At 38.5% G+C, this 104,256-nt stretch overlaps 1 protein-coding gene and 1 pseudogene across 3 annotated transcripts; both read left to right on the top strand.

Annotated features, from left to right (window-relative positions):
- Positions 1–28,178: 28,178 nt before the first annotated feature.
- Positions 28,179–88,035, top strand: Tab3 (TGF-beta activated kinase 1 (MAP3K7) binding protein 3). 3 transcript variants are annotated; one of them, XM_048449770.3, is made up of 10 exons: positions 28,179–28,320; positions 48,424–48,521; positions 52,029–52,107; positions 60,288–60,479; positions 66,799–68,254; positions 69,260–69,420; positions 74,335–74,428; positions 77,139–77,222; positions 80,999–81,121; positions 84,128–88,035. In XM_048449770.3, exons 4-10 carry the CDS (start codon positions 60,378–60,380, stop codon positions 84,274–84,276), a joined length of 2,169 nt encoding a protein of 722 aa, XP_048305727.1. In that variant the 5' UTR covers positions 28,179–28,320; positions 48,424–48,521; positions 52,029–52,107; positions 60,288–60,377; the 3' UTR covers positions 84,277–88,035. The 3 variants fall into 3 exon arrangements, with proteins under 3 accessions (XP_048305727.1, XP_048305725.1, XP_048305730.1); XM_048449768.3 differs by having other exon boundaries at positions 60,285–60,479; XM_048449773.3 differs by having other exon boundaries at positions 28,180–28,320; positions 60,285–60,479; positions 80,999–81,100.
- Positions 88,036–99,020: 10,985 nt separating this feature from the next.
- On the top strand, positions 99,021–101,429 carry LOC125410268 (vesicle transport through interaction with t-SNAREs homolog 1B pseudogene; annotated as a pseudogene).
- Positions 101,430–104,256: the final 2,827 nt, after the last annotated feature.

The following is a 104,256-nucleotide window of genomic DNA, read 5'->3' as shown; positions in this document are numbered from 1 at the left end:
ATAAGCTTATTTAAAGTACCATTCTGTGAGTATCATAAATACACTTCTGCTTAAAGTTTAAACCTCCTTTTCTAGATCATTGAATTTTTATTTTGTGGGAATTTCATACATGAGTATGAAGCACTTTGATCATATTCACCACTTCCACCTCTGACTCCAACTCCTCCCATGTCCCCCATATCAAACCCATGTCCTCTTCTTCATATATATATGCTATACATATATATCCTACTGAATGTAGTTGGTGTTGTGTTGTAAGGAGGCTGCTTCTTAGTTTCCCGACTGCTCAGCCCCGAAATAATCACACAGAAACCATATTACTTGAATCTGCTTGTCCCATTAGCTCTAGCTTCTTATTGACTAACTCTTACATTTTAATTTAACCCATCTCCATTAATCTGTGTATCATCACGAGGCTGTGGCTTACCAGGTAAAGTTCTAGTGTCTGTCTCTGGTGGGGCTACATGGCTTTTCCTGACTCTGCCTTCTCCCTCCCAGCATTCAGTTTAGTTTTCCCGCCTACCTAAGTTCTACCCTATCAACAGGCCAAAGCAGTTTCTTTATTCACCAATGGTATTCACAGTATACAGAGGAGAATCCCACATCAGTGTTTCCCGTATGCACAAAATTATAAAGCCGACCACGGGGGTATCACAGAGTTTGTCACAGTAGAAAAAAGAGTCTCTCACCTTCAGCAGCTGCCAAGTACCTCCTTAACTTGGGTTTGAGGCCCGATGAGCTTTTCACCCTTCCATGCTGGAATGTTGACTGGTGGATGTACTCTTGCACAGACCTTGATCAGGCAACCATATTGTTTGGAGTTCATGGGTACAACATCACTTTCATATCCATAGACACTCTCAGAGCAGTCTTCTTCCCCTGTCCTCCTGCTCTCACAGGCTTTGTTTCCTCTTCTTACATGTTTCCTCAAACTGGAGTGTAGAAATTGTGTTACAGATATCCCATTTGAGGACTGGAACTCCATGGTCATTTGCTCCCTGCACTTTGAGCAGTTGGGGTTCTCTGCTGCTGGGGGGATGGAGTGTTTCTTTGATGCCAAGTGAGAGATGCACTAATTCGTTATGGGTTGTTTTACTATTTTTACACTTTTTGCTCTTTTAGAGGGTCTGACATTCAGTTCCCAGACAAATCACACACGGAGGCTTATCCTTTCTTATAAATGCCCAGCCTTAGCTTTTGAACAGTTTCATGTGTTGATTTGTCAAACCCACTGAGTCTACTAAGTGCTACTTATGAGTTCATGAAAGTAGGGCCATCTGCATGAGTAGCCTTTCAGGGACCATGTCCTTGAAGGAAACTGACTCGCCCACAGCCAGCAGTCACTAGTTGTCAACATCTCTGCAGCTATGGAATGTTATGAGCCCCTCATCTATCCATGCTGGTATTTTGTCCAGAGTGACCCAGGGCAGGTCTTCTACGTGCAGTCTCAGCCACTGTGAGCTCATTTGTGCAACTGTCTTATCATATCAAGATGGTAGTTTCACTGCACTTGTAGCTGTTCACGACTTCTGGCTCTTACAGTCATTTCACCACCTCTTTGGCTGTAATTCTTCACCTTTGAGGAGACACAGTATAAATATCCCATTTAAGATTGAGCATTTCGTAGTCTCTTATTCCCTACAAATAACTATCTGCTACAAAAAGAAGTTTCTTTGATGAGAGTTGAGTGATGTGCCTACCTGTGTGAATAAAGAAAACTTTAGCTGAGCATGGTGGCACATGCCATTAGTTCCAGCACTCGGAAGGCAGAGGAAGGCAGATCTCTGTGAGTCCAAGATTAGCCTGGTCTACAAAGTGAGTTCCAGGATAGCCACGACTGTTAAACAGAGAAAACATGTCTCAAAAAACCACACACACATACACACACAAAAAGAGAATTTAGAGGGTAGTTAATTATTATGTCCATCTTGAAGAATAATAGTATTAGGACCTCTCCTGTGGTCTAACTATTCACAAGTTTTTGTACTAGTTAACAGTACCACTCATGAGCTCTGTCTTGTGGAGCAGGCTTTAAATCCAATCAGTAAGAAGTTGGTTACTCCCATAACACTCATGCCATTATTGCATCTGTGGGTGTATCTTGCCAGGCCAGTTGTTGTTGTAGTTTGCAGAGTTCTCAGTTTGTTAAGATTGTTGATTACTTTTCTTCCCCAGTATCATTCATAGAACCTTCCAGTACTATGAAAACCAGCCAATAGTGATGAAGCTTCCAGATCAATACCAGATTGATTTTTTTCAGGTTCTATGACTCAAATATGTACCTTTACTAAAAGAGTCTTGCCATAGAGTTCTGAAGGGTAATCAAGAATAAAGAAAATTACCTGTAGTATTGGGGAGGTCTATGGGACCCCACTGACCAACTATTCAAAACGGGTAGCCTTTGTTTGGCACTAGACTTTTAATTGGTAACCTATAGTGTCTGTGGGAGATATGGCCCCCATATAGAGTAACTTCTTTTAAAGGCTTTTTATTTAAATGATTTTATATAAATTCTTATATAAATGCCTCAGGAAATAGCTACAGTAGTAAGTGTCCGTATGGCGTGCTCAGAGGTCTGTAGTGTTATTGATCCCTGCCCTGTTCTTCCACTCTCACTCAATTTAAACTCTCCCTTTTGCACTGCATGTTTTCTACCCCTTCACACACACTTTAACCTTTTTCCCATGGCCACCTACTAGTTTCCTTCCTTCTATAGATAAACAAGCTTAAATGAACATATCTAAAGATTCTAAGATAGCATATGCATATGAGAGAGAATATGGAGCATTTGTCTTTCTGGGTCTGGGTCACCTTATGATAATTCTTTACAGCTTCATTCATTTACCAGCACATGTGATCATTTCATTTTTTCTTTACAATGAAATAATATTCAATTGTGTATTTGTACCAGGTTTTCATTATCCATTCATCAACCGAGGAACATTTAGGCTATTTCCAATTCCTGGCTATTGTGAATAGGTCAGCATCGAACATGGATAAGCATGTATCTCTGTAGCAGGATAGAGTACTTTGGGAATATCCAAAGAATGGTATTATTAGATTATGTGCTATATCTACTTCTAGCTTTTTAAAGATTGTCCACGCTATTTTCCATTGTATCTGTATCAGTTTCCATTTCCACCAGTAGTGGATGAAAGTTCCTCTTGCCCCAAATTCACACTAGCACTTACTGCCATTTGTTTTTGTGATTGCAGCCATTCTGACTGGGGTAAGAGAAATATTGGGAAGAGTAGTACCTTTTGCCTAGAGAGGATTCAGCAGTTAAGAACACCTGTGGCTCCTTCAGAGGACTCAAGTTCAGTTCCCAGCACCCACATTAGTTAGCCCGCAAGCACATGTAATACTAGCTCCATATAATCTGATGCCCACTTCTGGCCTCCAGATGTACCCACACACAAGTGGCATGAACACACACACACACACACACACACACACACACACACACACACGCACAAATTAAACCCTTTAAAAACAGTTATCCCTCACTTTAGGCATCCTAAAAGCAGACCTTGACATTATGATGTAAGTACCAGGGTGACAGAGAAATCCACAAACCACTTGTATGACGGATTTGTTTGCGGAGTGTGATGCAAGTTTAATTGTCATTAACTGAAGCTCTACAAACTCTCTGTTTACCATCCTGCCCACTCTTCAGTAAATCAGAAAAGGTACCTTATTCAGCCATCTATTACATGAATACTTGGAGCTTATCACCATGGGGCAGTTCTGTAGGAAAGGCATAAAATACGTATTTCAGAATTCTTCCACAAAAGGTGTAAGGTTACAGGGTTTTAGTAAAGCAGTGTAATTTCTAATGGGGAGTACAATTATAATAAACTCTCCTATAAGGCTGCTCTCAGATTTGATTCCTGGTACTTATGAGCTCTGTAGCATGCAGAAGTATTGCTGGTGGTGGGGAGGTGTCAGGACCTTAAGATTCACAGACGGAGGTACAGGTCAGTAGAGGGAATACACTAAAATGATGAAGCGTAAAGGTCAGAAGATATGATTCCGAGAGCCTCTACTATATAAATACTCCTAGCTATGCCTCTGCCCTTTTGTTGTCTTTGTCTCTGCAGGGGTAGTGAGTGTGTCTGGGGAATAGAAATTGCCTCAGCAACACATTTCTGTATTTCATTTTCCCTTTTGACTCTTTTCTTTGCTAGTCCTAGTGACACTTTGCATAGCTTCTGTCAGCCCTGGTTGGTCTTCTTCTAGACCTCTCTCTGTCTAGGATGAAACCTTTAGGGCCTTGATTTTGATATCCAAATTCCCACAATAAAGAGAAAACATTTTCTCTCATAAACAACTCCTCTGCAAAAGGCTTCAGAGGCACAAAATAATTCTCCGGTGTATTTCTTTTCATTTCAGTAATAAGAAGGTGTGAAGTAAAAAGGAGTTAGTGCTAATATAAACACTAATTAATATTGCAAAATATTATCCGGCTGCTTCATATATTCAAGCATTGTGTTTCACAAATCAATTTTGATTTTGTTTTGAGTATCCATTACCACTAAAGAGATAATCTCAAGCATTACTGCAATAACTCCCTTATTACTGTCATATGAGAATTCAGGCACCTTATCAAAAATGTGGGGAAGGGCCCTATGTAGTTAAGAATATGACTTTCCCTAAACAATAGTCAACTTTTGTCCTGATCCTAGAGGTAAAATAAATGCTTGGGATTTCTGGAGGGATGTGAGTGTTTTTGTTATCCATGATGGTCCATATCAGGCTGTACCTGATAATCTATGCTAAGGAGGTAATTTCAGGATGTGGCATGTCACATTAGGTTGTCTTTTTGGGGGGGACCTGAACAAGCAGAAATGACCAACAGTGTGATGCAGTGTGGGGGCTAGAGATTTCATTCAACTTTATCAAGTCATACTTACATAATAAAAATCCCAATAGAAATTTTGGTCACCAAAGTTCAGAAAATAGTCTCAAGTTGGCAATTGGCACATAATACTATTGGCAATACTCTGTGATAATTATTTGACATCAACGTGTGCTGACAACTATGAACTTTACATCTGAAAGTATTTTAAACATTCTCACTGCCTTATTTGGTTGATTATACTATGTCCATTTCTTATAACAAAGGAGGCTGAGTATGGTCTCTTTCACTGAATTCTGTGACTTTTTAATTAGTGAATTATGAAACCCAAGGATGGGCTGGTGAAAAACGTTGAACTTGTAGTGGCTACTAAAGTAGAGCCTGGGAAGATTTGGCAATCTGGACGTCTGTGTCCTTAACCTCACTGTTTGAGTAACTGTGTGTAACCCTTCTCCTTCAGTTATTCATGGCTGATTGGTCTGCTGTTAAAATATGAATTATCTTTGACATGCAACAATTCTTTGCTTTCATCTTCTGCTTGGATCACAGAATTCAGAGGTGAATGAATTCATAACTGGGGTTTATTCTTTCTGTATATACTTTGTGCTGACTCCTTTGAATATTTCTGTGTCCTTTAGACTCTGCCAAATACCCACCCCCTCTCTCCTTATCATCAAAAATTATTCATAGAATATGCATATTCAGTAACACAGTTCACAATAGCCTCAAAATGGAAACAATCCAAGCGTCCATCAAAAATAGTCTAGATAAATAAATTGTGGAATAGTTATACAATGGGATATAATACAGCAACACGAATGGACAAACTAAATGCCACCAACAACACAGATGAATCTTATAACCGTGGTGTTAAATGAAAGAGACTAGAAATAAGAGTATTAATTGTCTGGTTTCCTACAAGCCAAACTATTTTGAAGTATTCTAAGTCAGGATAAGAATCATTCAAGAGGACGACACATGCAAGTAAGCTTTTGAGATTCAGAAAACATTCTCTTTCTTACTACGGATATGTCTTATATGTATGTGATCACTTGCAGAAAGTTAATAGAGTTGTAAATGTAGGATTTATTCATTTTTGTACATGTGTTATACTCAAACAAATATATATAACCATAGCACCCTTCTTTCTGTTTGCCTTTAAGGATACTTGTTTTCAGTGAACTCAGAGTTCAGGGGAAAAATTCAGGATGAGAGGTATCACGTATGAGTTCTGCCTAAGGTGATCAACATGTCTAGACTTGCCAGGGAATTTCCTGATTTTATCACTGAGAGTTCTCTGTGTTGGGAACTATTCCCACACTTAAAAGACTAAGCAAAATAGAACAGTCGGTGCTGTGGTTTGAGTATGTTCCTCAGAGTTCTTGTGCTAGAAATTGAATCACCAGTTTTAAATGTTGACATTATATGAAGTTGGCCTTTGGGAGGTGACTAGGGTTAGAAGTCATGAAACATGAAAGTTGGGTCCCCATCACAAGTTGAGGGGTCTTATAAGAAGAGGAACAGAGACTTGAGCCTACCCAGTATCTTTCACCACATGATACAATCTCCAATGCTATAACATAGCAAAAAGACCCTCACCAAATGCCCAACCTTGATATCTGATTGTTCAAACTCCAGAACTGCGAAAACCAAGCTTTCTCATTGTGCATTGTTCAGTCTGTGGTATTTTATAAGAACAAAAAGGTGGAGTAAAGCAGTTACCTACCTAGTCAGTCACCTTCGTTGTTTACACACACACACACACACACACACACACACACACACACACACACACACAAACTATAAATCTCCTCTGGGAAGGTATGCAAAACAACTGATTAACCCGAAATGGGAAGGAAAAAATGGAAGACTTTACACTGTGATTTAATATTAACAACTATTTGTAGTTTACTCATCACAAGCAGCAAAAGCTTGCTCTGGGAAATTAGAGGCTTAGTGTATCACTTTGAAGAGTCAGAATCCACTTTAACATAAAAGCTTGAGTCATATGCACGTACACACACACACACACACACACTCTTACACACATAACAGCCATCGTCTGAAGCTAGATCCAGAGGGAGATGCTGAGTTGGAAAGTTTACTTTTAAAAAGGTCAAGTTATTCTCCCTGAAGTTCTTATAGACAAGTGATTTTAGAGATTGAGTTCCCTTGAGCGCTAAAGAAAATGCTGTTATAATACAAATAAACCTTCATGCAACTGAGCTGTGACATTTGATACCAGGGAGAATATGACTGAAAATACGTAGCACAATTCTGGCTTTTCTCAAATGAAAAGAGAATTGTCAGAGACAAGTATAACTTGCAAGGACAAAACCAAAATCATGTGAATTTCCACTTATAGTACAACATAAAGATGATTCTTGGGGCAGGGTAGTAGCAGTGGGCTGCAAAATAATTTCCAAAACCAGAAATATTATGTTTAATGCCCAAATATTTCCAAACTGGAAAGCCAAAGATAAGAAGGAGAAAGAGGACTCGGTTTAAATTAACTCTAGCTAATGTCTCTTAAAGTGTTATTTCTTTAAAGTCTACTATTCCTCAATGATTAAATGTGCTCCCACACAGCTCTGATTAAAAGCACTTTGTGGGCCTCAGCTTTCCAATTCCAGTTCTATAGCACTTAATGTTCCCTCCAAAATTGCTTTGGGGAAAGCAATCTCATGTCAAGGAAATGAATTCAAAAGTGTTTCCCTACAAGGGCTGAGGGAAATTCTCACCTTCAGTCCACACCTTGGCAAATAGCAGGCTTCAAATTGCTTTGGAATATTTGCAAAATAAATTCAGGAATTTGATACTGAATAAGGTAATCTTTAGATAGCTCATATAGACACATAATCTTTACAACTATTATTACTAACATCCCTTAGCAAAATACACCTATCACCAAGGAAAACTCTCCGGATAGGGTACGTTGTGCTTACTTTTTACAAAATAGTATTCCATTAATTCATCGAGAATTTCATACAATGTATTTTGATCATATTCACTACCCTCCAGATCCTCCCTCACCTCCCTTCCTACTCAACTTTGGATTGCTTCCCATTTCTTAAGCCCATGGAGTTCAATTTGTGTTGCCCATATATTCCTGGGTGTGGGGCCTGCCCTAGAGAGTGGGGGACCTACCAGGGATCACACTCTTGATCCCCCAATCTTGAAGAAAACTGACTGTCCTGCTCCCAACAGCTCTTAAGGGCCAATAGCTGCTCATCTAAGAGTAGGACCTCACAACTTCCACCATACTACCATTTTGTTTGTCTTGAGTTTGCACAGGTTCTGTGCATGCCGTTATAATCACTGTGCATTCATATGTGAATCTGTGTCTGGAAAAGATTTCCTTGAAGTTATCCACCACCTGACTCTTAAAAATCTTTCCACCCCTTCCATGATGATCTTTGAGCATTGTTCGGTGAGATACAGATGTCCCATTTAGGACTTAGCACTCCGCAGTTTCTTTTTGTGCATGTTGACCATTATCTGCATTTTGTTTTATAAAAATACCCCTTTCAGAGGTCATACTCAAAACTTTGGCCTTCAGACCTGTTAGATGCATTACGCAGCCAAATACTGAGCATACATAACTTAGTATTCAGCCACAGATGGAAAAAGATTTTTTTTATTGTTTCCCGAATCTTTTCCATCTTATCCACTCTCTTCCAGCACTTTGCTCATTATACACAGCACCCTCCACTACCCAATCTTTCTGGACTTGTGCGCAATGGTGTGTATTGGTGAAGTTTGCTTGATTATGTATCTATTGGGGAATAGAACCCATATAACTTCTTTTACATGTGACTGAATTTTTCTCTTCTCTAAATGGATATTTTTAAAAAACCATAGTTCAGCATAATTTCACGGAACATGACACATATATATGACACAAGAGATGGTACTCACTTGAATTTGTTTGGTGTGTGGGTCCTATCTCACCCTCTATTCTGTTTGTTGAAAGAAAGAGAAGCCACCTACTCATATTTTCCTAAAACCACGGCATCTATAATTTATTAAGTTTGCCCATCAATAAGAAGCTTTTTTGGTTCATGCCTTGAACGTATCTTTATTTATAAACTGCATACATATCCATATACATACACAGAAGCCACGTACATAGACTCAATAACCTTCAAAACTTTGAGCTAATGAAATATGAGTAGATTGCCACATTGGGGAAAAGACTGAAGTTTTCACCAAAAAGAAACTATCTTGAATTTAAATTTACTTTCAATGTTATATATGAGAATGGAAATGTGTTATGCTATATCTTTTACATGAAAAAAAATAAAGAAGCACAAACTACATGGCTACTAGCCAAAATGAGACTGGAGCAATTACTTGTGCTAATTTCATTCTGTTGTTAATGTCAAATATCATCATCAAAGCAACTTAGGGAAGGAAAGGATATATATACATACATTGAGGAAATTTAGGACAGGCACTCAAGCAGGAACTTAAAGCAGAAACTATGAAGGAATACTGCTTGATGGCTGGGCTTGTGGCAGGCTCATGCTTAGTAAATTTTCTTATATACCGAGGACCATATGTCCAGGAAATGGTGCTGCCTGGGATGGGCCCTCCTTCACCAACTAATTATAAAAAAAAATCTACCACAGACATACCCATAAGACAACCTGATCTAAACAATCTCTGAATTGTGATCTCCTTCTCAGGTGATGCTAGGCTGTGACACGTTGACAGATAATGCCAAGTAGGACACTACTAATAAAAAGTACATTTCAGAACAAAGATGAGTATCAGGGACAAAGAAGGTCATGTCACAGTGATAAAAGTCAATTCATGAAGTGTGAAATTATCATAAAAGTTTATTAACTTAAAAGAATTTCAAATTATGCGAAAGAAAAATAAAACCTAATAGAATTGAAAGATAAGATGGATAATTCTACTGTATGATTAGCTATTTAAATACCACTTTATAGGAAATTTGAACACTACTAATATGATCTAATTAAACTTCATCAAACATTGTTATTAGCTAAGAACAGAATACATATAAAACATACAGTAACACATAGAAAATTTATCAGGGTTGAGCATATTCTGGGCCATAAGCAAGTCTCAATATATTCCAAAAAGCATAAGGTATGCACTATGTTCTATGGCCAAAATGGAAACGAGTTAGAAAACAATGAGCAAAAAATAACTCTGAAAAATCACCAAATTGCATAACTTGCAAGTAATACATACATAGATCAAAGATGTCAAAGGATAAATTGGAAAGTATTTTTGAACTCTAAAGTGAAAATACGGCAAATTAAAATTTATGGGATGCACCTAAAACCATGCCTTGGAGAAAATAAGTTACAATACAATATCAGAAAAGACATCTCAAATCGATAGCACTGGTTATCTTCCCTGACAGGCTAGAAAGTTATTGACTCTGTGTATGACATAGGGATTCTTCTATGTCTGTATCCACTTCTTGCTCAGATTCTGACTATTGACCTCTTTCTCTAACTGGCAATGAAAAATAGACCATATCCCTTTATTTCTTCATGCCCTCTCAACTAGAATGTAAGGTTCTATACCCAAGTAACTTCCTGCTAGAGACTTGAGCAGAAACCAGGTTCAGGCTTAGAAGAACGGACACACAGAGAAAGCCATTGAAACCTTCAGTCGTCATTGCTTACCACCCACTAGTAACATAATCCACATTTGTTGGGTTGAGATGTCCACTTTGAGGAGGGCAAAACAGTTTAGAGTACATCTTGATCAGTTTATACTATCAAAAATTCCATATATTGGCCTGGCAGTAGTGGCACACGTCTTTAATCCCAGCATTCAGGAGGCAGAGGCAGGCAGATCTCTGTGAGTTTGAGGGCAGCCTGGTCTACAAGAGTGAGTTCCAGGACAGGCTCCAAAACCACAGAGAAACCCTGTCTGGAAAAAACAACAACAAAAAAAATCCATATTGAGAGACTTCATAACAGAAGTCTGTTTTTTTCACAGTTGTGGGGTTAGAAAGTGAAGATCAACGTGCCAGACATTTTGGTTCCTTGTCAGGACTTTCTCCACGGATTTTAGATAGGCACCCTTTCATCATGTTATCACATGGGCTTCACTCGGTGTATGGATGGAAAGAAATGATCTCCTCTTCACCTCCTCCCCTTCTCTTCATTCTGCTCTCCCTGTTCCCCTCTACTTTCTCTTCTAGCTTCTCTTCCTCTTTCCTCTGACCTTCCTCCTCCTCCTAACATTGTCACCATTATGCCCTCGATTTCATGGTCCCGTCACCAAGTTCCATCAAACTGGAGTTTGTGTCTTCAACATACAAACAAATATTCGGTGCAAAAGCACTTCCTCTTACCAAATAGCTTTCTCAGAAATCTGTAACATTACATCCTGCTGAGGGAGAATTCTGAACTATGGTACCGATAACACTAAGGGCAATGCAACAAAACCTAATTACAAGTTTTCTTTCTTTCCTTTTCTTTTTAGTAGCAATTGTGATCAAAACCAAATCCTTTCTCACAGTAAGCACTATCCACAGAATGTGAGTTTCTAAAAACTAAACATGTCCTTATTGCTAAATTCTCTCAAGTCTAGCCTTTACAAACCAACAGCTAAGGACTTTGGACAAGTTATGGCTCTAAATCTCAATTTCTACATTTGTAAAATGAAAATAACAACAACATCCTGGTCATTCCTGGTTGTCAACTTGAGAGGAAGTCACAATTGAGGAATTGCTTAGATCAGTTTCATCTGTAGCCATGTCTGCAAAGAATTGGTTTTTTTTTATTATTGATTCTTATAGGAGGCTGCAACCCATGGTGGCCAGAAATATTCCTCTAACAGGTGGTCTCAAGCTGTCTAAAAACAGATAGCTAAGTACTCATGAGTCAGAAAGTGAACCAGCAAGCAACATTCCTCCATGGCATCTGATTCAAGCTTCTGTTTAAGTCCCTGCCCTGATGTCCCTCAATGATGGATTGTGACCTGAAAGTATAAGCCAAGTAAACACTTTCCTCCCCGGTTACTTTTGGTCAGAGTATTTTACCACAGGAACAGAATGAAACTAGAACAAATAGAACCACTTATCAACCTTTTGTGGAACTAAAAGCCACTGTATATAAAGAACACTTGAAAATGCTAATTTTGGTGCTGTTTCCAGTCAGTTTGGATCAGTGTCCACTTGACTATTTTCTATCAGAGACATCATATTCCATAACTGTGTTCTCACAATTTATGCTCTGACTCTTTTCCTTAGTGTGACTACTTAGAGACCTTAAATGAGGTGAAATGTCTTTTAATCTATTTTAGGGGCTTTCATGAGTTTAAAGTCCAAATTATATAATCCTATTATGTCTTCTTGCTAACCTTGAAAAGAACTAACATTCTTTTAATTTCTTTTCCTGAATGTTTCTTAGTGCATTTAAGGATTATTAAAAAGAAAACCCAGGCATAATGGCTCATGACTATAATCCCAGGGAGCAAGGTTGTGCTTTTGAGGTCAGCCAGGGATAGATACACAGTGAGAATTTGTTTCAAAAAAAGGAAATCCACCAACCAATTAAACAACAATGACAAAACAAAGCAAAAAATAAACAAAAAAACAGTCAAAGAATTCCAAAGACTATAAATTTCAGTAATTCAATTACTATCTATTGAGTCTCCACCATACGTGTTCTAGGTGCCAGGCATGTAACAAGAGCAAAACGAACAGCCTCTTCCTATATTTCATAACAGTATTAAATAACTATAATAACATATATGCCTTAATGTCTGTTGTTTCTGCTCCAGGACTTTATCTTCGAAGGGTCACTGTTTCCCTTCTTAAATGCAAATTGCTACTTAGTTTGGATTTTGACAGTGCAGACTAGTGAAGGTATCTTTAGCACTTGAGTTAAATTAATCTGGAGTATATTTATTAGAAGAAATGAACATCAAAGAAATTTTTAGAAGAAATGAACATCAAGCAAATTACATAAAATAAGGCAGAGGAGCATGCTGAGAAGAGAGAAGATAATATCTGTAACAATCATGAATTTTTTATGTCATTTAAAGGATTTTCTTCTAATGTAATAATAGAAGAAACATCATGCAGAATTTGAAAAATTATAACCCCCAAATATCCATTAAATATATCTAAGACAAGACAAAATGATTTCAGAAGTAACTTCAGGAACCTGACAAGCATCCTGACAAGTTATAATGGTGCAATTGGTTTGATCATTGTTGTGTGTTTTAAAGTAAGCATATGTTTTGCTTGACTTTCAAAATCCAGTTCTTCGTTTGTTTTTGGGCAGGACCCGTAAATTCAGTTCCATTGCTAGTTACAATATAATCTTTAGGCATCCATATGAGTCAGGCAAAACTAGCAAACTTTTAGCTACAATTTTTTCATGTGGAGGAGGCTGTCTAGATTTCCTTTTTACAGTGAGTTCTTTCATACCGTACAATATGGCAATCTGAGGGCGCCCGTTTTCCATTTCATTGGCCCCGTGCCTTCTCCAAGTTGCTGACTCACTGGTTGGAGTAGAATAAAGAATCAGATGATTTGTGGCAGCGACTGCTAGCTCTCCTCCAATATCCATTTTATTCTTTTCCCAAGGAATTAGGCATTTTCACTCGGCGTAACATCAAAATGTCAGCAATATCTTGAACGAAAGCTCAGAAATATTGGAAGCCACAGCACTGGGTCCGGTAAAATTGATTAAAAATATTGGGGAAATATATGCTGCATCTTGGTTGTTCTGGCAACATCCTATAGAGGGATGGAATCTGGTCACAGCTAGCCAGACAAACCTAAATGAAAGAGAGTATAGCTCAGTCAGGAGTACATCCTTTGCCTGTGACCCGCAATGTCAGAGCCCATGTCATTGCAAAAGCCAACTGCTTGCTACTACTTGCTCTGCCTCCACAGTGAATCAATTTATAAAGGATTTTTTAAAAAAGGGAGGCCTTAGCAAGTGGTAATGGTGCTCCTGCAGCCACACTCCTTCTTGACCAGTAAATGAGAGGAAAGGTTAGAAAAGGTCATGTTAGAGATTTGAACTTCTCAGCCAGACCCATTAAGGAGGACCTTCAGGAAGTAGCAATTAAGTTGAAGAAAAGAAAATAAGTAACGCAGAGATGGTGACATAGCAAAAGAATTTGCCTGGAAGAGATCTTGGGCTGGGATTACTTCTATGTGTAACTGACAAGTAGCAAATAGACCAGAATTCTATTATGTTAGAATGGATCCAAAAGGCAAAGAAACCAAAAGCTTGGCCTGCAAATTTTTGTGATGATTAGAGCCCCCCAAAATAGCATTAGGCCCCTATAAATGCTCAGCAGGAAATAACTTGTCAAAGCTGAGTAATCACCAATGAAAGCCCAGTGCAGATGTGACCTTAGTAATCAATGGCAATGAACTCTCTGGAGGGCAGAAAACAAAGCAAAGGGCTGTCAGGAGAGATGTATAACTAGAATTTAATACAATACTAAACAAGCGGCTTTTGTGCTTCCAAGCCAATTAGGCCTTAATAGTTATTAGAAGTCAATGACTTCTGAATCAGTCTACGACTTTCTTTTAACCATCATTGTTTTATTCTTTTTACCTTATTCCTACACCAACACTATGGTATGGCTGGGACACCAGGTTTTATCACTGACTGCAGCAGTGTTACCTGGATGTTAAGGTAATAGCATGATGCAAAAGAATTTACTTCAGGTAAAACATTAGTGTTTTTTTTCAAAGTTTATTAAATTATAAAAGTTTCCATTTCCGCCCCTCCTCCCAACACCCTCCCACTCCCCCCACTCCCTCTCCTAAACTTAAACTTCATTTCCAATATCTGCTTAGTAGGATAAATTCTACTCAATGGGATATCACAAAGTTACACACAAACATGTGTGACTCCACTGCTATATGCCTAGCTTTTGGCGTAAGGCCCCACAGTCAAGGAGTCCCCTTATTTACTTTTTGATTGAAGAAATTAGGAAAGCAGATATGTTACAATGGTATACTTATAGACAATTTGATTGAACATCTTAAATAATTATCAACATAATTTTACTATAAACCAATGTTTCGTTCACAATGTTCTAACTAATCGTGCCGTTTTTATTTGTTTTGAAACAGGTACTCATTATGTCTCCCTGACTGACCTGGAAATTGCATGTAGATTAGGCTGGCATCAAATTTGCAGGAATCCTCTTGCCATTGCCTCTGCTTCTGCCTCCCAAGATTACAGGTATATACCAGAACTCAATATGCTGAGTGTTATAAACTGTGTTTGTTCAAGCCCTGTAGAATTGAAGATTACTTTAATTTTTAAATTTTCTTTAGCTGTAACCGTACAGTGTAAAACAGGAAAAAGAGAGATACTCTCTGCTTCTGTTTGTCTGATTATTTGAAACAAGGTTTTTTGTTGTGTAGCCCAGGTCGACATAAACCTTAAAGTCTTCCTGCCTTAGTTTTCCAAATTATGGAATTATAGGCATATGCTATAGTAACTGCTTTGATACAATTTCTAATAAATTGTATTTACTGACTCTTTTCTTTTAGTGTTCTATAATTTTTAATGAAGGTATGGAAAAGAGGTCACAGAATGAAAACATTCATAAACCTACTAGAATCTCAATCTATGTATTTTTATTATTGTTTCCCATTAAAATCCTGGCTTATTTAAGAAAGATAGTGTATTTGAAATATTTTAAAATAATCAAGATTAAATTCGGATTATTAGGCACAACACCCCCAAACAAAATAAACTCCAAATGATCACATGGCTATGTACCATAGAATAAGTATGTTGGCCCATAAGATGCCCAGAAGTTATCTAAGGGAATTAGATCAAGACATACGTCCAATTAATAGGAATAGCTGAGAGATATGGTCGAGGTCACTGAGATAGTCAAAGATTTGGGACTAAGTTTAAATTTCTGATTCCTGATCCAGTGTGAAGCTAATACTTAGCCCATCCTAGTTCAAAAGAGCCATACTGTTTATCAGTTGCCCCAAGATTATACCCTGCCTAATGAATGTAGCTATCCTTCCAGTACAGGATGGAGTCACATGCCAACAAACCCAATTTCAAGTGGAAAATATTAGGTCAAAGTATATTTAACTATACCTAATCTCTTACAACACAGGACCCTATAGAGTATCAGCCGTTTCCACCCTTCATGATATTGCGCTGCCTGGGAATTTATGTGCATTACTGCTGTTCAGCATTACTAGAGAATATAAGAACATGTTTCTAGTACAGGAAACAAATCAAAATTCAAAACATAAAGTACACTTTCTCTGAACAAATATTGCTTTCAAGCATCATTGCATCAAAACACTAAGTTGATCGTCCATCCTAAGTCAGATGTTATCTACCCTCAAAGAGACTCACTGTCATACATGTGGCGTGTTATCTCTTAACTGTCCTTTCTCATCTTTCTGGGCTTATAGTGAGTCCAGTGACTGTAAAATGAAAATTTCAGAATAGCCCTTGTATCATCATCAGTTTCTGATCAGGAGCACAAGATCTAGGAATCAATAAAGGATCTCTGTATGTGCTAAAAGGGGTGTTATTTTGAATGTTTTATATTTTTCCTTGATTAAACTGGAATAATGATAAACTTTAAATTTAAGGAGTGAAGTGGTCATTGTGACTAATGGTTTGAGAGGGTCGAACACTCGCAATAGGAGGTAGAGCGCTCGCGGTAGGAGGTAGAATACTCTCAGTAGGAGATAGAGCACTCTCAGTAGGAGATAGAACACTCACGGTAGGAGGTAGAGCACTCGCGGTAAGAGGTAGAATACTCTCAGTAGGAGATAGAGCACTCGCGGTAGGAGGTAGAATACTCTCAGTAGGAGATAGAGCTCTCACGGTAGGAGGTAGAACACTCACGTAGCAAAAGTCATGGGGAAATTTATGGCTGGAACCCCTCTCTTCTGGATATACCAGGAAGTAGAAAGACTCAGCTCACTTTATTTTTTTTATTCAACTCAGGATTCCAACCCATGGAATGGTCTAATTTTATGTTTTTATTTCATGTTTGCTATTTCATGTATAATAACATTTGCAATCACTTTTTTTTTCCTTTTTTGAGATATGATCTCACTATGTGGTCTACCTGGCCTCAAACTCCCTATTCTCTTGCCTCATTACTCTTTGGGGCAGAAGGGGGGGGGCGGGGGGCGGAGGGTTCGAGGCAGGGTTTCTTTGTCTTTGGCTGTCCTGGAACTCCTGTGTAGATCTGGCTGGCTTCAACTTCAAACTCACTGAGATACACCTGCCTCTGCCTCCAAAGTGCTGGAATTAAAGGCGTGTGCCACCACCACCAGGCTCATCACTCATTTATATCACAAGTTTACATGTGACTTTCTTTGGGAAAAAGTACTCTAAGAACTCTCTCCATCTTATAGCTTTTTCTAACCCCCACTCTCTCAAACATATCCTCTAGACTCAGCTTCTACAACACCAAATGCTCGAACTATAGCTTCATTTTCAACATTCTTTGTGCTTATTTGTTTATGTGACATTTTCCTATAATGGACTGGAAATTCCTTGAAGCCAGGGATTTGTCCTATTTGTCTCTGTATCCTCAGAGCCTGACTCTATGAATATTTGTTGAACAATGAATGAATCCCTAAGGCTATGAGTAAATGATTCTTGCTGTTTCTGGTATTCCTGGCAGAGAGCTCATTACATTGGGGAAAGAAGGAGTCAAATTCCCTTCTATGCTGGACCAGTTACCTATTACCTTGGGCAATTCTCTTAACCTCAATTTTCATCTGTCAAATGCCTCTTTGTACTGTTACATATTTACTATGAAAAGGAAACTGTGCTTCACAAAGACCTAAAGACCATCTGGGAAAGAAAGCAGCTAAAGCAAACCAGTTTTATACATATAAAAGACTTTAGCCATAGTCTTGCCCCAAATAAAGACTATGAGGCTGGGGAGATGGTTCCCTGGGTAACGTGCTTCCTTTGTAATTTTAGATCCCCATCACACATGTACAAGCTAGGCCCAGGAGTAATGTGCACCTTTAACCCTTGAACTTGTCGGGAGTGGTCAGATAGTCAGATCCCAGTGCTCACTGGCTAGCTAGTCTGGCGAAACCTTTAAGCTTTACCATCAGTGAGTGAGGCCTGTCTCAAAATGAAACATGATAGGGGACAATACCAAATGCCAACAACTGGCCTCTATGTTCATACTGGCGAGCATGAGCATGCACACGTGTGTACATACACACACACACACACACACACACACACACAGAGACAGAGAGAGAGAGAGAGACAGAGAGAGAGAGAGAGAGACAGAGAGACAGAGACACAGAGAGAGAGACCGAGAGAGCTTTCAGTTACCATATTTTGAAAGCAATACTGATACTTAAGTCATTGACTTAAGTGATATTTGTGGGAAGAGATTCAGATCTTACCTGTGGCCAAATTCACAGGGTCCTCTTAGGTTTGCCAATTTTTTTTCTTTTTGTAGAGTTCCAATTAACTTGATAGAGGCTTTTTGAGCTCCTACACCTTGAGTACTTATTATATGGCAAGCCCTAAGCTCTAGGCACAAATTGGATTTCTTCTTAAATCTCCAAATATAATGCCTTCTCCAAATTCATGGTCTTCAATGTTCAAATCATTCATTTTGTATTTATAAATTAGTGGTATATCAGTTTAGACTCTGTTGTTTACAAGTGGTAGAAGTTTATCTGTTGGTCCATAAAAGGAAACTATATCAGTTCGTGTACCTGGATAGTGCTGGGGAGATAAGGTTGACTTGAGGTATTCCATCACATAGGAGTTCAAATGTTATCCTCCAATCTAGTTGGTCTGTCAGTTCTTTGATCCCTACCTTTTCATTTCACTTCCTCTGGGTTGGTAACTATTCTTTAGACAATGCTCCCATTGTGGTGCTGAAATGATCGCAGTCAGTTCCAAATAAATATTACACCTTTTAGAAAACATGAGAGCAAGCCCTTATATGTCTCAACAAAGGTCTCACTGCATCTGGGTCTAGGTTATGTGCTCACCCCTGAGCCCCTTGCAGTAAGTAGCCTGAAGGATTGTGAGGCTCTGTTTGACCAGGACAAAGTTGGAAGCACCTTCTTCACATTTGTGTACTAATGAAAGAAAATATCTGAGAATGGTTAATTTATAAAGAATAGAAATTTAGGACAGTCAGGATGACTCTGAAGGTAAAGGAGCTTGCTGCCAGTCTTGACAAGCCAGTTTGATCCCAGAGAATCACACAGTGGAAGGAGAGAACCAACTGTTGCAAGGTGGCTCTCAATAAATAAATATGGGTAATCAAAAATAATAGGCCTGTATTTCTTATCACTCTGAATGCTAGGAATGCTAATGTTGAGGAGCCAGTATCTAATGAATATTTCTTCCTTCCTTACCAAGGTCAGGAAGGTGTGAAAAGGGAGACAAATTAGTTCTTCATCTTTTTTTGAGACAGAGGCTCGATATGCTGTCCAGGCTGGCAATGAACTCAATATATAGACAAGGCTGCCCTCAAATTTGGGGTGACTCCTTTGCTTCTGCCTCCCAAGTGCTGGGATTAAAGACATGTGCCAGAATACTACATCTCCAGCTACCCTTTGTCAAATGAAAGACACTAGTGACATGAAGGTGGAGCTTCCATGGCCTCCTCTCTTAAAGAGACAATCTCTTAATACTGTTAAAATTATAAAGCTCCATGTGAGTTTGGCAGGGATATTCCAATCATACCATTCACTATAAGTATGCTTTAGATTGGATTCTCTGGCAGTAGATTTGGAGATATAAGAATGCAGAAGTTAGTGAGCCAGTCTCTTGGGAAATGTACCAGTAAAATGGTATGCAAGACATGATTTTACCAAGGAAAACACTAAGCCATGATGTGGTTGCAACCAAGTACTATGGCCTCTACTACTTGGAGCTTGAAGATGAACAGCACCTCAGAGCTATTTTGCTCATTAAGGCAAAGGTTCCTGGATTTTTTTTTTATTTCCACATCAGCCAGTCCTTGGCCATAGGCCACCTACTGTGACAGTGCATAACCATTGTGAGGAAGTTCCTTGAAGGCAAAAGCATTTCTTAGAGACAAAGATGTAAACTTTCAGGAACCAGTTGTTAAAGACAGTGGCATTGCCCAGAGGCTGGGATCCGGGAAGAGCAGTACAGTATACACTGCACGTGTCATTCACTGTTAGATACAGACATCCTGCGTTACTCCACGGGAACCCTTTCTAATACACCTACCTAATCACTAGCTCTTTCGTGTCTTGCCCATACCAGTACTTTTTTCCCCTAATCCTATTATTTACCCACTGACTCGATAACAAGTCTTCTTTGCTGTCCTGTTAAAGTAAAAACTATATTAAGGAATTTGTGAAGCTTTCTTCTTAGAAATTCCAATAGTGTAGGTGTTGGGCCATGAATGAAGAAGATTGGTCTAGAAACCTGTTTGTTGAGCTTTTTTTAACATTAAGAAGAGAAACAGCACCACAATGAACGTATTTAAGAGAAATTGAGAACTGTTCAATCTGAAATGTGTGTTTAGAGAAAGAAATCAGGAATTGCTTTGTTGTGTTGAAGAGAACTGCCCCTCAAATTGATTTGTTCCTAACACTAGCTAAACTTTGACTTCATACAAGAAAAAGAAGTTAAACCAATTTAAACAAGGAAAAAAGTTGAACTTTAGTCAAACTTTGCTCAGAGATGTATTCCCGCTCCTGATATGATGGTTTTGGTAGCAAGAAATCAGTGGGGGATTGATCTTTTTCTACTCACTGGGAACACACACAGCTAGGAGTGAGGGATGTAGCATGGGAAGCGAGGGGTGTAAAAGGTGTTATCATGTTTGTAACTGGAATTGCTGAGATCAGTGTCTTTTATCCATCCAGTCTGAACAGGGGCCTGAAACCCGATCTCAACTGTTTGGTTTATTCCAAAAAGAGTTATTGTAAATATAAGTGATTTCATCTATCTAGACGAATGTTAAATCCACTATCTACCAGCAGGTATATCACTCCAAAGTCAGAGAATGAGATGTGATATAATGTGTGTATCCTATTCTGGCCGCACATGTGAAAAGGGTGGGGTGGTAGAAACTTGCTGTTTCTTCCTTAACTATACTTTCTTTTCTTTATTTACTAATAACATATTCCTTCCTTTGGTGTCTTGGGCAGAGCTGCTTTCATGATTACAGTCAGTTGAGATTTAGAAAATCTTAGAATAGGCTTCATTTAATTTTCCTATCGAGCTGAGAAGACATTGTGATTCTCTTTCTCCCTCCCCTCCTTCGTTTGTTTGTTTTTTGGGAGTTGTTTTTGTTTTATTGAGATAAATTCTGGCTATGTAACACAGGCTGACCTTGGTCTCATTGTCCTCCTACATCTGCCTGCCAATCCTGTTGCTGCAGGTCTGTACCACAATTATTTTGGCTAGGAGGTGCTAAGTGAAGGTTAGGTGGGAAGCAAAGTAGTTCACAGAATATGTGCAAAACTTTGTATTATGGGGGGCTCCTTTCTCTTTTGAACATTACTAAATTACAGAGTAAAGGTCCATCAATCAGACTGTGTCGTATAAAATTAACATAATAAAACAGGATATTTTAACATAAAGAGAACTATCTGAATGAGATTCTGAGAACTTACTTAAAAAACTAACTAGAAAAAAGATTTGGAATTCTCTCAGAAGAAAGGGATATACACCCAAGCTCAACTTCCCATGAGGCTTTTCCCCTTACAGAAGATTGCTATATCCCATGAACCCTGAAATCTCAGAAGAGACCTATTAACAACTGGCCTCACAAATTCAAAGTTGCTAACATCAAACAGCCTCAGGAGGACAGGCATCATGACAAAGTTCTTTTTAGGCTTACATAAGACGGCCAAAGACTAAATGGTTAAAGGATCTTTTAAGTGGGATATAGTCATTCTGTGGGCCCTGGAAGGGTTCACTCTCACCAAAGCTCAGTTAGGTGCTTGCTAGCATCAGAGACCAATATTGAGTCTACAACATAGCACCATTCTCAGGGAGACAAGCCATGCAGTTTGTCAGAATAATTACTTTGGATCCCTTCCACAGGGTGTGTCTGCCTATTGGACAGCAATTCATTCTTGCCAGAACTGATTCATAATGTCAATAAGAGTTGTCCTTCCATATCCACAGTTTCTCCACCATCATAACAGTTCAACATTTATGATACAGGACACCATTGACATGATGTGCTACATACTATTGTCTAAAATGAATGGATTTGTTAGACTACAGAGTTGCCCGCGACAGTGAGAGCCACGCTCTTACCACATACCTCCTCACCAAGAAGCAGGCAGCCTAATGAAAAGGCCCATTCAAAAGTCACAGCTTTATGTTTTAGTTTTTCTATCATATCCCTCTGAATTGTCAGGGACACGAAATATTGTTGGTCTCATGAACAGGCTTCATTCTTGTCACCATGTGACATCCTAACTGAGACCAGAAAGATAAATGCTAAGCTGAATCCACTCCACGTTGCTGCCCACTGCATCATCAGCGACTGAAAAGATTCTTTTAAAGTATTGCGTTTTGAAGAGGTTTGTTCCATGAGACTAGGTTCTCGATACAACAGGTGTGGCAAACAACACCTAAAAATAAGATGTGTCTGATCCAGGCAAAGAAAATACATCCTAAATTCTTTCCTCTTTTAAAGAGGGATTCTAGGCTCTTTTTCACAGTCCTCAGGGAGAGGTTGCAAAACCGGTTGTATGACTATCACTCATACACTTCCTCCAGCCTAAATAAGAGAAGGTTGCGAGGGAAATATTTGTTAACTATCACATTTGAAGGACTGCTACAGATTTTTTTCTTTGTGGGGACGGGAAGGCCACACCAAGTGGCCTCTGAGCTGAATTAGAACTGTCTTCAAGATGTATTACCCACCAGCTGCTTCATTACTGAACTATAGATATCTGTAGGTCATACCTGATGAGCTTTCGGGGGACCTTGCCACATGTCTCTGGAATTTGGAGGCCTGAATCAATATGGACACAGCTGCTTGCGTCATGAGAATCATGAAGGTAGGGATCTTAATGGAACAACAGGGCAACCTGTTTGTTGTTCAGCAGAGCAAGAATAGATCCGTTTTTATGGATCTTATGGGTGTTTCAGAAGGAAAAAATAAAAATCTTGAGACTTTTCCTTGTGGCCTGCTTTAGGACCTATTAATGGCTAAGGGGTTCCGGCAGTAGGAAGCTGTGGATATTCTATAGGAAATGAGGACAGAGACAGAATTAGAACACGGAGTCAGTTCATAGCTAAGAACCGAGTGGTGAAAGGATCCCGAAGAACTATGCTTGTCAGTGAGAGTGCCAGAATTTACATTACAGCTACACACAAAGCACTGCCAATTAGGAGAGGACCAGAGCAGCAGTGGAAAGTCGAGGAGACTAAGAGCTGGGAAGAGAGGCCTGGCAGAGTACGACAGCACCACTTGTGTCCTGGGATGTGCCAGTGAAGCTTCCTAGCAAAAGGCTATGCAAAAATACAAACAAAGAAATCAGAAAGAAAGAACAAGTTTTAAGCATCTTCCGTGTCCAGAGGACAAAACCATCTTAAGACAACATCAGTGAAGTAATAACTTGGCCCACTCCATTCTCCCCTTTTTGCTTCTGGAGAAGCAGCTAAAATTAGCGAGACTGGGGATGAGGTAGGGAATGAAACAGAAACACAAGGGACAGAAAGAATGGGTTTCCCTGTTTTCTTGATTTCAAGCTTCTTATTGGTGGTAAGATCCCACTGGGAAAGTGGGTACAATACCACTTTAATGATATTTTTTTCCATTGGTGTATGAGTGCATGTGTGTGTCTAAATATATGTTATGTGGGGGGGGGAGCGTGTCCATGAGACCAAAAGAGGATATGAGATCTCCTGGACCTAGAGTCATAGGTGATTCTGTAGTGCCTGATGTGGACGCTGGGACTTAAACTTGGGTGCTCTGCAAGAGCAGCAGAAGCTCTCAAACACGGAGCCATCTCTAGTTCCAAGACAAGTTTAAACCAAGTTCTGGGTTGATTACTTTAGGTAGTTGACAGCTACTTCTCCCGCCCTCCACATCCCTTTTCTGATATCTTAGAAGTTTTAGCTGATTACAGGATTACTTGATAGAGTTTATTCCCTTTGTCTCTTGCAGGTAAAAGTAGCAATATGATTAAGTAGTAGTTTTCACATTCCTGGTGACTAAACTGTAACTGTAACAGAGCTACTTTTGAGAACACTCTAAGGATGGGTGAGCAAGAAGCCCAAGGGAGGCTCCCCTCAGTTTACATGGGAGCCGACACCTTTGCTACATAAAAACAAAAATCTTAGTACCATATCACTGTGAACATTTATTTCTCACTCACAGATTTGTAAGTTGTCATGAAATGCAAATCTTGAGGCAGGTTGTCTACAAATGTATTTAGCAAGGCCATCTTGACTATGTGCACTATTTGATAGAAGGGTGTGACCCCTTCCTTTTCTGAACACATATAGATTCCAAAACAAGTGGATCTGGATGCTGGAAGATATGGGTCAAGTTCAGTTATAGCCCAGAGCTTGCTCTCATCAGCCTGAGGGCCCTTGGAAGATCTCAGGATCGGAGAGTACTGCTTCTTTTTCCACAGCAGCAGTCGGATCTGGTTTGCAGATTCCGGCACATGCAAATCCAGTGTTTTCCTCAGAGGCTGCATCACCACAGAATGCTACCGTCTCCTCAAAAGTTTGAGTTTTGCTTCTGCAAGCCCTCTTCTAAATGCCTAAACTGGGCAATCCTCTCTTCCCTTTCTTCCAGTTCACCCTATATGTCATAAGCACGTCCCGCAGTTCCTGCCCATATTATGTCGTTTTCTGGGTATTGTCACAATATAACTTGGCGAAAGCAACTTAAAGTAGGAAGGGTTTGCTGCAGCTCACAGAGTCAGGGCACAGTCCACCGCCATCAAGAAGGCTTGCTGTCAAGAGCAGTTTCAGTTGCGGTAGTTAGTCATGTGACATCCACAGACAGGGAGCAGAGAGAGATTCATGCTGATGCTTAGCTTGCTTCCTACTGAAAATGTTTTACTAACACATTTTTATGAATTCTTTGAGAATTTCACACCATCTGTCGTGACGTGTCATATTCACCATATCCCACTCCTCCTTAACTCTCTTCCCAGACTGACCCCTTCCTTCTCCATAGCCCCCTATCGCTTGTCTTTTTTTTTTCTTTTTTAAAGATACTAACCTCCAACAGATGCCTTCATCCTCCGGGTCTTACAATGTATTTTCACCCCTTCTTCCTGAATGTTGAGGTTTCCTGACCCTTGATTATAGGGGATGAGTTGTAAATGGTTTTTAGGGGTGGGCATCCCACAGTCAGTTGATTTCTGCATTTTGACCAGTCATTTTCTACTTTTGATTCTGTCCAGGAGCCCCGTCCATGGAATGGTGCCGTCTACATTCCAGGTGACTCTTCGCTCCAGTTAAACGGCTCTGGAATGGTCCACTCACAGATGTGCCTAGAGATGTGTTATATAGGTAACTCTAAGTCTTGCTATGATAAAATCAAGATTAGCCATTATACTAACCGTGTGGAACACTGAGCTCCACTGCCTTTCCAGCTGCCTAACAATAACATTTTTTTGGTTTTTCAAAACAGGGTTTCTGTGTGTAGCTTTGGTACCTGTCTTGGAACTCATACTGTAGACTAGGCTGGCCTTAAACTCACATAGATCTGCTTGCCTCTGCCTCCCGAATGCTGGGATTAAAGGCAAGCACCACCACTGCCCGGCCTAATAATAACTTTTTATATTAAAGATTTTATTGAAATAACCAGGATGATTTGTTTCTTGAAATCACTGCGACTAGTTCCCTGGACTAACTTCTATGTAATAACCCCAAAGAACTTCTTGCATAAGATATTTTCTTTTAATTTTATTAATTTTTAGTGAACAAAGTAGTGGGATTTTAATGATATTTTGTATATGTATAACATTGTTCCTTGTTGCTATCTGCCCTCATCACTTTCCAATGTTTCCTCTCCATGCTTCTGTTGGTCTCCTTCTTCCAAACAAATAGTTCTCCTTTTGCTGTCAAGTCATATACATACACACACATGTATAAATATATAGATGTGTGTATATACAATTAAATCTAGGTTCTGTATATGAGGCAGAGAAAATAATATTTGTCTTTATTTTTTCTTTACAATTATCTGTAGTAAGGAGGCCACTAGTTAGTTCCCAGCCACCTAGCCCTGAAATAATCACACAGAAGCTGTATTATTTAAATCACTGCTTGGCCCATTAGCTCTAGCTTCTTATTGGCTAACTCTTACATATTAATTTAACCCATCTCCATTAATTTGTGTATCGCCACATGGCAGTGGCTTACTGGCAAAGTTTCAGTATGTCTGTCTCTGGCAGAGACTCCATGAGTTCTCTCTAACTTGGCCCTTCTTTCTGCCAGCATTCACTTTAGTTTTCCCCGCCTACTTATATTCTACCCTGTCAGGTCAAGGCAGTTTCTTTATTAACCAATGGTATTCACAGCATACAGAGAGGAATCCCACATCAATTATCTTCTCCCTCATTATTCCTTTAGATCCCTTTCTCACCCCACATAGACCATCTATTGTCATGCCATATAATGTATATAATGTACACAAACACACACACACATCTAGGTTTTATACGAGAACATGCAATATTCATCTCTCTTTTTCCTTGCAATTATTTCCACCTCCCTTTCCCTTTAGAATTAGACCCCCCTTCATCCCATATAGTTCCTCTTCTATTTTCATGTTATGTACAACATGCCCACATAGACCCCTTAAAATCTAGATCTGCATACAAGAGCAAATACACCCTATCGTCTTTCTGAATTGCTTATTTCAATTAACATGATTCCAGTTGTATCCATTTTCCTGAAAACTCCACATTTCCACATGCCACATTTCTACTCACTCCTCTGTTGATGACCATCTTTGCTGATCCCATGTCTGAGGTGTTGCGAACGGTACTATAGTAAATGTGCAAACATGTCTTTGGTATGCTTAGAGTCCTTGGATGTATATGCAAGAGGGATATATCTAGGTCATATGGATGTTCTAGTTCTGGTTCTTTTTCTTTTAAAGATAGAGATATGACACCTCTCCATATGTATGAATCCTATGTCTGCTTATTTATAACACAAAATCCCCCCTCCCCATCCTCCATCTGAGACCATTTTTTTTCAAGGTCAGAGCATTTTGTTTCCTCAGTAATGGGTGCATAGAAAGCCGAACCGTGTTTATTTGACTTTGAAAGACAAGGAAAGAATAAAACGAGAAAATAAGGTATTTGTGTGAAAAAGCTGACAGCAATTGTTGCCTGTGAAGCGCATAGTAATGTGAACTAACAAAATAAAGGAGAGTCTGGTTTTGTTTTTTTTTTTTTTGAGTATCCCTGGCTGTCCGCCTGCCTCTGCCTCCTGAGTGATGGGATTAAAGCAGTGCACCACCACGCCCGCCCGCCGGGTGCCTCAGACTTTCTTCTTTTTCTTTCTTTTTTCTTTTCTTTTTGTTTTTTTTTTGTTGTTGTTGTTTGTTTTTTTCAAGACAGGGCTTTGTTGTAGTAGACTTTCTAAAGAACTAAAGAACGTAGCAGAGATAGGGAGGAGCAAAGGGCTAGGAAATTCCTGTGAACGAGCGTCTGCATGCTTTGTTTGTTTTTGAGACAGAGTTTCTCTGTAGTTTTGGAGCCTGTCCTGGAACTAGCTCTTGTAGACCAGGCTGGTCTCGAACCTACAGAGATCCGCCTGCCTCTGCCTCCCGAGTGCAGGGATTAGAGGCGCGAGCTACCACCACCGGGCAAGGTTCTGTGTGTTTCAACTTTGGGAGCTTAGGTGGGACGGCATGCCTTAAGGATGGCGCTCACTTTGGTACCGGTTTGAGTCTTTTACCGGGTTGCACTCCGAGTTACTCCGCCCCTCCCCTCGAGAAAACAGGTACAATCCTGAGCCCGGATCTCACTTTGCTGGCAGTTCTGGGAAGCGGCAGCCCCACGGTCCCGCGCAGGCGCGGCAAACCTTCCACATCCGGCCCATTTCCGACGTGGGCGAGCATTCGCCCGGGCTCATTTATCACCGTTCCTGTAGGGACCCCGCCCTCTGGTTCCTGCAGGGAAAACCTCGCGAGATCGCTTACGGCCGGCCCCCCAGCGGTGCCATCTTTGTGCCTGGCGAGCGAAGGCGCCCGACGGAAGCCCTGAAGCCCGCAGCTCTCCTGCTTAGCTCTTCCCGAGACCGGATCCAGGAAATACGAGGCGGGCCTCAGTGGGAGGGACGCCGTGAGGGAGGAGGGACAGGCAAGGGGGCGGCGGCAGCGGCGGCTCACACCGGATCTGCCCTCGGCACGGCGCGCACAGGAGGGGGGTCGGCCGGGAAGCGGTGCCCGCCCGGACCCCCCGCGGGAGTCAGCCAAGGGTGCGGGGGCCAGGCGGCGGAGCTCAGAGCGACGGCTGGGGCTTGGTGAGTGGCGGCGAGAGGCCCGGCACCTGCCCGAGGCCAAGACTTTGGGGGTGCCCTGGGGTCGTCCTAGTGACCCTGCGTCCACGACGTTGGGCGTGTGCGAGACTGCGGGGGTTCAGGGGCCCGCCTCGGCCTCCGGCTGTTAGCAGACACGGGGAAGTACGAGGCTGCGGGAGGTCTGCGCAGGGCCTGTCGTGGCGGCTGCGCCCGCCCGGACGCCCCAAACGCCCCGAGGCCGAGGGGAGAGGGAGTGGCTGCGGGTGGGGGGGGGGGAGGCTTGATTGCCATCAGCCCTCGGGTGAAGGGGAATGATGCCTGGACATCTGCAGAGTGAACCTCTCCGTCCAGGTCTCCAGCCTCGGTAAGGTGTTCTGGGGACTAGGGCTCGCCGGGACTGAGGCTGCTTCTCTTGAAGGGGCTGGGACCTGTGCACAAGGTTAGTAATGATAGTAATGATTGTTGTGCAGGAGATTTGCAAATAATTGTTGGCAGGTGGTGAGGAAAACGAAGACCTTGACTTCGCTTGACGACGACAGTAAGCAGCCCTCCGAGGTCCAGCAAGAGATTCGAGTTGTTCCTACTTGGAGGCTTAGGGTTTAGTGCTGTGTACCTGCTTAGAAAGTACAGTAAATAGGATGGGTGGAGGCGAGGTGTAGACAAGGTACAGGAGAAAGTAAGTTGCACAATAAAGAACCAAAAGTTCGTACTCTCGATGAGTCGGAAGATAACGCATTGTCTGTACTGAAGCATAGCACTTAGATTTTTGCTTTTCTTTGGAGAAAAAATTCCTGACAAGGCAGGGCTCTTCAATTCTGTTCTTCACTAACATTTGTTAGTTTGCGCTGTGTCTTTACTTGTGAGTTTGTAAAAGGAAAGGAAGGAGTCCTGTGAACTGAGCTTGCTCTGTACGCTTGCATGGGGTGGGGGACGTTTCCTTTTTGCTTTAAGAATGATTTGTAGGGCTATAAAAGAATATGCATAAAAAGAAAACATGATCAAGAAGGTTTATTTTTAATGGACGTTTAACTGTGTCATGTTCAATTACAGAGTACATCATTTCTTATGGTAATTCCCCCTCCCAGCAATGGACACTAGAAAAATGCAAGTGCTCCTTAAATTCTCCACATACATAGTTTTAAATCAGTGTGTTATATGAATTTCTACAAGTCTAGAATTCTCCCTCCCCTTTGGCCTAGAATTGGCGTAATCAAGGCAAAGTTGACTTTAGTGAAGGTAGATGTTAAATATACAATTGCCATGGTTACATTTGACAGAGCTTAGTGAATGTTCAATCACGCCGAATTTTTTTTGTATTTATCTGACACATTCTTTTCTTTAATTGCAGACCACCCTGTACAGTTTGTGTGGAAGCAAACTGAGTTACCATTGAGTATATACAGTCACTAGACTTGCTGGGCAGTGTGCGTTTCAATGTAATCCTCAGAGTTGCTCTGTGCTAAGAAAATGTCGCTGCTATCAGATAACGACATCTACCTCCAGTCTTCTTCTGGAGCACGGGGCAGTGCTGGAACTCGTGTGTCTGGTTAGAGACTGCTCTTTCCACGTGGTCTGTATGTGTTTATGTGCAGACACGAATTAATTGAGAATGCAAAGTTTTGTTGTAAAGAAACCATTCGATTCTGTTGAAGATTGTCATATGTCCTTAACAAAAGATAATCTCGGGATTTTTTTTTATTTGTGATGTATTCATTTTTTGGACAGAGGTGCAGTTTGAGTTGATGAGTAAAGGTTGATTCCAAATAGCTAGTAGTGACCTATACCCGAAATTCATGTTTTTGGTAACTTCGCCTTCTGTTCAGCATACCTAGGATGTCCTACCTCAAAGAGTAAGTGTTTTATTTACTCCAATCTTGAATCCTATTTAAAATTGCAATACTAAAGTAAAATAGCATATTTATAGGGGTCTCACTTTGCTTTGCAGGACTTTTATGGTAACACACGGTTCAATTTTGCTTTTCTTCTTTTCATGTAGTTTCAAAGTTTTAGAGTTAGATGGTGTTTTGCAGCAAATGGATCAATACTAAGACAAGCAACAGCATCTCTTATGGGCGTAGTGATGGACAGATTTTAGATATCCCAGAGCAGTGCGTGTCTGCGCTGTCGGTGAAATCACGGGGACATTTTGCAGAGGTGTCGGGGCGGTGGAGGCATTACTCTTGGCTCCTGCTGGTCTCTGCTGTTGGATCTCTCATGTGCTGTTGCGCTCATCCTCCTAGCTCTTATCTCTGTTCAAGAGAGGCCCCACATCTGGGTAGAGTTCAGCTGGAAGAACAGCCTGGCAAGTTGGGGGGGTGGGGGTGGGGTCGGGAGGAAGATGACACCTAAGTGGTGCTCATCCTCCAGCAGGTCCTTTGGTCAGAGTTAACCATGTGGTTATCTTGGACTGGAAAGTCTAGAAATGCTGAGGGTTTGCTGCTCCACTGTTCGAGATGTAAGCTGTTTTAGGAGTGGAGCAGTACTGGCTCCTGGACATGGAAGAAGGATTTCTGTGTTGCTCAGTGTATATCTGGGTATGTGTTCTGTGGAGTGTGGGGTTGTTTTAAATAACACCTTACAATCTTGACGGATAATCTTTGGGCTGAAGGAGCAAGTTTTTAATTATAGTTGTACTCTGAAGAAAGAGTTAAATATACTTTACTTGGGAAGGGACTTGCTCCTGGTATTTGGCCTATTAGAGTGGAAAATATTGATAAATGATAAAGCCTACCAAATAAACAGAAAGCAGTGCTGTCATGATTTGCATGATCACTATGCCAAAAACGTACACCAGAAAATTGTATGTCTCTAGAAGCTTATTTTCATACCGTTGACATAACCCTATATTAATATCCTAACCATAAATATTCGTTTATCTAAAATTGAAATGGATGCAATGAAATACTTGGAACTGTCAAACTGAATCCTAAATATTTAAGAGCATTTTTATAGTTTAATTAATTGAGATCTCTATTAGATTATTATCCAACTCTCCAAAATTTCGCTTTTCTTCCTACTTAAAATCTCTCAGCTTATATTCCTTCCTCTCTTATGTGGTTCCTGCCCCTCCCTGGGTCTTTCCTTTAGCTCTCAGCTGACCCTGGAGTCTTTTGCAGTGTTCATGAAGAGTGAAGAGGCCTTCAAAGCCTTGAAGTCCATCCTCTGCTCTGAATTCTTTTGCCCTAGCAGGTCAAGAGGAATGCACTTAAGACCCCATAGCCCACCAGATTGTGTCTTAAGAAGGAGAATGAGAATAACGGATGGAGCGAGGGAGGCAGTACAAGACTCTTGCTATGGCTTCTCTTCTCTCTTCTCCTTAGGAGTCAAGAAGCTAAGTTTGTAGAAGCCAGTGGGCAGTGTTCCCTCATTCTCTTCATTACCCACCCCACTCTCATCCTCTGTAGCCCTTCCTTTCAGCTGTTGTCTCAACTTTGTCCGCCTCTGCCTCTTCACTAGGTTTCGCTGTCTTCATCTCTGATCTCTCCCCTACCCCCCTGCTCTGACTTCTGTCCTTATTTCATGCCCTTTCTCCTGCTCTGCTTTGATCAGATCTTAAGGAAGCTCAGACTTTCCTTAGTGAGGGAAGATTTCCTTCTACTTCCAGAACTTAGTAGGGCAGAGTGGGTTGGTTTGTTACTGAGTTGGAATGCTAAATGGATTTTCCCATAGAACCATTGCCCACAGAGCTTGGTGGTCTGTGTACTTCTGTTACCTTATGAATGTTTAGGTTTTCCTGGATTACTTTAGAAATGTAGTGCCTTAGTCTTGGTTTCCCGTGAAGTCCATGGCTGAAGTTCAAATAGATGATTTGAAAAACACAGCGAGGCAGGTGTACATAGGAACTTAAAGTAGTTGTGACAGGATGCACAAGACTTGTACAAGTCCAGACTCCTCTCAGCTTAGTGAGGGGATCATAATAAATGTTACTGCAGTTCTTAGCTGCTTGGAAAAGGAGAGTTAGTTTTCTCTAATAGTGGACCCTGGTAAGCAGACCACACCAGTGGAAAGATACACATCCAAGAATGTTTGGGCAGCACAAATTTGTTCTGATTTTTTTTTAAAAAAAAAACATGAAGTTGGGAAAGATGGGGAATCTGGGAAGAGTTGGTGGAAGGAAAGTGAATATGGCTGAAATACATCGTATGAAAATATCAAAAAACTAATAAAACATTAGTTCCAGAAACTTATGGAGGTTACCTGCTTTTTGTTACTTAGTGAAAATAGTAGGTAACCCACTTGTGGCTGTCCAAATTTAGTCCAGTTATGTTGGTGAGATGGCTCTTTCAGGAAATAAACTGATAGTTTTTAACTTTTATTTATTTTATGTGTGTTGGTGTTTTGCCGGCATATTTCTGCATCACATGCATGGCATGAGTTGCATACAGTTGTGAGCCACCACGTGGGTACTAGGAATGAAATCTGGGTCCTCTGGAAGAACTGTCAGTGCTCTCACCCATCAGGCCATCTCTCTGGTCGTGATAAAGAGTTTTTTAAGTCTATGTCTTTTAAAATATTCATTTATGCATATGGGTGTTTTGCCAGCATGTATGTCTGTGCACCACCTGCCCAAGTTGACAAGATGAGGCTATGAGATGCCCTGAGAGTAGAGTTCTAGAAAGTTAGATGCCATGTGGGTTCTAGGAATTGAACTTGGTTCCCCTAGAAGAGCAGCTTGTGTTATTAACCATGGGGCCATCTTTCTACCCGCCGATAGGGTCTTTTAGATTTTCAGTGAAAATTTTCTGAATTTTGGTGCACATTTTGAAATAACATATATTTGTTCTGTCTCAGGTTAGTGTTTGTTATTAAAGCAGATCTTATTGTGATGTTAGAGCAACAGAATTCTAGTTTGTCATGAAAGGAATATCTTGTTCATGCTTTTTTTTGCTGATGCTTTGAAACTTTTCAAAGGTACTGTCCATCTTGCTGTTATTTACTCTAGTTCACTTAGTGGTAAACTTGGGCAGTGTGTTCTACCTGAAGATTTTAAAGGTTTACTAATTTGTTGTGATAATACTGTTATTGGCTGTGATATTCAGACAATTTAATGAGAGACTCCAAAGGGAGAAAAGCAGAGCCAAATTTATTTTGTACTTGCTCTCCATAAAGGTATTTAATCTTAGCTTGCTTGAAGGAGATTGTCCCAATAAAAGTCACATTAAGGCTTTAAGGGTTGCTCCAGGCTATTCTTGTTTGAAAACTGAATTTCAGTTTGCACCCTCTGTTCATTTTAAGTTTACCAAATTCTCTAATTACATACAGAGTATGATAGTTTAAAAAACATCTCTGCAGGCAAAATTCTGAAACAACTAGATCTTTTGACACAGACTAGCTCTGTGTTTTGGGGCAAATTGCTTAATCTCTGACCTGTTTCTTCAGTTTTGAAATGAGGATAATGTGGTATTTACCTCGTGAGGATTAAATGGGCCAGAGGATATATTATATTTAAAGCATGACTAGCAGTAGTAAATGCACAAAAGAATTGTTTTTATTACTAACATTGACATGTCATTAATACTTGAGCTTCCTTCTGAGATGATATCCTTTTTATTGTGGTGGAGTAGCTGTAAAAGATGTCTTCACTTCCTTGATAGTAACACTTAAAGCCAAAGCTTATTGAGAGGCCCAGGCTAAATGTATACTAACTGCCAGATCCACCCACAATTGGGCATAGTTCAGAAAACCCATAGAATATTAAGATTTTTTTCTGTAGTCCTATTTCTATCATGGAAACTATAAAGAGCTAAGCCTCTATGATGTACGAGAAAAATAAGATTGAATAACTAGTTTCTTTATTAAAATTTAGTGATATTGGCATCTATAAAGCTAGAGTCTGTAGAGAGGGAGCCTAATTTCTATAAGGTCTATAAAGACTTCTTTTAAAATTGAAATGTACACCACTTTCCCACAGGAAAAAAACTGTATATAGTGTTCTGCTTCTCAGAGCAGCTCAGTGTATCTGAATTTGAATACTAATAGTACTGTAAAAACTAACTTGTCTGTGACAGTGTATCAGCAAAACCGTGCAGGCAGAACATCGGGTACTAGAAGATTATGAGCATAGCCTTGCTGAAAAGGCAGTGGGCTCCTCCCTCTGCTCGAGCAGCAAAGGCTCACCATGCCTTGAGAAAAGTTTGCTTTTCTGGTGGAGGTTGAGGATAGGGTGAGTAGTGGCAAGAGCCATTTTCTGGCTGGTGTTCTCAAAAGACTGTTCTGCCTAGTAAAGTGTTTATGGCTGTGCTCTGTACTTCTAGAGGGCCTGCCTTTGAATCTCCTCTCTACAGTACACGTAAAGGAGCACTCTCACAAGGTTTGTATTGGTAATGGGTGTAATGCATAAAACCTTATCTTGCTTGAAGGTGGGTCAGTAAGAAATGTTATCCACTCATCTTTATTAAGCTTTACTCTTTGAGAATGTCCAGAACACCTTGATATACTTGTTGTCTGTTGCCTGTCTCTATGTACCTTAAATAGGGTTCTTTTCTCCCACCTAAAAGTAGGATTCTTGTCTTCTTTCCACAAAGAAATAATTTTAGACTTTTCACTTTTTTCTATCCAAATTGGGATGATTTTTGTTTTGTTATAACCTTTTGGGTTTGATTGTATAATGTTAAGAAATAGCTAGCTTGCTTTTACATTTCCACCTTATTGCCACCCCAGCCTACTGCCAGTGGCTGGTTTTGTAAAGAACCAGATAAACTCAGCTGGATCTCAGCACCTGTCTATAGCAAAACATTGCTTTATAAACTGTCATCCTTCCTTATCTAATAGCTAGGAATCTTGTGGCAGTGTTTTAGGACACACATGGAAAGGTATGGCTTTCCCTGATGCATAAATACAAAAGACATTCTCTTGGAGTCCCAGGCCAAATAAATAAGCAAACAAACAAAATAGTATGGATTGGAGAGATGGCCCATTAGGTGAAGCATTTGCCTTGCCAGTGTGAGGACCTAAGTACAGATTTCAAAGCCACATAAAGCTGGGTGCCAACCTAGCAGGTAGCTCGGTAGGTAAAAGCTCTTGCCATGTAAGCCTGATCACCTGAGTTTGATCCCCCAGACTCATGCAAAGGTAGAAGGAAAGAACCAACTACAAAGTTGTAACACGAGGGGCTGGCTTGTTGGGGGTATCTGTTCCCGCCTGGTACCCCACAGCCGGCATGCCCCAAAGAGAAAATCAATCATACAGAGATCTCTATAAGTTACAAAGTTGATTGGCCCATTAGGTCAGGCTACTTATTAGCTCTTATAACTTATGTTACCCCATTATCCTTATCTACGGTAGCCACACTTTTCCAGCGGGGCAGCTTACATCTTTCCTCTCCGGTGGTCTGGGCAGAACTGGAGAGGGAGCTTCTTGCTTCCTAGAATACCCCCGTTCTCTTTGCTCCACCCCTACTTCCTGTCTGGCTTTCCCGCCTATACTGCCTGCCTGGCCAATCAGCGTTTTATTAAAATACATGATTGACAGAATACAGACAATTCTCCCACACCACAAAGTGGTTTCTAACCTTCCCAAGCATGCTCTAATATGCATACTCCCCCAATAGTAAATAAATAAATTGAAAGATTTGAAAGGTCTGGTTTATAGCCTCACCTTACCTTAAGTGAATGTGGAAAGTTGCTTGTGTCAATTGAGGTATAAATTTCTCTTTTTTAGTAACTTTTGCAAAGCCATATATATTTGCTTTGAAACAACTTTAGACTTAAAATTGCAGAGATAAAGAATAACCAGGCTACAGTCCACTGCTCCAGGGAAGCCAGGTAGCAAGAAGGACACATGGATTTCCCTGGGAAGGGGAAATAGATGAGATCACCTGGGTAAACTGGTGGGGAGACGTATGTGGGGATGGGAGCGTCAGGGATTGGGTTGGTTAAAAAAAAATTAAAAAATGAAATTGCAGAGATAGTATAAATTTCCCACATACTCTTCATCCAAACTTGTTATATTTATCAAAACAAAGGCTGTATTAGTTTTATCCAAACTGCAGTTTAATTTTTATCATTTATCCCCTACTACTGCCCTTTTTCTGTTCCAAAATACATTGCATTTTGTCATTAAATCGGTTAATTTTTTTACATGTATTTATTTCTTTTGGGTGTGCGTGAACAGCACAGCATTTGTGTAGAGATCAGAGGACAACACGTGGGGCTTCTTACTCTTCTTCCCATATGTGAGTCATTGAGATTGAATTCAGAGCATCGAGAAGAGTGGGAGTACTTTTACCCACTGAAGCATTTCACTGGCCCCATTTGTAATTATTTGCATTTATGTCATTGGCATATCCATTTTGTTAGTTTAAAAAAATCTGTTGCCATAAAACTTTTCTGATTTATTCTTCAGTTTTATGCAGGTCCTAAAAGGCCAGGTGTTTCCTCTATGGCTAGCAAAGCCAGAGATTCATCTTGGCATTAAACTTTATGGTTTGAAATGACAGGAGAGAGTCCTGTGATAGTGAAAAGAATCCCGTTGGGTATGTAGTTGAGACTATGCACTTTTATAATTTAAAATTATTTCCACAAGATCAAATGGGCTATTTATATTGTTAATGTTTGATCATCTTAGCTTCAGAATGACAAGACATTGTTTTAAAATCATAGGCATTCTTAGTTGTGAACTAATGGTAAATTATGATAAAGTGGAGAATTTAGCGATTTAGAAGTGATTGATGATTTAATAAGAAATAAGTATAATCATTTAATGTCAATAAGGTAACACATTTGATTGTGGAAACCCTTGGTTTTAATTTGTGGCCATGATTGATTTTTTTTACTTTTTTTTCAAGGATGCCATATGTGGAGATTCCTTTATTCGGAATTTTCATATGTGCTTTAAGCTTGATGTCAACGTCATCATAGTGTAAACAGAAAGTTATCTGGTAGGCTGCACATCGTGGACTTTACTATAGAAAGTCTTATCTTTTCTGCCACAGAAATAACTTTTGGCTGTTAGCCATGGGTAGTAAAGAAAATAATTTTGAGTTGGTTGGATGAAATTGTTTCAAATGAATATGGTGTATATTGAGAGACAGTCCGAGTAAATTCTCTTAGTATGTAGACCTTAGCAAATTGGTAAGGGTAGATGTAATTAAGTAATTTCAACTGTTTTATACTTACTCAGATCTTTTTATCACCTTGGACAAATTATCTAACTTTAAAGGACCTTGGTTTCTTTATTTATAAAATAAGGGTATTTGACTAGCTCTGTCAGTCCATTAAGTTCCCAAATTTTTTTTAAAAATACTTCTAACAGAAAGCTGCAAGATAGTTCTAGATCTTTATAATTCAAACTGTCACTGTAACTAGACAGAAGCCAATTTATCCTGTTGGAGTCACATAATTTTCAGCTAACACTGAGAGCCACTTATTTTGACGCATGTGCATTATTTTGGTTATTACCATATTACTCTTGAAATGATAGTTAATATAATTTTGTACTTTGGGGCTGGAGAGATGGCTCAACAGTTTAAGGCCACTGGCTACTCTTCCAGAGGTAATGAGTTCAATTCCCAGCACCCACATGGTGGCTCACAACCATCTGTAGCAGGCAGGATCTGATCCCTTCTTCTGGCCTGTAGGCATACATGCAGGTAGAATAGTATATACATAATAAATAAATAATAAAAAAGAATTTTGTACTTTGATCTGAAGCACTCAGGTTCAAGATTTTTTGCTTTCATAATCCTTAAATAATTTTGAAAAAATGTATTCCTTCAACACTTAAAAAAGAACTAAAAACCTTTTTAGCCAGCTTTAATAGAAAGTACACAGTATCCATAGTACACAGCTCAGTGAATTTCCATCAGTCATGCACACATTCATTTATCAGCCCCTATCGAGGATCATAAACAACTGAAATCTCACCTGCCTCAGCATACCACCTGCCTGACTTTTACCACCACAGACCCATTTGGCCTACTTTTGTACTTTATTGGAATGGAACCAGGTTGTATTCTTCCTGTCGGATTTCTTTGGAGTAAAATAGTGAATGTAAAAGAAATCTGTGTGCAGTTGTAGTCTCATTACTGGATATGTCCTTGTATGAATATATCACTAGTTATTGCTGCTGGATATTGTTGAAGTACCCGTGTTTGAGAGAGTCTTGGTGGTCTTGGCAGAGGTAGATTTCTTAAACCAGGTTTTTCACTGATGATCATTTCTCTTAGTGCTAAGATTACAGGAGGAGTGAGAGCGAGTTTCTTGAAACAGGAGCATTTAATTATTTTGTTGCTTCTTGAGACAGAGTCTTACTGTGTAGCTCTGGCAGGCCTGGAACTCACAGAGATCCACTTCCCTCTGCCTTCCCAGGACTTGGATTAGAGGTGAGCACCACCACTCCCAACTTAATATGCTTTTAAAAGATGAAAAAGGCTTTTTATTACGCAAATCTCAGGGAGAATAGCAGTATTTTTGTTAAATGTGCTAGCTAGAGGGTTATGCTTTCATAACTCTCAAGTACAATTCCTTCCAAAAGCATCATACACACCTTGTCTCTTGTCCCTTGCTTATTTCTAGGAGTTCATTACATGCTGCAAAATGAGCCCTTGCTGGTTACAAATGCATTCTGCCACTGTGTGATATGCTCTTCCATTTTTCATGATTCTTTTCAGAAATAAAGGTTCTCACTTTTAATATAGTTAGTATTTTCCTTCTGTTTAAAGTAGACACAGATTTCAGTTTAAAGCATCTTTTCCTAGCCCATGATTGTAAGGATATTTTTCTCTCATCTGGAAGTCTTGCAGCTTTGGTGTTCACACAAAGATCCAGTGATGACCTGAAATTGATTTTCTGCCCTTTTCTCTGTATGGATAGCAAGATGTCCTAGCACATGGATTTGCATACTCCTGAGAAGTATTAAATGTGCGTATGTCTTATGGTTTGGTTTCTATGATCTGTTTGTATCTCCTTGTTCTGACCCCACATTGGTCTTGTTTATGATAGCTTCATAGTAAGTCTCAGTCAGTAGAACAAGTTCTTCCACCTTGTCCTCAAAACATCTTGGCTGTTCTCAGCTCTTTGCACATTTATATGAATTTTAGTATCATGTTACGTAGACAAATATGCATACACAATGTGTAAGTACCATGTTTGTGATTGTGTGGACACCAAAGAACATTTTGTGGAGAAATGACATCTTGGTTTTCAGTTTCATGAACATAGAACATTACCCAATTTATTTTTTTCTCTATGGTATTTATAATATTCTCCCCAAACTTTTATTCTTAGATACTTGATACTTTCATGTTACTATATGTAAGTCCTTGTGGACTTCATTTTGTTTATATTTTTATACTGACCTTATATATAACGATTGTGTTAAACTTTCATCACCTTCAGTACTTATCTTTTACTAGGTTTTGATTCATTTCTCTAAAAAAACCTTTAACAATTCTGCACTAACTAAGGTACTTGCTTTTAACCTTTTTCCTAGCTTTTTATAAGAATAAGGAAGTTTTGGTTTGTTCTTAGATTGAGAAGCATTTATATTACGAGTGATGGGATCTTATCAGGTGCTCTTCCTGGTAAAAATAACCATATCATTTTGTTTTTCAAATCAAATTTATTGATTACCAGTTGCAAAATCAATTTTACAACCCAGACAGGTTAGCAAAACATTTTTCTTTTATATTACTTGGAAATTATAGATCTTTGTTCATGAGCAAGATTGCCTTGAATTAACAAGTTTTTATTTTGTTTTCTTGTCAGATTTTGATAGTTTTATAAGATGAATTAAGGGGTATACTTTTTAAATTCTCCATAGGAGTTTTACAAATTGTTTGTTTGTTTGTTTGTTTGTTTATAGCCATTTCGATACGGAGTTTTCTTTATCAGAAACTTCAGTCATAGGTTCAGTTTTAAAAACTGTTTAGGTAGGGATTGAGAACCATCTTGGTAGAGTGCTTATACATGAAGTCCTCCATTCAGTTACCAGTAGTACATAACTGAGACTGATACTTCATGCCTGGAATCCCTCACTTAGTGGATGCAGGAGGACTGCTGGAGTTCAAGGCCATTCTGGTTACGTAATGACTGCCAAGTGAGTCAGGGCTACACGTCACAATCCTTTTTGAAAGAAAAAAAAGAGTGAATAAATGGAAATTTTAAATAATTATTTTAGTATTCTTCAGACTCATTTCTTACTACTGTTTTTGGCAAAATATTTTCAATTTCATCTGAATCTATATATGTATTGGCATTATATTTAATTTATAAAAATTTATTTTTAAAAAGATGAGTTATGATTGTTTGCCATTGTATATGCATGTGCCATTTTCATGCCTGATACCCTTGGAGTGTAGTTGGCATTTTCTTTGGGTTGCCAACCAGCTCTCAAAGACACTGAGACTTATTATTAATTATTATGAATACTGGACACTAGGTAAGGCTTGTCCCATGAGCCTTTTTTTAGCTTAATTTAACCTGTTTTTACTTATCTATGTTTTTGCCTTGGGGCCTTTTACCTTTCTTTCATTCTGTATGCCCTGCTTCCTCCATGGCTGGCTGGCTGGCCCCTGGCATTTCCCTGTAGTCTCTTTTTCTTTCTTTCTGAGCCTGAATTCCTCCTCTTTACTCTCCCTGCCCAGAAATTCCGCCTATACCTCCTCCCTCACTAATGGACATTCAGTTTTTTTATTAGACCAGTCAGGTGCCATAGTTAGGCAAGGTAAAACAGCAACACATCTTTACATAGTTAAACAAATTCAACATATCTTTACATAGTTAAACAAATATTCCTCAGCAATAGAGGCCAGAAGAGGATGTTGATGCCCCTGGTACTGGAGTTACAGATATGCCACGTGGCTGTTAGAAATCGAACCAGGATACGCTCCAAGAGCTGCAAGTGGTTTTAACCACTGAGCCATCTCTCAAGCCCCATGCATTGTATTTAAGACCTCATTTGGAAGCTGATCTGAAGGTTGAAACAAATGCATTCTTAATTCAAAGCCAGCCTAAGCTATTATAGGTAGATCCCATCTTCAGAAAACAGGAAGATATCACTACTCAGAGAAATTCGTGTAAATGATGTTAACTTGTATGTAGCCTTTCATTAATGGCCTCTCAGTAAATGTTATCAGGTTACATGTACGCTTTTGTTTCTGGCCTCTTTGACTTAGTATAATGTTCTCAACATTCACTTATGTTATAACATGTGCCAATATTTCATTTGTTTTTATTGCCAAATAATTGCTATTACATGCATATACTATGTTTTTTATTCACCAGTTAATAGACATGGGTTATTCTCCTTTTACACTTTAATGAATAATCTTGCTATGCACTGTACACACTTCTGCTTAAACATTTATTTCTCTTGACCCTTTATTCTTGAAACTGGGTGTATGTGTTTTCCATCTTTATCTTTAAAAATAGTATGTGTATTTGTGTGTGGGGGGTGACTGTGCATGTGCCATGATATATGTGTCAGGACAACTTGAGAGTTTTTCTTATACTGTGTGAATCTTGAACGCAGGTTGGCAAGTATGGCAATAAGGTGGGCTATCTCAACCACATTCTTTTTACTAATCTTTGAAATTAACATACAAAGTAATGGATTTTATTGTGGCTTTTTAATAAATGTATGCCACTATTTATTCTGTCCATCTTCCCCACTGCCTTTCCTAACCCATCTTCTGCACCTTTCTTGTTGACTCCCTTCCTCCCCCCATGTCACATGTATTCTGCCATCCTTCCTTGTCTTACTTTCTCTTGCCATTCCTCCCCCTATACACTCTTTTCTGGGGTTTTTCTGTACAGCAATCTATGTATGTCCATTGATCAAGTTTGTTAATTGTGTGATATTATTACTAATTTTAGTTTTTTTTCTTTCAACCACTGAGAAACATACCTGAAAACCTGCCAGCGTGATGTTACATGACTATTTCACCTAGTAAACTTTTCTTCTTTTTGTGTGTAACTTGAAACCATATTATTGTAAAGTTTTTATAAATTTAGTTTGTTGTATTTTGATTAATTAGCTGGGTGTGGTGACACAAGCCTTTAATCTCAGCACTTGGGAGTCAGAAGCAGGTGGATCTCTGAGAGTTTGATATCAAGTCCTGGTCTTCAGAGTGAGTTCCAGGGCAGCCAAAACTGCACAGAGAAATTCTGTCTTGAAAAGCAAAAAAATATTGTATAAATATATTAAATGTGCATGTAAGTGTGTGTGTGTGTGTGTGTGTATGCGCGCGCGCGTGTGCACCTGACAGGTTTTTAGTTATTTCCTTTCACTGTGGGCTTCAAACCAAACTCAGGCTGTGTCAAGCTTGTGCTGTAAGTACTTTTACCCAGTTGAATCATCTCTCTGGCCCTGAAATTCATTCTTTTTTTAAAATTTCATATGTGGGTACTTTATACAACCACTGAGATTCAATCATTTTAATTTTTAAAAAATTTGATATATGGGTACTGTATTTACAGTCCCTGAGATTTCATTCTTGATGGACATTTTATCCAGAGTGTTTTTCTAGCCTGGTAGTTACTGTCTGCTCTTTAGAGATACAGTTTTTAAGTTTTTTTTTTCTCAAGAATAAAGCCTTCAGCAAATGATTGGTTTCTTTGAAAGTGGTCTCTTACCCCTAAGGATGCTTTTTATATTCTTTTCCTCTGTGGGTTTTCAACCAGTAATTTATTGAAATCGTTAAGTATGAGGTTTGATATCTTTCATTTTAGGAAACTTTTTAGTCATACACATAATACTTCTACTTCATTCTGTTCTGTCTGGGATTTTATTGAATTCTACGCTACTAAAGCACCACTTACTTTGTTACTCACCCCTTTTCATTCTGATACACTCCCTGAGTCTTTTAATTCACACTTGTGTAGTATCCATCACCCATTGGTATTTCATGAATTAATTTCAATTTTTGCACTTTTAGTAACAGTTGCTTTTCTTTTAAGAATCTATGGTCATTTAATGCATATTATTGTTTGTAACAACAATGCTCCATCCATGTATACAGTGGATATCGCCTAAGATTATATTGCATAGTAATGCCATAGACTTGTTACCTTGTCCATTATGATGTCTGCATAGTGATTCCTTTCTTAAAACCTCTCCTTGTCTTTAGGTGTAGCATAAAGTCCTATTTTCCTACTTTTTATGGCTTCAGTGTTGTTGCTGAGATTATTTTTTTAATATATGAAGCATATATGAAAATCTGTAGGCCGATATTGCTAGTAACTGTAGCCACTGTGAATATGTTCTGGCATGTTTTGTTGTGGCAGCGGTGGTGGTGATAGTAGTTGTTATTCCTATGGTTATGATTTCCTGTGCTTGGTTTTTCTTTACATTTATTCTGGACATTGTATTTGAAAATTATTTGAGAAATCATTTGAAATCAAAGGTGATAATATTTCAGAAAAGCGTGTGTGCCTGCGTGTGTGCATGCGTGTGTGTGTCTGTGTGTGTGGTTGTGAATTTGCTTTAGCAAATCCAGATACTACCTTATCAAATTTCAGGTATTGTTTCTTTTCTTTTGATGGTAGTGGTAGTATCAGGGTTTTAACTTAAGCACTCTAATGCTGAGTGAGTCAGATGACTCAAGACTACATTATATCCAGTGATTAATTTCTGTCTAAAGTGCTGGGTGCAAACTGAAGGTGGGAAACGAACATAAAGCGCTTTCATGGATGTGGCCTATCAGTCTGTCAGGTAAAGTTGAACTTCTAACTTTATCTTCCAAATTCCCTATTTTCCTAGGTCTTAAAGTACTTTCCTGATAGGTCTTTGAACCTTTAAGAAAAAACTATTTTTAAATGTGTTGTCTAACTCGATTACTTATGGTGGGAGGGATGATTCAAATAACCCAGTATCTTATAGACAAAAGGCTTTTGAGAGCGTCTTCACGGGCAGAGTTTACTTATGAGCGGCAATGATTTTCTCTTTTCCAAGACCTCATGCTATTTTCCTAGTTGCATATAAGCTTTGTTTGAAGTAACTGTACTCACATGTATAGTTATGCAATTTTTATTCAAAAGTTACCGTACTCTCTATATGTATAAATATAACCAAAGTATTTCCTGACTGTTCAGCAGCAGTTTTAAGGTTTTTTTTTTTACCCCTGGCAGTTCCTTATCCCTAGCAATAGATGCTTATTGTATTAACATTTTAGTTAAGCATAGTATCTGGAATGATTATCAGAATGTGAAATTCCTCTTGATTGCTTTTGAAATTGAGATCCTAATAGCAACCAGTTTTTATTACTCTCATGGAGAAAATACTATCCTAGTTTCCCTTTTTCCATGACTTGTTATTGTGCCTGTATGTGGGCATAATATACATCTGCTTTTGAGATAGGAGATTCTGGGAGTCTTAGGTTTGCTACTGTCTGAGCACTCAACAATGAGCACATTGTTGTAGCACATTGCCAATCCCAACCCCATTTTATGTACATTAATTCCCACAGTAAACCTTTGAGGTTAGTGTCTAATTAGGTATGGTATTAAGGCAAAGGTTAGGAAACTGCCGCCAGAGAGAGCTTAGCTTGTCTGTGGCCGTACACCTGGAAAATGCTGTGTGTTGTTTTTTATTAGTACACATTTTATTTCCACTACTACGGCCTTGAGATGCACACTGACTTCAAAGTTTTATCATTTTGTGCTTTTTTCCTGTAAACCCTAATATCAAGACCCCATGACTCATGTTCTAAATTAGAGACAGTTACGAGATAACTCTTTGCTATCCTCACTGACCCTCATCCTGCCCTATTTCTAAAACATCATTTTCCTGGCTCTGAGATTTGCCAGTCTTTGTGACTGTTAGAAAGCTTGCTGTGTTAGTCTTCCTCTCTCATCCTGCATGGTTCCCCAGTCCCTTGTCCTGTTCTAAAACAGCTTCCCTTTTCTTTTCTGCTTTCCCTTACATTTGTCACCTTTATCGTTAAACTCCACCTTCCCTAACTCAGGTCTTCCTGAACATCTTCTGTAAGGCTTCCTTGTTTGCTCCTTCAATCACTCTTGATGGAATCTTAGACAAAATCCTGTTTGCTCTATCTATCCTTCTGAATGTTAACACCTGCCAAAAAGCTGGCCTGCTTCAGTCCTCTATCCCAGCAGTAGGCAGTATGTCTACTTAGAGGGGCTGCCTCCCCTCTAAGTGTTCCTCATCCTCATTTCCCTCCTGTGCTATCATAGCCTTGAAAACATCAAGTGCTTGTATTTATTTGTAGTGTGTTCAACCACATGGCATTTAGTTCCTGTAGCTCCAAGATACGAGGATACCGACTCATAGAGTTTTGTATTTAGCTTTTCCCACAAAATATGTGGGGGGAGATCCTCATTCATTAGTTTTCTCCCATGTTCTGTTCACAAATAACTTACGTTTAAAAGTATTGAAAGAACTCTACTTGTGCCAGATCCCTTGGAATACACTGATTCAGTGTTTTTGCATGTCCCCTTTTTTCTTTTAATCCTGCATGTATTCTGTGATCTAGTTTGGTTATTTTCCTTCATCAATTTTACTTTACTGAATTTATTTCTCCCTTCTATAAACTTCTTTCTCAGTAGCATAGAAAGTGTACACATTTCACCAGCTCAAGAGAATCAGGGTATGGAGTTTACACTTGTGTACCTCATTGCTTACTGCAAGTTAATTTGAGAATGTCCTGATACTATACTTGTATTATTCCCATCCTTTCCTCTGCCCCTCCAACTCATCCATCAAATTCATGAACTCTTTTATAATTATTATTGTGTTTTATACACACATGCGCACATATCTAAATGCTTGAATGTACATATTTGGGTCTCATCACTTTGAATTGGGGGCTCAGTCCTGAAAGTCTCATTGTCCTTCCTTCAGCAGCCATGGGCTGACTGCCTGTAGCACTTCATCTAGAGGTGGTGACTCATGAAATTTTCCACTATCCATATTTGTATGTCAACTTGTTGAGGACCGGCTCCACACAACTGGTGTGGTCTTTGCAGATTTTATCTAGGCAACCATATTACTGAGAGTTTGTAGGTTCCACCACATCCCTGTCCTGTCCAAAAGACACTTATCTTGCAGCAGTCATTCTGGTCCCCAGGCTCTTACAGTCTGTCTTCCCCTGCACACCCCCCATCCTCGTCCCTTCATCAGCGTTCCATGAGGTGTAGGGGTTGTGTTATAAATGGGCTGGGTAACCCATTGTCACATACTCTCATCATTTTGACCAGTTGTGGACCCGTCATAGCCTCTGCCTGCTGAAAAAACAAAAGAGAGAGAGATTCTTTGCGTTATCAATGAGGGCTGTACTTATCCAGGAGTAGGGATTTGAGAAGGCAGTTTAAAACTATATTGCTTAAGTGCATGGTAGTAGTAGGCTCTCCTCTAGGGCCTGCAAACTCTCCAGCCACAGGAGCAACCAGGTTCACGATACTATGCTTGAGTGTCTTCCAACTGAGTGGGGTTTAGGTTTAATTAAACAGTTGTTAATTCCTCCGGAGAGGTGAGTGAGCTATTGGAGTTTTAATACGTATTTAAATGTACTGGTTTTATGTTTTTGGCTTTTTTCTCTATTCTATATAAGATAATTAAATGCTCCTTTTGCCTCCTACATCTTTTTCTTCTCTTATGAGTCAAGGTCTTTCTATGTGGCTCAGGCTGGCTTTGAACTTGGTGTAGTCTCTTCCTTAGCCTCCCAAGTCTAGGATTTTAAGTGTGGACCATCTCACTCAGTTAAAATCATTCTCTTTTAGGTGTTATTTAGAAAGTGTCACATTTTCTCTTGAGCATATATAGTGACTCTTAGTCGTTTTTAGGTTAATAAATATTTCCAAACATACACAAATAAAAAGTTCAGCAAACTTCTGATTGCTGTAGCTGACAGCATATTAACATATTTGTTTTCCCCGTTGCTTTTTTTCTTTCAAGCAAAACATAAACAAGACAATTAAACTCCAAAGTTAATGTGCCTCTTAACATATTTTCTTACATAACTGCAGTGGCATTATCATAGAGCACACCTAATAATAATACCTTAGCAGCATAGGCAGCACTTAGTCCGTATGAAAGTTCCCCAGTTAAGTCATTTTTATTTTACTTTTTGTGTGTGTGTGTGATTTGTATCGGCTCTCACTGGTTTTGTAAAGTCCCCTTCTGGTGGGACCTAGTTTGTTCTTTTATTTTTTGTATTTAAAATGCACTGGAAATTATCCATCTGCTTAGTTAGGTTCAGCTTATACTTTTGGAGGTGTGGCCAAGAGCACTAGCTGTGATTTCATTTAATATCATACCTAGCAGTACCTAATGTATAATTTGGTTACTTATGTCATTATTAGCTATTTTTTCCCTCTGTGGAAGAACATTACCCTCCTTTACTAGTGCTGTTTGCTTAACTTGAACTCTTCTGTCGGTTGTGGGTTGCTAAAATCCTAGGTTGGGGACCTGGATACTCAGCTTTCATTTTTAATGCTTTGTACTATTTCCCTAAAGTATATGAAAAGCAATTTTCTTTCTTTGTCAAAACTCATTCCCAAAATGGTAGATTACTGATTTTGCAGTTACGCAAAAGCATCTAGTCTCCTAGTTCTGAATGAGTTGTCCTATTCTATTGAGATTGAGTGTCAGAAAAAAAAAACCAGAATGACTTTGTGTCTACTTCATACTGCTGTCTTGCAGTTAGAGTGTGATGCTCACTTGAGCTATGGGAATGCACAAAGTCCTGTAATTTACTAGAGACTAAATCGGGCTCACTGTGGAGTCATTTGAATTTTGAAGACCCTTGGCTTTAAAAGGGCCCCAGCACAGTTTTGTAATCAAATGCATTAGATTTTAATGACTGCTTTATCTTGGGAATCTGCAAGGTTCCCTCTGATGGCTTACTCTTCTTGCTAGCTTTCTCTGAAGCCAGAATCTCAGCAAAGCTTTGAGCCTTGGCTATTTAGGACCTTTGCCTTGGGCACTAGAGGTGACTATTGGGAGCAACTTATCTCAGACAGCCAAGGGAACTTTTTCCTCAGTGTCAAACACTGGCTTCATTAAGTGAAATTCACATAGTCAGATGACCGTTTACATTTTCACAACCTTTCATTTCATTATACATGCTTGTCATTCGTTTGAGTTCCTTTCAAGCCTGTCACTGTCCTAATCTTACCTCTTTGGTCATTCTTTCTTTTTTTATGACAGTGTTGCCTGCGTTTTCTTCAATTTACTCACTCTGGATTATAGTGTGTCCAACTTCATAAGTTGTCTCAGTTGACGTCTTTCGAGTTGAGAAATCGAAGGTAAGAAGTTTATATGTCTTTGTTGACAGTGGATCTTTATTGCCGTTACCATGTTTCATATTTACACAGCTCCCCATAAATTACCCTTCCCTGTTATGCATCTAACTCCTAAGCTAGGTGGGAATGGTAATGCATGCCTAGTTCCAGCTAGTTGAGATGCTAAGTTGGGTGTATCTTTTGAGTGCACAAAATGAAACACCACCTCAAAAAGCCAAACCAAACCAAGAAACCTGCAGAGCAAGGATTACAAAAAGAAAAGATGACCATGTAGTTTCTTTTATTTAGATTTAGGCTTCATACCCTAAGTAGCTACTACTGCCTGTTTAGCAATAGAAAGTATAAATTCTTTGGCTAATTCATTTAGTGTTAGATACTGATCTGGCCTGTAGCTCAGATCTGTATTGGTTAGAGCTAGTGGAATGTATAAGACCTACCCCAAGCAATAACCAGATATATATGGATATGTAGGTCTTCCCAATTCTCGCATCATTTTCCATTACAAAATTGAACCAGTAGCAATGCTGGTACCATTAACAACCAAGGGCATCAATTTTTAGTGGTATTGTAGCCATAATTCTGACATTGAGTCTTGTAGATCTGAATCAAGATTGTGTAATGGTATCAGCTTTGATTATTACATAGCTTATTTTTGTACCTTGGAAAATGTTCCTACTCTTTTTTAAACATGTTTCCTAGTATAATTTATATATGTATCTGTTGTGAATGAAACACTGGACAAGAGGCTCTAAAGCCTATTTAATCTGTACTGCCTTTTTAGCTAGTTTTTCAACCCCTCTTCCCTTCAGTTATCTTGAGGAAACCCAGAGTTTATATTGGACGTAAGCTCAGGGATTCACAGCTTGAATGTTATGATATTGATGTGGGTAATTCTTTGTTATTAGGGGTTGTTTGTGCACTGGGAGATGGTTAGGAGCATTCCTGGCCTCTGTCTGATAGATTCCAGTCCACTCCTCATAACTAAAAGTAATTCTAGCCACCACTTGTCTCTTTTATAATTAAGTGTATTTTATTTGCATGTTTGAACACATGGATGTGCACAAACAACTATGTCCATGCCGTGGAGCACATATAGAGGTCAGAAAACAAGTTTGAGGAATCAGTTCTCTTCTGTGGGTACCAGGCTTATGTGGCAAGGGCTTTTAACTACTGAGCTATCTCACCAGCCTGCCAAATGTCTTATGTAGGGCAAAACAAGTGGTATAGATGGTGTGCTAGAGCCTTCCGGCTTTATGTTTATACTGTTTTTATTTCAAATAAAACAGAACCTACTCTTTAGAGCTCAGTGCCCTTTCTTTCATGAAACATTCTGCAGCTCTCCTCTTTATCTTACCTTAAGCAAGGTTTTCTTTTTCTGACTACTATAGAATGTCACCCCACTCTGTTCCTAAGTATCAGTGTGTTTTTCTTAATTTGAGGATTAATTAATGAGCTTTTGGTATTTTTAAGCTCAGATTTTGTTGAATCGACAAGGTATTTGGGAATATCAAGTTAGAAACTATTAAATAAATTATTTAAAATGATTATACCTTTTTCAACCTGTCCATTAGAAGATTTCCACAGAACTTGAATTTCTGGAATAAGGGGAGCAATAACTCACTAGAAGATGGAAGCTGCCTTATGTATATGTGAGACAGCTATTGGAACACTTGTAGGCTGCATTTAAAGTCACAGATGAGTAGAGTAAGCTGTTCTAGTTTTCATATAGACATTTTATCACATTCTTGTATTGTGTGCATATGCATGCTTATGTACCACAGCATGCTTGTGGAGGGGAGAGTACAGCCTGTGGAAGTCTGTTCTCTCATTCTACCATGTGGGGCCTGGGGCTTGAGCTCAGGTCGTCAGGCTTGGTGCCAAACAACTTTGATTACTCAGCCAATTTCTCTCGTCCAAAGAGGATTTTTAATCAAATAAAAATCTTCTAGTTATTAAAAAATAGTAAATGGATAGCAATAAATATTTTTAAGTAACCTAGATTTTAACCATATTCTAGGTCAGTTATCAAATTCTCTGACAATAAGAAACACATTTAATTATATCTAATATATACACATACTTGAAGCCAATTTTTCTTTTATTATTTATCAGTATGCATTTCACTTTGCTATTTTTCTATTATTTTTCTTGTTTTTTTAAGACTAGCCATTGCCTAGTATGTATGTCCAGTATAGAAATAGCTCACGACCCTAGCATTTGAAAAACACAATTAATAAAATTTGAAGATTATCTGTCTCAAGAATATGTCACTCATAGGTTGTCTTGTCTTTCTTCTGAAATGTCATTTAGAAATTGAGCCAACAGACATTAGGATACCTTAATCAAAGGATATTAAATTTCCAACTATTTTAAAGTCCTATATTTTGATATTTCTACCAAGTATTTAGTATATATAAACTATTACAGCCAAAATAGTTTTCTTGCTCTTGTTCAAGATTTATGTTGATAAAACATAGAAGAGACTAAAAATTAACAGATATACTATTTGAGGTTTTGAAAGTGGTAACAAATACTGGATGGTTTTTATGGACATTTAAAATGGGAAAGCTGTGTTTATTGAAGTTCATGATAGAGTAAAATGATGCGGGGTAGATTTTGTGTTCTATCAGAGGTTATTGCACATGGTAGAAATAGTAAGTTGGATGATCAGTTACTTGTGTCTCATATTTAAAGGTCATTTTTATTCAAGATAAAGAAGTTTTAAATATATATACTAAATTCTAGAAGTATGTTATAAAGGGGATATGACATTTCAGCTCTGTTTATGAAATGAAGCATACTCAGGAGATTAATTACAAACTTGTATATGTGATAACCCTGATATAGCCTAATATTTACTCTAACATGATGATTTTTACCTTGAATTACTAGATTTACCAAGACTGCAGATAATCATAATCTCTAAATTGTGAAAAAATGTTCACTGTCAAAAAAAGTGAAGAAAGTTACTATTGAAACAGAAACAAGTAATAACATTTTAAATTAAATATTTCACTTATGCTATTAAAAACTGTGTTTTATCATATACCAGGTTTAATCCTTGTCTAAATAGAATCAGAACTCGGTATGGTAAATTCCAGTCAGGTGCCACAGAACCACAAGAAAATGAGCAGTAGACTATGCTCTTGTCTTTTTTTTTTTAGGATACTATTGGGAGGGAATTTCAGTGAGTACTGAAAATTCACCCATGTTTAATTTCCAACTGGTTAATATACTCCTCATTTCAGATGGTAGGAGTAGAACAAAAGGACTGCATTAACATACAAATTGAAATGCAACTTTCTAGTATGGAATAATGTAAAATTTGATTACTATACAAGAATTTTTCCCTAAAAAGCTTGTGATAATTGGCGAAGACCCTCATGACCTAAAGGATAGTCTAGCATCTTGTCTGCCATTCCTTTAAGTCACTAGAAGTCTCATAGTTGTCATTGTAAATTTTAAAGTTAAGAAATTAGCAAAATGGTAACGATCTTTATATTTTCTCAGATCCTAGACTACTGAAAAGGAGGTCATTTCAGAGCTGGAGATGTGAATAAAAAACCTCCTATTCCAGGACTCATATGAGGTATATTTTTTTCTACAATTTTAAATAGACTTTAATTCTTAAGAATAGATTTATTTTGCAGAATTGAGAATATAGTACAGAGTTTCCATATACCCTGTACTCAGTTTCTCCTATTGTTAACAGTGTACATTAGCATGACGCTTTTGTTACAATTAATGAACTGTTATCAATGTCACCTGTAGTGACATTACACCTGTAATCAGGTATGACTTTCTTTCTGTGTTAAGCTTCCATACAGGAACTGTATAACGGTTGGTTGTTATGTCTCCTTGACTTCCTCTTTTCTGTGACACTTTTTCAGACTATCCTTTTTCTTTTTGAGACTATGACAGTTTTAAGGGGAACGTATTGATCAGGTACTTTGTAGACTATACCTCAGATGTTTTGCTAGTGGTTAAACTGGGGTTATGGATTATTTTAGAGGAAGGCTATAAAGATAAGTAACATTTGATGTTCTTTTCTAATCGTGTCCAGAGTGTGTGCTATCAGTATGACTTATCACTGCTAATATTGACCTTGATTCACCTGGCTGGTAGAGTGTTGGCCATGCTTCTCTGCTGTTAAGCCAAACTTTTTCCTTCATCTTTTTCTGTATTTTGCTCTTCGGAGAGGAAGCAGTGTACATAAACCACAATTAAGCTCTCTTTAAGTTGTATTCCATCTACTTTGAAGATATATGATCTGCATATACTTTGTGGAATTGTTAGGCATGGGGAATGTGTCTCCCCCCAATGATTATAGCATTTCCTTTTATTAGTGTGGAGTTCTTGATATTTAGTTTCTACTATTTCATAATCTAATACTGCTTTATTTTGATGTTCTAGTTATTTTAGCTGTAGTCATTGGGAATTCTTTCAGTTGTCTCCTGTGTTATTTTTTTTAAAGTAATTTTATTAAATTATAAAAAGTTTCCATTTACGCCCCTCCTCCCAACGCCCTCCCACTCCCCCCCTCCCTCTCCTCCTCCCTCTTTGTCCCCAAGGGCAGTCAGGGTCTCCTGCCCTGTGGGAAGTCCAAGTTCCTCCCCCCTCCCTCCAGGTCCAGGAAGGTGAGCATCCAAACAGACTGGATCCCAAAAATCCAGTATATGCAGAGGAAACCAGTCCCAGTGTCATTGTCAATGGCTTCTCAGAAAGACTGCAGGCCAGCCACATTCAGAAAATCCGGCCACATTCAGAGAATCTGGTTGGATCACATGCTCGTTCAGTCACAGTCCATCTGGCCTTGGTAAACTCTCATTAGATCCGACCCCTTGTATCAGTGGGTGATAGCATCCCTCGCAGTCCTTCGTCATTTTCTTCCTCCTTCTGCTCCTCATTTGGATCTTGGGGGGCTCAGTTCAGTGCTCCAACGCGGGCCTCCATCTGTATCGCCATCCAACGCCAGATGAAGGATCTATGGTGATAAGCAAAATATTCATCAGTATGGTCACGGGCCAAGGCCGGTTCAGGCACCCCCTCCTCTGTCCAGAGAACAATCTGGGGATCTCTCCTTGGACCTGGGATCCCATATATTTTTGAAATGACTCTATCATCTTGCGATTTTTGTTTGTTTGTTTTTTGAGTGCTTCTTTACTTCCTGGCACTACAAGGTGCTTCAAGCTTACCATGTATGCTCCCCAAACTAGTTGTAGAATCAGATGTTTCTCTACTGGGTTATGAGTCTTTCTATTAGAGAATGCTAGTAGAAGCTTAGCTTGTTTCTAGATATGCTCATTCGTTCTAGATCAGTGGTTTTCAACCTTCCTAATGCTGCAACCTCTTAATACAGTTCCCCATGTTTTGGTGACCCCAACCATAAAATTATTCTCGCTGCTACTTTGTAACTGTAATTTTGCTACTGTTATGAACCATAATGTAAATATCTGCATTTTCCAATGGTTTTAGGCAACCCTGATGAGAGGGTCATTTGATTTCCCCCCCAAACACACACACCAGGGGTCATGATCCACAGGTTGAGTATTCTCCTGGCAGGAAAATAAGCATATGTGTAAATATTTTAGTGTATAGGTTACAGATAACAAACGCAGTCATGAGGATGTTTTAAGATTAAATTTAGCACGAATATACTTTTATTTGTATCTAGGGTTATGTTTAACCTTAACATGTTTTTGTTGCTCATTTTAATGAAAATGTTATCTTGGTGTCATTTATTTTGAGAATACAATGAAATATGGGCTATGTACCACAAATCTGTGACTATCTGAAATTTGTTTTCACTATAATGAAAATCCTATGGGATGCTTATTTGGGAAATGGGATTGGGGCATCCTCAGAAGAAACAATGATAATCTCCCTATCTCTATTTTACATGTGTGTGCAATAAGTCCTGAAATTGAAACTATGTCCTTCAAAGAACTACGGCCTTGAAAGGGTTTTTTTTTTAAGTTTAATCCTCCAGTATTAGACATTTACTGTTGTCATTTAATGTGAAAAGATCAGCCTAGTACAAATACTCCTGTTTTCAAAAAAAGATTTATTTTAAATTTTCCATTAAGCATTAAGACAGCATCAGGAGTCAGGATCATGTCATATAGCAGGACAGGAAATGAAGAGCTAAGAACATAGACTTCAACTAACATCCTTTGAGACTTATTAACACTGTGTATTCACCTCTGTGCCTCAGTTTTCCCCATGTATAAGGGGCAAGTGTTAGCACCTCCCTCATCAGAGGGAATTAAATGAGGTAAAGGACATCACGGCGCTTGATATGTAGATAAGATTTAACAAATTTAAAATCAAATCCTCCATTGTGGCATGAATATATATATATATATATATATGCTAGTATGTATACTTTGTTTGTATAGAGTAGTTATTATTTGGTCATTCCTGTCAGAAAAATTAGTGAGTCATAGCTGGACTTAATGCCAGGATTTTGGAGATGGGGACTGGAGCATTAGTTCAAGGCTTATCACAGCAACATAATGAATTCAAGACTAGCCTGGGCTACTTAAAAACCTGCCTCACCAAAAAGGAGAGAAAAATGAGTGATTCATTCATTAAAAGAAATCTTAAAAGTTCTTTCATGACAGAACATATTTTTCTTCAAACCTAGGAAATTCTTGCCTCACCAGTCAGTATTGTGAATCAGGGTCTTCTCTAGTGGTCATTAGTTGCTACTGAGACTTCTGATGGGGATGGCCAGTGTGCTGAAGAGCTCCTGTGTGCTCAATAGCTCCCCTGTCCTGGGACAATCTTGATATCATGAATTACTGCTCCTCAAATTACTGTATCAATCCATGCTAACCTGAGGCTGTCTTTATAACACATTTCAGGTACCACGAATTCAGAAGGTATGTAAAGAAGAGAAACAAGGACAGAAGTCTGTAGATGTGGCTTCTAGGGAGGAGAACTGAGGGTGGATTCGCTCTTCTGAATGAGTGGTAGAGTGGACTTAAGCTTTAGTCAGTTATGTACCTATAGTGGCCAGATAATCAGACTTTTAAAAGTTGAATGGTGCCAGGTGGTGGTGACACACACCTTTAATCCCAGCACTCGTGAGGCAAAAGCAAGTGAGTCTGTGTGAGTTTGAGGCTAGCCTGGTGTACAGAGTGAGTTCCAGGACAATTAAGGCTGTTACACAGAGAGACCCTGTCTTACAAAACAAACAAGCAAAAACAGTTGAATGTTTACATTTTTGTATGAAGTTGTCCATTTTAAAATGTAGTTCACTTTTTAAACACTGTGAAGACCAAACCCAGCAGCAGATCTATAGGCTGGATTTGGCTTCCAGACCATTCATTGGTTTGCAACCTCTGATGTGATTATTTTAGGAGGTGAACCAAGGTTCTGGCAAAGATAGAACAGTCTGAGCCATAATGACACCATCCTGCATCTTTGCTGAGCTTGTAAAAGGCTTTAGAAACAAAACACTTAGGTATCCACATCATTTTCTAGACTATGGGGAACTGTGGTTCAGCAGAGCTCTGGGAGAGCTTCCTCTGAGTAGGAGGAGGAATTCTTTGGGGAGAAATCCTAGCAACAGCAGCTTATTCAGTAATAGGACCCATTGTGCCTTGTGGGTCCAGTCCAGTACTCCTGATTTAGGGAGATGTCTAGGCAACCAAAGGAACTCTCTATGATGCCATTGCTAAGCAAATTTTTTGTGCCTCTAATCTTTATCTTGCCATCATAGATTAGGAGTCCCAGTCATGTGTGGTATATACCTATAATCCCAAAACTTGGGAAGTTTAGACAGGGAGACCACTGTAAATCATAAACCATCTTGGGCTAAGGTATGTAATCTGTCTTAAAGGAAAAAAAAGAGGGCTGGAGAGATGACTCAGTGTATGAAGCACTTGCCTCAAAAGTGTGATGATTGATGTTTGGATTTCTAGAACCCACACTAAAGTTGCTTGTAAATCCCAGCACTGGGGAGGCAGAGATGGGATTCCTGGGGCAAGCTAGCTAGTTAGACTTGCTGGAATGGGTGAGTTCTGGATTCAGCAAGAGATCCTGCCAGGAAGTAAAGGGAACACAATTAAGGAAGACATCTGACATCAGATTTAGGCCTCCATACACATGTGTACATGCACACACCACACACATTCACACAAAGTGACAGGAAATAAGAGCCCAGCCCTAGAGTTTTCTGGTTCATGTGACCCTATCTGTTGGCTTAACTTTTTAAAGTATTTTATCACATTTGAATGTTTTATACTACTATGAAATACTAAAAAGTTATCCATATCAGTACTTATGTAAAAGAATATCTAAGCCTGAATGAATAGCAAGCATTATTAGGAATACATGAGATATTGGCTGAGTAAGACACTGATCTATGAGTATAGCAGAATGTTGTTAGGAGTCATTTTATTGCTATTTTCTTTAGTATTTGGCTTTCTCTTAGTCCGGGTCTCAGGTTCCTGGATACCCAGGCAGTGGCAGGCATGGACTCCATTTCATGGAGTGGGCCTTAAATCCAGTCAGATAGTGGTTGTTTACTCCCACAACTTTTGTGCCACTATTGCACTAGTGCATTATGCAGACAGTTCACCAATGAAGAACAAAGACTTTGTGGCTGATTTAGTGTTTACCTTTCTCCTCTGGTAGCATGCAGAATACCTTTTAGTACCGGGAACATTAATCAGTAGGAGTGAAGGCTCTAGGTAGAGACCAGCTCAACTTTTCAGTATTCAGTGACTTATGTAGGTTTTGACTTCAACAATAGTGCCTTACTTTTTATAAATTTGTGGATAGTAACTAATAGCTGTGGCAATAGCCTGGTATTTGGGGGTTTCTTTGGGGCCCTGGAGGCAGAAAGATTATAAGAGTCAGTGGGGATGAAAAACAGCAAGGAAACAGGCCTTCTAGATACAGCAGGGCTGATGCACATATGAACTCACAGAGACTATGAAGCATGCACAGGCAGGTCCAGGAAGCCAGGTGGGGTTCCAGCACTGAGAGGGGACACAAGCCTCCACGCTTAATCAAGAAAGTATCTCCAATTGACAGCCCCGCACAAAGGCAAATTATATTTTCTCCAGTGGGCTCTGACTGGTTACACAAACCACATTTAAGTACAATAGATGGCCAACACAGAAGGAACTCACTGGTATGCTTGGCATTTTGTTGCTCTTGCTGTTTGGTTTTTTATCATAATGCTTTATCTAGGTATTTTTTAACCTTACAGGTCTCTTGATTATATATTAATGGTTTCTGATTTTGTGTTGGGATTACTATATGTGCAAGTGTGTATATGTGTGTGTGATAAACACATCTGTATGTGTTTCTTGTCATTTTTCATTGGCTCTGTTTTCCTTTTTTTCAGTTGCCTGTTTGTTTTCTATTGAGAAAGAGAAAGAAAGTGTTGTAGATTTGGTGGGTGAGGAGGTAGGGAGGAGTTGGGGGAAGGGAAACTATGACCAGAATAAATTGTGTGGGGAAAAAAACTATTTTCAGTAGAAAAAGAAAAAAATGAATAAAATATTAGTAAAAATAAAATAAAAAATAAAGGGTACACGAATAATCACGTAACAAAAGGCATTTTCTCTAGCTCTACACTTTGTTATTATCTGCTAACTAATTTGTACAAGAATTCTTTCCTTTCCTTCCAGCTCTCCACCTCCCCACATACTCAGAACTTTCTAGTTAGATAACAAACCACTGAGAGTTCACTCTTCTTTTCCAGCTAATGACAGAAAGCCAGTCATCTTTGAATATTTATACTGGAATGGTTAAGCATATCTACCAGTGACAGTGTGTAAAATGCAGGCTCTGGATTTGAGTTATGATTTTGCCATATGAGTGTTCTCTGAATTCATTTTCTTATTTGCAAATTGGAGCTAATTATAGTTACCCTTGAGGGCATAGTTGTTAGTAAATGAGAGCTAATAATAGTGATAAATTGAACGGGAAGTTTGTGCTGACAGAGCTCTCTGAACTACATGGATGCAACCTTGGCATATATGCCGTGGCACTCAAAACCAGTTCTGGTTCACTCTCGTCTTTTGTTTTTTCTTTCTTGTAAGTGTACTGGCTTAGTATTGTAAAAACTTCTAAGTATGGTCAGGAAATTTTTGAAAAAGAAATTTTTTGTTACTATGAAATCTTAAGCCTTTGGATGGTTCAGAAGTTCTTGGTTGAAATTTCAGTTAAGTAGTCATGAGTTGTTTTGAATATGGCAGTCCCTCAGTGGTAGGGAAGCTGTTCCACTTATTTCTCATTATTCACTAAAGTATAAACTAGCTGAAGTAATTAAATGCAAAATTTTGAAGCCCATTTATAATAAAGTTCGGAGGATGGCTAGATGGTTCATTATGTAGAGGGATTTGCTCCAGAGCCTGAGGGTTTGATCCCCAGGGCCCATATGGTGAAAGGAGAGAACCATTTCCCTGGAGTTAGCATCTAGAGCCTCTCCACGTGCACTGGGTCACATGTACACACACACACACACACACACACACACACACACACACAGAGAGAGAGAGAGAGAGAGACAGACAGACAGACAGACAGACAGAGAGAGAGAGAGAGAGAGAGAGGATGTGCGCTAGAGAGCTGGCTCAGCAGTCAAGAATACCTATTGCTCTTGTAGAGGACTTAGATCCAGTTTCCAGCACCTACAGAGTAGTTAACAGTCATCTGTAACCCAGTTCTTGGTAGTCTGTTGTCCTCTTCTGACTTTGACAGGCACTTGGCACACATGGTGCACATACATACATACATGCAGGCAAAACATTCAAAATCGTAAAAATGAATCTCAAAAAAATAGAATATTGATATACATGTGACTTAGACTTCTGCCTTAAACTTTTGGCTTCTACATGTTCTATGCATTTGTTTATTTTCAGTTTTCCTTGATGATAAGTGACTGAACACAGCAAGTACATGAAATTTTACAGATTTTAAAATGCTAATGATAAATATAAGAAATGTATTGGTTCATTGACCTTAGATGCCACCATTTGATTTATAAGGCATTTATTTCCGAAGTTACCTTATTATTAGATGCTTAATTTGAGTAGTTCTGGGGAAGATTGAGGGACCATTTGATTTTCCAGACACTACTCACACTGTCTACATCTTTAACGCTTGTTTCATTGACGTCACAACTCTGCGAAAGCCTCAGCAGCCAGGTCTAATGATTCTCCAGCATCAGATTGAAAGCAAAGTTGCTACATTTCTATTTGTCTGCCTAGTTTGTTTCATTTAGATATGAGATTTCATTGATATCAATGTCAAATTAAATCAATCTTTTGTCTTTAGAGTACATGGAGAATGTAAATCATACAAGTATTCTTAGTGGTACTATTGTCAAGTTCTTATTTCTCCATTTCGTTGTTCCAGATGCCAGAGAAATGACTTTGCCTTAGAGAACTGATATTATAGACCTTGGAAAAACAGGAATGATTGTACTAAGTAGAATTTCTCAAGGGTAAATGCCTTGTTGCACAGCAATATAACATGCTGTGTACTTTTAATCCGATTACTGCTTTACTTTTTCCAGAATTAAAGTGAAACAGAAGATTTGGGGTTCTCTGATTTGGATGTCGTCTTTTTTGAACACTAATTTGATTGTTTATATTACATCAAAAGAAATAAAATCAAATTTGTTCATTTTTTAACATTGGGCCTAGGTTTAATTATTTTAATTTTCTTTATTTTAATAAATTAATGATGTCTGAAGAAAGTAAAATATGGAATTAGACTTAACCAAACTTTTATTTCTTTTAGTAGAAAATGACAGAGGTGTTGGAAGATCATTACTTTTGGAAGACCTGTTAATATCCATTTCCTAGGAAAGACTTGACCAACATTTACTCTGGCATGGCGCAAAGCAGTCCACAGCTTGATGTTCAGGTTCTCCATGATCTCCGACAACGTTTTCCTGAAATTCCAGAGGGTGTGGTATCTCAGTGCATGTTACAGGTACATTTCCTGCCAATGATGGTACAGTAATGTTACAGGTTTCCTTGTTGGAGCTGGCATTATGTTGTGGTAGTGCTGTTGACATGGCGGGGTAAATAATTCTGTATTGGGGGGCTGCCTTGTGACTGGTAAGCTCTTTACTATCCTTTCTGAGTTCTACCCATGGTGTAACAGTAGCATCTTTATAGTTTTGGCAATAGAAAATGATTGTATAAATTGCTAAATATTCCATGAGAGGTAAAAATCTCACCCAGTTAAAATTCTCTGGTATTGGGAAGAATAAATAAGTGCATGTAGCTAAAAGAAAAAAAGATTGTCCAGCAAGATGGAGCAGTGAGTAAAGATACTTGCTGCTAAGCCTGATGACATGAGCTTGATCCCTGAGAACCACATGATAAAAAGGAAAGAACCTGTTCCCATCAGTTCCTCTGACCTCTGCTTGCACACTCCCCTCTCCCAATGAATAATTTTTAAATGAATTTCCATTAATCCCTGAATCCTTAGAATTGATATATTTCTTTGGCTTGCTCCTAGAACTCAAGCCCTGGGTTTCATGCATGCTGAATAGCTCTCTACCATAGAACTCTGCTCTTAGTTTCCAGAGTTGCATTTTAAATCCCAAGCTATGTTAACTTCTATAGAAGTTGTTTGTACCTCAAGTCTACTTTAAAACTCTTTAACTTACCCCCTTTCTTCATTTTTTTAAAGTTTATAAGTACTTTATAAATTTAAATGTAAGACCATTTCTTTTGTTCAAGAACATTCCCTTTGTCTTGTTCTCAAAACTGAAATCATTCATTTCTTAGTGACACTCTATGTTTATTGAAGAGACAACGGAAAAAGAGCATTACTGTTGCCTCTATTGTCTTGTATCATCCTTCGTGGTATCTCGGGGTTTTCGATTGAGACATAGCCCTATTTAGTTGAGAGTAGTACATGATACACAGGAGGTATTTATGTTTACACTCCCTACTGCAGTGTGAGAAACACAAATATATGTATAGGGCAAGTTAATTACAAATAGAAACTCAGATAACCCAGGGATTTCTGTTCTTTACAAATCCTTTACTGGGTCTAGGCCTTTGGGTCTAAGGTTATTGTGTAGTAGGTGGTTTATTTTTGCTAAGATATTCCCAGTCTGAATCTTAGCCTTTAGGCCCATTTATGTTTGTGGTTGAGAAAAACTACTTCCCAGTACAGCAAAACCAAACTAGAGTTGAGTCTTCTAGTTGAAACTGTTCTCTAGAATTTACTTTCTTTATCTACCTCAGGACCTATCTTAGGACTACTTCTAGCTCTAACATGTTTGTAATTTATTTGGCTTTGCATTACTTGAATTTTCATGAATAAAATATAAAATTCAGCTCAATAAACACTGTCCTAAATCCTTACTTTTTATTTGGTGATAGCAGAGTGTTGGTGTGAACATTAACCACCTACTGGCTCTAGGAAGTACCTGTGTTAAAGCTCCATGTGATGGTGCATGCCTGGGATCAGGAGGCTGAGGCAGGAGGAGTGCTGTGAATTTTTGGCTAGCTTAGGCTATGTATCAAGACTGTCTCATCCCCCACAACTCCCAAACTATTTGTCTATACAGTGACATACATGAACCTAGTAGTTAGCTTTTGAAACACAGGCCTTATATTCTTTGTGGACTATGTTACCTTAATTTAGATGACTTTTTAGAACTATGATGCTTTATTCCTTTAGTTCTTCAAGATTATTTATATATGTGGGTGCATGTGCAGAGGCCACAAAAGGGCATTGTTTGCCCTATTCTATCACTTTGCACTTTATTACGTTAAGTCAGAGTCTCTACATACATCTAGAACTAATCTGGTGCCATGCCAAACTAAGCTAATGGTCAGCATGCCTCAGCGATCCTCCTTTCTGCTGCTTTTGTCACAGGTGTTACAGGCACACAAATAGCCACACACAGCTTTTTATGTAGGTACTGAGATTCCCAGCTCAAGTCCTGCTTCCACAGCCAGTACTCCTGCTCACTAGGCCATGTAGTTCACCATACATAGCCTTCTTAAATATTCTTACCTGCCACTGAACCAATGGCCCAGGCCTGTAATCCCAGCTATTTGGGAGAATGAAGCAAAATGATTGCAAGTTAGAGTCCAGCCAGGGCAACTTAATGAGACCCTCTTTCAAATATGAAAAAGAAGGCTGGCAGGATAACTCACTGGTAGAACATGTGTAAAAAAAAGCCTAGGTTCAATCTCCACTTCTGCATAAAAATTTATGACCTTTGTGTCCAACTAAACAACATTGGACTCTATTAAATCTTCAACACATTCATTCAATTTTAGTTAAAACACTTAGCAAGTTGAAGATGACATTTGAGTCTACTCTAGTGTTTTTACAGTAGTTCTGTAATGATAACATTTCTATAGTTTGTATTTGTGGTTTTAAATTTTTCTCATATTTTTACTTTAGGCATGCCTGTGAATATATTGACAGTCTTAACTTTTTGTTGTTTGAATTAGGATCCTTTTTGCAAAATTACTATTAGGCTCACAGATACGTTATATAAAGCATAAAGTTTCATGGATATTCATAAAAATACCAAATACTATGTTCACAGAAATACAGATATGTTCTCCCCTAATCTCAGACATTTGATAAATTTTGAGATAATTTATTTTTCATATATTTTTCTTTTCCACTATCTGTCACTGACACATTCTGTTGGCAGTCAACTGAATTCTTTAACTCCTGATTTGCTTTTTTATTTTTTAATTATTCTTATTTTATGTTTATGAGTATTTTTATACATGTGTGTCTGAACCATGTGCATGCCTGTGCCCAAGGAGAGCAGAAGAGGGCATCAGATCCTTGGGACAAGAGTTAGATGGTTGGGAGCCACCATGTGAATTCTGATAACTGAACCCAGTTCCTCTGGAAGAGCAGCCAGTGCCCTTAACTGCTAAGCCATTTCTCCAGCCACTCCATATTTTTTCTTTTTTTTTTATTAATTTTTAGAATTTATTTTGCTTACCAACCAGTTTCTCCTCTCTCCTCCCTTTCCATTCCCTCCCCCCACCCTCCATCTACCCCCTCTCTATCCACTCCTCCATTCAGAAAGAGGCAGGCCTCCCATGGGAGTCAACAAGGCATGGCATATTCAGTTGAGGCAGGATCAAGCTCAGCCCCCCTGCACGAAGGCAGGGCAAGGCATCCCAGCGTGGGAAAGAGGTTCCAAAAAGCCAGCACATGCGCCTGGGACAGGTCTTGATCCCACTTCTATGGGCCCCACAAACAGATCAAGCTACACAACTGTCAACCACATGCAGAGGGCCTAGGTCAGTTCCACTCCCCAACTGTGGGTCCAGAGTCCGTGAGCTTTCACTAGCTAGTCAGCTAGTCTACTCTCTGTGTGTCTTCCCATCATGATTTTGACACCCCCTGCCCACTTGCTCATATAATTCCTCCTCCTCTGACTGGACTCCCGGAGCTCAACCCAGTGCTTGGATCTCTGCATTTGCTTCAATCAGTTAGTAGATGAAGGATTTCTAATGACAATTAGGGTAGTAGTCAATCTGATTACAGGGGAAGACCAGTTTAGGCTCACTCTCTACTATTGCTAGGAGTCATAGCTGGGGTCAGCCTTGTTGACTCCTGGGAATTTCCCTAGTTCCAGGTTTCTCTAACCCCAAAATGACCCCTCTGTCAAGATCATTACTCTTCCCCCTCTGTCCCACTCCCAACTCAGCCAACCTGGTCCTTCATATTCCCACCTTTCTGTTCCCTCCCTTGTACCCCTTCCCTGCCCCCACTTTATTCAGGAGATCTCATCTATTTCCCCTTTGCAGGGAAAACGATGGGTCCCTCTTAGGGTCCTCCTTGTTACCCGGCTTCTCTGGGGCAGTGGATTGTAGGCTGGTTTTCCTTTGCTTTACATCTAATATTCACTTATGAGTGAGTACATACTATGTTTGTCTTTCTGGCTCTGGGTACCTCACTCAGGATGATATTTTTCTAGTTCTGTCCATTTCCCTGCAAATTTCATGATGTCTTTGGTTTTCACAGCTAATACTCCATTGTGTAAATGTACCATATTTTCTTTATGCATCCTTTGGTTGAGGGGCATCTAGGTTATTTCCAGGTTCTGGCTATTATGAATAACTCTGTTATGAACATAGTTGAGCAAGTGTCCTTGTGGTATGATTGCGCTTCCTTTGGGTATATGCCCAAGATTGATATTGCTAGGTCTTGAGGTAGATTGATTCCCAATTTTCTGAGAAACCATCATACTGATTTCCAAAGTGACTGTACAAGTTTGTATCCCCACCAGCAATGGAGGAGTGTTGCCCTTGCTCCGCATCCTCTCCAGTATAAGCTATCGTCAATGTTTCTGATCTTAGCCATTCTGACAGGTATAAGATGGTATCTCAGAGTTGTTTTGATTTGCATTTTTCTGATAGATGTTGAACAGTTCTTTAAGTGTTTCTCAGCCATTTGAGATTCTTTGGTTGAGAATTCTCTGTTTAAATCTGTACCCCGTTTTTTAATTGGAGTATTTGGTATTTTGATGTCTAGTTTCTTGAGTTATTTTATACTTTGGAGATCAGCCCTCTGTCAGATGTGGGGTTGGTGAAGATCTTCTCCTATTCTGTAGGCTGCCATTTTGTCTAATTGACAGTGTCCTTTGTCTTACAGAGATTTTCAGTTTCAGGAGGTCCCATTAATTAATGCTTGATCTCAGTGTGTATGAAACTGGTGTTATTCAGGAAGTGGTCTCCTGTGCCAATGTGTTCAAGGCTACTTTTCACATTCTTTTCTATCAGTTTCAGTGTAACTGAATTTATGTTAAGGTCTTTCATCCACTTGGACTTGAGTTTTCAGATAAGGCTTTAATAGGTAGTTTCTCACTCTTGCTCAGCATGATTTTCAGGCAGGACAAGAAAATTTTGCAGTCTGAGTATTCCTTCAGTTAGTCCTTCTTTCTGTAGTACTTTTCAAGCACTTTCTATAAGGAAAATAAAATTACCTATGTTTTTTTCCATGAATCAAATTCTTTAAATTTCTAAGATTTCATTTTTGCAAATGTTTGCTTGACCGTGAGTTTGGTGTTTTTATTAACTTCTTAAGACTCCAACTAAGTAATATCTTTTGCTCACACATCCTTTCCTTTGAAGTTACTATGTAGAAAGAGCACTGAGACTTGAGATCAGGGACCTAGAAGTGGCTGTACAGTTAACCAGTTCATTGCCTTTTATGACACCATGCCAATTCCTAGTCTTCTTTTTCTGCATCTGGAATGTTAGTGGGTCTGTAGATGAACTCTAAATGTATCTTAACAATACCATCATTGCAGTGCATGTCCTATGGTAGACTTAATGGTTTATTTGATTCTCTTCAGTGAAGTATTTCCTTTCATTTTATGTAAAATGAAAATGTAAAATTATGTATAATAACATATATGTTTGAGTTACAGAGAAAGTCATGTTTATTAAGAAATTTATTAATTATTTCAAAGATGGCAAATAATGTGTTTTATTCTAATAAAATAGTTGAGAGTTCTGTATTTTAGTGGAAACTGCTTTATAATATCTTTTAAAATGTTTGAAGTAAACATGGAACTTCTAAAGGACAGTTATTATATGTGCATAACTAAAAAGCTACCCCAAGTATATTAAATTGCTATTTAACTGGCACAAACTTGATAGAGTGAATTTCATTAATGTAATCTGGATATGGTTGTTAAATTCTCATTAATTCTGGCTAAATCATGACAGCATGGGTCAAACTATGGAATTTTGCTTGTTGCTCATTTTACTTATTTTGCTTAAATCTGTCCTAATGATACAGGTTAAAGGTATTCGGGATAAACTTGGATAAAAGAAAAGTAAAGGCTGTGACACTTTTATTGTTGAAAGTCTTCAGGAATATTACTTTTTCCTTTTGTGGTTCTGGTGCTTTTTGAAAACTAAAGGATGGTTATTTTCATTTTTATCAGGTTAAACTTAATGATGGATGTTACAGCAATTGTGATGAACCCGAGAGTAGCACATTTTAAGTTGCTGAGCTGCAACAAGTATAAAATGAGTCCTGCATTTGGAATGAGAAAACTTGGGGTTGAGTCACAATGTTCATTAGTAGGTGCTTTACATTTCTGTAGTAGTAGTGGTAGTACTAGTAATGTGAGCAAAATGCTTATAATTTGAATTGTTTAAGATTCCTTGTATAGGACAGATGACTGTAATGATTTTTATGATTAAAATGCTCCTCTTGGCTTAGATTAAGTACTTGTGTAACTGACTTCCACTGTTGATTGTGCCCGTGTTGTTTGTACCATTTTCTCCCTTAGAATAACAACAATCTCGAAGCCTGTTGCCGAGCCCTTTCCCAGGAGAGCAGCAAATACTTGTATATGGAATACCATAGTCCAGAAGACAATAGGATGAATAGAAATCGCCTTTTGCATATTAACCTGGGTATCCATTCTCCTAGTAGCTACCACCCAGGAGATGGAGCTCACCTTAATGGTGGTCGAACACTGGTACATAGCTCAAGTGATGGACATATTGATCCTCAGCATACAGCAGGTAAACAGCTGATATGTTTAGTTCAGGAACCGCACTCAGCTCCAGCTGTTGTGGCTGCTACTCCCAACTATAATCCATTTTTTATGAATGAACAGAACAGAAGTGCAGCTACTCCTCCTTCACAGCCACCTCAGCAGCCATCTTCCATGCAAACAGGAATGAATCCATCTGCTATGCAAGGGCCTTCACCACCGCCACCTCCGTCCTACATGCACATACCTCGGTATAGTACAAATCCAATTACTGTTACAGTGTCCCAAAACCTCCCTTCTGGACAGACTGTACCAAGAGCTTTACAGATTCTTCCGCAAATTCCAAGCAATCCCTATGGATCTCCTGGTTCTATTTATATTAGACAGACATCTCAGAGTTCATCAGGAAGACAGACTCCTCAGAATGCTCCGTGGCAGTCCTCAACACAAGGCCCAGTGCCTCATTACAACCAACGTCCTTTACCTGTTTATCCACATCAGCAGAACTATCAACCTTCTCAGTATTCTCCCAAGCAACAGCAGATTCCTCAGTCAGCTTACCACTCACCACCCCCTTCTCAGTGTCCTTCCCCCTTTAGTTCTCCACAGCATCAAGTACAACCCTCCCAGCTGGGTCATCCAAGCTCCCATGTGTTTATGCCTCCTAGTCCTTCAACTACTCCACCTCACCTCTATCAGCAAGGACCTCCTAGTTATCAGAAACAGGGGAGTCACTCAGTAGCCTATCTCCCTTACCCAGCATCTAGCTTACCCAAAGGTTCCATGAAGAAGATAGAAATTACAGTTGAACCTTCTCAAAGACCTGGGACAGCAATAACTAGGAGTCCTTCACCCATCAGTAATCAACCATCTCCAAGGAACCAGCACTCACTGTATACAGCTACCACACCACCTTCAAGTTCCCCATCAAGAGGGATGTCTAGTCAACCAAAACCTCCATTTAGTGTTAACCCTGTGTATATTACGTATACACAGCCAACTGGACCTTCATGTGCTCCATCACCATCTCCTCGGGTGATGCCAAACCCAACTACAGTTTTTAAAATTACTGTAGGCCGAGCAACAACTGAAAACCTTTTAAATTTAGTGGACCAAGAAGAACGCTCTGCAGCACCAGAACCTATTCAGCCCATTTCAGTGATACCAGGCTCTGGGGGAGAAAAGGGAACCCACAAGTATCAGCGGAGTTCTAGTTCTGGATCAGATGACTATGCCTATACACAAGGTAAACTTTAGATTGGTGAAATTTACTATTTATAGTCAACATGTGGTTTCTGATTGAAAATAAAACAATATTGGCTAGTTACTTTCAATTAAATGCTTAGTATACATTAAATGTTGAGTAGTAGCACTACCTGGAGTAAACTTGCTGTTTCAGAGTCGTCTATTGGCTGTTTTTAAATAAGAAACTGCGAGTATGATCATGGTAACCTTGTAAACTAATGAGACTTTATTGGGGGATATCATTCATTGGGAAAAAATATAAACAAATACAATGAATATTGTGAAAAATATACATACAACTTGGACTCTGGTTTATCAAATCAAAGAAGTTGAGTTTTCTAAACAGGGCTGGAAGGGCAGGCATAATAATATTTTTAAGTGTTATTATAAGAAGTAGAATTAATGAAGAAAATTCATATTGTCTAGGGAAATTGAAGTTTAAAAAAACCTATTTAGAGTCTTTCAGATTATATCAGAATATATGAGAGTTTAGCATTCTTTCAATATTTGAGAAGGGAATTTATTGTAATTGTGATTCAGAATGCCTGGTGGTAAGCCTTGTATCTGTGTGTGTCTGAGAGAGAACACACATGCGTGTATGTGCAAATCTGCTGTGTGGAGATCAGAGAGTCATTCAATCAGTTCTCTCCTGCCACTTTGTGGAATCTGGAGATGAGACTCAGGCCTGCAGGAAAGTATGTTTACCTGCTTAGCCATTTCACTGGTCCTTAAGCATTTTAACATACATACAAGTATAGATTAAGAGGCTCTCAGGAAAATGAAATTTGACAGAGCAAGAGGTATGAACAGATGATGCCATTTTTGGGTGGTTGCTTAGAGCTAAATTAAAGCAAAAATGGTTATAGCACGGTGTTACTAAGACCTTAAGAGTAAAGGCTGATGCCCAGATCAGATGAGTCTTCTGTCCATTAACAGTATATTTAGAAATTCTCCTGTTGTTTGTTTGACTTTATTTTGTGCAATGACTTTATCTGTAATGCTATAGCCTTGCTGTTACATCAGCGAGCAAGGATGGAGAGGTTAGCAAAGCAATTGAAACTTGAAAAAGAGGAGCTAGAGCGGTTGAAGTCTGAAGTTAACAGTATGGAGCATGACCTGATGCAGAGACGGCTCAGAAGGGTCAGTTGTACCACTGCAATCCCTACGGTAAGTGATCTGTTACACCATATCATGATAGGAAGGATATGGACATTCTCTGTCCAAATCATTTGTTTTTCTTTCAAGTTCTAATCCTGCCTGATTTTTTTTTTAAAAAAGGACAACAACAACAAAAATGAATGAATGCAAGAGATTTGCACCTATTAATTCTTGTCAGAAAATGCTTTTTCACACTTGTTATTGCTCATGATTATTTTCAAAGACTGACAGTTATAATTAGAGTATAGATTTATTGCAAGAGTATATGATAACAAAAGGCTTCATAAATTACTCTTTCAAGCATAGACTGTATATTTTTCTAAGTGTTTCAAGTGAGTTTATATAAGTTAAATACTAATTTCGAAATTTTGACAATATTGGTGATAGAATACTTTAAGGCAGAATAGTTTCATTCTGTGTAACTATGTAAATGTTCAGTGTGCTTAAGGAAATTAGTAAAGAGTTATATTTTTAACTTGTTGCTTAATGTATTTGAATTTTGATGTTACATAACTTTGAAAATTATGAAATTTATCTCCTCTGTCATGTCACCTTTTCTGTGATTCAGTTGATCTTTTCACCATTCAATATTCATGTATTCTGTATATGTTTATGAATATGATACTATGTTAGATGCTTAGTACTTAATCTGTGAGTGAAAAGTAGGCTTCAGTGATAATTGCTGTATTTGCTCATAGATAACGAAGGCAATTGCACTTTAATTGGTTTGTGAATAAAATCGGTGTACATCTCCACTTTCATGCATCATCCTGGAATGATCTTCCAAATTTTCATGTGTGTAAATCCTTACTAAGGGTATTCATTTTCTTCCCATGTCTAAACCTGGGCTGATCTGGCTCTTGAGCGTATATGTGAGGCTCTTTGTCCTCAGTAAGGAAGGCAGGCTACAGCTGCTTTCTTGGAGAGTTTGCCCTACGCTGTATAGGCAGAGAGGAAAGGGGAAGTTATTCTTGATGGGAAAAGAATATAAGGTCCTTAAGGCTTGAAGCCGAGACAATCTTACTTTCAAGGCACAGTAAGTCAAGTTTCCTTGTTTAGGCCTGAAATTTCTAATGAGTTTACAGATAAAGGTGAGTAGAGTGGAGACCTTTAACACTGCGGTGGTCAAGGGGCTTGAACTTTATTCTGCTGTTAAGAGGGAACTAGTAGAAGCTTTTTGAGGAAGAAGGTTCTTGAGAAAGAGGCATACCCAATAAATTAATGGCTTTTTCTATTCACAACATTCCTCAGTTTAGAATGTTAGAAGGGAGAGCGTTGTCACAAAGCAATAGAAGCCTTACAAAGCTAACTACAAGGGTGATGTTAAAGGAATCAAGTGTCATTCTGATTTCCTTTATATGAAATCTTCATTGACTCATCTGTTGAGAGAAGCTAACAAAGGGTAGTTGGACACCTTTTAATCATGTAGGGATCTGTAGAATAGTTATCTTTTTGTCAGAGCATTGCTTTGAAACACCAAGCACATTATAGCTCCGGTTAAATAAGCAGTGTTTTTAGTTGGAAGTAGAAAATTGTTTGGTGTGGCTTTAATTATTGCTTCAAATAAAACACCCACATTTTATATTGGATTTTTTATTGATACGTCTTTTTTTTTTCAGAAAAGAAAAATGGTAGACCCTGTCTGAGCTGTAGTTTATGGTTAATTTAAAACTTAAAAATGAAATGGGCAAAATAGTTGAATAAATCAAGTGTAGCCATCCTTCACCAACAGAAATTCGAGTTCATTTGAGTGCCTTGTATTTTGTCAGCACACTTTAGAGTAAGTTGGAGGACAGTAGGGCTTGGCTGAGAGGTAGTTCCTGTGTGCATGAAGGTTAAGACAGCAAGTGGGTTTTGAAGGTAAGCTTGACTATTCCGCTGCTTGTGTCAGTCACATATCTCTACAATACCTATAGTAGAATACCCATGTTATGATGTTTAAATAGCTCTGGATAAAGGATGTTATGTTCAGCAGTTTATACAATGTCCAACAGATAGCAAGTGTCTTTATAAACTAGCTTGGAAACAAAAATGCTGAAAATTTTTGCTTGAAATAGATACACAGATTTGAAGCATTTCATAAAATTAATTTTCTTTTAAGATACCAATAAGGTACAGTTGGTGGAAAAAAGAACCAAGAAACAAATCATTTAGTCAGAATTTCCAGGTAGTTCATTGAGTCTCATTTGAAGTAATATCCATATAGGATTGGGAATCAGAGTACCTCTGACACTGTCTATATTGATTTCTCGTTAAAGGGAGTTATTATAAGTATGTTATGATATTGTCCACATAAGGAGACAATGTATGTAGTGTGTGCTGTGGATGTTGTTAAGTACTCAGCAAGTAGCTGTCTTTATGAACATCACACTCGTGTGTACAAATACCAGAGATCTGACACTTTTTACTAATATGCACACATTGTTAGTTTCAGGTTTTCAAACAACTTCTTACCAAGTTGTACATTAAAAATAGGAGAAAAATGCTTAGTTAATGAAACTAGGATGTGCATTTCTGACCAGCAATATATATACTTGCAGAAATTTTGAGGAGCAATGAAATAATGTTTTTCAAATGATAGCAAAAGTGTACTGATGGTGTTCTTTTTCTTTAGCTTGCTGTTTATCACATTTTATTAAATGGTTCATAAGAGATATGCATGTGAGAAAGAAATATTAACCTTTTGCTAATAATATTCCTAGAGGAGTCAGAGTTTTAAATTTTACATTGAAAGAGAAATAAGATTTTAATATAGAGAGAGCAGCTGGTTGTCCCCTCCCCAAGTCAGATTCATCCTATTCTAATTGAATTTTGGGATTACCCCACTGATTTGTGTCCTGATTATATAATTGAGGCCAAGGAACCAAAACCCTTCAGTGTTTTTCAATATTGGTGTCTATGAGACTAGATTTTAAAGTTCCAAATAGTTGGCTTATGAGATTTCTACTACCTTTTCAGAAGAGCGTAGAATCTTTTGTTTGGAAATGTCAACTACAAACATTATTTTTGAGACCATATAAGTCTAAATTACTATAATTTATAGTGAATCTGAATCTTCCAGGGAAACACAGTGTGCTTTTGATAAATGACCCTTCTCAGAAACAGCATTCATCTCCCCCTGTTTAATCAGACACTGTGAGAAGAATAGGTAAACCCTAAGTTGAATGAATTCAAGTGGTTCATCTCTCTTAGAATGATAAAAATGATTTTGGTTAAAAGCAAATGTGTAGTAGCCTTTTGATTATAATGTGTGTTATTAATACTTCCATGCTATATTTACAAAGCACTCAGGGCCACTATGGCTAAAAGTCATTTCTTCCTATTGGAAAGCATATAGGAAGGATAAGCCTAAGGTACTGAGCTCACAAAGTAGGGGTTTACTTATGTGTTCCTAGGAGGATGAAATTACCCTTATTAATGATCAGGTGTGTGCTTTACACTATTTTAGTACTATTCAGTGTAAGAATTTTATGCCGTAACATCACACACTTCATCCAATTGAATGAAAAGAAAAGAACAATACAAATTAAATGTTTCCAGGTTATTTTTGTTGTTGAATCTCCAGCATTCTGAGGGCTTGGAAATTTTTTTAAAGTTAACAATGCAGTTTTATATTTATTCTTCAAAATATTTGAGACTAAATAACGGTAGTCATGAGGTCATGAGATAAGTGGGCACAAAACATATAAAATTAACAGTCATTAAATGCTGTTAAATGAATAGGTTATGTACAGACAATATCCAGAAATTGCTCTTAAGCCTTTTTACATCACTGCATTGAACTTTTGGTCCCTGCCAGTTTCTAGGCATGCCTGCTTACTCTATTGCAATATTCCACCAGCATACAGTATTCTTTCTGCTCTTTTTTTGTGCACTATTAACCTGTTTAGTCTTTGGAACAATACACATTTTTAACAATAAATCTCTCTCTCTCTGTGTGTGTTAGTAGATAGTTTACCATTCGACTTTATGCAATTGAAATTACCCTAGTGATTGAGCTAATATCTGGGCTGTGTGGAAAAAACTTCACTATCCATGCAACTGGAATCCAAACACAGAAATTGTAAAGAAATTAAGAATGGTATGGGAATTGAAGGCTTATTAAAAAAAGATTTATGTTTCAGTGACTGAAAGACCGTAGGGGGTAGAATGGACTGGACAGGCTAAAGTAGAAGAAACAGAGGAGTTTATTGGTACCTGGTATTTCTCTATGTTAAAGTGCTTCTCTTGATCTAGAAAAAAAATATTTCTATACACACACGTATATGTGGTGTGTGTCTCTCTCTGTGTGTGTGTGTGTGTGAGTGTGAGTGAGAGTGTGTGTGTGTGTGTGTGAGAGAGAGAGAGAGAGAGAGAGAGAGAGAGAGAGAGAGATTTGTATAAGTCCTTGCTCTACCAGTTACTAGCATTATACATTTGGGAAACTTAACCTCTCTGTTCTGTTTTATCATTAGTAATTTCATGTAATGTAACACTATCTACCTCAAAACTCCTTTTAGCAGAAGGAATGAGAAAATTCTGTAAACCACGTACCTGAACCTATGAAAGAACTAATTTTTATCAGGTTAGACAAGACTTAAAATCATGAACATAGCCAATTTTAAAGGTTGTTTGTTGCACTTTCCCTTACTACAAAAACATAAACAAGTATTTGCTGTGCTCTAGTGTTACAGTGCTTGTAGCTTGTGTGATAGAACATAGCTTAGTGTGGACCTGGCCACTGCGCAGTTTTTGGTAATATGTGGCCATGTTGATGTCCTCAGTATACCTTTTACTTAAAACATAAATAGATATGCTCTTTTATAGGCAAGGCCGTATTCTCGGTAATACCCAATCAGATTAATTAACATGAAACACAGTTCTTAAATGTTGGGCTTGATAATGACTTTCCCACAATTGCTATTTTGGGTGCTTTCTTACTAGCCTGAGGAAATGACAAGATTGAGAAGCATGAACAGACAACTCCAGATAAATGTTGACTGTACACTGAAAGAAGTTGACCTCCTTCAATCTAGAGGTATAGACTTGATTATTTGGTACACCATAAGTCATAGTACGGTATTTTAATCTGCTTAAATGGCAATAGTTTTGGTTTCATAGATTTAGGGACAGTTTTTATCCATTATAAGAATGCCTTTAAAGAGATTCCCCCACTCCATGGGTCAGGGTCAGTAAAAGAGTAATATTACTTTGGCAGCTTCATATATTTGCTTTGTTTTATACCGTTACATTGCATTTATCCTTTTAGTCATTTAACATGAGTATTGCATAAATTGATGGGTATTATTTCCAAGACATAGTTTATATTATGTGATAGTCATAGTCTTCCAAAATATTGTGACAGAAAAGAGAGCGCCAAGTAGAATACCTGAGTTCTTGGTTTTAAAAGAAATTCTCTGTTACAGTAGAAGCTCTCTTATTTTTCAGTTAGCCAGATTAGAGAAGGACTTTCTTTCCCGCACACTGCCTGTCCCGCTAATTCCATGTACTGCTTTTACTAGTGAGCTATACTCATGCAGTTAAAACGAATGTTTTAATAATGAATAACTAACAGGAATTCTTAGAATGCTGCTCTTTTAAAAATTGTCTTTGGCTTTTGTATAGAGTCAAACATAAAATTATAGGAACCATGAATTAGATTTGAATGAAAACAAGTGAAAAGGGGAGGAATTTCTAAGGAAGTGTTGTTAGTATATCATGTGCTGCATTCTGAAGAACTCAAAACACAAAATTATAAATCAAAGTTTAGCAAATTAGGGCAATACTGCCTGTTTTTATAAATAGAAGTTTTAGTAAAACAAACGTGCTCATTTGTTTACCTAGTGTCTATGGTTCCCTTTGTGTTTCAGGACAGAGTTGAATACTTGTAACACATTGTATTGCAAGTCTGCAAAATCTAAGTTACTCTCAGGATTTTGACAGGAACTTTGTGGACACTTGGCTTTAGGTTATCATAAACATGGTTTATGTACGAAGTAGTCCTTGTTCAGCACTAAAATACTGCTGTATTGAGGATGTGGTGCAGTGATAGGTTTGCACAGCATATACAGTCCATGGGGATTTTAATCCTCAACACTTCCATAAGAACAGTAGAAGAAAACCCTGCTATGTTTATGTTACACCAAAGGTGATATACAGTCCATGGGGATTTTAATCCTCAACACTTCCATAAGAACAGTAGAAGAAAACCCTGCTATGTTTATGTTACACCAAAGGTGATATGTAATTTTTCTTAACAATTGTTTGCTTGAAACGGCCTTCTCCCAAACTTTAATATTCTTAATTATGGCAGCTAAGAGAGCTTCTACAGTTCTTTAAGAATAGTATATAATATAGTGTCAAACAGTTGAACTAAAGATATGAAGCTATGTGATCATAGAATTTGAGCTATCAAACCTGGTTCTCAAAAAACTCGTTACTCTATGTAGTCTACTAGCTTTAAGTAGTGAAAAAAATCACTATGCATAATATGTAGGGTATATCAACGATTACTTTTATGTGATTACATCAACCTTTTTTTTTTACTGATGTAAAAAATGAAAGTCACTGGAGCAAAATGAAAGTCAGTAACATTAGATCATTTGCTTAAGATGCTTATAGTAGTCTTTCTGTGAACTGCATAGTAGAACATCAGCTGTAACTTAAGTGATTGAAGAAATCATGTGCAGCAGTTAATATGTCAAGTAGCAGTGTGGCTTTCATGAGCTATAGGTATTTTAAAAATTCTCCTTAAAGTAGTAGCCTGTTCAACTGAATGAAACTTTGGTTAATAGGACCTATTGAGTTTTTTGTTTGTTTTTTATTCGTTTGTTTTCGGGAAGGAGCTATGGTTTTGGTATGTATTGACCAAATGAGATCTTTTGTTGTACTTAAGATTTAGAAATGCTTAAGGGGTCCAAATATGGTATACTTTCTTCTAAATTGTTTCTGGCAGTGGGGAGGTGCGTTTTCAAGTAGATGCAAAGAAATCATTGCATGATTTGATGAAAAACAGCTTAATATTTGATTGTAGTAAGGACATTTTTCACTAGGAGAAAAAAATCAATCCTCAAAACCAGGAGCCTCAATGCAGTACATCATCCTGTGTATGTAAGCTCAGGTGGATTTGGGTATAGTGGGCAGAGTACGGGACTGAAAGTGGGAACAGAACTGGCACCTAATGCAATCTGATCTTGAAGGAGTCCCAGTAGGGTAGTCACTGATAAAGAGAAATTAAGCCACTGAGTAACTTTTTTTTTTCTGCAAAACCCAGCAAATCTCAGGGCTTGTTTATTCTGAAATTTGCACGATATCATCATTAATAAGCCCACAGGATTATGTAACATGCTTTTGGCTTATTCCTTAGATAACTATATGATAAATTATGAAAATAAGTGTCAAACCTTCTTTGAATTTTTTTCATAAGACCAAACAGGTCCACCATTCTTTTTTTCTTTTTACTTTACCCTCTTCAAATGTTCCATGGACAGAATTCTGCTTCTTAAGGGTGCTAGCCTTATAAAAAATACTCCTTTAGGTAATACATTATAGACATACATTGTTTCACTGATCTGCTTGGCTGTTTTTTCACAACCATAAAGAAAAGAGGATAGGATAGTATAATGACATTTGAAACACTGGAAAACATATTCTCTTCCCACATGTTTCGTTAATGTATTTTCTTATAGAAAGATCAAATAACCAAAGAACAACTCCTAAATACCTGGGTTTTGTTCTTTTCTTTGTAGGAAACTTTGATCCAAAAGCCATGAATAATTTTTATGACCACATAGAACCTGGCCCAGTAGTACCACCAAAGCCATCTAAAAAAGGTGAGTAGGTTCATAACATCAATATTATAGAAGTAAATACACTTCTGAAGAACTTTCTATTCAAGCTATTCATTAGACTGTTTCTCATAAAAGGTGTTATCCACAGTAATGTGACAAAAATGAAATAGTCCCCAAACTTTAATTTTTTACAAAACATTAAAATTGTTAGTTCTGTTGTAAGGCATAGTGATGATTTCTTTATCATCATAATACTATATCCTGAAAGAAAATTCTTCTGCAACAGTGAGGATCTTGAAAATGTTTTCAGTAGACTTTGTACATAAGAATTCTTTGCTGCTTGATAAGCAGAAGGTAAGCATAACTAATAGGGACATGAGTATTTTCTCATCAAGAACAAAACCAGTCCTAAGTATTTTCAATATCATCTAACAAGTGATTGAATGTAGATTTGATCACTCATTTTCTACCCTATTCTTACAAACCGTATTATTTTATAAGGCTCAATATACAACTGATACTCAAAATTCATATTTTAATCCTTTTGCATTAAGCAATTCAAGACAGTTTGATTATGAAGACATTGAATAGTAGGGTGCATAAATCTAGTTCTTTTATGGATTGCAGCTTAGGAGCTGATCTCTTTATTGTTTACTACTATTGTGGATATTTTACCTGATCTACTTTTGAAATAATGTAGTGATATCTAAAAATGGTTGAAAACAAATACTAGTGAATGACTGCCAAATACTAAATTTGTCACAGTAGCAACATTATATTTAGTCTCAAGTTAAAAGCCTTGGGTTATGTATCATTGGTTACTTTAACCTTTTGGGTTCACAAAATATACCTCATTAAACTTAATCAGTACCTTATACAGTGTTATCTCTTACAGCTAGCCTAGCTGATGAACTATAATTAAATGGCTCAATGGCTGTCAGAGAAGAAATGACCAAAACTCCAGGAGTCCACCACATTTTTAAAACTTAATTTCTTGAATAGTATCATCTCCAAGGAGCTAGATACAAAGCCATACATAGCTTCCGTGTGCAAAGACAATGAACTGTTGTTGTTGTACTAGGGATGAGGTCAGGTGTCAGGGGTAAGAAGATCCTCAGAACTGAACCTCTTCGGCACTCGATTGTTAAGTACCTTGAAGGAAATTTGATGTTTGTTTTTGATGGTGGAATTTTATAACAAATGAAATAGAGAAAAGCAAAAAAAAAATCAGTAAACGTCAAGGTAGACTGAGCTACAAAGAGAAAAAATGCAAGATACTACAATTAGAAATATAAAAAGGGTTAGCCATTAAAAATGGTAATGAGGAAATGTGATTAATATCTTCAGTCCAATAAACTCTGCAACCTAGATAAACTATAAAAGGCCTAATTTTCAAAATTAACAGGTGAAATAGAAAATATTAATAATAATTATATACATATTAAGTAAAACTGATCCATTGTTTAAAAAATTGCCGCACAAACATAACTTTAGAACTACAGTTTGCTAGTGAGTGAGTTCTTTCAAACATTTAAAAAGGGTAAAAAAAACAATGTTAAACATATTTTTTAAAAAATAAGAAAAGGAAAGACTGCTTTCTTGTTGTTTCCTAAACCTTCAACATGAATTGTACCCCCAACCCTGTACATTCTCCAGCAAAGTAGTGTATTTGTTCAAATTGATGGACCTATGACCACATTCTATCCAAACCCAATTTATCCTAGAGTTCATTGTTGGGTTTCATATTTTTTGTTTTGTTTTCTGAGACAGGGTTTCTTTGTATAGCACTGGCTATCCTGGGACTGACTCTATAGATCTATAGAACTAGATCTATAGGTGTACCCGCCTCCGTCTCCTAAGTGCTGAGTGCCATCACTACTGGGCAGATTTAATCTTTTCAAATGAATATAGCAGAGCCTGATTCCAAAACCTTACTCATAAAGATGTTATATAACCATTCCTACAAAAGAACAGATTACAAATACATGAAAAGGGCTCTGCTCCATGGCTCATTTAGTGCAAGTGAAATTCATCAGCTCTGTTGGATAATTTATATGGTTGGAATGGGTTTTATTTTTAACAATTTCTTAAATGTTTATAAAATACCCAATTATTACATATGCAAACACATACATACACACATGTAGGATCCTACAAAGATATAACTTCTATCCCAAGGGATTTATACTCTTCGTGTAAAGTTCTCTCTATCCTTATGAATAAATTTCTATTTTAAAATTTGGTTGAGATATGGTTGGTGAGAATTTAAAATGTTACTATTATTTGCCAAATAATTTTAAGCCTTTAATCACAGATTTATGAAAAACTTTCCAGTTTTTGAAATGAAGTCAGCGTTTTTTTTTTTCTGTGAAGCACTTTTTTCCTTTTGAAGATGGATTTATCATAAACTATATGCTAGCTATTAGGTTTATAGATGTGCAGCGCCACACCCAACATCATTTCTCTAAAAGTACTTCTAAAGTTAGTGTAGGTTGGCTTGCAGTACCATTCAATTAAAAGCAAAACACTAAACTGCTAATAATTAGATATATGCTGGAATTCTAAGTAGACTCTGTAAGATTACCTCTGTAACGATGGTGCTAGAGAGAGAGTTAGGGGACAGAAGAAAAGGGCCAACAGAAACCTTTTTGGAGTGGCATCTACCGTTACGTGACACAAGTGTTCAGGTAACTCAGCAAATCTCCCTTTACACTCATTGCAATAATAATAATAATAATAATAATAATAATAATAATAATATAATAATAATAATAATAATAATAAGAAGAAGAAGCATGGTTGTCATAGGACCTGAGCCAGTGGCCTAGCTGTCTGCATTCAGATCTAATCTGTATACCATAGAGAGGTGATCTGCTCAGATACTGGCCTGTGCATTTTCCAGGATGTTTGTGTGAATCGGTGAGATGAAGGCATGTGATGTTGTAAAAGGGCTTTCCAAATCGAACACAGAGCTCACCATTTTCTTTGCAGCCTAAGGAAACAGTTACTATTTTACCCTGCTAATAGAGTTCCAGCTTTTAGTGCATAAGTACCATTCTTAGAATTCTGAAGCAGTACTGAGGGGTTGCATATGGGATCAGGAGTGATTAGAAAATGCGAATTCTTTCATTTGCTCTTAAAGGCAAATAATATATAGTGTGCTAGTTGTTATTTTTAATGAAAGGGTTGTTTACTAATAACCTGTAAATTCATAACATAGAGGATGATCATTCTAACATAAAATTGAGATCCCTGAAATGAGTTGGGAGCCCATGTTCGTCACTATATAGTATTATTTTGAATTGCTTCCATTTTCCAAGAAGTAGTATTTTCTATGTATCCCAGTCTGGTCTTTGCCTCCTAAATGCTGAGATTACAAGAATTACAAGAATGTACTACCACCACCATTGCCATTGTCATTTTTTCATCTTTTGAGACAGATTCCCATATAACTCAGGCATAGTTATGCCTTGTATGCATAGTTTTATTTTATTCAATACTTTTTCACTGAATGGTTTAATCAAAGGATCACTAAAATATAATTTGCTTTTCATGTTTCCATTTAGTTGCTCTCACTGAGTCTTTAACTACATTGTTTCCATTATGACTTATTACTTGGGACCTGTGTCCTGCATAGCTCATAAAGAAGTGTTATATTTAGCATTTAACCTCAGACGCAATTGAAAGGTAATGTGAAGCAATAGGAAAGGTAAATCCCCTCAGCTGAGTGGGTAGCAGGAGCAGTCCTTATGAACGCATTTACTCTTGCTGAAGAATGATTTCCTCCCCTCTCAGTAACTTTGCTTTTTCTTATGCAGACTCCTCAGACCCCTGCACAATTGAGAGAAAAGCCCGAAGAATTAGTGTGACTTCCAAAGTGCAGGCAGATGTCCATGAATCCCAAGCAGCAGCTGCAGATGGTTTGTACCCGTGTCTCTGGAGTATGTTAACCTATAAAAATTATCGTAACTAGAACATGCCTTTAGATTTATCTTCGAAAATTAGTCCAAATGCATAATATTAAATGTTATAGTAGATCCCTGGTGTTTGCTAAAAATGGTTTTAAAAGATACTTTTATTAATTTATGCATCCTTTATATGTACATCTCAATTTGTGCTGGCCACATTTTACATATTCAGTAGCCACATATGGACACCTTATTGGACAGGCCAGCTCTCTAGCAATAGTACATAGAAAGCAAGACAAAATCATTTTCAAATGAGTTGCAAGTTCTGGGTGTGATAAGATTCTCACACAAGGGGCTGGAGAGATGGCTCAGTGGTTAAGAGCACTCTTCCAGAGGTCCTGAGTTCAATTCCCAGCAACCACATGGTGGCTCACATCCATCTGTAATGAGATCTGGTGCCCTCCTCTGTCATGTGGACATACATGGAGGCAGAATGTTATATACATAATAAATAAATCTTTTAAAAAAATTCTCACACAAATGTCAAATGCTTCTTCAGCTTCGTATGTTTTCATGCCATTGAAAGCAGGTCTTTAAAAATAGTGGTATATGTTTGTATTGGAATACTTACATATTCCATAAGATATATGCCAAATCACCTTTAATTTGCAAATGAAAAGGTAACATCATAAGAAACAAGATGAATGAATGAAAAGTACTTGTTGTGTTTTTTCCTTTATCATTAAGATATGTCAGAAAACCTTTTTTTATTTATCATCAAAACACTTCCTATTTACTTTTTTTTTGGTTTCTTGAAATAGGGTTTCTCAGTGTAACAACCCTGGCTTTTCCGGGAGCTAGCTCATGTAGACCAGGCTGGCCTCAAACTCAAAGAGATCCGCCTACCTCTGCCTTCCGAGTGCTGGGATTAAAGGTGTTTGCCACCACCACCTGACTTCTGTGTACTATTTTAATTGCATGCTTTTGAGCAATTTGTCTTCTTATTATAAATACTATACAAGCAATATTGATGAAAATGTTTGTGAGGCCTTTCCATTTTTATGAAAATAGACTATTATATAATTCAAAACCTACTTGAGCTCTTTATACAGTTTGTAGTGTGTGCTTTCCAGATGCTTTCATTTGTGTCCTGTGTGCTCCCTGCTGTCCTCTTTAGTTCTCATTTGTGCATAAATTATTTTTAATAAATATTTTCTACAAGGTAGTCTACAAACTGCTTTTAAATATGCCATAAAGATGATTGATTGTTCATGTAAATCAAATTAAGCATTATAGAATACTATTTCTATTTCAAATGAGTTGTATAGTTTCTTAGCACCAAAAAAATGTATTGTTCAGTTACCTCATAGTCATTCATGATTTCAGTGAAGTCAGCATGATACTGAACAGGTAAAATAGACGGACTTTATGAGGTTCAAGGAGGCCTTTTCTTTGTGTACATAGGTTTGAAAGCTGGTTTCAAAGGCTACGTTTAGGAGTAGTATAAAAAGAATATAATAACTAAGGATTTAAGTTGTTAGCCTTTTTTACTCCATGCTCCATGATATTCGTGGTATTACAGTGTCACTTGTCCTAAGGGTAAAATTGTGAATTTTAGAGCCTGTCTATAAACAACTCTATGGCAGTGACTTATTCATAGCTAAAGGTGGCACTGGAACATCCCCCAAAAGTGTGGTCACAGGAATAGGTTGAAGAGCCCAGTGAATTTATTCTCACAAAAGATCACTTTTCTGAGTAAAGCTTAGAGACTCCTCATAGGACAAAGTTCAGGGTTTAGACCTGTTTATTTGACCTCATAGAGTCATAGAAGATAGGTAATTTGATAAACTAGAAGTTACCTAGTTGGTTTTCAGTCAGAAATAGGCTTAGCCCAAAACAACTGCCAAAGCCTGACCTTTCTAAATGGATATTAAGTATTACCTTAGATCTTAGTTTCATTGCCACTTAATAGGAAGGGTTTCCAGTGTTCTCTCCGTGTGTTCTCTGAGCCTCCTTACCTTGCCATCAATTCCTAGGGCTAATCCATCAGCTCTGTGGCTTTCTATCCAGTGACCCTCCTTCTCAATAGGGATTCTTCCAACAAGGCTGAATTACCAAATGAACTCTAGAAGCACAGACCTTTTGAATGTAAGGCCAGAGAAATTAAGACTTAAAAGAATACAAGTTTCAAGTTTTTATGAAATCCTGAAGATCAACCTAAAGTTGTTTACATTAGATATTGCCAGATGTAGATACTTTTCAAAAATATATATGAATAACTTTTTTTGGCAAAGAGGAACAATTCTGAGAATAAAAGAATCATGTAGCCGGGTGGTGGTGGTATACACCTTTAATTCTGGCACTCAGAAAGCAGAGACAGGCTGATCTCTGTGAGTTCCAGGGCAGGCTCCAAAGATGCAGAGACACCCTGTCTCATCAAAACAAAAAGACAAAGAATCATGTCTAGAGAATGAATTTTAGTTTTATAAATTGCTGTAAAGTCTTATTCTCTTCACTATTCTGGGAACAACTGTGTTAGGAATTTTATTAGCCATTGATGAAGCATTAGTATAAAACACATGTACATTCCTAGAACCAAGTGTCTCATGGAATAAAGTATCTATTTTGTCAGCCGTTTACTATTCTATGGCAGTACTTGCAGACAGGAAGGTCATAGAGAATACAGAATTTACTGAATATGCTGTCAAATGGTTCTCACGGATTTTTCATTCAGTTGGAACACAACTTAATTAGTGGGTAACAAACTACAAAGGGTGTCTATTCTGGGCTTCTCCATATCCTTGTCTTAGGTCACAAAAATGAGTGTGTTTAGAACAAAGTGGAACCTGTATCATCCAGCTTCTGTGCAGTTATGGTTTTCCAGTAGTATGGTTGCTAATTAGCTTATACACTGGGTAAGGTAGAAAGTTCTTCCCTTTGTTTCTGTGGTATTTTGTCATTTCAGTTTTGGTCAGTTTGGGTAATGCTTGGATAAACAATTTGATCTAGCTCCATTTCTCTTGAATCTCATTTCCTCAGAACATATAATTGGCTGCAAACAGAGTCCTCGGATGCAACCCCGAGATGAAGATTATGAAGGGGCTCCATGGAATTGTGACAGCTGTACCTTTCTCAACCACCCTGCCCTGAATCGCTGTGAGCAGTGTGAGATGCCGCGGTACACTTGAGTTGAGAAGAACTGAAACTTTGAGCACTTCACTGAAAGAGAAGGAGCCTCAGGATGGTGTTCATCTGCCCAGCCTTTTCATTTCATGGTTGCACAGGGGGAGGAGGAGGAATGACAGACACTGTGGCCACTGGGCTCACAAAAAGGAAAACTGGGGAGGTCTTTCTTTTTTCCTTTCTTAACTCCTTAGAGAGTGAGAGGTAGAAGGAGATACTTGAAACTGGGAAAGGATTCAGTCCTGAAAGAATGTACACAGAGAAATTAAGGGCTTCTGTGGAATCGCAATTGTTAAAGTTACTGCTGAATGGCTCTTTCTTTCTAAAGGTGAACTTTGAATTATGGTAGGACATGTTACAGTTTATGCAGACAAACTGTGAATTCCAGAGCAGACTTACTTGGTCACAGCTCTCTGGAAACCAAGGCTCCCTGTGCCTCTTCCTGCTGCTTCCTGTGAAGAGATGGACAGGAAAAAGCACCCGGGATATGCTTTATTTTCTTTTTGCAAAATAATGACTTTATTTGCAATTGCTGCTTTTTTCAGGGGTAATTTCAAACACACATTCATACGCAAACAGGATACTTCAAAATGTGATTTGTAGTAGTCAGGAATAGGCATATCATGCCCTTTGTGAGGACGTACAATCAGAGGTAGTAATATCTCTTTTGCTTGAACAATGGGTCATCAAGCTGCATCGACACTGGTAACTAAGACCTACTTGTGCCACGTAAGTTACTGTATACTTTTCTTGGGTTATTGGTTTTCAAAGTAATGAAGTATGGTTTTAGAAAATGACATTCTCAAAAAAACCATGCTTTGCCAGTAGCACGGTGAATGTATGCCAAATGCAAGTCCATTCCAAAACCCATTTGGAAATCCTGAGCTCAGCTGTGGTTCTTAAATGCTCGCAGTATATAGGGTCCCCCACTTCTAGTTTGTGATGAATACATGATGTTTACAGCACAAAAATACTTTGTACCATAGTCTAATGTAGCTGAAAAAAATCAGTATGAGCTATTTATTTGCACATGTGTTAACCAGCCAGTGAGAGAAAAATTGAAGTTGGACAACATCATAAAGTTACATTATTTGTGTCATAAGAGAAGGCTACTCACAAAATATGATTGGGCTGGGGATGCAGCTCAGTGGTCGTTCACTAACCTAGCAAATACAAGGTGCTCTAGGTTTGAAAAGACAAAGAAAAGATACTATCAAAGAATGTTGTATACAGGGGACTTTGACCATTTTTTTTAAGCTGAATGGCTAGATCATACTGAATTCTGATAGTTCATGGAATACTAAAGCACTACTTAGGAGACAGAATGCAGACGTGAATACACTGAAGAAAATAATAAGTCAGGCCACTTGCTGTGATGTATCATGAGAAAATTAATAATATTATATTTAAATAAGTTCTCTGCCTTAAATTTCCTTCTTGGCTCAGAATTGAATTTTGGAATCTCCCCATTTTGGTGAACATAGACAGCAATAAAGTTGGTAGTTCTCCATCCTGAAGAATTTTACCTGAGGAAATACCAGGTCCACCACCCCCTTCTGTATACACAGTCACTTTGTACTATCACTGTATTCTAATTTAGCATTAATCTCTGGCAGACCTGGAAAAATAAGCTGCACTCAACAGCGTAATGAAACCAAAGGCATAACTCATTGTAGTTTTCTATTAGAACCATAATTTTACACACTGCATACAGCCTTCATATGTGGAGAATGCCCCCAAAATACATCCATTTGTCTCACAAAGAGCATGATTATATAATTACTAGTAAATATCTCTCATGCAACTGTGGCAAACTGTGAAAATAATAATGGTGAAAAAGCAGACAGGCTCAAACTCATGGACTAGGAAAGGATGAAAGGCTTGTAACATGGGTCTCTCGTCGATCCCCAATACCAGTCTAGCTGTCCTACTGTTCTTTAAGGTGCCCTTGCCGTTGTATGGTTTCTTGTCTCCCTTAGTGATGGACAACTGCACTTGCTGTTACCACACAAGTTAAGGGGAACACATATACTACTTGATATTCTTCCTAAAGGATGGACAAGTATTCATAGTGAGATGCTGAAATACCAACAGTTAGTGTGGCACTTGTTAGTTGAAAATGAAAGTAGCATGTGTGAAAAGTCTGATGCTTTATTAAAACCATGTAGATGATATTTAAACTATTGCATGAAAATACACCAAGGCCATTAAGCTGTTAACATACAGTAGTAGATGCATGGTTTCAGTCCTTTGATGATATTATCTAGTCAGTCATTTCTTTCACCTGATAGAAAAAAATGAGGCAACATTTGATTTGCTTGCTGTAGAAGGTGGGTATGAGACGTCAGAAGGACTGTAAGAAAGTTTTGTACATGTTTTAGTTGTTCGCAAGTTTCATATGTCCACATAGTCTGCATTCAGTACCTAAAACTGAACAAAATGACGACACTGATTATTTTGAAACATTTAACTGTGTTCCATGAATAGACTGCTCCTTACCTGTGACCAGTTTGATTAAGAATTCATTAACCCTTCCAGGTGCTTTTTTTCCCCAGAATGTTCTCCTGGTCAGGTTGGTTTGTGGAAGTGGGTGGAATATAGTGGTAAAGTAGAACTTGGGTGGTACCTGGCGCTGAAGTGCCCATGTCCTTTGGATCAGTTGTCGCACTCTTGTTTCGTAACTAGTTTAATGTATCTGGTAACACAACCCTGACTCTACATTTTACATTATTTCACTGGTTTAGTAAACTGGGTTTTTAGAAATCACGTTTGCCATTGTGTTAAAAGAATATTGCCCCCATAAATTTTGGAGTTTTTCAAGTTTAAAGTGAAAATAGAGCCAGAAACCTCTAAGCATTGTGAAATGTTTTGGATTGATACTGATCTAGTTTGGAAGAAAGCAGAGGCAAGGGATATTAAAGAAATGTGTTGTATAAATATGTAGTTTTAGAGCAGATTAATAATGGTGGAGGAAAGTGTTGCTAATTTGTTTATTTCCCAGGAAGAAATGGGAAGTGTGATATGCAGTTTAATTTTTAAGGAGCTGGTCTCAATTTTAGTACTTTCTAATTATAAAAGAAATCAATGTTTCCTTAAATTTTGTCATTGGTTTGTCACACTTATCTAAGGGTTTATATCCAACTCTCTGTGACAACTCAATTTTATATAGTCTTTTAAAAAAAAGTAATGTTTATGTATTTCTGACAGTATGAAGAGAAAGAATATGAGGCATAGAAGAACTGTCTTTTAGAAATATCAGTGATGTATCCTGAAATGTGAAGATGTCCCTTTAAGATTACAAATTGAATTCTTTTAATATTGTACCATTGTTAGACCTTGAATGAATCCATGTTGCAGTGTGTGTCTGTGTATCTCTAGAGAAAAGGAAGTGACAATTGAAATGTTTCTTTTAAAACTCAGAATCGAGCACTGTCTGTGTTGCACCACTACTGTATCTTTTTTGAAAGAATTAACAGTATTTCCCTCTTGTGAAAGTTAATTCTGATGATGTTTTACATTCACCAGATTTGTTTCTGTATTATTTGCATCCCCAAATATTTAATTCAAGTAGAATTGTGCATGGCTTGAGCATTCAGACATAACAGAATGAGTCAATTTTAGTTTGTAAAGCCATGAAAAGTTGCTTTGAGACTGAATAATAGTTCTGAGTTCTTATGTATAACAACATTCATTGTCCATGTTTCTTTCCCTACTGTAAAAGAATTGATCATTTTCTTCATTAAAGCAGCAAGAAGTTAATTAAATCTTGTACATACCATGTCTCTTAGATTTCTGTGTATGCTGTGAAGGACATTATTTTGAGAAAAAATTTGTACAAAGGCATATTAAAAGGCTATGCATGCACCGTACCTCCAAGCAGTACATCTTCAGAAAGTCAAAGATTCCTGCAAAATAAATTAATAAACTAAAAACAAGCTCTACATTCTGCATCTTTTCTGTGAACTAGTACGATTCTAAACACTCGTATTTCTGCATTGCAGAGCTAATTGACACATTTCCCATATTTTAGGGCGTGTAGTGACATTAGGCTTACGGTGAATATCATTAGAAACCCATTAACTCTCACTTGAATGTTTAGTCAGCACGGATAAATAGGTTTTATAGAAAGGTTGGGAAATGTTAGAAACAAATGCTTCATTCCATTCAGTATTATTTACAAAAGAATGAGTAGTTTGCTTTTTTAAAGTATCATTTACAGCTAGTTTTTCAAAGGTAAAAGAATCACTAGGCCCTAACACATTTGCCTGAAATCTGCCGAACTTTTCCACCTGCAGAGAAATTGCCACAGATGGATTATAACCTTAACTTTAGGAATCTTTGCTTGTCTAATGTAAGAAATTTGTAAACATAAACAGTTGTGTCTCTGATACCACGTACTCATAGGTCACCTGCCAAAATTATATATAAGCAGTCTTCATCTTTGTCATTACTCTTGGATTATTTTGAAAATTTTCAGTATCGGTATTTGTAAATACACTAAGTTAAGCACCTTGTGCTCGCGGCATCTTAAATATTGAATATTCTATGTTGAGTTCTCCTAATAGGCAGAAGAGTTCTAAAGTAAGCTTTCCTAAATTAAAATATAAACAGAACACTTGAAATACATAGTTCATATCTTTTTACACACACAAATGAATTTGAATGTTCTTCCTCTCCTGTTGGAAGCCATTTATTAAGAATGTGTTCCTAAGGACACTCACCATTAGTTAGGCTATACACATCCTACAGGTTAGGAATAGGGAGAACATGGTATGTCATCCCTAAAGAGGCTAAGGCAAGAGGATTATGAGTTCAAGGCAGCCTGGGGTAGAATAGTGAAATGCACCCTCAGGGAAGCATATTAATACTTTCTTCCATCTTCGACATTCCAGGCTGTCTTTTAAATAACTTACTCTGAAAGAGTTCTTTCAAATATTTGTTAACTGCACTGGTAGTTTTCTGTGGTGCACATTCATGTTAACATTTGTGAGAAGTATGTTACCCATATTGTGATTTGTCTTCAACTACTGCCCAGGACCTAGAGATGTAGCTCAATAGTTGGACACACATACCATCATCACAACACCATCACCAAAAAAGAAAATGAGATTCTGACCATCTTAATTTCCATACAGAAGGCTATGGGATAGTCGGGGGGACAGTGTTTGTGTTGGGGGCTACACAGTGTTTGTTTCTCAACTGCAGTTCCCCTCCAGAAAGGCTCCACTAGACTCCCCTGTTCATGTGGCGTTGTCCGGGTAATGTTTTGTGGTGAATAGTTCAAAGATAGTATATCTAATAAACTGGTTATGGAGAATCATGCCTGCATTTAGAGAGACTGAAGCAGGACGATCACTATGAGTTTAAGACCCCAAATCTTGAACATGCTAAACAGGCATTCCTTTGCTGAGCTACACACCCAACCTGTGAATAAAAGTTCTGCATGTTTCAGAGTCTCAGAAACTCCTTGTGTCTCTTGTCCTGCCTTCTGAACATTGGTAGGTAAACTTGACAAATATGTATTTCAACAGGTGTGATGAAGTCTAGTTTGTGGACTTGGGAACAGAGTGCGCTACTTGTCACCTTTTACAAGTTAGTGTATTTTAACTTTGTTGTGCATTTCTTTCTGGTTTCTAGGCAGTTTTCAGGTAATGTCATCCCCTTGACAGGGCGAATGTGACAGAACTGCCGCACTGAACTCAGAGCAACTGCCGCTGCCTGTACAAGATCATTGCCATCAGCATCCCAGTGCAGAGGGGGGAGGGACTCACAAGCTCCCACCATTAGCTGGCCAGTTAATGTGGCTCGACGATAGGGGGAGTGAGAGTCAATTTTCTTTTAAGTATATGGTCTCTATATAAGTTAACCATCCTCCAAGGATGGTCCTACACACATGCGTATGTAGTCCGCATCAATGGTGTGTGTGGAGAAAGGGTGGCATGAAGTTGGGAAAGCGGTGGGAAGGTGGATGTGGAAGGACAGGATAGAAGGCAAATGTGAGGCGTGTATATGATGACAGTACTGAAAAGCAGCTTTACTCTCCTTCCCCCTCCCCAGCACCACCACACAGGATGTTGAACACCTGCATAAAATCTAGGAACTACTAATGTAATGTATGCTTTGTTTGTCTCCCTCCTGGTCGTTCTGCTCCTTCCTCTCCCTGTCTTCCCCTCTCCATCTCTCCTCCCTTCCCTCCCATCTCTTTTGTCACTCTGCTCCTCCTCCCCACCCACTATCAACTACCGGTGAGTCTGGAGCCACACAGATGGCGAGACTGTCATTTAATAAAAAAGTATGAGATTTAAAAATTACATTTCAAGTCCAGGGGTTTGAAAGACATCGGGTAGGTAAAGAACCTGAGCTTAGGCGTCATAATCTTCCTGACAAATCTGCCTTTTACGCTGGATGTGGTTCAGGACCACCTGGATGAATTTCCTTTCTAAAAACTATATAGAATTATTAAATGATATTACATATTGTTTTCTATATTTTAACATGTGAATGATATTTTTCATGATATTTATGCAACTCATTTTTCCCATCAACATTTTAATCAGGAAGTTTATACATACAGATATACTTAGATACTCTAGTTTTTCAAATTGCCAATTGAATATAGGATTCAATTGTGTGACTATCAGAAACTTTCCATTCCTTTGTTTCAGTTCTTCAATAAAGAAAAACAGTAGTGTGTGAAAGAAAGCCGAAAAACCTAAAATATATTTATGAAATTCTCAAAAGTATTAAAGTATTATAAGAAAAGAACTGATGGTTGGCCATGGTGTCTCAACTTGTTATCTCAACACCCAGAAGAGGATCTTAAGTTTGTAACCAGGCTTGTCTACAGACCAAGAAACCTTGCCTCAAAGAAAGCACAACTCAAAAAGCTGTCCATATTGGTACGCAGGCATGGTATGGTTAATTTATGTCTCTATCATATTAATAGTATATATAATAAGCTGGGCATGGAAGATCATGCTTATAATGCCATCACTCGGGAGGCTGAGGGAGAACCAAGATTTCAAGGTCAGCCTATGAATATCAAGAACCTTTCTCTGAAAAAAAAGGCCTTCCTAACATCCTAACATTTATAGCCATTTCTAAGTGCTGTCCCCCAGTTTTTTTTTTTTAAATCAGTAGTAGTAGCATAGTAGTAGTATAGTATAGTCTGATGGGATTGTGGATGATTCAGGAAATAAATACTTCAAGATATTGGGGAAGAGAAACAGACAGCACTTTGCTTTATACTCTATTTGACAGCAAATCAAATGAACATCCATGGCCAAAAAGATGGATTTCAAGATCATGATTTCACTTTTTCTCCCCAAATTCCCTATTATAATAAAAACATTTTTTATGGTTGGACATAGGGGATCAGAAATGGCAGGAGGCAGATGGGGCTATATTGAGGACATTAGCTGCCTGTGTCAGACAGGGCTCATGAGCAACCCAACTCTGAGCAGCGAGCCAATGAAATGACTTGAGAACTGGACAAGAAGTAGATTGCAGCGTTTGTTTTCTGGCTCATTTGGCACCAGCGCTCACAAAAGAAGGGGGGCACTTAGGAAAACTTGGTTCTCAGCTTGCTGAGGGCCATAAGGCACCAGGTAATTGCAAACTGCCACCATGAACGTAGAAAACATGTATGGCTGGCTTGAGTATTCCAGGGAGGGCTGTTTTAACTAATAAATTGTGAAAACACTCCCTATCTTTGTGGCTTATTGAGAGACAGAAAAAACAAAAACACTTGGCACTTAGCAAAACAGTGAATTTCCCAAGCGTTCAAATATACCAAATAATTTGCAACTAAAAAATAGAACTATCGAAAAAGGTAACACTGTTTTCATTTTTGTTAGACTGTAAAGGTTCCAACCAGTGTGAGCTACGTGGCATTTGTAATATTCTTTTCTTCGATGAGACAGTGTCTCGTGCAGACCACACTGTCCTCAAACTTACTATGGCGCCGAAGACGGCCTTGAACACTTGGTCCTCTTCCTTTAGACTCTCCGATGCTGAAACTACAGGTGCTCACCTCATTCCACTTGTGCAATTCTGGGTGTGGGGACCCCAGCTCTCCTTCCATGCTAGGCAAGCACTCTTCCACTGAACTGCATTCTTAGCACTTGGAAAGACTGGTGAAGTTAGCAAATGAGGGAAGGGGCCAGGGGAAACAAGGAACAAAACTTTCTATAAAGATCATAATTCCAAACAACTTGAATCAATATTGTATTTCTCAAAAAAGGAAAAGTCAGATCAGGAAAGGCTGCATTCAAATAAAAATAAAAGTGATTTTTTTTTACTAACCTGTACAATGCAAGCACAAAAGAAGTGAATCAAAGAAGAAACAAAACCAGAGGAAATGGATAAAAAGATAAAGAGCTGACATACAAGAAACAAAATTGTAGGATGGGGGAGATTGCTCAGTGGGTAAAGTGGGGGCATATTTTGGATGCCCAGGAACTATGTAAGAAGCCTTGTATGGCAGTACGCAACTGTAACCCCATCTCTAGTGGATGGAAACAAGCAAATACTGGGAGACTTAGCCAAACAGTCTAACTGAAATGGTTACCAGGCACTATGAGAGGCACTGTCTCAAAAACTAAGCTGGAGAGCAATTAAGGAAGGCATCCTGACTTCAACCTCTGTCCTCCATGGGTTTCCATGTGCAACACACACACACACACACACACACACACACACACACACACACACATACATATAAACACACACAGAAGCATGGGCATACACACATGACATGTAGGCAATTCTATTACAGGAAATTAATAAGGAGTACCAGAGGGAACAAAGCAACATACAATAGAGAAACTCAAACAGTCATCCCTCAAATAAGGACTCAGTCAATGAAAGAATGCATATATGACAGTGGTCTAATAAAATAATGGAACAGCTGAAAAATTGCTATTGCTTTATGATGTGATAAGCATTATCATAGCACAATACATTTTCACATGTTTGTGGTGACAGTAAATGTAAACAAATCGTGGGACTGCTCCTATAAAATGTATAATGCACGCAGTTACTTACAGTTCCCCCTTGATAATAAAGCCCTGTGTTACTGATCCACTATTTACTAAGCTATATTTTGAATTATTATTTTTGCACGTTCTCCAACTTACAAAAATGTGTTTAAAGTAGCAATCTGTATTACTCCTTCTGTGTCTTCATTCATAATATTTAATGCATTTCTTGATTGTCTCAGACTTTGGGCTTGTATTCTCTATCCCATTTACAATAATGAAGTTTTTGAAACATTTCTTAGACTATATCCCCTTCTGTAAGAGATGCATGACTATCTAAGAAAACTGGGGGCATGAAGGCTGAATATACATTTTCCACAAACCTAGGTAACAAAAGTGACACCAGAAGTCTTCCTAACTTGTAAAATACTCAAACTCACCCCTCAGATTTTGACATTAAAAATAGACTAAATTGTGAATATTATGAACATTTTTGGTTAATCATCATGCCTTGTATTTCATAACTATTTTAAGTTTTTCTTCTGATTATAATTTCATCATTTCCCCCTTCCATTTCCTGTATTGAAACTCTCCCATATAATCCTCCTTGTTCTCTCAAACTCATGGCCTCTTTTTTTCATTGCTTCTTGTTACATACATATGTCTGTTTGTGTGAGTATGTACATGGGTATATACATACTCAGTCTGTATAGTGTTGCTTGTATGTATGCTTTCAGGGAGCAATTATTTTTAAAATTTCCATTGATTACCAAAAGCAATAAAGAACAACTCAGTTTCTGAAACAGAATTATATAAGCCCCCCCCCTTTTATTGTAAGGCATCAAATGTAAAAGCTACTAAAAGTAAATAAACCTACCACCAAAAACCTACAGAGCTCTTAAGAATGCTTGATTCAAACACAGAGTAAAAGAAACAAAAATTATTTCATTCAGGCAACTCTACAAAGAAGATTTTATAACAAAAACATCATCTCAAACAACGAAGAGAATTTTCTACCGTCAGAAAACAGGGTGTAACAAGAGCACCATGTCATAGAGTTAGCTCAGAGACTTCAACTGCTGCACTATTCCTAGATACATAGAAACTCTCCACAGCAGGGAAGTAAATATCTTAATTAAGGGAGTCATGTTAGGGTTTGCTAGGGACTTGTCTCTAGAAGGGTTCCCAGGTACAAGGAGAGGTCCCCAGATCGTTCCCTGGGCAGCAGAGGAGAGGGTGCCTGAACTGGCCTTGACCCATAGCCACACTGATGAATATCTTGCATATCTTCGTCTGGTGATAGATGGAGATAGAGACAGAGACCCTCATTGGAGCACTGGACTGGGCTCCCAAGGTCCAAATGAGGAGCAGAAGGAGGGAGAACATGAGGGAAGTCAGGATCACGAGGGGTGCGTCCACCCACTGAGACAGTGGGACTGATCTAATGGGAGCTCACCAAGGCCAGCTGGACTGGGAGTGTTGGAGCATGTGATCAAAATGGACACTCTGAATGTGGCTGGCCATGAAGGCTGACTGAGAAGCCAAGGACAATGGCACTGGATTTTTATTCTACTGCATGAACTGACTTTGTGGGAGCTTGGTTTGTTTGGATGCTCACCTTTATAGACCTGGATGGAGGGGGGAGGACCTTGGACTTCCCACGGGGCAGGGAACCCTGACTGTTCTTAAGGCTAGAGAGGGAGGGGGAGGTGGAGAGGGGGAGGGAAAAGGGAGGCGTGGAGGAGGTGGAAATGTTTAATAAATAATAATAATAATAAATTATAGAAATATATATGTAAAAAAAGAAACTCTCCACATGTGGCATAAATAACTAATTCAGAACGCTAGGTGGTGTCTCTCGGGAGAGACACATTCCCAGCAGAAGATATCTCTGCAAATTATGAGGTGGTAATGGGAAAAATCACAGCTCTACTGTATGGTGAGCAACCGCTGTATAATGTCCAGAGTCAAGAATCTTCACAGGCTGGAGAGTGCCACATGAGAAAAGCAAGTGTCTGGCTGGCTTGGGGCTTACTAGGTAGCCAGACTGGTTTCAAACTCACAATCCTCTTGCCTCACTCTCTCAACTATTTTCTTTGACTATATAGTAGTGAGATGGCAGGATGATATGGTAGTTATATTTTTAATCTACCATGACTCTACTTACATTTTACCAACAATGTGCAGGGCTTTCCTTTTTTCCGCACTCCCTAACATCAATAAAAAAAAAAAAAGATGGCTGCCTTCATCACTGCCATTCAACATGACACAGGAAGTGCCAGCTAAAACAGCTGTGAAATAAAATGTACCTCTATTGGAAAAGGAGTAAAACTAACTTGGAGCAGGTGCAAGAGGACAGAGTAAGCTGCTCCAGCAACTGGTTTCCCACAGAAAAACCCACGTCAACAGCTGAAAGTACCTAGCTATCATCCCCAGAGCTAAGAAAATCTGTAGTACCCACTCTCTTATACTGTAATAAGGAAAGCTCAGGGAAGGAGACAGAAAGCAAAGACATCCACGGTACCCTTGCCCCCACTCCAAGCTGTATCAAGTACTGAGAGATGTCTCCTGTTTGGAGGAGGAGCAGGGATTAAGTCTGTCCCTTAGGCAGGAAAACCACTACCAGACCTTCTGTGGTGAAACTGCATCTGAGACCATCCACGGGGATCTAGGATCCTCTGGAGTGTCCTTACATAGTCAAGGGCCTTTTACCTTCCACCCTCTCCTCAAGATCAGGCAGTAGGACAGGGAATAAGAATCTGCTGCCAAATAAGGCAGAAGAGTGACCTCAGGAATTTGCCTTAGAGCTGAGAGACGGGTCTTCTGCAGAGTCCCAGCAACAGGCTAAGCCCAAACATATGTAATTGTAGCAGGATGGCCTCTTGTTTTAGCAGGCGTCACTGCCAGAGTCATTGCTTGGACAATCATTTGGAGTGCCACAGATGATGAGGGTGGCGACAACGCACTATGTAGAAGCCTGGGGTTGTTACCAGCAAGATGAGGCCTGGGCATAGGCCAAGGGCTACAGATGAGGTATCTGGGCCTGTCCTGGACTGAGGTGTAGGCCGACAGAGACGAACTAGCCACTTTAGGTACTCTTTCTAGCCCTTCTGACTGCAGATTTGGAATTAATCCTTGACTTGCTGTTCCCTCTGGTGTTGCAACAATAACACAAAGACAGCTGATAGGAGGGGAACTTGGTCGTAGGGCGCCATCTAGTGCTGAAAAGGAAACGTCCAGCTACTCAGAAAATGAACTGAAGGCTTGGATTTTCTAGGACAGAAAAAAAGCCTTGTTACAAACATTAGAATAAATAATGATTTGTTCTTTGTGCAGATGGTAGTGCATGTCAATAAGCAGTAAGCTTTCAGAAACTCAGTGTCAATTATGTACAAAATAAGGCACCAGAAGCTGATCACATAATGACCAATATCTGCACAATCAAAATAGCTCTTTAAGGAAACTCAATGGAAGGGGGAGGGAGGAAATTTGTCATGGTGGTCCATTTTTTATTAAAATATAATTACATCATTTTCTTTCCTCTCTCTCAAACCCTCCCATATCCCTTCCCTCCAACTCTTTCCACACACCCCTTACTCCTTCTGGTCTCTCCTTTATTATTGATGGGTACACACACACACACACACACACTGAAACACACACACACGCTTACATAGAAATACTAGTCTGATAAATGGACATAGTATTGAACTGACTTGTTATAAGAGTAGCTAAACCATTGGGTCTAATGCATTTCTTAACCCTCATCAGAGAAGCTTCTATTTGTAGAGGGTGGTGACTAACACCAGATTAACCAGAGATTCACAACTGGCCAAGGCACATAGAATAAGAGTACAGAATGCGCAGCTTGAAATGCAATGTCTGTTTTGCATACTTTCCTTTAAAACCTCAGGGATTGTTGTGGAAGGTGGTTTGCAGAGAAACTGTAAGTGGTGAATGACTACAAGAGACAGTGTTAGAACTCACAGTGACAGCATACACAAGATTCGATCAAGTGCAAGCAAGACAAAATTTCAGCATGGAGAGGGGAGGTAAGCATGAAGTTCCAGCCCTAGCTGAGGAAGTATTGTCAATTTATAGATGCGGAGAGAGGGAGAGTCCATCTTCTCTGAGAAAATACCTCCTTGGTAGAACAACCACTCTCCAGTTGAAGGTCACTTAACTGAGAATACGATTGGTACAATTTGGACTTGGTGGATTTAACAAACAAAAACAGGACACAAATTTCGGGTCGGTAAGAAAGGGGGTTGGATCTGGTAGGAGTTGAGGGAGGGGAGGAATACGATCAAAGCACATCATATGACATTCTCAAAGAACTAAATTTTTAATGACAACATTGAAGATGAATCTTTAACTTTATGGTATACAATTCTAAGTATCTATAATTATGTGTTTACTACACCCTTGTTGTCAGTAGCAAAGATTTTTGATCAGCTCTCTAATAGTGGACAAATATAGAGATATTATGATACAGATACATATACAATGGAATATTACTCAGCTGTGATAAGAAGGAAATCCTACTTTGTATGACCCATAGTACATGCTACCTCGTATATACAGAATCTTAAAGAGTTTAGACGTGGAGTGCTTACATATTATGCACAAGATCCTGGTTGGATTTGCAGTTCCAAAAGGAAAAAATGTCAAATGCTAACACTAGCAGACAGTAGTGTGGTCATTATCAGTGCTCAGAAAATGAGGAAACAGAACTGATGGTTCGAAGGTGCAAAGCATCAAGAGATGTGCTACAAAGGTTTAATATTCAGCATGGACTTTATAGGTCACAATTCTCTTAGAAACATAAAATTTAAGAGATGGGAAGCCTTTGGACGAGATGAATATATGGATGACCTTGATGCTAATGATTGTTTTACAAGTGCATATTCACTCCCAATCTCGCATCAACATTAAGTATATGTATCTTTTTATGTAGCAATCACTTGTCACTAAAGTGGCTTACAAAGTAAAACACCAGAAAACTAAGTTCTGGAGGCCACTGTAACAAGGAAAACAGGTAAGATACCTGCATATCTTCATGTATCCCTCAGCTCCTCCAAATACAGCCTCCCCTCAGTCTCATTTGAAGCTCTGTAGCAGACCTTTGGCTGTGACCTCTTCTCACTCTCTGCCCCCATTACTAGGGGCTAAGCAGATCCTGACAGAACACTCTCATGTGACCCCCCTCAGCTCCCTAAGCCAATCCCCATTGCTATACCCAGAAACGCATTTTACCTGGAACACCCAGTGGCCACACTTATCAGGACACCAGAAAAATTCCCCACCAGGTAACACACAGCCACCACACTGCTGTGGGAGCACATTCTGCTCCTTCAGCCAATAGCATTTAAGATACCAGCCCACTTGGGTGTGGTCTCTTATACTATAACTGCAACTGTAAAACTGTAAAACGTATGCTCACTCTCTTTCTTCCGGCTCTCACTTCCAGCTGCTAGACTCTGTTTCTACTCATGCAGAGGTCTGTTGTCTAGGACAGTGATCTGTAAGTTTTCCCTTAAATAAATAGACCTTTATTATTCATAATTATGAACTGCTGTGGCATTATTTTGTGACTTCTGCCTTCACCTGGCACCCAACCATTTGGTTTTAGAACCCTTGACACTGACGGCACACCACCGGGCTCGGAGCGCACCTGCGCACCTGGGTTGGTGTGAGTCATCCCTTAGCCCACTTCAGCTGCAGCCTGTGTGTAGAGCCAGCAGTTCATTTGGATATAGAATTCTCACACAATGGCCTTTCCTGATATAGATTGGCCACCATTCTTTCTATTTTCTCATTACATACCTCTGAGCAGCTTCAAGTCCGTGTGCACACTCCCTGGTGCCTGTGCCCCACCACAGCGCATTGCCCAAACTCAGACCGGACACAGGCTTTCCCAGGTGCCTCTGTTATATTGTTATTCCTGTGCTTGTGCGGCCACTGACCAATCAGGGCCCACCATGGAGTACACAGTCTGTGATTTCTATTACATAACTATTTTTAATCTGAGCATATCTTTCAGAATTTCACTCCAAAATCAGATTCAGACCAGCCACACGACTCCAAGAGAGCCATTAATCCACGCTGGATTTGTTTTGTAGGTGGCCCATGACGCCTACTGGCAGGTAATAATTATTGCACCTACTCCAGCTCAAACTCAATCATAGGTAAGATCCATAGTTAGAAATATAAATTATAAATTTATAATTTAAAAGGGCAATATGTCAGACAACCTAACCGTTTAAGGTTTTAGTAGACTCTTTACTTACACCATGGAAGTACAAGACTTACATGATTTTCCTCCTACATCACTATTTTTGATTCTGGGGATTAGTCTTGTCCTCAATATTTTTTTTCTTAAAATTATGGTTTGATAATAGGGCTAAGAATGAGACTCTTTTAGAAATGGTACAGTCTTTACAGACTGATACCAGGATTCTCAAAAAAGAGGTCAGAACTCTGAAGAGTCTTTACAGACTGATACCAGGATTCTCAAAAAAGAGGTCAGAACTCTGAAGAAGGATATGAACAATTTAACTAACAAAACTCAGTCAATGGATGTACTTTTAGAAATGGTACAGACTGATAGTGATTTATTAAAAGAAAAATTCAGCTCTCTGGAGAAGGATACAGCCAATTTGGTTCATAATACCTATGTCACCAATGACAGTGAGTGCTGAAACATTATTTAAGAGGATTCGTACTGTTGAAATTATTAATAAGACTCTGTCGAAGGGGTATGACAGATTGACTGATAGAATGTCTCTCCAGGAAGTTAATATGCATGCTATGAAGATTATGTCCAAGAATGAGACATTATCTCTACTGGATAGACTTCATACTTTGGAATCCTCAATGAGGGTATCAGAACAGAACACTGGACAGGAGATCCCAACTTTACAAAAGGCAATGGTAAATAGATTTGAATTTGATGACCAGGGACAAAAAGTACAAAGACAAAATTTAGCCTCATCAGTATGTAAAAACCTCTGGGATAACTTCCCCAGAGTTTTGCCTGCTTTTCCAGTAATAACATCAGAAAGAGTATCTGACCCCAAGTACCCAGAGATTGTCAAAGAATATTCATGGGAGCCCATACATATGGCTGATCTAAAGGACATTAAACAAACAATTGTAGCTTATGGACTACATTCATCCTTTGTAAGGAAATTGGTCAAAACCCTGGGTTTCCAGTAACAAAGCAACGCCACATGACTAGACTCAGTTAGTTTCAGCAGTCCTAGAAAATGGACTTCAGTTGCATTGGAGGTGCTATTTTAAGGAAGAAGCTATAATTTTAGAGCAACAGGAAAAAGCAAAAGGACTTGAGATTTCCATAGATCAAATTCTAGGCAAGGGACACTGATCCTCAGGATCATGATGATGGCTTCGGGACCAAGCATCTGATCACTGAGGAGGGAGTGGGCCCTGCACCTGGAGTCTCAGAGGTTGATGCTTATGTGCAGCTTGCACCGTGGTCACCTCCACCGCCTCCTCCAAGCATTACAAAAAAACTGCACGAGATCTTCCATGACTTTCTGGAAGACCTACGAGGAGTGCCTGAGCGGCGGCTGGGGACTACAGGAACCGAAGAGAAGAAGCTGGTCAGAGATTTTGATGAAAAGCAACAGGAAGCAAATGAATCATTGACAGAAATAGAGGAAGAACTACGGTATGCACCCCTAACTTTCTGTAATCCCATTATGTCTAAAGTTAGAAACTACCAGGACCTTGCTAAACTCCATCATGAGATAAGAAGCACACCTTTCACAGTCATACCTGAAGGCTGAGGAGATGTGAAGTACGGTGTGTATGCCTTAGAGAATGAGCATTTGAAGTAGCTACAGTCTCAAAGAGCTTTGCTTCTACAAGGCACAGAAAGCCTGAAACAGGCTACCCAAAGCATTGAGTGTTCTCATCAGAATGCTACAAAAACTGACCAGATTGGTACAGAAATCATAGAAGAGTTGGGGGAAGACCAAGAACAGGTGGAACATACCAAGAATAGACTGGTAAACACAAATGAAAACTTGAGCAAAAGCCAAAAGATTCTCTTCTCAATGTCCAGAAAAGTGACAACCAACAAGCTGCTGCTTTCCATTATCATCTTACTGGAGCTAGTCATCCTGGTAGGTCTTGTGTACTACAAATACTTTTGACACCATTGTACTTTCTGGAGGGAAGGGATTGTGGACCAGAATCTTGACTCTGAATGAACAGTGTTAAGCATATATATTGCTGCTGTGGGCTAACAGTTCAAGAATGCATTGTGTAGCCAGACTATGGGAGGGAGGGCAGTGGAAAACCACATAAATGTGAAGAAGCAACAAGACCAGGATGATATACTAAGATAATAAATGCTGTTTATGACTCCTTCAAAGAAAGAAAGAAAGGAAGGAAGGAAGGAAGGAAGGAAGGAAGAAAGAAAGAAAGAAAGAAAGAAAGAAAGAAAGGCTTCCTGACTCAGCTTTAGCTGCAAAACCTTGCAGTTCTTTTAAGAGGTCCTTCCATGAAACACTTAAATGGTGTTGATGAAAAGCTAACTGTATGCAAACACAGCTCCAGCCAGTACCTCTGCCATGAGGCTAGACTCTCAGAAATAAAGCTAAGGAATGGGCTGGATTCAGCTGTCAAAGCCACAGCTTTAATCCTAACCGTATCACTTAGCAAATTAAAGACTCATGTGGTCAGAAAAAGAGAGATACAGTAAAAATAGTTTCAGAGAAAAAAATCCTCTAAATAATTTACAGTGTATTTAAAAATATATGTAGGCTTGGGGGATAAAAAGAAGGATAAAGTTCTTAAAAGAAGAAAAGAAAAATAATAATAGATCGTATACTAGGACACAAAGAAATTCTTAACAAATATAGGACATTTAAATAATTCTTATGTTCTATCTTGCCATAATGGAAAAAACTGTAAACCATTAGCAACAGAGCATACAGAATATACATAAACTCCTGGATATTGAACAACACCCTATTGATGAGTGGCGCTTTGAAGAAATCAAGAAGAAAATAAAAATCATTTCTATAAATCAAATTAAAATGAAAATACAACATAAAAACCTATAGGATAATTGCAATCAGCCTTATTAGGAAAGTTTATATTTGTAAATATCTTTATATTTTAAAAAAACAAAGATGAGGGGTAAGAGGTAGATCAAAAAGAGTGTAGAAGATTACAGTAAACAGAATGGGTTATACACATGTATGAAAATGTCAGAGAATAAAATTAGTAAAACATAATTTAAAAAAACAGAGTAATGTCAAATAAACAAGCTAACAGTGCTTCTTAGGGTTTTGGAAAAGTGAGAAAAAAAGATGCACCCCAAATCAAATAAGTAGATGAAAAAAGTTAATTAAGATAAGCAGAGAAATTAATGGAATCAGACAACAATAACAACAACAAAAACAAACCAACCAACAAATAAACAAGAAGTAAGGAATCAATAAAAATAAAAGTTGATTCTCTGAAAAGAGGAACAAGACAAGGTTGATAAACTCTTAGTCAAACTAAGCAAACACATAGAAAGAAGATCTGAATTAAGAAAATTAAAGATAAAAGGGAAGTTATCAATGAAATTTAGAAAAATCATTAAGATAAACTTTAAAAGTTCCTATTCCAGGCTTAAATGTGTCTGCTATCAAGCCTAACAACTTAAGTTTTTAGGTCCAGAACCCATGTGGGTAGAAAAGAATAAACTTTCACAAGTTGTCTCTGATTTCCATGTCTGTGTCATGGTACTTACACAGTTCTGTGTTTTTCTCTACAACTATTTTTGTCTGGCTCTCTCCCTCTCTTTCTCCCTCTCTCTCTCTCAATAAATGTAAGAATTTTAAAATTAATACTCTGCTAAATTTTAAACCCAAGTGCCTGAGAATGTAGTTCATTTGGTACTGATTACCTAGCATACATCAAGTCCTGGATTTCATCCCCCACATTACAAATGATCTAGATGTGGTGGCAGTCACTAATAATTCCAGCACTTGGGAGATAAAAGTAGGGGGATCAGAAGCTCGTGCTGTGTTTGAGGCCATCCTGAACTATGATATATATAGTAATAATGGTAATAGTAATAATAGCAAATAAATAAAAGGAATTTACAGTTAGATACAATACAACCAAAGTTAAACCAACATACAACAATTCAAATATCTATAACAAACCATGAGAAATAAGGGGTAATAAAAACATTTTCCCCTAGTTGTTCCTAGGCAAGCAACATCCTCTTCTCAGAGGTGAGGTTATGGTCCATCTGAAGAGACTACAGCTAATGGGGGTTCTCTGATTTGGGTGAATTCTAGCTTGGTTCTAAACTGCTACAAATCCAATCCTTTGTCTGGACCTATTTTCATTTTTCTTGTGAACCAGTGAATTAAATTATGGCAGATTGTGTTGGTTGACTAGCTAATTACCATGCATAATGTTCTACTTTGCCTATCTTCCTATACAGGTTTTTGTTGGTTTGAATGAAAATAGCTTCCACAGACAAAGAGGGAGTGCCCCTATTAGGAGGTATGGCCTTAACAGAATAGGCTGTGACCTTGCTGGAGGGAATATGTCACTGGATGTGGGCTTTGAGGTTTTAGTTGCCTAAGCCAGGCCCAGTGTCACTCTCTGTTATCAAACATTTCTCTCACAACCACCCAGTCTCAAATAACCAACAAAGAGGCCTAATAGTCTTTTTAAAGGCTTGGGTGATAGCTTAGGTTTGTTACTAGTTAATTATTACACTTAAATTAACTGATAATTTTTAATCTATGTTTAGCCACGCGGCTTGATACCTTTACTTAGTGTGACACACTCATCTTGTTTCCCTGCATTTGCCATCAACTCTCTGACTCTGCCCTTCCTCTTCCCAGAATTCTCCATCAAGCTGTCTTGGCCAGTCTCTTTCTGCTTGGCTATCAGCCAATCAACTTTATTATTAACAATGAGCATAATCCACAGCAACTCTACCTTCGCTGCCTGCCAGTTCAGATG

Source organism: Myodes glareolus, chromosome X (genome assembly GCF_982192425.1).
Source record: "Myodes glareolus chromosome X, mMyoGla1.1, whole genome shotgun sequence".
In the NCBI taxonomy this organism is placed as follows: Eukaryota; Metazoa; Chordata; class Mammalia; order Rodentia; family Cricetidae; genus Myodes; species Myodes glareolus.
The sequence above is the reverse complement of the archived record's forward strand: the minus strand, read 5'-3'. Positions and strand labels throughout refer to the sequence as shown.

Coding starts and splice junctions, on each gene's coding strand:
- Tab3 (XM_048449770.3), top strand. CDS start 60,378: ATGGCGCAAAGCAGTCCACAGCTTGATGTTCAGGTTCTCCATGATCTC. Junction 68,255..69,259: donor TGACTATGCCTATACACAAG/GTAAACTTTAGA, acceptor GTAATGCTATAG/CCTTGCTGTTACATCAGCGA. Junction 77,223..80,998: donor ACCAAAGCCATCTAAAAAAG/GTGAGTAGGTTC, acceptor TTTCTTATGCAG/ACTCCTCAGACCCCTGCACA.